The 104,460-nt window shown below is 39.8% G+C and overlaps 7 protein-coding genes and 1 non-coding gene across 12 annotated transcripts; 5 read left to right on the forward strand and 3 right to left on the reverse strand.

Moving 5' to 3' along the window:
• Positions 1 to 45,912: 45,912 nt before the first annotated feature.
• On the reverse strand, positions 45,913 to 53,520 carry sdha (succinate dehydrogenase complex, subunit A, flavoprotein (Fp)). Its single transcript, XM_034127477.1, has 15 exons — positions 53,416 to 53,520; positions 52,643 to 52,726; positions 52,238 to 52,399; positions 51,875 to 52,018; positions 51,564 to 51,728; positions 51,311 to 51,459; positions 51,059 to 51,183; positions 50,156 to 50,324; positions 49,409 to 49,604; positions 49,158 to 49,329; positions 47,930 to 48,048; positions 47,693 to 47,804; positions 47,468 to 47,598; positions 47,191 to 47,304; positions 45,913 to 47,075 (listed from the first exon to the last, which is right to left on the reverse strand). Exons 1-15 carry the CDS (start codon positions 53,476 to 53,478, stop codon positions 46,989 to 46,991), a joined length of 1,992 nt encoding a protein of 663 aa, XP_033983368.1. The 5' UTR covers positions 53,479 to 53,520; the 3' UTR covers positions 45,913 to 46,988.
• A 190-nt stretch (positions 53,521 to 53,710) lies between these two features.
• On the forward strand, positions 53,711 to 56,716 carry LOC117480232 (coiled-coil domain-containing protein 127-like). 3 transcript variants are annotated; one of them, XM_034127478.1, is made up of 4 exons: positions 53,711 to 53,823; positions 54,148 to 54,282; positions 54,789 to 55,033; positions 55,122 to 56,716. In XM_034127478.1, the coding sequence occupies exons 2-4, from the start codon at positions 54,153 to 54,155 to the stop codon at positions 55,566 to 55,568; spliced, it is 822 nt and encodes a 273-aa protein (XP_033983369.1). In that variant the 5' UTR covers positions 53,711 to 53,823; positions 54,148 to 54,152; the 3' UTR covers positions 55,569 to 56,716. The 3 variants fall into 3 exon arrangements, with proteins under 3 accessions (XP_033983369.1, XP_033983370.1, XP_033983371.1); XM_034127479.1 differs by having other exon boundaries at positions 53,742 to 53,823; positions 54,145 to 54,282; XM_034127480.1 differs by having other exon boundaries at positions 53,744 to 53,823; positions 54,179 to 54,282.
• Positions 56,717 to 60,628: 3,912 nt separating this feature from the next.
• zmp:0000000930 (telethonin) lies at positions 60,629 to 65,819 on the reverse strand. The gene is made up of 2 exons (XM_034127317.1): positions 65,551 to 65,819; positions 60,629 to 61,246 (listed from the first exon to the last, which is right to left on the reverse strand). Exons 1-2 carry the CDS (start codon positions 65,682 to 65,684, stop codon positions 60,907 to 60,909), a joined length of 474 nt encoding a protein of 157 aa, XP_033983208.1. The 5' UTR covers positions 65,685 to 65,819; the 3' UTR covers positions 60,629 to 60,906.
• Positions 65,820 to 67,105: 1,286 nt separating this feature from the next.
• Positions 67,106 to 70,478, reverse strand: mrpl32 (mitochondrial ribosomal protein L32). Its single transcript, XM_034127239.1, has 3 exons — positions 70,316 to 70,478; positions 69,970 to 70,166; positions 67,106 to 68,192 (listed from the first exon to the last, which is right to left on the reverse strand). Exons 1-3 carry the CDS (start codon positions 70,410 to 70,412, stop codon positions 67,941 to 67,943), a joined length of 546 nt encoding a protein of 181 aa, XP_033983130.1. The 5' UTR covers positions 70,413 to 70,478; the 3' UTR covers positions 67,106 to 67,940.
• A 620-nt stretch (positions 70,479 to 71,098) lies between these two features.
• Positions 71,099 to 76,229, forward strand: psma2 (proteasome 20S subunit alpha 2). The gene is made up of 8 exons (XM_034127424.1): positions 71,099 to 71,215; positions 71,743 to 71,819; positions 72,353 to 72,485; positions 72,929 to 73,051; positions 73,986 to 74,067; positions 74,214 to 74,287; positions 75,041 to 75,098; positions 75,189 to 76,229. Exons 1-8 carry the CDS (start codon positions 71,175 to 71,177, stop codon positions 75,303 to 75,305), a joined length of 705 nt encoding a protein of 234 aa, XP_033983315.1. The 5' UTR covers positions 71,099 to 71,174; the 3' UTR covers positions 75,306 to 76,229.
• A 370-nt stretch (positions 76,230 to 76,599) lies between these two features.
• On the forward strand, positions 76,600 to 93,576 carry LOC117480201 (ATPase family AAA domain-containing protein 2-like). 3 transcript variants are annotated; one of them, XM_034127421.1, is made up of 30 exons: positions 76,600 to 76,995; positions 78,100 to 78,254; positions 78,660 to 78,715; positions 78,862 to 79,054; positions 79,254 to 79,341; positions 79,486 to 79,567; positions 79,712 to 79,882; positions 80,403 to 80,520; positions 80,748 to 80,762; positions 81,240 to 81,341; positions 82,081 to 82,189; positions 82,385 to 82,500; positions 82,686 to 82,860; positions 83,072 to 83,160; positions 83,645 to 83,804; positions 84,065 to 84,155; positions 84,413 to 84,590; positions 84,719 to 84,855; positions 85,006 to 85,117; positions 85,869 to 86,055; positions 86,660 to 86,845; positions 88,974 to 89,109; positions 89,905 to 90,101; positions 90,227 to 90,386; positions 90,515 to 90,637; positions 90,924 to 91,097; positions 91,366 to 92,091; positions 92,272 to 92,405; positions 92,651 to 92,779; positions 93,077 to 93,576. In XM_034127421.1, exons 1-30 carry the CDS (start codon positions 76,795 to 76,797, stop codon positions 93,107 to 93,109), a joined length of 4,533 nt encoding a protein of 1,510 aa, XP_033983312.1. In that variant the 5' UTR covers positions 76,600 to 76,794; the 3' UTR covers positions 93,110 to 93,576. The 3 variants fall into 3 exon arrangements, with proteins under 3 accessions (XP_033983312.1, XP_033983311.1, XP_033983313.1); XM_034127420.1 differs by having other exon boundaries at positions 76,601 to 76,995; positions 79,483 to 79,567; XM_034127422.1 differs by lacking the exon at positions 80,748 to 80,762 and having other exon boundaries at positions 76,601 to 76,995; positions 79,483 to 79,567.
• Positions 86,100 to 86,234, forward strand: LOC117480755. Its single transcript, XR_004555675.1, has one exon. It is a non-coding gene; the product is annotated as a small nucleolar RNA SNORA5 (small nucleolar RNA).
• A 2,164-nt stretch (positions 93,577 to 95,740) lies between the features above and the next one.
• On the forward strand, positions 95,741 to 103,670 carry LOC117480706 (zinc fingers and homeoboxes protein 1-like). Its single transcript, XM_034128135.1, is given in 9 exon segments — positions 95,741 to 95,922; positions 95,968 to 96,106; positions 97,787 to 98,250; positions 98,714 to 98,926; positions 99,265 to 99,480; positions 100,158 to 100,322; positions 100,542 to 101,744; positions 102,903 to 103,058; positions 103,060 to 103,670. Coding segments are annotated over 9 exon segments (2,748 nt in total). The 5' UTR covers positions 95,741 to 95,853; the 3' UTR covers positions 103,183 to 103,670.
• The last annotated feature ends 790 nt before the right edge of the window (positions 103,671 to 104,460 follow it).

Raw genomic sequence — 104,460 nt, forward strand, 5'->3', positions numbered from 1 at the left:
TGGTATGTGCTGCCACGGTCAAAAGCAGCATTTCTTTGCTTCCTTCTATCTATTTTTTTTTCAGAACAACCACCATGTACTGCCGGTAATGTACTGACAAAAAATCTGTCCTATTCCTTTTTAAAGGGGACCTATCATGCAAAATGCACTTTGTGATGTCTTTTATACATACATATGTGTCCCCGGTGCGTCGGGGAACTCACGCAGCGTCAGAAAATAAAACCCTCTCTCTTTTCCTCCGTACCCAAATCTTTTAAAAACGGGTTTACAACGAGCGGATACAGATTCCATCCGCTGTGAAGTAATAGCGGTGGCGGACCCACATAAAGTTGCTATCAGAAACAATGCCTGACGTGTTTTGGACGTCTTTGTTTACATTAGCAAGCCTCGCTAACACTCAGAGCTAACCTGTATTGAAGAGCACATGTGTTTAAAAAGCAGGAAATAAAAAAAGAACTCACCTTGTGATAAACCTACAAGAGAAAAAGCATTTGAGCTCCATACTATTTCAGAAATAATCCTTGACGTGGTTTAAACAGGATGGCGTTTTATCACAGCAGAATTTAACTTTATCTCCGGTAGAATTCTGATCAGGCATTAGCTCCGCCTCCTCTTCTTTCTTTTTTTTCAAGCTAAGGACCCAAGATCCGCGTTTCTCTAACAGGGCTGCAAAAGAGGGGTTTGAGCAGTGAGGGATGGCTACAATGGGTGAACTGTTTGGTATTTTGAAAAAAAAAACTTCACAGACATGTTTTGTATAGGTATGGCCCTACAATATATGTTTCAAATATAGCATGATAGGTCCACTTTAAGTTAATTCTTTGTGGTATTAAACATCTTACAAAAGCCTTGAGGGACAAGGCAGAAACCCTGCTATTAAAGAAAAATATTTTTCATAGTGAACATGAGTAGAGAAATATCAGCACAGCCAAATATTTGGGAGTCATACTGAAACTATTCTCCAAGGCTGTTACAGTAAATGTTTTGCCTCCGTTTCATGCCCGCCCAGCCCCACCCTCTCTTCCTCCTTTGACTTTCATTTGTTTCCCTTTATGGATTTCCTGCAAGAACCTTGGAGGGAAAATTACAGGCATCATTTTCTTTTATCATTTTATATAGCGCACTATTAATCTCATTAGCTAAATGAAGCCACGTTTATTACTGGACTGTTTCCTATTTGTTTTAATTATATCATCATTTACTTTCATGTAGCTCTTTGTTTGGAGGCAGAAATGAGCATCTGACATGTTGAATTTTCTCCTTAAAATGTCTGCTCTAGATTTAGATGTTGATATAATAAAGTATTGCAGCTCGATTGTTGTTGAAACTTTTCAGGGGAAATTATTCACCACTAAACTAAAATATATCACAACTGGGACCGTTTCGAGTTTTTTAAAGGCATGTTTTCAGGGTAATATTGAGGCTTTCATCTAATGACCGATTGCCTGCTGCTTGTGTATTATTTTGCACTCTGTTTATATTTCAAAAGCCCATGTAAGGACAAGCATTGCCTATGAGTTTAGGCTATAAATCAGGGGTGGGGAACCTTTTTCCTCTCAAGGGCCATTTCAATTTTTCAACATCCTCCGAGGGCCGTACAAATGATTGACCTCTGCTTAAAAATACTAAAATCACAGCCATTTGGCCTTTCTTTCATGCCGTGCAAAGAAAAAGCAACCTCTTAATCCAGATATCTTACCATGACTCGCACATGCATGCGCGTGCACGGTTGTGGCATGACCACCAAAACAGAAAGATATGGACACAAGATGTGTGCAAATGTATTTAGTTTCTTATTCATGTGGACATGATTTAAGAGGGGGGGGGGGGGGACCTAACCTCCTCTAGGGGGGTCCGGGGAGCATGCTCCCCCGGGAAGATTCTTTTTTAAATGTTGAAGTTAAAAGCATCAATCTGGTGCACTACATCTCTCAACACCCATATGAAACAGAACTGTAAGCAGATTTTCTTTATGGATATTTTACAAATCACTCCCCTTTCAAACTGTATTCTTGTTTATTAATAACTTTTTTTTACTGTCATATAGTATTTTATACTTTATTCTCTTATTTTTTTATAACTATAATGATCATATAAAGAACCTCACTGGTTGGAGAAAAAGCTTCTTATACAGGGTTGCCAACTTTGGGTACCTGGCTGGAGTGAGATTTTGATATCATGGTTTTAATTCGGTTTAATTACACATATGCGCACGAAATGACTGCTATCGTGTCAGCAGCGGGAGCTTAGCATATATATAGGATATATATACAATATATACAAATACACAATATTGGACACAGACTATAAAGGGCACACAGTTTCATTCACTAATGAAAGTCAAACATGTTTGTTTCCATTGTTTTATTGTGTGCCTGTCGCGATAAGCAATTAATTGACTTATCGTACGATAAATAAAAATGAACTCGATAACTTTTCTGACCTCGATAAATTGCCATTTACATGAGGATGTGACAAGCAGTTTGAAAGGATGTACTTGAATTATTATTATATATTATCATTATGTCAGTGGTCTAAAATGGTCATACAACGGTGCCGACAATATTATCGTTTATCGCAATAATTTCCGGGAAAATGTATCCAACAAAATTAATTATCGTGAGAGGCCTATACATGAAACACACACACACAAACAAATCTACAGACTTACTCCAAACTGCCAAATATATTAACACACTCTCACTCTCATATACTCTTTGACTCTATTTTGGCTATAGTAGAATAATAAGCAGCAGACTTTTACTTTTTTATCATTTCTACTGGATCTTAGATCTGCGCATGCGCTCCAGAGTATTTTTGTTGGGTAATCTATGGTAGGGCTAACCCATACAGTGTTGGGGCTCAAGTCAGTATTTGCAATGTAATTACATACACGCTCCCCCCCCGACAGTGAAACGCCACGCGTGAGGTTTAGATTATTTCCCTGTCTCAATCCAAATTGAACTGTATGAAATAAAAAGGCACATTTGTCTTGTAGTAAATAAAAAGGGCGACCTGGAGCCAATCCTGCAATTTCCCCACAGGTGAAAGAGTTGACATGCTGAAAACCCAACCCCTGCAGGGGGCTCTGGGGGGATTCTCCCCCAGGAGATTCTTTTAAATACTAACATAAAATACACATTTTGGTACTCTCTTGAGAAGAAAAATAAATAAATCTATTACTACACATTTAAAAAAATGAATGCCATATTAGTTTTTTGTTACTTTGTTCTGAAAGCTGAACCTGCTGCTCCTCACAGAGAGAAGAGGGAAGAGGCTGTGTGAATTACTTTACATTGTGGATAAGGGTGGATAGCCCCCATTGTTCTGTGTGTCAAAATGAAAGACAGCCCACACACCTATCAATCATCAAACCGTGGGGTCTTATTTCATTACGTGTTGATAGTGTCGATGTATAGAGATGTACTACCGCAAAAGTATTCTCCGTCGGGACTTCCTGCAACAACACCACGCCGTTATCGTGATTCTGATTGGCCAGAAGACATTATCAAAGATGTTCTATTGAGAAGACGATCACTACGTGACAAAAGTTTTCAAAACCGTTTCTAGTCTTCGTATTCTTGTTTTTGGCGTGAGAATAGTTTGGGCAGCGTGAGAGCGTGAGGTTGAGAGTGAAAGCGTGTGTCACACGCCAGATGCGTGAGAGTTGGCAACCCTGTTTATATTCGTTAGCATAGCTAGCTAACCAGATGCTAATAACAACAAAGTTATTGACTGTATGATCTGTATGATCAGTATGACAGATGAACAGATCGCCACTGGGCTTTCAACTAAGACAAAGCCACGCAAAAACTGCGGCATGTGTACGGATGCTTATGGGTACTGCTGCGTCCCGGCCCGGAGCCGCGTTCTGGTGCTCTCCTGCAGAACTGCACCCCTGTCAGACGGGACATATACCACGTGATGGCACGTTAGGCTCGTGTTGTGTTCAAGGACCCTGACCTAACCCAGGAAAAACAGGCACTCGCTTGTTTAATTTTTTTGCGGTCTAGATTTCTTAATTTTTTTTCTTTTTTGCGTGTGTTTATAAATTACCTCGAGGGCCGTACCAAATGGTCTCGCGGGCCGTATACGCCCCGGGGGCCGGAGGTTCCCCACCCCTGCTATAAATGGACATGTTTCTTCTTCTTCCTCCGCCTCCTCCTCCTCCTCCTCCTCAGTGCTTCAGTAAAGCACAGTTGTCCATGATTTAATAATTCTCTGCAGGCCTGGATCATCTGCCTGGAAACCATCAATAAAAACTAATATGTGTCAATTACCTCTAACTGATCCACCACCTCCAAAAGAGGATGTGGTTGGTTTGACACACACACAACTGGAATTTACCGTATTACATTTGCCTTGGAAATAGGCCAACGGCATTTGTCGGTAGCTTGTAGCTTTTTTACCGCTGTGGTCTTCGGTCTTGTGGTTGCTTCACTCCTCGAGACTCTTCTCAAAACAAGAGAAGAAAAAGCCACACAGTGTGAAACAACACCGAACCTTCACATGATGCCTCCCAGAAATGTATGAGACAATGTGCTTTTAGAAGGGAGACTTTTAATATGAAAGAAACTGCTGCATAATCCATACATTTAAAATTACTTTGTGCACATTTTTGGATTACAATTTAAATATTGCAAAGCTACAAAACTATTGCTTTGATGGTTGTTTCTCCAAAAAAGTGAAACTAATGAAAAGCTATAATTTGTCTAAATAGTCTCATATGATCAAAAAGATTATGAAGACGAATGAAATCTATCTCTTTATAACCGCTTTATAAAGTTCTACACACACAAACACGTTACCAAAAAAGGAGTGAGAGTGACGCATAGCCAAAACCAGAAGCTGCATACACTCTGGTGGCTACCATTAGCAGCTAACTTTTTTTCTCCGATTTTTACATAAAAATTGAATTATGGATTATAAATAATTTTTTCAAAGCGACAGACACATTATTAACCTATGGATTAACCGATTCAGCCGCGTTAATTCTCGTTTTAATGCCATTGAACACGTCTTTTGATCAGATTGACAGCTACGGTGAGACGATCTCCCGTAAAAGCTCCGTAAAGGTACGTGTTGTGATGTCTGTGTTTGCTTCCCCTGTCGCGAGTTCGGATCGCTCAGTGATGATACTATACCTATATAATCTGTGGAGTCTCAGCTTTAATCGGATATATTGTATGTGCAGTTACGATAAGTAATAAGGGTATCTTTATCTTGAGTTCTGTGCCAAAGTCAGTTTGCATTTTTTTCGCTCAGGGGTCATTTAGACGCTTCTTATGAGACTTGTGTTTTGTTTTGGTAAAAAATGGTTCATATCTTCAGTTAGCTGAGATTCTTCCCGTTAATCTGGTGCTACACATTAATAGTTTCATAAATGTTAAGAAGCCCTGAGACACAGTCTCGAAAAAAAACTGTGGGGGGGGGCCCCCAACGTTTCCAGGGCTTAACAGGTTTAAATAATTAAATAAAGGTAACAAAAGGTATGTTTGTCTCTGTAAAAAGTGGTTCTTACATTAGAGGGTAGGAAAAATTGGCTCCCTGCCAGTTTTAGGTATAGGTTCAGGTCTTATCAAAGTATTGCATTTCATTATATGATAATAGATCATTTTAGTGTCCCGCATTAGGACTGTTAAAACAGCCAAATCCACCAGACTCCTTTGTCAAAAACAGTTTTACAGAAAACAACTTGCTGGTTTACTACTTCCTACCTTTTTTTTCTTGTTAGCTTGTTTGTGTTTATATAATTACTGCTTTTGGTCAAAGGAGTCATATCTGGTATGTGCTGCCACGGTCAAAAGCAGCATTTCTTTGCTTCCTTCTATCTATTTTTTTTTCAGAACAACCACCATGTACTGCCGGTAATGTACTGACAAAAAATCTGTCCTATTCCTTTTTAAAGGGGACCTATCATGCAAAATGCACTTTGTGATGTCTTTTATACATACATATGTGTCCCCGGTGCGTCGGGGAACTCACGCAGCGTCAGAAAATAAAACCCTCTCTCTTTTCCTCCGTACCCAAATCTTTTAAAAACGGGTTTACAACGAGCGGATACAGATTTTCTTTATGGATATTTTACAAATCACTCCCCTTTCAAACTGTATTCTTGTTTATTAATAACTTTTTTTTACTGTCATATAGTATTTTATACTTTATTCTCTTATTTTTTTATAACTATAATGATCATATAAAGAACCTCACTGGTTGGAGAAAAAGCTTCTTATATTCGTTAGCATAGCTAGCTAACCAGATGCTAATAACAACAAAGTTATTGACTGTATGATCAGTATGACAGATGAACAGATCGCCACTGGGCTTTCAACTAAGACAAAGCCACGCAAAAACTGCGGCATGTGTACGGATGCTTATGGGTACTGCTGCGTCCCGGCCCGGAGCCGCGTTCTGGTGCTCTCCTGCAGAACTGCACCCCTGTCAGACGGGACATATACCACGTGATGACACGTTAGGCTCGTGTTGTGTTCAAGGACCCTGACCTAACCCAGGAAAAACAGGCACTCGCTTGTTTAATTTTTTTGCGTTCTAGATTTCTTAATTTTTTTTCTTTTTGCGTGTGTTTATAAATTACCTCGAGGGCCGTACCAAATGGTCTCGCGGGCCGTATACGCCCCGGGGGCCGGAGGTTCCCCACCCCTGCTATAAATGGACATGTTTCTTCTTCTTCCTCCTCCTCCTCCTCCTCCTCCTCCTCCTCCTCCTCCTCCTCCTCCTCCTCCTCCTCCTCCTCCTCAGTGCTTCAGTAAAGCACAGTTGTCCATGATTTAATAATTCTCTGCAGGCCTGGATCATCTGCCTGGAAACCATCAATAAAAACTAATATGTGTCAATTACCTCTAACTGATCCACCACCTCCAAAAGAGGATGTGGTTGGTTTGACACACACACAACTGGAATTTACCGTATTACATTTGCCTTGGAAATAGGCCAACGGCATTTGTCGGTAGCTTGTAGCTTTTTTACCGCTGTGGTCTTCGGTCTTGTGGTTGCTTCACTCCTCGAGACTCTTCTCAAAACAAGAGAAGAAAAAGCCACACAGTGTGAAACAACACCGAACCTTCACATGATGCCTCCCAGAAATGTATGACACAATGTGCTTTTAGAAGGGAGACTTTTAATATGAAAGAAACTGCTGCATAATCCATACATTTAAAATTACTTTGTGCACATTTTTGGATTACAATTTAAATATTGCAAAGCTACAAAACTATTGCTTTGATGGTTGTTTCTCCAAAAAAGTGAAACTAATGAAAAGCTATAATTTGTCTAAATAGTCTCATATGATCAAAAAGATTATGAAGACAACTGGTAAACTGAGTACCAACAGGGCTGAATAATAATAATAACAATAATTAAAAACTATTTGTGTATAGCACTTTCCCACAACAAATGCAACCCAAAGTGCTTTACATTCAGGGGAAATGAATAGAATGGACATAAAAAACATGGAAAGAATGCCATAATTAATTGGAAAAAAAACTCACAAAAATAAAATGGTCTACATGAAGATGTCTCAGCAAATGTTCAAAAAAACAGATATTGTTCCATACAGGTACAGATGGAAGCGGCTGATTCAACACAGGGAGGATCAGATCAGCACAGGAAGGAAAATCCTCATCCTGTTCGGCTGTGACCTGACTGGGTTTGGCTCTAAATCCTCATCCTGTTCGGCTCAGGATATGAACCATACTCGGGATACTTCACTGTTCAATTACTAAAATAATTTAGTGATTACGGACTTCCTTCAGCAGCATTTCCAGTAAGATAGAAGCGACCTGCGGCAGGGCTGTGGCAGCAAGAACTCAATCACTATATTATTTCACCAGAAAAATGTAAAACACATATATATATATATTGATGTTGAAATATATCTATTATAAGTTAGCAGCCATTAAGAACCGAATACTTGTGTTCATAAACAGTTTAACGCTGCTGCACAACCTCTGCTTCAACAATGTGCAGTCTGCTGCCCCCTAGTGGCCAACACCATGCACACTGAAATAAAGATGGCAGCCATTATAATCAATTAGTGTGAGGGCAGAATCTGGGGTTGCAGCCGAATAGTCCAAAAATCAGCTCCTAACGTCTAGCTTCTCGACCAATCAGAGCACACTGGGCTCACAGGGAGGGGTGGCAGGAGCTCCAACAAGCCGTTTAGGACAGAGTGAATACCGGTGAATACACATACTTTACAGAGATGCTGTATGAGAAACCAATGTGAGTTTGGAAAATTGCACAGTATAAATCTATTTTAGTATACCTCAACAATGGAATTATGATCAGTAGAAATGGCCATGACATGGGACCTTTAATTTAACAAATTCTACAATATAAAAGTGCCAGATTTGTTTTATTAAACAGACCAGACCTAGGTTGCATACCAACACAATTAGGAACATGCTCACATACTATGTTGGTCTGAAGAGCTGAAGCATTCATACAAAATGGATAAAAACTGTGTTGTCTCATTCTATATCCTGTGAGAACATTATATAGGCAAGGCAAGGCAAGTTTATTTATATAGCACCTTTCAACACAAGGCAATTCAAAGTGCTTTACAAAAAAATGAAAGACATTAAGAAAATGGCATTTAAAATCAGTCATTAAAAAGAAAAGATAATAAAATAAACATTAAAAGAAAATATACTATATATATAACATATATTTAGCATTAAAAATTCGACATACTATTCCTAGCCTGAGGAAGATATTAATAATCAACGGATTTGAATGGAATCTCTAACATTTTCATGTAGAATAAAGACAAAAGAGTGATTATACAAATTACATTTATTGAAATTTGAACCAGAAGATGAAGTCTCAAAGAATGTTTTAAATAAAAGGACATAAAACAAAAAGGTGGATAATAATCAAATCTATTAAATGTATATGTAAAGAAATTTGGTCAAATGAAATGACACTGCGCAAGTGATAACAGCAACGCCCAGCGTGGATGAAGCTGGTGCAGGTCTTTCTTCATGCCCCCCCTCCGTGCTGTCCCCTCAGAGGAAGTGGGAAAACGGGATGAGACCTCTGGACACCACGCTGTCTCAATGATCCACACTGTTAATATGAGAGGAAAATAAATGTTTTAAGAAATGAAAAAAATGAAGTTAACAAATAAAACACAGCTCAGGGGCATCATGGACGGTAGGTTTTCCTACAAAGTTAACTCAGCCTCCATTGATTTTCATATCAAATTAGCGTGTTAATAAAATAAGCTATCATGGCTTATACTTGCATATCTAAACAGAATCATGAAAGCCTGTTGGTAGAGTCAGGCACACGAGTCCGTTTGAGTGTGCGCCGGTGTCTGAACGCTCACTCACTGCTAGCTATGTAGCTAACTGTTAGGCTACTTAGCTTGCATTGTTATGGATCTAAAGGTAGCAAAAGCTAACTTTCATAGCACAGCTTTTCTTTACTTCTCACTAAACACAATACAGAAACAGACCGTATAGTACAGCACAAACAACACAAATGATCAATACTTACATATATTTTCACTTGTCGTATTATAATAATTGAAATGCTGGTTCTTCTGGGGGTTTTCTATCCACGCTCAGCTACCGCATCGCAGCTGCACTGTACAATCGCTCATTATCGCTGGAGGACTGGGCTGTCACTCCAAAACTGAGTAGCCAATGGGGACGCACCCCTGAAAGTCCCGCCCACCTGGGACGTTTGTGTCAGAATTGAAAACAAAAAATGAGGGAGCGCAAACGAGAGAGCTGCAGCGAGAGCAAAAGTCTGATCATTGAGAAAGAAGTAAAGAGAACTGCAAACAAAAAGATGTGTTAAAACAAATACAATTTTTTATAATTTACATGATTACACAAATGATTTGTTTGCAACTTTTGAAATAAAATTTATTTTGCTTGACTCAGTTTTTTTCCCTCTTAAACTCTTAATTTTGCTTGATTCTGAGAAAGTGTTGCTTTATCTTTATGAAACAAAACTAATCCCATACAATCCGGGAAAATAAGGCCGCATTCGTGGGCCGCATTCGGAGGAGTCTCGTCTTCTTTTTGAATTGGGACAGCCTTCTTTCGGCTGCGGTGACGTATGCGGTCTACAAATGCAGCCTCCGAAGGGTGCAGCGGCAGCCCCTGAATTGAGACACGGCCACAGACTGTGGGGGTGTTTTTCTCAATCGCGAGTAAAGCTGCTTCAGAGCCACTATTTCAAGCATACTACGCAGGCGCGCCGGATTCATTTTAGAAATGGGGGGGTCAAAAAAGTGCGTGTGTATGCAATAGTATGAAGCTGCAGCCTCGGAGGCTGCACTCTCAGGACCGCACTCTCAGGATCGCACTCTCAGGACCCTAGTTGTTTTGCAACATCGCCACCTAGCGGATTGGATGACCGCAAAAGTACAACCAGCGAGTATTGAGTCTCATACACTGCAAGTCTCTTTAGACATTGTAATGCTTGTTATTAACCATCTAAAAATGCATGAAAATATGTTTTTCTTACTGAAATTACATTATTATTATTATTAACAACAAGTTGTTGTTAATATGTTTTTGATTTTTAATAACAAATGTATTTTGTATGTCAGATGTAAAAAGATAGTCTTTTATATTTGTCTTATCAAATTTGACATACAACATAAATATATATATATATATATATATTGTAGTAATAATGATATAATCTATTTATAATTGTAAATGTATATTGTATGTAGACATACATTTAGATGTATATTTTGTTAAAAGAAAACAAAACTGTTAATTTAGTTTTTGGGAGAAGGGGTGGTTAAATAAGTGTAAACTCCTTTGAATCAATTTGATACTGCTTATGTTTCTACAGTATCATAATTCTCTTGTTACATTTCATTATTATATATATATTTTTTATTGTATTACACGTTCGAAATAAATCAAATCAAATGTGTCTTTGAAGAGGTGCTAGATTACTCAAAAACAACTGTTAGTGTGTTTATGCACCAGGCTGCAAAAGATAAACATGCAATTTGACGAGAGGCATTTCAGTGCAGAATACATTTGTATTTATTGGGCACAATTTCCACACTGTGGATTGTTCACTGGGGTGATGCGGGGTCTGCTGTTCCCTCAACCACCAGAAAACAGCTCCAGCTGCAGTACCCCGGGAAGCCCTCTTCTGAGTAAAAACCCTGTAATATTCCTCGCCGTCCACTTCCCCGGTAGCCTGTGCCAACGTCCTTATACAGGTTGTCACACTGAAAGCACCTGGAAATTTGGTAGGCCTTCCTAAATTCCTGTTTGTGTCCCTCTGTGAAGATATTCCAGTTGACGACACCTGAAGTAGAATGTCATAAGAAAATTACAATTCAGACAGAAAAAGAACAAAACCTTCCTTAATTTAGCTGACCTTACTCTTAGTCAATCAACTTCATAATATTCTAACCTACAGAATAGGCCGACATAATAACTGACTAAAACACCTCATGCAATATTACAAAACATGTCAAAATGATGAGACTGTCTGATAAACAGTAAACAGGCAGTCAGCACAGTTAAGATTATTTACAATGAATTCAAATAGTAATACAATGACTATTAAAGAAGCATTTACACTGAAGACAGAACTTAGGCTACTGCTGATTTAATGTAGCGGACAGACAGATCATATTGACATGCTTTTGTCATCCTCTGAAGTTTAATTAATTAGCTGACTATAATTAATGATCAGGGTTGGGAAGTTTACTTTTTTTAAATGTAGGTTACAGATGACTAATTACCCTGTTAAAAATGTAATACGTAATGTAACTGACTATGTAACTATTTGTATTGATAATCTAATGTTAATTATGGTTCTTTTATGTTTTTTGTGAGTCACTTTGGATAAAAGCCTCTGCTAAATAACATAACCATAACATACGGTTTCATTAAACAAATAAACAAAAAGGCTAACAGTTGGTTTTGCAGCGAGTCATCATAGGCTAACAGATGACATTTAGCACGTGTTGCTTGTATTGCTGTCCAATTGAATACACCAGAATAGTTGTTAACTTTAAACAAACAACATGATTCACATTACTCACACTCTTACTGTAATTAGTGATTAAATCAACAATTAATGTAGGACACCTAGTTGGGTTTGCCAAAATCACGCTACAGTTTCATTAAACAAATAATCAAATATGCTAATGAAGCTAATGCTATTAGCATTAGTTTTTGCCGAAAGCTATAGCTAACAAATAATTGTTTTTAGTGCCTTTAATACTGTTAGAAGCTATCATAAGCTAACAGATGTTTGTTTGTATTGCCTTAAGACTATCATAGTTAATGTTAGCTAATCACACTTCATTTCAAGACACCGGAATTGTTATTAATGTTAAACAAATAAAACTTTAAAAGCACTTCACACTACTCACACTCTCTGCGTTGTCGTTCATATTCCTGTCTCCTGCTCACTAGGTGGCGATGTTGCAAAACAACTAGGGTCCTGAGAGTGCGGTCCTGAGAGTGCAGCCTCCGAGGCTGCAGCTTCATACTACTCTGTGTATGGCCCAATCCCAAACCACGCCCTACACCCTACCCCTACACACTCCCCCTCCGTGACGGAGTGAACTCCGTGGAGTGACACATGAGTATGGAGCTAATTTCCTGCCATAACTCCACAAACAAACTAAACAGGTTTTACAAATGCCTCATGATTCACTAACAAACACAATGTGGTTTGCAAATACAAAACACCATCTACAAACTAATGCATTTAGTTTTGCAAAGAAAAAACGTATCTATCAAATAAACACATATAGTACAGCGGATAAGCACAACAATTGTGCATTTTATGAGAAAAGCATGACATTTCTAACATAGTTAGTGCATACCATAAGGTTTATTTTCAGATGTGGAGGGAAGTCAGATTTGACCCGTGAGGACCGTGAGAGGTCAAATCCAAGATGGCCGCCAGTCTCTCGGGTCAAATGTTCAAACACGCTTAATTTTGGAACCAAACATTGTAGAAAAACATTTAAGGTGTCATATCCAACTAAATTAGGGATGCCCAATCATTTGGTGATACTTTTGAGATCGCCAGAATTCAAGAAAATGCATTTAGGTGAAGATAAAGGTAGAAATTGACCAAAAATAAGCTGTCAATCAGTTGAAATTTGGTGTGTGTGTGTGTGTGTGTGGTCGGTCACCCAGCGCTAGCATTAATACAGAGACTGGAGGAATATGGCTTTACTTGGCACAGTCTGCATGCTGAAGCAAACATTTGTTTTTGTCTTCAAATACATACTTACATGATTGTGACGAGCATAATATTTGCTCCCCGCCCAACTCTCTAAGTGCTTGAACTCCGTGACAGGAGGATGAAGTATGTATAAATGGATGGAACTATCAACAAAACAACAGCGTTTTATTCCCCAATGTCATATTTAATAGAAAAATAATGATGCACCACTTATTGGAGAAAGAAGAATGGGGAACAGAAAGGTTTAGAGAGGGACAACATGCTGAAACCTTGCAACTTCAGTGCCAGAGAAAAAAGGTACTGTGAGTACACTTGTGGTTATTGTCCTCATGTTGCACATAGAAAATTCAATTAAGATGTTTACCGCATGTGGGCAAAAATCCATCAATCTTTCAATTTTCTAAAACTTGTTATATTCTTAGAGTCATTTAAAATGAGTTTTTTTCTCCATGCCATGGAGTCTAAATGGGTAAACCTTTGTATTTGTAATTGTACAGCCATGCTAGGACAAACAAATCCCCTTTGCCAATGTTCTCTCTGCACTCTCTGTCACACACACAACATACATAACCCTTTCTTTGCATGACCTCTAAATGTCCATGTGAGCCACTAAAGAACAGAAAAAAAGCTACCTTGGCTTTATAGGTGGACAGGCAGGGAATCGAACCCCAACCCTCTATAAGTGGAAAGGGACAGCGGTGAACCTTATAGTTGAGTGCAGCCCTTTGTTAACAGCGAGGGTTAAGAGAGCTGTTTGTGCTCTACATGGAACTGTTTTCCATCTCCCTCTTTGGTTTACATTATTATTATTATTTTTCTATTAAATATGACATTGGGGAATAAAACGCTGTTTTGTTGATAGTTCCATCCATTTATACATACTTCATCCTCCTGTCACGGAGTTCAAGCACTTAGACTTAGAGAGTTGGGCGGGGAACAAATATGATGCTCGTCACAATCATGTTAGTATGTATTTGAAGACAAAAACAAATGTTTTCATCAGCATGCAGACTGTGCCAAGTAAAGCCATATTCCTCCAGTCTCTGTAGTAATGCTAGCGCTGGGTGACCATAAATCCACTGGAATATACCACACACACACATTTTGCAAATTTCAACTGATTGACAGCTAATTTTTGGTCAATTTCTACCTTTATCTTCACCTAAATGCATTTTCTTGAATTCTGGCGATCTCAAAAGTATCATCAAATGATTGGGCATCCCTAATTTACACACACACACACACACACACACACACACACACACACACACACACCAAATTTCAACTGATTGACAGCTTATTTTTGGTCAATTTCTACCTTTATCTTCAACTAAATTCATTTTCTTGAATTCTGGCGATCTCAAAAGTATCACCAAATGATTGGGCATCCCTAATTTAGTTGGATATGACACCTTAAATGTTTTTCTACAATGTTTGGTTCCAAAATTAAGCGTGTTTGAACATTTGACCCGAGAGACTGGTGGCCATCTTGGATTTGACCTCTCACGGTCCTCACGGGTCAAATCTGACTTCCCTCCACATCTGAAAATAAACCTTATGGTATGCTCTAACTATGTTAGAAATGTCATGCTTTTCTCATAAAATGCACAATTGTTATAATATGAGAGCTTATCCGCTGTACTAATAATAGAACATGTTGCTTACTTCCCATTGGAATTAATAAAGCATTTCGATTGTTTACATTTCTTTATATTATCTAAACACAATTGCGTTGCTAGGCAACAGCATGGTTCCATTCTTACTTCCTGTCAGCTGATGTCCTTCACTCCATATTTGGAATGGAACCTTCAGAATTATGACATCATCTTTTGCCTTTATGTAGAATTCTGAATTCTAGGAGTTTGCAGGACAGAGCAGCAAGCAGAAGGAATTTGTCCAGCTAGTGTCAGATCATTGCAGAAATAGGTTTTGTTGCAAGCAAACATTAGGGATACTTGCAGTGTTTTTTAGCGAGATAATCTTCACAAGTGAACTCAACTTTTGTGGGATTTTTGTGACGTTAATTCAGTCGAACAATTACATTTAGTTTGCTAAACAACAGGTCATTTCGTCACAGCGGTAGAGATGGAGATGAACAATAGAGATGAGCTGGCAGTCAAGCTCGAGATTCTGCAAAAAGAAAATCAGGAAATGAAGTTGTTGCTGCAGCAGGAGAGGACTTTAAGGGATAAGCTTGAGATTGAAGGCACTAAAAAGAAGGAAGCGATGTTCAAAGCATATACAGAAGAGAAATCATCTTTGCAGTTGAAGCACAATGTGAAAATGAAATTCCAGGAAATTAGGCAGAACGTCTTGCGCGTCAACAATGAGGACCTGAACATGAAATACAGAAACCTCCAGAGGTCACACAAGAAGGTCGAAGCCGAGATGGCTGCCTTGAGAAAGGCAAACCAGGAACTCGAACAACTGAAAGAACCCTGTGTTGAGGAGCAAGGTGTAGAGATGGCTGCTTTGTGTGAGACAAATCAGGAACTCCAACAACAGAAGCAGCGTTGTGTGGAGGAGAAGGATAAAGAGATAGCTGCCTTGCTGAAGGAAAACAAAACACTGAAACAAGAGAAGGAGCGTTGTCTTGAGGAGAAATCTGTAGAGATAGCTGCTCTGCGTGAGAGAAACCAGGAACTCCAACAACAAAAGGATCATTGTGTTGACAAAGCTGTAAAGATAGCTGATTTGCGTGAGAGAAACCAGGAACTCACAAAACTGAAGGAGCGTTGTGTTAAGGAGGAGGCAAAGATGGCCGCCTTGCAAACAACAAACCAGGTACTCAAACAACAAAAGTTGCATTGCGTTGAGGAGAAAGATGCAGAGATAGCTGCTTTACTGAAGGAAAACCAAACACTGAAGCAAGAGAAGGAGCGTTGTGTTGAGGAGAAGGTGGACAAGAAGGAGGATGTGGAGGTGAAAGTGGAGGTGGAACCAGAAGTGAGGCATGATGTTAAAATGAATGCCCTGGAAATTGAGCAGAAAGTATTGTGCGGAAACAATGAGGAACTGAACATGAAATATGGGAAGCTCCTCAAGATGCACGAGAAGGACAAAGCAGTGATGGCCACCTTGAGAAAGGCAAACCAGGATCTCAAACAACTGAAAGAACCCTGTGTTGAGGAGAAGGATGCAGAGATGGCTGCCTTGCAAAAGACAAACCAGGAACTCAAACAAGAGAAGTTGCATTGTCTTGAGGTGAAACATTTTGAGATAGTCGTTTTGCATGAGAGAAACCATGAACTGGAACAACAGAAGGAACGTTGTGTGGAGGAGAAGGATGCAGAGATAGTCGCTTTGCATGAGAGAAACCAGGAACTGGAACAACAGAAGGAACGTTGTGTGGAGGAGAAGGATGCAGAGATAGTCGCTTTGCATGAGAGAAACCAGGAACTGGAACAACAGAAGGAACGTTGTGTGGAGGAGAAGGATGCAGAGATAGTCGCTTTGCATGATAGAAACCAGGAACTGGAACAAAAGAAGGAACGTTGTGTTGAGGAAAAGGATGCAGAGATAGTCGCTTTGCATGATAGAAACCAGGAACTGGAACAACAGAAGGAACGTTGTGTGGAGGAGAAGGATGCAGAGATAGTCGCTTTGCATGAGAGAAACCAGGAACTGGAACAACAGAAGGAACGTTGTGTTGAGGAAAAGGATGCAGAGATAGCGGCCTTGCTGAAGAAACAGCTGAAAAAACCACCAAAGGCACTCTGCGTGGTGAAGGAGGAGCTTGTGGAGGTAAAGGTGGAGTTGGAGGTGGAACAGGAAGTGAGGGTGGATCCACCTGAGCAAACCAATGAGCCGATCCCAACAACGCAGAGGAGGACAACACCACGGTGGAGAAGATTCATCAATTCCTTTTCTTGTATCCGCCGAAACATCAACGATGACTAAAAAGGAAAACATAAGACTCAAAGGCAGCCCTGACATCGGCTTTAAAAACTTTAAAAAACAAACTCACAACATCAAAAATTAGTAAGACATTAAAACATTTCAAGTACAGTCTAAAGCTCAAAGTGAGTGAGCAACAACATATACTCACAGCCAGTCAGGATATATATTTAAACACTTAACAGTTATTAGATCTGGTTAGACATCAACAAAGGTTCCAGAAGAGACTCACAGTGATGTGCAGTTTTAGCCACTAGGGGCAAAAAAACAACCTTAATATTAAAATAAATAAACTATTCCTTTGCTTCTAGCACCCCTAAATAAGAGGAACATTTAGTCATTACAAGTTATCAGGTTTATGTTATATCGTCATGTTTGGTTTATAGTGTTCATTTTCATATTTAAGTTATATTTTTCATATTTACTTAATAGTTCATTTTTATATTTATGTTATATTTATCATGTTTAGTTAATAGTCAATTTGTATATGTATCTTATATTTTTCATATTTACTTAATAGTACATTTCTATATTTATGTTTAGTCCATTGTTTTCTTGTTAAGTTAAAGTCTTGTCAATCAATAAAAAAATAATAATCATAATGATAACAATACTGACACGTTTGATTTATTTCACGTTTGTTTCTCCTGTCTAAGTTTAGCTTCTTGCTTTTAATTTCAAGTCACCAGAGATTTAGTCTGATAATTCAACTAATAATAACAATCAATACAAAGACATTCAAATTCAAAATAACACTAGAATTCTTTCTCGTTTGTTCCTCCTGTTTTTGTCAAGTTACCTTTGTATTGAGTGACTTTAGCTCACCTGGCTCTGCCCTGATCAATACACTGACTTAAAGCTACTTCAGTACTTACTTTATTACCTTGTTTACATTCAACAATTATCATAATAAATATAAACAAATGAAAAAACAACACTATGTATTTGATTTCTTTCAAGTTTGTTTTAGTCAACTATTTGATTTGAAATGCAACAGCACCAGCAAAAGTAGATTTTTTTTTTACATTTCTGCTGATGTCCAGGTGTACAGTATATCAGTATGTAGTGTCTCTACTTTAAAGAGTCCTCTCCTGCTGATGTCCAGGTGTACAGTATATCAGTATGTAGTGTCTCTACTTTAAAGAGTCCTCTCCTGCTGATGTTCAGGTGTATATCAGTATGTAGTGTCTCTACTTTAAAGAGTCCTCTCCTGCTGATGTTCAGGTGTATATCAGTATGTAGTGTCTCTACTTTAAAGAGTCCTCTCCTGCTGATGTTCAGGGTGTACTGTATATCAGTATGTAGTGTCTCTACTTTAAAGAGTCCTCTCCTGCTGATGTTCAGGTGTATATCAGTATGTAGTGTCTCTACTTTAAAGAGTCCTCTCCTGCTGATGTTCAGGTGTATATCAGTATGTAGTGTCTCTATTTTAAAGAGTCCTCTCCTGCTGATGTTCAGGTGTATATCAGTATGTAGTGTCTCTACTTTAAAGAGTCCTCTCCTGCTGATGTTCAGGTGTATATCAGTATGTAGTGTCTCTACTTTAAAGAGTCCTCTCCTGCTGATGTTCAGGTGTATATCAGTATGTAGTGTCTCTACTTTAAAGAGTCCTCTCCTGCTGATGTTCAGGTGTATATCGGTATGTAGTGTCTTTACTTTAAAGAGTCCTACAATTAGATGGAAAACAGCTGCAAAGAGACAGAAAATTACAACAAAGAGACAATTAATCACCATAGCTAATTTCTAATTTCCTGCCATAACTCCACAAACAAACTAAACAGGTTTTACAAATGCCTCATGATTCACTAACAAACACAATGTGGTTTGCAAATACAAAACACCATCTACAAACTAATGCATTTAGTTTTGCAAAGAAAAAACGTATCTATCAAATAAACACATATAGTACAGCGGATAAGCACAACAATTGTGCATTTTATGAGAAAAGCATGACATTTCTAACATAGTTAGTGCATACCATAAGGTTTATTTTCAGATGTGGAGGGAAGTCAGATTTGACCCGTGAGGACCGTGAGAGGTCAAATCCAAGATGGCCGCCAGTCTCTCGGGTCAAATGTTCAAACACGCTTAATTTTGGAACCAAACATTGTAGAAAAACATTTAAGGTGTCATATCCAACTAAATTAGGGATGCCCAATCATTTGGTGATACTTTTGAGATCGCCAGAATTCAAGAAAATGCATTTAGGTGAAGATAAAGGTAGAAATTGACCAAAAATAAGCTGTCAATCAGTTGAAATTTGGTGTGTGTGTGTGTGGTCACCCAGCGCTAGCATTAATACAGAGACTGGAGGAATATGGCTTTACTTGGCACAGTCTGCATGCTGAAGCAAACATTTGTTTTTGTCTTCAAATACATACTTACATGATTGTGACGAGCATAATATTTGCTCCCCGCCCAACTCTCTAAGTGCTTGAACTCCGTGACAGGAGGATGAAGTATGTATAAATGGATGGAACTATCAACAAAACAACAGCGTTTTATTCCCCAATGTCATATTTAATAGAAAAATAATGATGCACCACTTATTGGAGAAAGAAGAATGGGGAACAGAAAGGTTTAGAGAGGGACAACATGCTGAAACCTTGCAACTTCAGTGCCAGAGAAAAAAGGTACTGCGAGTACACTTGTGGTTATTGTCCTCATGTTGCACATAGAAAATTCAATTAAGATGTTTACCGCATGTGGGCAAAAATCCATCAATCTTTCAATTTTCTAAAACTTGTTATATCCTTAGAGTCATTTAAAATGAGTTTTTTTCTCCATGCCATGGAGTCTAAATGGGTAAACCTTTGTATTTGTAATTGTACAGCCATGCTAGGACAAACAAATCCCCTTTGCCAATGTTCTCTCTGCCACACACACAACATACATAACCCTTTCTTTGCATGACCTCTAAATGTCCATGTGAGCCACTAAAGAACAGAAAAAAAGCTGCGCTACCTTGGCTTTATAGGTGGACAGGCAGGGAATCGAACCCCAACCCTCTATAAGTGGAAAGGGACAGCGGTGAACCTTATAGTTGAGTGCAGCCCTTTGTTAACAGCGAGGGTTAAGAGAGCTGTTTGTGCTCTACATGGAACTGTTTTCCATCTCCCTCTTTGGTTTACATTATTATTATTATTTTTCTATTAAATATGACATTGGGGAATAAAACGCTGTTTTGTTGATAGTTCCATCCATTTATACATACTTCATCCTCCTGTCACGGAGTTCAAGCACTTAGACTTAGAGAGTTGGGCGGGGAACAAATATGATGCTCGTCACAATCATGTTAGTATGTATTTGAAGACAAAAACAAATGTTTTCATCAGCATGCAGACTGTGCCAAGTAAAGCCATATTCCTCCAGTCTCTGTAGTAATGCTAGCGCTGGGTGACCATAAATCCACTGGAATATACCACACACACACATTTTGCAAATTTCAACTGATTGACAGCTTATTTTTGGTCAATTTCTACCTTTATCTTCACCTAAATGCATTTTCTTGAATTCTGGCGATCTCAAAAGTATCACCAAATGATTGGGCATCCCTAATTTAGTTGGATATGACACCTTAAATGTTTTTCTATAATGTTTGGTTCCAAAATTAAGCGTGTTTGAACATTTGACCCGAGAGACTGGTGGCCATCTTGGATTTGACCTCTCACGGTCCTCACGGGTCAAATCTGACTTCCCTCCACATCTGAAAATAAACCTTATGGTATGCTCTAACTATGTTAGAAATGTCATGCTTTTCTCATAAAATGCACAATTGTTATAATATGAGAGCTTATCCGCTGTACTAATACCATTATTCTAATAAATCATGTTTCATAGACAAATTCAGCATAGGTTTTACAAGTACACACATTTTTTTTACAACTACAACACTTATTTTTACAAGTACAAAACTTGTTTTTACAACTACAACACTTTTTTTTACAAGTACAAAACTTGTTTTTACAACTACAAAACTTTTTCTTCTCACGGCGGAATATTACTGCCAAAAGTCACGTGACTCACTCACGTGACTTTTGGCAGTAATATTCCGCCGTGGTTGTGCTCATACACACTCACACATGCTCACTCACACATGCTCCACGGCAGCAGGGGGCACTACTGAGTCCATTGGGAAGGCGGGAGGTTGAGCAGAGCATGGAACAGCCTTTGCCAGCCTGATGACAGCCGTGTTTCTAGCGATCCAGCAATCTGAATTTAGCGATCACAACGAAAACAGCCAAGACACATATTGAGCCCAGAAAATGAATGTTCTTAGGGCTGTAAATATAATAAGCCTTTGTCTAAAATAGACAACATTGTAACTAAGGAGATTTAAACTATACAGCGATTCTGCACTCAGTCAATCAGCTGCTCTTCATTTTCTTTCCTGCTATATTCAATGAGTGATACAAATATTTTTTACCATACGTTCTGAATAAAACTGATACTGTTGGACTCGGTACTAGTTGACTGCTACCAGAAATAAAAGGAAGTACTTTACTGTGTACTTTGTGAGTAATCCTCTGTCAGAGTCCCCTCCATAGTACATAATGCATGTTTTTTGCTATCTTTGATGAATGATAAAAGGGTCATTCCAGAATTGGAGGACAATTTAGACACCAACATTTTTGAAAAATGAACCTTTCATTTTATTATTTTTTGTTATGTATTTAGGAAAAACAGATAATAAACCATAAAAAAAAGTGATTTGCCCAGCTAAGGCATCAAATGTATATTTTCCAATGAAGAATTAACCCTGTTACTCTAATTATAGTAACAGGGTTGCAAGTAACAGGGTTGAAAATCAATGCTAATTTTAGCTTTTACCTCAGGAATTAATGCTAGCTGCACAATGTAATGCTATTGTCAAGGAATGGACACACTTTATATTATATTTATATTTATATATATTTAACAAAAGAAAGATACATTTGAAATTAATTTGTGCGTTTGGTCTACCCATGGTAGTAGCACATGGCTTGCTGATGTCCTTTCCACTGTGTCATGCGACAAACAGTTTTTTCACTTCCTCTGCCAAGCTAAAAAGGTTTCGGTAGGGTTGCGCGCATATTGAGGGACACACCTTCTGTGCAAAATTACTGTTATTTAAAATGTGTTTATGATTTAACAAATTGATTTTACCATTACAAGACACATATATCAATAGAATAATACCAAAAAAGTAAATAAAAACCCTATTTTAAATGTTATAGTTGACATGCAAGTTGGTCACCAAGAAGCTGGGACAAGAGAAAAGGGCAATTTTAGGGGGGTGTTCGAGAGCTATTTGATATTTTAAATAATATTTTGAAACCACTTTTTCTACAACTTTATATGCATCTTGTCTCAAGACAAGTATATTTAACACAACAAGTGCATGTCTTAGCTTTTTGGGCATGGATTATTAGATTTTTTATATGGGGGACATGAAATGTCCTCCAATTCTGGAATGACCCAAAAATAAAATGTTACCATTAGTTCTTAATGAAATTGATACGGTTTGACTTTGTATTAGTAAGCCTACTACTAACAATACATTGAAGTACTTTTACTGTGTATTTTTTGAGAAATACTCTGTCAAAGTCCCCTCCTGAGAACAAAATCAAGCCACTTCTTCTAAGTTTGATGAGGGAAAAAAATATTTTTTGGGTGATTTAATGGGTGATGTAACATTAATGACAGACATAATATGAGGTCCTTGGCACTCTAGAGGGGTCATTTTGTGATCATGGGGCATCACCCTTACAGCATCAGGACAATATCATATGGAGTCAGATACTGGAAGTGGGCTGGAGGAGTTAACTGGGACTGATGGAAGGATGAGGCTGATGAGACTGAAGAATCTGCGAGGAACGAACTAGCGGCAGAGGAATAATTATATATTAAAAGACAGCAGCATCATAAGAGGGCAACCATGTGACAGAGTGTGTTACTTTGCTGAAGGATATTTGTGACCAGCTATCCATTCCAGGCCAGACTCTAAAGACTTTCCAAGGTGTGAAAATGCTGCTGCCGGAGTACTGACTGGAAGTATTGCTGATATCATGTCTACCATCCTCTTAAAATACTCTGTCCAACAATATCAGTCTCAGGAAGAAATGTTTTTTAATGCTTATTAAAAGAAAAACATGCATTCTTGTACTCAGGAGGGGACATTGACAGAGGATTACTGGAAAAGTACACAATAAGTACTTCATAGTACTTGTGGGGGTAGTTTCAGTAGTACTGAGTCCAACAAGATCAATCTCACGAAGAACTAATGGCAACAAAAAAGAATTCCCTCATCAAACTTAGCAGAAGTGGCTTGATTTTGTTCACAGGAGGGGACTTTGACAGAGTATTTCTCAAAAAATACACAGTAAAAGTACTTCAATGTATTGTTAGTAGTAGGCTTACTAATACAAAGTCAAACCGTATCAATTTCATTAAGAACTAATGGTAACATTTTATTTTTATCATTCATCAAAGATAGCAAAAAACATGCATTATGTACTATGGAGGGGACTCTGACAGAGGATTACTCACAAAGTACACAGTAAAGTACTTCATTTTATTTCTGGTTGCAGTCAACTAGTACCAAGTCCAACAGTGTCAGTTTTATTAAGAACTTGTGGTAAAAAATATTTGTATCACTCATTGAATATAGCAGGAATAAAAATGAAAAGCAGCTGATTGACCGAGTGCAGAATCGCTGTATACAGGGGCGGACTGGAACTACAAATCAGCCCGGGACTCTCGACCGGCCCACTTCGGTACCGCCGGCCCACCTCGGTACCGCAAGTAAGCGGCCCACCTCGGTGGTGCCGCAAGTAAATACCGCGAGGAAATTGTCGACGGGGGGGGAGGGGGGGTGAGCAGTGACTTATCCGACCGGCCCACTTCAGTACCGGCCCATCGGGATTCGTCCCGAACGTCCCCTGGCTGTATAGTTTAAATCTCCTTAGTTACAATGTTGTCCATTTTAGACAAAGGCTTATTATATTTACAGCCCCTAATAACATTTATTTTCTGGACTCAATATGTGTCTTGGCTGTTTTCGTTGTGATCGCTAAATTCACCTTGTTTATAATATTATCACTATAACACTGACCCAGATCGCTGGATCGCGAGAAACACCTGTCATCAGACTGGCAAGAGCTGTTCCATGCTCTGCTCAACCTCCCGTCTTCCCAATGGACTCAGTAGCGCCCCCTGCTGCCGTGTAGCATGTGTGACTGTGCATGAGCCAGCCACGGCGGAATATTACTGCCAAAAGTCACGTGACTCACTCACGTGACTTTTGGCAGTAATATTCCGCCGTGAGAAAAAAAAGTTTTGTAGTTGTAAAACAAAGTGTTGTAGTTGTAAAACAAATTTGTGCACTTGTAAAAAAAAGTTGTGTACTTGTAAAATCTAAGCTGAATTTGTCTCTGAAACATGATTTATTAGAAAAATGGTATGTGTTTGTTTGATAGATACGTTTTTTCTTTGCAAAACTAAATTCATTAGTTTGTAGATGGTGTTTTGTATTTGCAAACCACATTGTGTTTGTTAGTGAATCATAAGGCATTTGTAAAACCTGTTTAGTTTGTTTGTGGAGTTATGGCAGGAAATTAGCTCCATAGATGAGGCTCCCTCCTGTCAGATGGAGGGAGTAGACACAGCGGCAAGCTTTGGGACAAACTCCCCTCTCTCCGGCAGAAACAGGAAATGCCGTAACTGTATCAACGGTATCAAATCAGCATCTCTTTGACAAAAAATGTAAATTAATAACTAAAATAAAACTCCAAACATCTCTAATTGTGTTACTTTTTTGTAAAGCTCTTTTAGTTTTAAACCTGATGTTTATAAGTTTCTTAGTTTTTGCAACAGTCTGTAAATATACACAACTTTATAATAAAATGCACACATTTACCTTTTTCTAGACTAAACACATGGTAGATCCTAAGTTAAAAACATATGAGGTTATCATGAGGTTGTTAACAACGCAGTTTATCAGTGGATGTTTGCTGGAAGCACAATAACTGCATGTTTTGCATTGCTTTTAAATTTCAGTTAATATAGTGGTGAGAGACTCCCGATACATTAGATTTATAAGTTCATTAATTGTCTCATGATGCATATTTCCCGGTGAGCATGAAGCTCTTCAGAGTGGGGTTTTTCTCAACTACGAGTTCTTTTGGAAATTGCGCAGTTGCTCCATCATTCCATCTCTTCTTTTTTCCTGCTCAATACGCTGTTGTTTGACAAGCTGTATGTTGACTGGTGTTTGACTGAAGAAAGCGCACTTTTTTTTAATACACTCTCTGTGGAAATGAGACTTTTCGTGGCTGTCCAGGAGGCTTGGGCACTTTTTCCAGTTATTAACTCCGATATTAACAAAGCTATCATCTCCACATTTTGAGAAAGTTACAAGCCGTTTGACAGCAGCAAATCTGCATATTTCACAGAAGGCCCGTTTAGTGGTTTTGCAAAGAATTAACCACTCTCTGTTTTTGTATCATTCTGCGTTGAAGTACCTTTCTCTTTGCCCAAATAATCTAGCGGTCAGTTAGCTGCAGCTTTACCCGTCTCAATGTCCCGACAACAAACCTCCATGCAGTCGGAACCAGCCTGTTTCGGTTCAACGACGGCGGTGGCGGCGGTTTTGACAGTCTCTGCGGCCGCAGAGCTGCTGCTTTTGGGTTTATCTGGCTTCGCTGGTTCTATGATTGATGAAGGTCCAGGCTCCGGAGACGTGGATGTCAGGGATGTGACCTTCCAGTTGTTAATTTAAGTTTAGATTGACTGTATAGTTTTCTTCTGCGCTGGTTCTTCTGACGTGTTTGCAAGTGTATATATTTTTTTCTATCTAGGTTAACGGCTGACACACACAGAACAACGTGACAAATAAAGTAAACAACGTAACGAATAAACAAATCTAAGCTTTTTTATTGGTTGTAATTTACATGGATACATTTGAATGGTGTGACAATGTCCTATGTGATTGGGTTAAAATGTACATATTCTTCCTGTTATGTCTGCCTGCTTTATTTTACCTAATGCAAAGTGACCTGCTTCATCGAAATCAGTCGCATTGACCCGAAGACACATTTTGAGTTGTATATACTGTTGGAAAGAGGAGATTCATAGCTTTCTCATGATATCAGGATTGTTGTTGTAGGCTACTCCAAATATTAAGCAAAATATGTCACATTATATAATGACTGTTACAGAGTCATCATTTTGAGAAAAAGGCCTTTAAAGTTTCCTCTTCTCTGGATCGATCTGATTGATTATTAGCGGAGCAAATGATCAAAATAGTACGAAGGGAAGATAGGGGAAGCCCGCGAGTGTGTGTGTGTATATACGTGTGTGTGTTTGTGTATTTTTGCGTTTGTGTGTATTGTGTTTGTTTCCCGGGGAAAACACTCACGAGAAACACCGGCTGCTGTGCCTGCAGTGACGTAAAGTTACTCCGTTGCTTGTAATTATGCCGTTACAAGCTTCAAAGTTGTATTTATCATCTGAATTTGCCAAAACAAGTTTAATATTCTGAAAGCCAAGACTTTGTTTATTTGAAATCAGATAAAAACAAACTGTAACGGACCCTGTCGTGTTATCTATGATTACTATACGCCTTACATTCATAATTTCAGCAGAGGGAGGGGAAGCGGCGCTGTGGAACAGCAGAGTGGCGAGTGAGAGCTTTACAAGTTTAAAAAATGCCTGTAGCTAATGAGATTGAATATAACAATCAAACATAACAAAATATACACAGCTATATCAGATCGCGTTTTAGATGCGACTTTAGAGTAGAGGGGAATTATTGAAACGGGATTTGTACAGTGTTCCACGCATGGGCGTAGGAAGCATCCTGAATGTGGGGGGGACATTTTTAACGGGGGGTGTGGGGGCGAAAAAATATATAGATTTCCTGTATTCTGGTGCATTTTAACAGGTGGTTTGATACTTTTATGTGGCTATACTAGCATGAGGAAAGTGATGGGTACATTTTGTAATTTCATCCAGTAGTAAAGAAAGGAAACATATTTGATTATTAATTCAGAGCTGTCTTTGAATGAATAAAAAGCAGTTTAAATGCCCATTTTTTGTACATTTATATACAACAATAAATATTTGTGAGTGCTTTGAGAGATATTGTTGTGGAGTCATTTATATATAAATCGCAAAATACATTTGTGAATCCTTCTGTGAGCATTTATTAATATTAAGACTGATCTGACTCCATACGGATGTTAAGTTCACCTAGGAATGGTATCATTGACTTAAATGTTCAAATAAATGTTGCTCTTCTGTCTATATTGGTCATATGATGCCCCTTGACTGAAATGTTTCCTGTTCAATATCCCCACTGATTTCCTTAAAATCCTGGGATGAGAGTCCACATCACAATTTACTCTCAACTGTCATTTCCCTTTCATCACTCACCTCAGCAATGGACCTCTCTCCACTGTCCCTGTATTCTGCCTCTGACTCACTCTCAAGTGCCTAGATGTCAAGAGAGGTGGTGAAGTGATCATTATTTATTGAGCAGTATACTCTTTCACATTGAATCATAACAAGTCATACTGAATGTAAATACAACTGACTCTAAAGTAAGTCCCAGTCTGTGACATTGGACATTTTGAAGACTCAAAGTCCCAAGCAGTAGGTAGAATATTAGCTAGTCTATGTAATGTGCACAGAAAATAAAATAAATAGTTAACTTTCGATGCCTTTTCTCATCTAAACTATTCAGTATTTGTATCTCTCTATTATGACATAAAGACGAAACTCCTCTCCAGAAGTGAGACGCCGCCATCACTGTTAACTGATTAACTGCTACCAGCTGATGACTTACTTTCCTCTTCTTTGAAAAAAATGTTCTTATGTTGTTAGAAATTAAAATCAATGTTAAACAGCATAATTCAGTCTAAAACATATCGTCAGTTTAAAGCTGTTTTATTGTGGAAAAGCCCGGAAGTTCTCAGGAAATCAATGCCAAGCTTTTATTTTGAAAAATCCTTTATCCGGTTAGCTTGTGACTAATGTTGCGTTTTCTGAATGTAAAGTGAAAATGACTTGGAGTGTTACACACAAACGTACGGACTTTAACACTACATCGATAGACGTTAAGATATTATTACTGCTGAATATTAAATGAAGGTCTAGTTGATCGTAGTGTTTACAGATACGTGAGAAGCTATGACGTCAGAGGGAATTTCCGTAAAATAAGAACTGTGCCGGAGCGGAACCACTAGGACTTCTAAACTAAGTATTACAGCTGTTTATAAGGTATTAAATAGAAAGTCATGACAGAGATAATGAGGAGAAAATGCTTAAGGAAGTAGGCAGAGAATATCAATGTCGAAATCATCTGTGCTCTCGCGATATCGAACCGGCAAATGAGTAGGGGGCCACCCACTATTTGCACAGCGGGGGACAACGAGACGTGGATAAAAAGGCAGGACGAAAGATAACTCAGCCTCTTCCCTTCGCTGCAGCCTCCCTCAAGACAACACCGGCTTTGTCTCTCCATTCACCATGCTTGTTCTTTAACCACGTTACTTAATTAAACTACCCATTTGAACCTTTTCAGAGACTCCATTAGTCTCGTTATTTTAAGTTTCTTTCCTGGGAGCGAGAAGATCACAAATTATCAACATTTGGTGACCCCGACGTGATATCGACACTGGGAGAGAAATCGCTAGTTTCGACGGAGATTTTGGCGAACCAAAAGACACACAAAGGGCCCATATGCGAACGGTAAGGAGAAGCCAGTTATATCAAATTCTTCAATAGCTTATATAGAACCCTTTAGATTTGTGTGTTTTGCGGCGAGCAGGACATCCTGAGAACAGCTGTTAATTTAATGTTAAATATAAATTTAAACCAAACCACGTGGCGTTGTTTTAGAGCAAGCAGGGTGAGTCTATTTTCCTTTCTTTGATTCATTAACCAACTGCATGTTTTTTAAACCAACTGCATGATTATAATGTGTGTGTTTTCCAAGCCGGATATATTAATGTGCTTTTAAGCCGGTATTTATATAATCTTTAAAAAAAAAAATATATATTAAAAAAAATAAAATAAAATAAAATTAATAAAAAATAAATAAACCAATCCCAGATATTGAAGTTAAGTTCGGATGACATAGGATATTTGTTATCAGGAGCGAAGGTACTATTCAGTAGATTAGTGATTCATCTTTGATACATTTAAGGACTATATCCAAACTACTTATTATATTGTGTTTGACGACTTATAGATGGACTCTTGTCGTTTTGTATATTCTCAAGACAGATGGTATCTTCTTGACAGAGAAATAGATGGTATCTTTTCTCGTTATTAGCAAGTTAAAGATGGAATCTTCTTGTTAAAGAGAGTTGATGGCATCGTCTCGTTTTTAGTCTCAAGATCAGATGGAATCGTCTTGTTTCATTGTCCCAAATAAGTGAGATGGTCTCTTGTTTAATTGGTGATAAGAGTCTGTGGAAGTCTGAAGTATACTCTTTAATCATTGCGTGTGCATTACGGAAAGAAATGCGGCATTCGTGCGTGAGATAGACGATATTCTCCTAATAGTGTTTGACTGGCTTCCCATTTGGTCGCATAATAGCGTGAGAGTTGCTCAGATGACCATAGGCTAAATAGTTTTGATGGTCTCTAACTATTTTGTATTAACTTGTTTAAATTGTATAGCATATTGAGAGCGTCGTGCTGTTATACTGCTCTGAAGTTTAGCCTGGAATGAGGTCTCCTTGTTGAGATCAACACCTCCAGGATTTCAACGCATCAGAGACAGCCATTCTTCTTGCAAAAAACTCTTTGTTCTGCAGGTCAGCATTTGAAATCAGTTGCCATCTTGTTTTGACCTCATGTTGACAAACAATGACATTGCAGTCGCCATTCTGTGAAATGTAAATTCAGAGGACCAGTTGTTGTCTTTTTGAAATCTATTCAGTTTCACTCACATGAGGCTAATTCAATATTCATGACCTCCATAGTGTGTAGAAAAAAATCATTCTTCTTGAGTCAAAGTTGGAATTAGATATTCCATTTTGCTGAATCAGGTTATCTATACCGTTGGAGTTTGGTTTTTGAAGAAAAAGATTATTGTATTTTCTAAAAAGCTCAAATCTGATTTTTGAAATATTAGTCCTTGCAAAGGAGTTTTACCTGCTTATGCTTATACTGTGCAATGTGGTGTGGCTGGGATATGCTTTGTTGATTAATCCTAAAAATTGTGTGTGCTGATGGCTGTTTTTATGCTTTGTCCATTAATCCTAAACATTGTGATTGCAAGTGTATTCGCTGGTTTAAGTTTGACTGTTTAATCATAAAGTCAATTTCTTTCCCATATCAAAGGTAGTTATTAAGAAAATAAGCTTCTTGTTAAAAAGAAGTCCGTTTTTAGAAGAGCTAAAAAAGGGTGGAAAAAAGCTGAAAAATTACAACAGCACACTCTGCTGGTTGTACAGAATTGTTGCACAAGAAATAGGGGTAAAAGGACAAACGTATAAATACAACACCAATTGATTATAATTATGCTAAGGTTTACTTTCAAGTATTATAGATGAACACGTACTTCATCACACATAGATAGAATCACAGGTGGTTCCTGATATTAAGATAAGAAACCTTACATAAGTCTTTCAACCTAGACTGTAGAATACCTAAACACCACACAATTGAAGTAAAAACATAGTTTATGACATTAGCATAATTTCATGCACTTTGGAATACACTATACACAGTAAAGCTAGATTTTTACGAGATTTCTATTTGCATATTTCAAAGCCAAGCCACTGTACAAGGTTTAAAAAAAAAAAATTAAAAAATTAAAAAAAAAATCTTTTTTAAAAAAATTAAAAATTAAAAACTTTTTTGCATATTTTTATTTTACTTTATTAATCTTTTTAAAAAAAAAAAAAAAAAAAAAACCCAGGTATTGAAGTTAAGTTCGGATGACATAGGATATTTTCTATCAGGAGCGAAGGTACTATTCAGAAGATTAGTGATTCATCTTGGATACATTTAATAACTATATCCAACTACTTAAGCAATATGTCGCCAAAATACACTAAGTTAGGAGCACCCGCAGAGCCAGGGTCAACTGCAGACATCAAGGCAAAGGTACATGTCAGATCAGATGCCACAACACATGCATCAGACAGACAAAAGAACTGGAAACAGATACAGGAATTGTTTGATCAATGGCAGACGAGAGGATTGATTCCAGCAGATGATCAACCTGGCCCAACAAAAGCCCATAGAAAAGCTGTAGTTGCTTATGAGAATGAGAGATACTTAGACCAGCAAGAAGCATGGATCCACACCAGACACCCCTTTTGGTATGGACCTGAAAAAAGCGCTATGAACAAAGCTGAAAAAAGAAAAACGACAGTTACAAGTCTGCTGCTCCATCTGAAATATGCCAGCCAGGGATTGACAAACAGCATACATGTGTTAAAAGCGGCAGATCGGCCAGTGAAGGAAGACACAGCAGGAATAACAGAAGAGGCTCCAGTTATCCAAACTCAAGAGCAGAATCCAAGTCTAACTGAAGTGTCTTTTTCCAACATATCAGAGAACAACCCTTTTCACCAAGCCCCTATAGGAGAAGTATTGGAGTTGGATGGACTCCCCACAGCTACACGTGTCAAAGACTTGGAGTATGAAGTAAGGATGCTATCTGGTGAAGTTAACCAGCTGAAGGAGGAACTCAAAAGAAGAGAGGAAGACGGATCTCAAGACGCTACAACAGTAGCTATAGCTGGAAGACTCAAGAACTGCACAATCCACATGTTACCGGTGATAGCAGCTGGAGAAGGAGGATTTCAATACCAACCATGGACTCACAGGTACATGGAAACATTAGTGTCCAAGCTACCTCCACTCACCAAAGGAGGTCAGAAGTGGGTGGATGATCTGGAGAAGTACACTGTCCAAGACGACCTGTGCTTGGGAGACATGAGGGCACTGCTAGGACGGATAGAAGGAAGACTAAAGGCAAGAGTAGTAGATTTCGAGGCCAAATGCGCCAACTCTGCAGATGACATTTCATTCAACAAAATCAGGTCGAGCTATTGGGCTGCTATTCGTCACATCTACCCGACAGCATACAGTTTACATGCCCTCACCAGCCTGAAAAAAGGAACGGAGGAAGACATGCATGCCTTCTTGAAGAGATGTGAAGGAGTGTGGGAGGACAGCACTGGAGAACGACATGACGTTTCTCCGGCTGTCGTGATGTTGTGGAAGAATGCGGTCATTAAAGCCCTTCCCCAATCCGTGCAGGCATGCCTGGAAGACAAGGTGGGATTAGACATTAAACCCATTGAAGAATGGAGACAACATCTCATTCACCAAGACATGACATACCAGGCAACACAGAGGGAAAATGACGAAGTGATGAAAGCACTAAAACTAAGACTTTTGAAGATGCAGGTAGCTGAGAAAGACATTGAGGCTTGTAGGAAGAAGACAAGGAGAAGGGAGGAGAAGCTTTCAGAGATAGCCATAGAACCAGAGAAGGCAGGGCGAACACCTCTAACAGTTCAAACTCAGGAAGAACCAGAGAATCAAATGCAGAACCAACAAAGCGGAGGAGGAAGTTTCAGAGGAAGACGTTTCCAGAATGGTGGCTGCTACACATGTGGTCAGACGTCACATTGGTCCAATGCATGTCCCACACAACTCCAGCAACAGCAAGCACCTGTGTATCTTCCTACCCAAGTACAGCCACAAGCACCACAGTATCTTCAACAGCAAACACCTGCATATCTGCCTACCCAAGTACAGCCGCAAGCACAGGTATACCCTCCCATACAACGAAGGGGCAGAGGAGGACGTTTTCAATCAACAGAAAGAGGTTCCCAAAGTGAAGGATGCTTCAAATGTGGTCAGCTGACACATTGGTCCAGAGAGTGTCCGCAGAACATTGCATCAAACAACGGCCCTCCACAAAGTTACCCCAGGGGAGGTTTCCATGACTATAACAGAGGCAGGGGGTCTCAGGGATGGCAAAGAAGAATAGTATTTCCAAACATGAATGTTATTTAACAATAGTGAGTAGCATATTGCATTTAAATATAAATCATCCACAGATTAGTATAAGAAGATTAAAACATAGTAGAACATTTAGCAGACTATTTTTGTAATTATGAGAAGGAAAGAGATTACGAGTGATGTTGTTCCCCCACACAGAAAACTATTGTGCCCACACAGCTAGAGAGGTCAAGACAATGGTTTTCGCCCAAAAGATGAAGATGAAAGCCTAGTCCTCGCCCAAGACGGAGGGTCCTTACCAAGTCCTCCTGTTTAAATCGACTGCAGTTCAAGGGGCAGTACAGGCTACACCTGATGTGCAGCTGCTAAAAAAAAAAAAACAGAAACTCGATTCTGCTGTGGTGAAGTCTGGCTACAAAGGGAGGTGTTTCAATAAGATCGCTTGTCTCAAACCAGTGAAGAAGTCAACAAGAACCCAGCAGAACTAGAGAGTGACTGTTAGCGGGAGAACAGTGACAGAGTGACAGAAACTGGCACAACATTTACCAGCCACCATAGATAGACCCCGTCAGAAGACCGGGGCTGTGTTTAAAGGGGAACTTCATTTATTAAGTTGAGGTATATATGGAGTCAGATTACATTCTCTCACAAACACATTTTTATAATAGGTCTGAAGTTTCTGATTTAAGGCATGAGCTGCCAACTAAATAACATAACACTGAGCTTGGATGAAGAAGTTGTAGGGTTTTTTACAACAGTTTCAAGAATCAGTCTTCATTTATTTATGTTCAAGTTAATTTGTTGATTTATAAAGTAGTGCATAAAGCAATATCTATTTTTAAGTGAGGGACATCAGCCCTTCATGTTCTTCTGCGTGCAACCCTCTGTGAGAGTAGTTCGTATTTCCCACTAGTTTAAAGACATATTATTCTGTCATGATTTGTTTGTTTAACAGTGTCAGCCAATCTCTAATACTAGAGCTATTAAGACGTATTAGCAACACCAGTGTGGTTTTTTTCGCAGCAACACTGATACATAGTACCATGACAAAAGCCATTATTGAACTAACAAGAAGTAAACTATATTGTTGTACTAATGACAGATTTTTAGTCAATGTGCATTTATACCATTGGAAGACGATACATCACACAACATCTTTGTACGCCTTGTGGGTACACAGAGGATTTATATGTGTTTGCTACGACGTTATGGGTTTTCCATGTCCTATTCATAATAGAGTAATCATTGCGATATTAATTGAGCATTTTATGCTCAAAGGAGGGAAGGTCATGATTAGTCAGATAATGGATTTCGGTAACGTTGTAGTTGATAAATACTAACATGCTGTCAACAATAGGTCGCATAACAACAAAAGGTATACCAAAGCTTGGGCCTCCTCCAAGGAGGGAGTGGTCCAGTTTTAGATATTAGACAAATAGAAGTGGGTGAATATGTCAGAGCTCTGAGTAATATTTTCCAAGTTTTTGTCTACACAGGCTAGGAAAGACTGCACAGATACCAGACGAGACATCAGAAGAGACTCCTGTTCGGCCAGGTGATTGGGTGAGGGTGAAAGTTCCCAAAACACAGTGGGCTGATCCCCGGTGGTCGGAACCGTGACAAGTTGTAAAGAACTTCCCACGCGCTCCGGTTTAAAGGTAAAGAAAAAGGAGCAAATTGACACCACCTCACACATTGTCACCCTTCACTGGCAACTTCCAGAGAAGTTATTGGAAACTAGGACTGATTTGGCAGAGCTGGAACAAAACAATAAATAGAAATACGATTAAGATCAACAGCTCAAGAGACGAATTGTCTTTAGATTTTTATAGATTGTACACTAAAGTGAAAACCTATTTTGTTTTTTCACCTGAAAAAGAGTCCAATGTTTTGTTTCCATTTTCGTATACGTTATTTTTGTACTCATTTACATTTTATAACTGACACAACCATGGATAAAATGTCAAGAACAAAGCCAAAGCAATTATGGGGTCCCCTAGGGATAAGAGTCAGAATAGCATTGTTGATTGTGCTCATTACACTTGGCACCTTTCTGTTTGGATGGGGAGTACAATATCATGAAAGACATGGATCCATTAGTTCACTCGTAGAAAATGCCCACATCACTAACAAAACACCAGCTGTGTTTCAGAGACTTTCACTTATCCCCAGAGCCAAAAGATCAGTTGAGCAACAAGAGGAGGAGTTAGAAATACTCATTCCCAAAGATGAGGAGGTTACAATCAAGATCATTCACCCCCCCTATATGCAGTTCTTGTATCAAATGATGAGATGGGTTTAAGTGATCGGAATATTTAAGTGATGGGAATTTACAATTTAGGGGAATCTCCAAATACACTGGATCCATGTTTTAGTCTGTACCAGAAACACCCCCGTTAAGACTATGGACAACCGACTGGTGACCTGAGCAAAATTATTGAAAAGTTATTACAGTAGAAACAGGGTACTAACCCACGAGGACAACTGTATGTACAAACTCTATGAACAAAATTCCCCAACAGATTGTGGCGACTGTGCACAGATGTATCCAGTCACAAAAGTTACTATTGTTCTAAGTAATAGTGAGATTTAACATATTGGAGAATATATGGAGACGTCCTTTTATAGTGTGTGAAACATGTGGTGCTTGAAACATGTAAGTATTTCAATTTATAGAAGAAAATGGTTTCCTGAAAGAGTTATTTGGAGTAGATGTGTTACAGTGGGAGAAAAAACAATGTTTAGAGATATAGTACATTTATTAGTAGACATTAATTGTGTTTAGATGGCATTTAACATTTAAAACAGATAGTATGATTAGAAGATAGAGTGGAGAAGGTTAGATTTACTTTACCTCAGTGTGTTAGAATTTCCATAGGTAATGCGTCCCGAGACCTGGACTCTCTCTCTCTCTCTGCCTGTCAGACTGCTACGACCCCTATCAGACAAAAGACCTCACTACAGGAGACTCCTCCTCCTCCTCCATCGAACAGACAGAGAACCAGAGCTGAACCAACAACGACAAGACTGCATCCAGAACCTTCTCCACCTGCGGCATCCAGAACCAGAACAGCATGCTGACATAAAGAGGCATACTCTCATCAGTCCCTAACCCAGGACATGAAGTTCCAAGCTGAGCCACGAGATTTGGCACAAGAGCAGAGTGTGGGACATGAAAGCAGAATACGCCCTCCATACAACAGCGAAGAGACTGTAAAGAAGGAGATGAAATGCAAAGCAGTTGGGCCACTGAAAAGAGTACCAGCGAAAGGATTTAAGAGCTGATGGACTGAGGAGAAGACGGAACCAGAGGAGTTGGCATGGTCTAACAGAATGTGAGGGGGTCGTGGCTTGAGACAACAAGAGGAGGAGAAAAAGAAAACGGGAGTGAGTGAGTTTATACATAAACACACTTATTCACAAACAAACTTGAATTGACTTGATAAATACGTAAAGACAAAAAGATTTATTAGCCATGAATTAATAAATTGGTAAATTAAAATAGTAATAAAGAGGAAACTGTTAAAGTAAAATGAGGAAATAATCCTAAAACACACTGAGGGTACTGTGAGATAAAGGGGTAGACATGATGGAAATATTCACCACACTTTACACTTTAAGCAGTGAGTGTTGTGGGACTTAGGAGTAGAACATATTTTTCAATCTTTCCATCATGTAAACGAATTATTCCCTAAAAGATTTTATTCATGGGTGAATTTGGTAGAGATCTAATGTGTTACAATATTGATCTCCAGCTAAAGGGATAGTTTTAGTGACCACTCTATAAGAACAGACAAATCTGTGTTAGTTGGACAATGTTAAAGGGAGAGCTAATACCAAGCCAAATATAGTATCCCAATCTAAAGTATTGTTTTCGCCATTGTAGCATAGTTATTACCATAGGAGAACTGTTAAGGTGGAAATAACATTTGTTTGTCCAAGATGTAGAGTTTTAAAGGACACTGGGCAAAGAGCGATTGCAAATTTAATTTTGGAAAAAGCAATATAATTGGGAGTAATACATGCGGGGCCTTGGATCACTCATTGCAATGATGCATATTTTTGACAACCCATATCGTTTAGAGAGAAGGGGTCACTCAACCCACCCAGCAGTTGTTTTAAATCTTACTTGTAGCTTCACAGGGAGCGCACGGCACCAAATTATGAGTTTAAAAGACAAGCGCCACCACCTCCTGATGGTCATCCATTTAATCAGGGATGACCTGAAATTTAGAGATGTTATTTAAAGTAGAAACATATCCGCCACAAGTGAAAATTCCTAAATTGAACTACAAACCATGGATGAAATAACTACTGTTTTTAAAATCCTTGATAGAGGAGGGAGTAACTGTTACATGCTCGGACACCCAAGGTTCCACACACTGTTAAAGAGGTTAGCATAGTTCTTTAAACAGACTAGAATTGAAGATAAATTAGTGAAATGAGTTATTGATATTCCACCGGTTTTCACACCATTTAAGGAACTTTATCACTGCATTAGAACGGACCACCCAAAGGTACTGAAGTAGGAACCATAAGTGATGAAATTCTCCAATTGTTGTAACTGACCAAAATCTTCTCCCAGAAATGACTGTCTGAAATGCCGTATCCCAGAGTAGATGTTTGATGGTATCATGGAACTAAACCCTTGTATGCAGTCTTGCTACAGGATTAGACTGGGACCTGTGCACTTGTACAGCCAGTGATGTTTTATATGCAGTACCAATGACAGTGGGGCAGTTAATCAACATGGCGAAACGCCCCAAAACCAGTAGGGCTAAGAGACCAGTCAAAGGAGGGAGTTTAGGCTCGACAGTGTACAAGGATAGCATAGGGGGGCCCAGGGGAGTGCTAGATGTTGGAGTTGCATTCCATGTACCCGCACCCTAACATACCGATTGATCACCACAGCCTTTTCTAGAGAACATATTACTTTCATACTTTAAAAAGTATGAAAGGGGGAGGGTACATTTCTCATAAGGGAACAGTTTCAATTGCTAGCAGAACAAGACGACTCAACCCATATACAGATATTGATGAAAATGAAGACAGTGTGTAAATGATGTTAAATGATATGGATGATAAATGATGAGATTGTTCAAAGAATGTCCAAATCATGTGATATTTCAAATGATGAAATATATTTCAAATGATGAAATCATTAGAATGAAGAACCAGCTACAAAGTGGTATTACTTTGCACTATTCAAAAAAGGTTTCTAACTTTTATGTTTTATACTGTTATTAGTGATGCGATTTTTAAATAGTATGTTTTTATACTTTGTAAAACAAGTGCCTTAACACTGAATGTGGTATGGGAACGGTTTCTGTGAAAGGAGGGAGTAAGAAATGTTCTAATACCACAAGTTGCTGCTATTTTAAAAAGTGATATTGAATGTTAAAACTAAAAGTTATGCACAAGGGAAAACTTTTACACCAGAAGACCAACCAATGTATTGTTTGTATTTTTGATGACGGTTATTTGAACCATTCCATTTTGATAGTATGTTTTGATATGAGTTATGTACTATGCAAAGTTCAGATGAAGAACTCATTGATTTCAGTATTGTGTTCACACCTTAAAAGGTGTGAAAGGAGGGATTGTTAGAAATTAAAATTCAATGTTTTATGGCATGATTTAGTCTAAAACATACCGTCAGTTTAAAAGCAGTCAGATGAAGAACTTATTACTTTTAGTATTGTGTTCACACCTTAAATGGTGTGAAAGGAGGGATTGTTAGAAATTAAAATCAATGTTAAACAGCATAATTCAGTCTAAAACATATCGTCAGTTTAAAGCTGTTTTATTGTGGAAAAGCCCGGAAGTTCTCAGGAAATCAATGCCAAGCTTTTATTTTGAAAAATCCTTTATCCGGTTAGCTTGTGACTAATGTTGCGTTTTCTGAATGTAAAGTGAAAATGACTTGGAGTGTTACACACAAACGTACGGACTTTAACACTACATCGATAGACGTTAAGATATTATTACTGCTGAATATTAAATGAAGGTCTAGTTGATCGTAGTGTTTACAGATACGTGAGAAGCTATGACGTCAGAGGGAATTTCCGTAAAATAAGAACTGTGCCGGAGCGGAACCACTAGGACTTCTAAACTAAGTATTACAGCTGTTTATAAGGTATTAAATAGAAAGTCATGACAGAGATAATGAGGAGAAAATGCTTAAGGAAGTAGGCAGAGAATATCAATGTCGAAATCATCTGTGCTCTCGCGATATCGAACCGGCAAATGAGTAGGGGGCCACCCACTATTTGCACAGCGGGGGACAACGAGACATGGATAAAAAGGCAGGACGAAAGATAACTCAGCCTCTTCCCTTCGCTGCAGCCTCCCTCAAGACAACACCGGCTTTGTCTCTCCATTCACCATGCTTGTTCTTTAACCACGTTACTTAATTAAACTACCCATTTGAACCTTTTCAGAGACTCCATTAGTCTCGTTATTTTAAGTTTCTTTCCTGGGAGCGAGAAGATCACAAATTATCAACAATGTCCATGTTGTCTGGGGGAGAAAACATATCAAACCAAGAGATCGTCAGCTTTGATTTTCGCTGTATTAACCATTTCCTGAACATTTGGTGTGTGTGCCTTACCTCCGCTACCGGCATCGCTTCATACAACAGATCTGGGGCCTCATTTATAACGCCTTGCGTAGGATTGACGTGAGAAGGTTGCTTACGTAGTACAAAGCAAAAAAATAGGTACAGAAATTTTCCGACATTTTCCGATTCACAAAACATTGCGTACCGGCGAGGGAAGTGCGTACCGGCACTTCCTACGCCTGTTTCCCTTTATAAATCACAATCGACTCGAAATGCGGTGCAGCTTTTGCAGGCTTCACGTAACGCCCATATTTGCCTATAAATAGTCAAAGAAACGCCCATTCATTCATTCATTTTGACTGACTGACTGCATCAAGAAGATCGCAGGAAATTACGACCGAACAGCTAAAAAAGACATCTCACACCGTGTCAGATTTTGGTTATTTTGGGGAGGTCGAGATAAATCATATTGTTTGGTGGATGCAGTTTGAACCAGAGTAGCAGCATGGAGGTCGGATCGTCACCAAAATAAATAAATAAGTGGTCCGAAAAAAGTTAATGACAAAAAAAATACACATAACCTTCCTCATGCAGTGTGTTTGTCCCGGGGACAGGAGACACCCCCTTGATGAGAAACTCTAAGAAATGATCGGGGAATCCCTCCGGAGTGGAGTCATGACGACTGGATCTGAATTATTTTGTTGTATTTGGTGGTTTGTGTTCCAGCTGTCGATCAGCAACTATATATCCATAATCCACCAGTTAAAGGAAATACAACTAATGTGTTGTGTTATATTAGCTGTACAATTTACCACATAGGTGTTCTTAGTTTCCATAACTCCTGTGTTTTACGAGCGATTTATCAAGTCTTGGCAAACGGCATAAAACACGATTAAACGTGATAGTATATAAAACCATGCTCGTATCTACAACCTATAGAAATGCAAAACGGCGTCAGTTTAGACGTAATTCTGTCCTCCTGCTTACCGCATCATTTATGAGAAAACATTTCATAACATTAACACAACATATTCGAGGTGGTTTTAAATAACATATCCGTATTTATTTATTTCTCCAAGTTATGTTTTTGTGTGCACTGAGGAGTCGCAAACAGGCGTTTGTTTAATCATTTTAAGATTGGCTTTAATCAATGTTTGAAAATGAATTCTTCATATGATAAATGAGAGGTAACGTTTTATTTATTTCCACATATTTCTCTCCATTCTTCCTTCTGCCAACGGTGTCGCAGTTTCTCGTCTCTCCCGTTGTTGTGCTTAGTGCGTACGCATGGGTTAGAGTTTGCGTGGAGGACCGCACATTTTCCCGTCAAGTTAGTATTTTATAAATCGCAAACATTGCGTAGAAACTGGCGTACGCCATTTTTTGAGCGTATATCCCTTTATAAATGAGGCCCCTGAGCTGTCCAACTATGACAACACTCCTTGAACATGCGCGCGCTATGTGAGAATCTGCCTTGGTACAAAGTAGCAGTGAAAACATGGTACGGAGTTTCATTGATTTGGGCATTCTCTCAATAAGCAAGTGGAATGGATTTCATTTGATAGTGAAGCACTGACACAGCGCTCTACAAAGTGCGGCGAGTGGATAGACCGATCCACGGACTTTGCGCATAGTAAAAGTGGGGGGGTCTAAACTAATCATTTGAAAAAGTGGGGGGGACTTGTCCCACCCTCATATAATGGCTGCGACGCCCATGGTTCCACGGCATCCGCCGCTGCGAAAATGTGGGGCAGGGCTGAAAAGTGGGGGGGCCCCCCCGCTTCCGGGCCCCCCGCTTCCGGCGCCCTTGATACTACGTCATCGAGTGCCGCCGAAGTACTGTTCCAATGTCCAGCATACTTGGAATTCTACCGAGCCTGGCGTACTTCGTTTGGAGAAATTTCGAGGCTGCACATGTGTAGACTCCGCGGTCTTAAAATCCCCACAATGCTTTGCGCAAGGACCAATTTCCCCAAATCTGTGGCGGAAAATGTAAGGCGGGGCCTCTCATATGACGCACACCTGCACACTTGCTCGCCTGTTCCACTCTTTGTTTTCCGAATGCCAGGAAGTATTCTTGCCTCGCTTCTGAAGCAAGACGCTCGGAAGACATGTGCTACCAAGCAAGCATACTCGACATTGAGAAACACCCCGGATGCTCGAGAGCCGCGGGTTGCCGACCCCTGATCTAGGTTAACGGCTGACACACAGAACAACGTAACAAATAACGTAAACAACGTAAAAAAGAAAAAAACAAATCCAAGCTTTTTTATTGGTTGTAATGTAGATGGATACATTTGAATGGTGTGACAATGTCCTATTTGATTGGATTAAAATGTACATATTCTTCCTGTTATGTCTGCCTGCTTTATTTTACCTAATGCAATATATGAGCCTCTGTCGCTGCCTGTAGCTAATGAGATTGAATATAACAATCAAAAATAACAAAATATACACAGTTAGATCAGAACGCGTTCTTTTTAGATGCGACTTTAGAGTAGAGGGGAATAGAGTGCCACAGTGACGCGTCCTAAAACCCGGAAGTAAACTCCTTCCGGTTCCTTCGACAAAAACCAATGCAATTTCTCCATAAGATTTTGGAAAATAGCTCGAAATAAGGTCTGTGGTTGACACAAATTGAAGAGACAGATCACGTTTTCTCTTCAATTTGTGTCAACCACAGACCTTATTTCGAGCTATTTTCCAAAATCCTATGGAGAAATTGCAATTGTTTTTTGTCGAAGTGGAGAAGAGTTGCTTGGAGTTTCCAGTACTGTTGTTGAGATGGAGGAGTAGTACTGGGACTTTGCATCTCTGAGGGACTGTGCGTAGGCCTTCTGGTGTTCACGATAGCCGCCGCTCAAGGACACGCCCAGCTGTCTTCATTCTCCGCAGCTTGCCAGTGTACCAAGGGGCTGAGCGCGAGAAGGTGACCATCCTGGTTTTGAGGGGGGCGTGCAGATCAAGGGGACTGTTAAGGGACTGGTTGTAATATTCCACTGACTCATTTACTGATGAGAAGTTGGCAGAAGAGAGATGCTGGAGTTCCAGGGTCCAGGGTCAAATCACTCTTTTTGGTCAACTTTTGTAAGGTAACCATATCATTTTTGACATATTTTAGTGTCAGAGCACTTACTGAACAGAATTAGATAACTTGATGCACAAAACATTTTTGTAACAAGGGTGTAATTATTTTTTGGAAAATATGCTCAACCAACCGGTCGAATTGGCCTTCATATTGTAAACTAGCAATATGACTTTTTCAGAGTTTCAGAGATGTTTTCCAATCAAATATGGTAAATAAATAGCTAGATTATGGTAATATTACTAAATCTAGTGCCTTATGAGTCTCAGAGTGAATGAGTGATAATAATTTATATAGCACCTTTCATGCATGGCATACAGCCCAAAGTTGCACACAGATGAGCAAGTTAGGCCAACACAGGATATAGACATTTGCTGTTAGGCCAGTTGTTTGTTGTTAGTCCAATTCAGCATCTACAGTAAGATTATCAAGTTTTTTTTTATAATGAAAAACAGTTTACATTACTTTTTTCCATTACTTTTTTTTTTTACAATTATAATTTATTATTTTTTATGAATATATCTGGTTGTATATATTGCTCATCTTCGATAGAAGAAAAAAATGTATTTGAGTTTGTGTTTTATTTGAGTTTGAAGCATACAAATACTGTACTGTGTATGATGATTGTTGAAAATGCACTTTTACCATAAAAGGCCAGCACGACCAGTTGGTAGAGGCTCATAAAAACAAAACTGTGTGGTCAGTAAAAAATAAATACATAAATGGTGTGTGGTTATTTGTGTCCTATTTGATAAAAAAAATGCAAAGAAATCATTTTTCCATAGAGTTCTTCTTGGTCTGGCAATTAAAGGGTTAAAATAGGATTATTTCTCTGCTCCTAGTTCTTTCCTCGCAGATTCTTCAGTCTCATCAGCCTCATCTTTCCATCAGTCCCAGTCAACGCATCAGCCTCCAGCACACTTTCAGTGTCTGACTCCATAGAGATATTGTCCTGCTGTACAAGGGTGATGCCCCATGATCACAAAATGACCACTTGTTAGTTGCTTTTACCTTAAAGCAACTTACATACACTCAATACTGTGGACATCCTCACAGGAGCTATTTGGGGTGAAGCCCAGGGACACAACGACATGCTGACTGCAGTGGGGATTGAACCAGTCCCCCCTGATCCGAAGATCAACGCACAATCAGCCACATTGATCCTCCAGCAAATCTTTTCCTCTGCTGTATTAATAAAATTGCCATGTGTTTTCAAATGAAAATAAGGCACATATCAGCCCAGAACATTATACAAAACATATATATGTTTTAAAAGGGACCCGTAAGGCTTAATAAATGTTATATATAGATCTTTATATAATATCAATATTATAATAAACTTCAACCAAAGTCAATTTCAGGAGTGGTGTTTGACATAGTTTACGTTTAATTTAAACTATTTTAGTCTTACTCAACCTTTTTAAATAATTTACTTTGATTTAGAAAAAGTTTTTCTGAGAAACATTTACTAAAAAATTGAAAAATATAAGTTTAATAGGACGATGCGGATCTATTTTCTCTCACCTTGTAAAAATCAAAGAATCTATAATACGGCTTTGGATTTCACTCACCAAAAAACATTGTTTTTAATGTTTTGCATTTGTACTATTTTGTAACAAATTTATCAATTTGGACAAATATCTTTCGAAGTAAAAAATATCCGATTGCATATGGTGTGAATATGTATACCCTGCTCACTCAGTATTATTTTAGGTACAATTTATAATTTAAATGTAATGAAAAAGCCAACTCAATAGTGTGTTAAAAATAGACTTTAGGATATTGTAAAAAAAGAAAAGAAAAGCTATATAATGTATTCCTAACCCTCCTTTGTCTTCACACTTACTTTACACCCTTTATCCTTGGTGGTCATTTTGACCCCAGGAGTTTAAAGCTCAAGAAAATGATCATATTCAAAATTTTTACCAAAATGTATGTTTCAAGTACTTTATGTTTCTTTGTTGACTATCTAAATATCCATTTAAATAAAACACTACCCCCACCCCCCACCTCCACCCACAGCATTATACATCCTAAATCCTATTATGTGACCATTGTAAAATATATAAATCACCATAAAATCTCACTGATTGACGTAACATTTTAAAGGATGATCTTTTTGCTGTTGTTAAAGGATCTATATGATTTCCAAGTACAATTTTGGCATTTAAGAAATGTACAGTATATTATCAAGGATAGAAACATGTATTGTGTTTGGGGTCAATCATATTTCCCTTCCAGTGTCAGCATTCCAAAAGCATGCCGTTGCCTCCCTTTTTGATTTCTACACTCCTGCCAAAATGAACAAACCAATGTGGGCGTGTAAGTGGTTCCCACCCAACCCCTAACTGTCCCCATGCATGCACCTCAACTTTAAATTCATAATGTCAAGTATATTGTTTCATCAATCCTCTATTGATGGTGTTAAGAAGAGCTCAATGCTGACTTCAGGTCTTAGACATGGCTGACAGCGTATCTTGTGGGGCCTGGAGCCATTTTCCTTACATTAGCAGCACTAAACTTGCCCTGTTTTTCAAGTGGGGAGCGGGACCAAGACAACTTTCCATTTTTGGAAAGTAATGTGTCTGCTTGTCTTTGAGAGACAACAGGAGCATCTGCACTGGGGTATTCAGGGTGGACTTTGACAGAGGATTTCTCTGAAAGTAGCCTACACAATAAAAGTATTTTAGTCTTTGCGCTAGTAGTCTAACTACTGAGTCCAAGATTATCAGTCTTCTTAAGAACTTAAAAGTATTTTTATTGCTCATCACATATAGCAGAAAGACAGGCATTGTTGTACTATGGAGGGGACTTTGACAGGAGAGTACTTAAGAAGTACACAGTAAACGTATTTCATAGTATTTGGGATAGCTGCTTGTAACTACAACTGATTCCAACTTCATCAGTCAAAACGTATGGCTAAAAATAATGTTATCGTTTGTTTTGTTTTTTTTAGAACTAAAAAACAAACGGTTAAAACGTACCTTGGTCCAATTGCACCAAAAGATTTCACTTCAATGCACATATGGGAATTCAAATATGGAGGAGTCTGTGTTGATGTTGTGAACAAACAAAACCCAAATGCTCTTGTTTCTATGTCTGCACTTTATTGAACATGTGAAAATAAGTACAAATGGTAGTAAGAGAACAAATTAACTTATAGCAAATAAATTAAGTAATCCTTTCAATGATTTAGAACAAGAAGCAATGATTGGGAATCTGTGTAGTACGTGAAGTGAGTACACCTTTAAAAGCCATTCTGGCAAAGCAGGAAAAGTGTGAGGTTCTTTCACAAACAGTTTTGTTTTGGAATGGAAACCTCTCTCACCGCTCATGATGCACTCAGAGCTGGCACCAGTGTTGGTGCTCAGTGTTTAATTGCTTATCAGCACCCTAAAAGCTTTGCACACAACACTGACTCTTCCTGGAATTTATGAAGTTTTCAGAGGGCATACAGCAATCCCACAATGTAGAAAGAAGCCATTGTTTCAACACATTGTGGCTGAATACATACAGACATTGAACTGCTTGATTTGGTTAACCTTTTAATAACTAGGTGATTGAAGCTCAATACAGACAGTCGGCAGTTGATCTACGTAGCATGAGATGTTCTTTATCATTTGAACCACACATGAAGTGTCACAGAAAGCACCTAACACTGAAGGCCATAATGAGCGAGAAAATACTACCTCATACTCCACAAAGAAAATACAGTATAACTCGTATTTATTGTGCATTTATGCAATATTTACATACTTAAAAAGTTCCCTTTGCTGCTTGTCGGCAACATGTGCATTTCAAATTGCAATCATTTCAACCATCTGTTCTGTTCAGAAAGCGAAAAAAAAAAAAAATGTAATCAAAGAAAGCATTGCAAGGTTTTAATATGAGCGTATGGTGTCATCACAGAAAGCAAAGCTTAAGTGGTGCAACACATAACTATTTTTTATGTTTTTTGTTGCCTGGCAATATATACAACACCAGCTCACACAGAGGTCACAATGTTGAAATCATATTGGCTGCATGCAGGTTAAATCAAGGCAAACCACAGAGGAACAAGAAGGTGAGACGAAGGGAACAAGTTTCTAAAGACACATTTTCTTTTGTATTTTACGATTCGAGAAGGGATACACATGTGCGATTTAAATGAACGTCCCAAAATGTCCTCTCTTTTACAGGGAGAGTAAGTTGATAAATAGCAGGTCAATGAGTGTATTGAATGTGTGAGGAGAGTAGAGCGTGGGCAAGGGAATCTTCTTAGTAGGAGCGGATGGCAGGAGGGACGTGGGCACATTCCTGCTCATCCAGAGAGGTGTCAATGACAGGGCGGTACACCAGGCTCACCTGGGAACACACAAAAACAAAGATCAATCAAACCATACCAACTCTACTAGCCTATTAAGTGAATAATGGTTACTAGAAAAGCCCAACTTCCTGCTGTAAGCCCCACAACACTCACCTTTCCAGTCTTTACGTCGACTGTGGACATAGTGTGTTTCCTCCAGTGCTGTTCGAAGGGCTTCTTCTCCTGACCCGTCAGGGGTTTGGAGTAGTCATACTCATCGAGACGATCCTTGAATAAAGTCGAACAAAAACAATGTCAGAGGAAAGACCGGCAGCAATACACAGGAATAATTTGTTAATGCAAAAACATAAAAAAGAACACTGGCAAGGAAAAGGGAAAAAAACACAGCAACAATGAGAAAGAAACCCAGATTTAGTATAGCAAATCCCACCTTGAAGTCCTCCCTGGCGTGGGCTCCCCTGCTCTCCTTCCTCTGCTCGGCAGAGTTGATGGTCTGGACGCCGTTCAGCATCAGGTTCTGCAGCTCCAAACTTTCCACCAGGTCTGTGTTCCACACGATGCCTGGAGGAGAGGAAAGAGAAGGAACTTCAGCACTTGCAGCATAAAAGAGACTCAAGGAGCTGTAAAAAGACAGAATCAAGCAGTAGTGCAGTACCTCTGTCAAAGGTCTTGATGTCAGCCAAGGTCTGGTAAACGGCATCCATCTTTTCGCATCCCTCCTTCAGAACGGAGCCGGTACGGAACACGGCAGCGTGGGCCTGCATAGTCTAAGGAAAAGCAGGAAGAGGCAGATTATTTATGCGTTTCTGAAGAAGTTTCTTTAGGCAACACATTTCAAATAATGTATCTAATGCACAATGTAAGGGATCTCATGTGTTTCTTTAGTGTTTACCTTCTGCATGTTGAGCCTGATCTCGGAGGTTCTCAGGCTTCCGTTGGCGTACCTCAGCTTGTCCAGGTTGGCCACAGACTCCTCTCCTGCACTGGGCGCCAGAGGGGACAGTTTCTCTCCTGAAGAGGAAACAACACACCAGAGTCAGCTATGAAGCAAGCAGGTGATTTGCACTGCAACACTAAATATAATCCTGTAGTAGTGGTGTTCATTTATATCAAAACTGAAAATTAGTATTCGACTTAAAGTGGACCTATCATGCTATATTTGAATAATATATTGTAGGGCCATACCTATATAAAACATGTCTGTGAAGTGGCCGTGGCCCAACCCCCCATTCCCCTGATAGGTGGAGAGTTGCCCATATAGGCAGAGCTCCCCGTTTCTGACGTCAGAACAATTTCAAATCTGTATTAGCTCTGTTGCAGCCCTGTTTTTAGAGATTTGGGTATGGAGGAAAAGAGAGAGGGTTGTGTTTTCTGACACTTGGTGAGTTCCCTGACACACCGGGGACACATATTCATGTATAAAAGACGTACAAAAGTGCATTTTGCATGATAGGTCCCCTTTAATTTTACATCCATCTAGAAAAATTCATCTGATTTCATAGACATATTCGCTCAGGGTCAAATGTGAAAAAATCTCAACAGATCTTAAAACTAGGTTATTTGAGTCATGTTGCAAAAACTCCATTCTGACCTTTTGAGATTATTTAAAATCAGGCTCAGAGGAAACTAGACTTCAGCACCTCCTCTGTTTACAGGCTTCAGAAATTGTAGGCGGAAGACTTTGACCAATCACAGGTCATTTCAGAGAGAAGGCATTCTTATTGGCTGTTCTACATTTGCAAATGCACGTCCCTTCAGAAGGTGACAGATTAAACTGCTTAAACAACCCAGAAAAAGCAAGACAGACTTAGTACAAAGAGAGCCTATAAGAAAGTATATAACATAATAATACAATATCGAAAGTGTTTTAAAAAGACGAGAGAAATGTTCTGCGGTTATGTCAGGCCCACAAGCTTGCAAAAATGTAAATGAAAAAAATGACTAGTACTGGTTCAGGTTCTGGTGGGTGGGGCTCAGGAAAGAGTGTGTAGAAAGGAGAGCTGCAGGATAAGGGCTGTATTTGGAAATTCTACTGCTTTTTTACCTTTTCCAAAAAACTGCCTTCCCTGGCTTTAAGAAACTCATTATTCTTATAGTAGGCATTAGAAGAGGGGGCTCACCTGGCTTGTTCTCCTCGGCGATGGTGAGGGCGCAGGCTCTTCCAAACACCACCAGATCCAGCAGAGAGTTAGCACCCAGCCGGTTGGCTCCATGGACACTGGCACACGCCGACTCGCCGCACGCATACAGGCCAGGAACCACCTTGTCGGATCCTTCAGTATAAGTGATCACCTGATGGGAAAAACAGTTAATAAGGTGGGTCACTTTGTTGGTGTGTGTGGATGCAGGTGCTCGTGCACACATCACATACCTGTCCCTTGTAGTTGGTGGGGATTCCACCCATATTGTAATGGACGGTGGGCAGAACAGGGATGGGATCTGTAGTGACGTCGACTCCAGCGAAGATCATGGCCGTCTCTGAGATACCAGGCAGCCTTGTGGCCAGCTGCTGGGGGGGCAGGTGGGTGAGCTGCAGGTACACATGGTCCTTCTCTGGACCAACACCCCTGAAGGAGCACACACAGGAGGAAGGAAATGATTTATGTGTACAAAGGTTTTGACATTTCTTGCATGCACAGTTACATGACATACCAGTGTTCATTTTGTTCATGCAAACTATGACTAAGAAGTATGTTCATTTACAACCCCTTTTTTCATGACGAACAAGGCTATATCAAAGTGTAATTTTTATGACTAAAAGAACAGATTGAAAAATAGTGACAGAAAAGAAAGTTTAAAAAAAAAACTCATCAGGACTAGAGCGGCATCACACATTGAGCACAGTCAGGATGCACAAAAACAAAACAGAGCTCTTTAGAAAAAAACAAGGTCATATTTTGGCTAGAGTAGTTTGACTGAAACGTAATTCTCCAGTTTTATTGACTCAAACTAAAGTAGTAGGGTTTACCTGATAATGCTAAGACTTGTATTCCCTTTAACCTTTAATTAAAGGATAGGGTAGACTAAATATGAAAATGGCCATTTGAAACAGGATTTACACTAAATGAAAAATAGCTGCCAAAATAAACACTACATCACACACTCATTTAATCCATACCTGCCCTCTCTGATCTCGATGGTTATGGAGCGGGACACCACGTCTCTGGAGGCCAGGTCCTTGGCGTTGGGTGCGTACCGCTCCATGAAGCGCTCTCCCTCACTGTTGACCAGGATGCCTCCCTCTCCACGGCAACCCTCTGTGATCAGACAACCGGCTCCGTAGATCCCTGGAACGATTCACATGTTAAAAAGGACTCGCTGAAATTTGAGAAGGGTCAAATATTCTTGATGATATATTGATATTGGGGTTTACAAAAGGTGAAAATATCTGCAGTGGCTCAGCAGTTGGTGCTGACCTCCTACATGCCACATCATAGAGGGGCCTGGTGTCAGATTCCCAGCAGGAACAAAAATAAAGATGACCACTGGTCTGTTATTGGAGACAGCCAGGCCTGAACAGAGTTATGGAACAGCCAAAAATTGGGGAGCCTCCATACATGTAAGCATGACTTCCTCACCTAACCTAAAAGTATTCCAAGTGCAAGTGTAACAGATTGCCCATGAAGTAAATAGGATAAATATATCCGTTATCTCTCCCAGACACAGGAAGTTGTCTAAGCATTACACAACATGGTTTATATCTCTTTGTACCCCATAATTAGTTTTTTGTAGAAATTAAAACTCAGAAACATAAAATGGCAACAACCGCACCACAGGACAAAAGACAATCAGGACAACTAGGCAGAGTCTTATCACACCTCTACAGAAAGACAACATATTGGACTTTGAACGTTTATTGAAACAACACTAGCTCAAGTTACTATCAAAAATATAGAAATATATTTTAAGAATGCCTTTAGCTGCTGTAGAGCATTAAAGAGACTGCTATATACAATAAGATAAGGCTTTTCATAAATAAGATTGCGTTTTTGTTAGTAAGAATATTTTTTATTTCTCTCACCAGTAGGATGGAACTGTACAAACTCCAAATCCTGGCAGGGCAGGCCAGCTCTGGTCACCATTGCATTTCCATCACCGGTACTAGTGTGGGCGGATGTGCAGCTGAAATAGGTTCTTCCATAACCTCTGGAAGAGAAGATTCAACTCATTTTTAAACTTGTCTATCTCAAGTTTACTGCCAAAGTTCAGAGAGTCGATACAAGACAAATGTCTAATTTGTTCCTGTTTTTGTGACAGTAAGTGTGATACCTACCCAGTAGCAATGACAGTATTCTTGGCCCTGAAGCGGTGAATAGATCCGTCCTCCATGCAGAGAGCGATCACTCCTTTACACTCTCCATTTTCCATCAGCAGGTCCAGGGCAAAGTACTCTACAAAGTAACTGGTGTCGTAACGAAGGGACTGTACAGAAGACGGATACATGAAATTAGGTTAAACTGTATTCCATGGTATTTTATGAAGGAACCGAGTGAAATAAAGGGCAGAGAACACGTGTGGGGACCTACCCGTCCGTAAAGTGTATGCAGCAGTGAGTGTCCTGTCCTGTCTGCTACACAGCAGCAGCGATGGGCCTGGCCTCCTTTTCCATACTTGAGACTCTGACCTCCAAAGGCCCTCTGGTAGATCTTGCCCTCTTCAGTACGGCTGAAGGGCATGCCAAAGTTCTCCAGCTGGAAAAGAGGCACAACAACTTGATGATATTTGCTGCGATGCATACAAAAATTGATGGGATGCAAAAATAAAAAAGTGTTAATTAAACAAAGTAAAATAAAGTAAAAAATTACATATCCACTATTGGGCATGGGTGTCTTCTTACCTCCACTACGGCTGCAGGAGCCTGCTCTGTCATGTAATGGATAGCATCCTGGTCGCCCAACCAATCAGATCCCTTCACTGTGTCGTAGAAATGCCACCTCCAGTCATCCTCCTCCATGTTTCCCAGAGCTGCATTAATCCCGCCCTGTAAACCAGGTTAATATTTACTTTATTAAAGATTAAGAACTTTTAATTGAGTGATTAAATCTACATGAGGCTTAGAATGTGCCAAACAACACTGTATTGTGAGTTAGTTATATGTGTCTAATCACACAAAATTATCTGAACTTGTAACTCTGTAGAAAAACCTTCAAAAATAATCTAAATCCTTAATGAACACATAACATCCAGTATGTTCTCATACCTGTGCAGCAACAGTGTGAGACCTGGTGGGGAAGAGCTTGGTGATGCAGGCGGTGTTGAAGCCAGCCTCAGACAGGCCGAAGGCTGCCCTCAGCCCTGCTCCTCCAGCTCCTACCACCACAGCATCAAACTCATGATCTACTACTGGGTACTGAGTAGAAATCTGAAAACAATAAAAGGACAGAAGTTACCAAAAAACCTCCAATTAGACGCAGCCAGCAAGCGGTGGAAATCCAGATAGTCAAGCAAGTTATCAAGTTTAATATTGACACTAAATTATGCAGTGAACAAAATTAGTGCAATACAAACTATCCGTTCTACTTATGTACAGTACAATACACCCCTATCATGCATCCACACAAATAACCCTATATAATGCTGAAAAAATAGTAAATATGTGACTCACATCATCGGATACTTTGGCACTTGTCTTCTTGCCATAGATGGAGAAGTGAAAGTCTCTGGATCCCTGAACTGCAGCAGCAGGGACCTGGCAGAAAAGACAACAATTGATATCAGAGGAGAACTCATAATAGCAGCTCCATTGCAACATTAACCATAAACTGAAATATGCTTGACTACATAAAACATACTCTTCTAATAAGCACTGCTATGTTTAAAGGCAACTTTGTTTTGCTAATAACACTTCCATAACAATCGATAATATAGCATTAATATTTGTAATCATTAATAGCTTAGATTTTATAGTGCACTTTGTACTTGATTTTCATTTGAGATTAACCATGCTATCGTTGTAAGAATCATTAAGTCTGCACTCGCTTTTAAATGTATTTGCATTGTATGCATAACATTTTGCTAGCTACTGTTAGCTTAAACAGTTTTTCACAAGGGCAACAGAGGTAACGTTAACTAACAAACTGGTTCAAATCCCTCTGTAATGTTGACACTTGACTCAAAATAAATCTCTATGTATATAACGAAACATAGATTTGGTATAGACACATAACCTTTTGTTAGACTAGCATAATAGCCATTTTCCTGGTGTCACATTGAAACAGCCTGAGCTACATAACACAGGTTACGCAAATCGGAATCTGATGGTTACGAAAGCAGAAAGTGCAGCAAAATGTTTGCTTTTAGCGTAGAAAACAAACAGAACACATAGATAGATCACATAGAGTTATGTGAAGGATTAAGTAGACAATTGCAAAAACTCACTGCTTTTGTTTTAGATAATATCCTCTTGGAGAGTAGACGGGAGGCAGCACGGACACTCGCCATGTTGTCAGTTGAAGGAACGATTCTGAGCCACCGTGGAGGATGAGATATTCCATAGCAATGGACCAAACCATTGTGCGAAAACGGGGGAGTCGTTCATTTTACTTCCGACAGTTATCATTTAAACCCTACTTTAACCGTGATTTAACTTTAAAACACCACTTAGAGAATTGCAATCCATCTCGATTAATTCAAACAGAGTTTACCCTTAAGACCTAAAGTGATCTTTAATCAAGTAACTTCCTACGAAATTCCCCCGGTCGGTATAGATGGACTGCAAACGAGTAAACTTGTGTAAGCAGGGTGTGCAGGAACAAATGTATAAGTGACCTAGACTTATCATTCAAGGTGAGACACAGCTCCAATATTTAACAGACTTGTGCCGACTTGTAGTCGGATTTACAAGACTATTATGTCCTGTAATGTGTTTGTATTAAATAATCTAGCTAGCATGAACCTTCAAGCTTAGTCATGTCTGATTCGGTGAATGCTAACAAGCTAATTGAAGCTAGTAGGTGATTACTGCAGTGTGGCTGTTTGATTAAAAAGGACACTGCTACTTCAGGGGCACCAGTTTGTGTTGCAAAATGTAAACATTCATTGTAATGCATATTCAGAGGAGTCTATGCTGTGTTGGTCTTCCTTCATGTGTGTATGTGTCTGTGACAGCAGCTTCCATGAACAACCTGAATGACCCCCCCAGGTGGAACATTGAGCCAGACCCCCGAGGAAGGGGAGCGGGGGCCGGTGATGGCCATCAATGGAACTACGCCCTGCTGGTCCCAATGCTGGGACTGGCTGCATTTCGTAAGTTACATCAGAGTGTGTCTGTGTTTAGGTTACAGGAATAGCAAAACAACATTACATGATGTAATGTAGAGATATTGAATGTGCTCATACAAAGCTGGTTGAGCTTTTGAAAACCCAAACTATCAAATGCCATTAGGTAGCAATTAAAATATATTCTCCTTCTTTGCCATGACTAATAATTACCAATCTGACTTGACAATATGACAAACAGAAATGGAGTATTCCTGCATATTATGACTTTAAATTGACACAAAGACATCTAGTTTACCAGAGACAATTTAATATCTCATCTATTAAAGCCATTATGGTTTTTTGTTTGGGTCTACATTGTTGTATTCATTCTTATTTTAAGATATATTAACTGTACATACTTTCTCGAACCTAGCAAACAAGCACAAGCTTCAGATAATTCCATTGGTTGAGAAAAAGGTGCTTGAGTTTAAGATAGTTGTAATTTATCTTATTTATTTAAATCATTTCTCAACTTCCACTGTGCCGTTTAGGTTGGATCTGGACGAGGGAGTCTCAGAGGGAGATCCAGGAGGTCAAAGCTCAGTATAAAATAGACGTTTCAACAATAAAAAGCGAAATGGAGATAAAGTACCGTGAGACACTAACAGATAGGCGAAGGGCAGCAGCTACACTCGAGCTGGAGCTGGAGAAGGAGAGGCAGAGGGTGAAAGGCTACAAACAGGCCATGGTCTCACAGAGCCATCAGCTGATGGAAGAACGGAAACAGCTACATGAGGTAACATCTTGTCTTGCAGTATATTTCCACTACTGTGCTATTTCCTTTTGGACCTGCATTAAAAAGAAAATGTCTTCTTTCCTACAAGGAGCGTGAAGCCTTGGAGGAAGAAAAGCAGAGGTTGGTGAAGTCCGGCGCTGCAGGGGCGGTACTGCATCACGCCCTGGAGCGAGAAGACAATCGGTCGCAGCGAGCCAACGCCACTCTGAAGGAGCTGGAGTATCAGCTTCTGGAGCGCCAGAATGTTTACTGTTCCCTCATCCAACCTCGGGACCAGCGGCTGGAGATGGAGAAGAACATGCTGATCAAGGTCGTCAAAGACCCTGTCCTGGCAGAACTGGACCTAGAGTCTGATCTTAAGGATGTTTTTAAGAGAGATACGCACTGTGCTGACTTGCTAAACATGGACAAGAGGAAGAATGGCAGCCTCATGTGGGTTTACCTCAAGTACTGGCAGCTGCAGGTCACTGTGCAGAAACACAAGAGGGCTGAAGGAGCCATCTTAGGAGGGAAAATCCAGTCCCACACAAAGTGACGAACACGAGCTGGGGTTTTTCATTAGACTTTTAAGAATGTTCAGATGAGTGGTGGATCAGGACTGAAAATGCATGTTTTTTTTTTGTTATCTTCTTTACTTGTTAGAGTCCTTCCTTGATCCCAGCTATGAAACAGAAGGATTATTTCCACCACCTGGAATTAAAACATGATCATTTCAGAAGCCCCAATTAAGACCCATTGGCTTTAAATTAACTGTGTGCAGACCTATAATGATAACAATCCACTATAAGATGATATCCATATTGGATGCACAATTAATGATATGTACATAGAGAGGTATTTTTTTTCCACTTAGCAAAAATTAATCACAACAATTGTATCCATTTAACTCCATGAGTGCCATGAATTACTGCTCACAGGGATACATTGTAGATCTGGAAAATTTCAGTTTGTCCACCTCAGGTATGAATTTAGGATTCCCTTGTATTACTCTACGATGTGATATATTGCACATCTATGTGTTGCTGGCTGCAAGTGTCTTCAGGAAGAAAAAGACAATAAATAGCAAATGTGTTCGACAAAACACAGAAAACGGGAACCATTAACACATGGAAAATATTTTTCTAACATTATTTTGCTGCAAAGTCGTAGAACGTGTTGTTGGCATGTTGATACACTTGATTCGGGGATATTTATCATGATATTTGTGGGACTTTATTTGTTTTTTTATCCATGAAGAACATCTCTCTTTACACTCGATATGTTTGCTGACATTTATGATTCATGGCCAAAAACCAAAAGCATAGTATATCTGTTTACTTTGTCTGGTTTGTGGGAGCTTTTAGGTTAACTATCAGGGAGACTGGACACTGAACGTGCATGTGAATCTAAATAAGGGGATAGAGCTCAAAGTTTTGCTCAGTACTGCAACACCTTACCACCAAACTGCAACAGAAATAGTCAAACAGCACCCTTTTACCTCACGCTGCACCCCTGTGATGAATGGATTAACTAAAGCAGTAGCTTTTCTATAAGGTTGTCAAACATCTCAATGATGTTATTTTTTTGTTTGCACCATAACTTGGTGATTAAGTGCTGGATATGCATCCATAAATGCAAATGTACTGACTCTTAGAACTATGTGAAATCATAATAAATCAATAAATTCCAGGTTTAAGGACTTCATTTCCGGACTGTTGTTATATTCTAACACTCTCAAAAGTGCTGCTGCATTTACCATAGTATATATCAGTTCGCTGAGGCTTCCTTTATGATGTTATTGACTTACCACAGGGGGGGGGGAGCTTCCACTGGATTTGCTCCCTGAAGAATGATCATTTAACATAAAAGCTCATGATGCATACATTAAACCAGTTTCCAGCAGGAATACATTGAACCTATTGGTTAAGTGTTTTGGTTGTATCTTCTGACAGGACCGTTTATTAACTTCAAGGCCAGGTAAAACAATAAGTAAATATAGATTCCAGACACTGTTTCAAGAAGCTTTGCTACTTTGTTTGTTGGGAATCAATGACGATGACAAACATTTACAATCATTGTTGAAAACCTGTTTCAGAATTCGTTCATATCTACAAGACATGCATACACACATTCATTTTAGGCAAAATAAAGCACATAATTCCTGGATTCATCAATCCAAAATGTATGTTTTAAATATAATAATTTGCCAACCGAATTAGGAGAATAGAATCCAGTAACTCTCTCTTTAAATCAGTCAACACTACTCACAAGAACATTACGAGAGGTGTTATTTTTTGGAGTTTGAATTATACTTAAAGCTCCCATGTCATGCTTTTCGGGTTATTACCCGTCCCCTTGTGTGTTATGAAGGTTTTTATGCATGTAAACGGTGTGCAGAGTCAAAACCCTGAAAGTACACCCTGTAGCGAGTAAAACTCTAACACAGAAAATACCTCCCCAAAACGCCTCGTTGGAGATACTGAAGTAAAAAGATATGATTCTACACTGTATTGAAGTAAACATGTATTATTTTGAATTGTATTTTAGTGAACATGTATTGTTTGAACTGTTTTATGTAATCACAACGGTTTGGGTAATTATATATAGAATAGGAATGTTATTCTTACTTTCCAAACTCACTGATCCAGAGATTCTGTGTATACACACACCTTGCCTGGGTTTCACCCCTAAAAGCAGATGTCGTCATTAAGTCGTTAAAAGACATCGTTAAATAGGTGGAGAAGAGTTTAAATGTCTGAAGGAGGATAGTTTAGGTGAAAAGATCCCCTGGGAAAGGAATGTAGAGTAAGATAAGGTAGAGATAAACATTGACTTTTGACCTGGTGTGGCTTGGGATCTCGCGTGCTGGTCAGACCTCTGATTGACCTCGGCCAGAAGCGAATCCAGCCAATCAGGGCACTTGGGGGAGGTGGTCAGTTTAAACAGCTCCTCCCCAGGGGTTCTCTAATTCGCTTGGGAGGAAAATGGGAGGGAGGAGTCGACAAATCTCCGCCCCAAAGACAGATATGAATACTGAGGTTTTTGAGTGTAAAAATGCTTTTTTGGTTTGGTGAGTGGCAGGTCCTGATAACTGTGTCCGCATCGCATCACAAACCTGAAGTCCAATTTCTTTTTGGTTTGATGAGTGGTTTGATCCTGACGCATTTATCCGCATCGCATCACAAACCTGAAAGCCCGGAGTGCTCGAGTACTCTGTATAACTTGTATATGTGTTTGGTTTCCTACTAGAAGTAAACTCAGATAATTTGTTATAACTTTGATTCCGGTGTTTTCAATTCCTTTCTTAATTTAATAGAGATCCAGCCTCATCCAACGAACGGCGCGTAGCAGAAGTGTTCTACTCCAACAATACGTCACTGCCCATTTGAGTCTTCCATTTAGTTCCGGGTACCGCCTGATGTCATGCGGTACCCGGAACGAAATGGACCAATCCCGAAGAGCTATGGCCACACCAGCAGCGGCGTGTTCCTCCAGAGGTTCGAAGAACCGGCATTTCACAGACAAAAGCTTCCAAAACATTGCCCAGTTTGAGGCCGGATATGCACAGCTTGTTTGGACCGTTTGGAGCAGGGGAAGATCCGGGTACACAACCTGTAAGTTTGCATTGTTATTTGTGTATTTATCAAACAAGACTGTTTAAATGTGTAAACTGTGTTGGACTGCTAAGCCATTGACACAGTGCTAACTGTGCTAACTAAGTTGCTAGAGTTTCCATATATCAACTCTAATATCAGCAGATGGCCTTGCATACATGTATCTCATAGCAGGAGAATGTCTGCATTCACACACAAAATACCTATTGACAGTATACTCCGGGTGATTTGCCGTGCGGTCAGTCGCGAAACGTAATTACATTATAGCTGGCGTAGCGTGTATGCAACCGATCTAACACACGGAGCTAGAGCTAGAGCTAGGTTTGGTCGGAAAAACATTTTTGTGATGCTACGTTGCTAGCGTTTAAATATATCAACTACAATGTCAGCAGATGGCCTTACATGTTTGTCATGGCAGGAGAATGTCTGCAGTCACACACACGGAATACTCATACAGTATACTCCGGGTGATTTACCGTACATTGTGACAGTACATATACTGCGTGTATAGCTCGAGGCTAGCTGTATGCTAGCGCAAAACAATGTATTCATGACCATTACAATGTATCACCGAACGTAGCAGACTACCCGTATAACATTGCAATTATAAACACGTTATTGCTAGCCTAATATGAACCACTAGCTTTTGTTCATAGTAGTTTTATTACTCTACATTATAGTTGCCGTTCCTCCGAGCTAACGTTAGCTACCAAGGTAAACAAAGCTAGGTTAGCATATTAGCTGGCAAGCTGTTCATTAGATTGATTAGATAGATCCACACTCCTACCACAACTACTACTAACGAATCTAAAACAACTAAGTTTCTCTAATATTTTGTGATTTGCATTTGATTTCGTCCAGCCAGATCCTGCCGGACAATACATGACGGGGACCGGACTACCACACTGAGGCCTCGTCCTAAAAAGCCCCGGCTGCTATAGGCAAGATGCCGACAACGGGGAGTGATTGACGATATACCGTGTATATATGTATATTTACGTTCATTTTGTACATTTCTAAAAATAAAGTTTAATGGAAATACTATATATAGCAAACCATGATTTGATTTCTCATCAAACAGTAGTAGTTTATAACGGGTAAAAATAACTTACTCTTTGTTATGACCGGCTCGTAGGCCACAACGGAAAGACAAGGAGACATACACGAGTTTACAAAACCACGGCACATTTATTGTGGTAAATGCAGAGATACGTGGTCAGGGAAGAGGATTGCTGTGCTGCTTGGAGGGAGAGAGAGGCTGCCGTGTGACTCCCGGCAGCTGGCTAGCACCTCGGCTCCGGCCAGGTGTCCGTGATCGCGCTGATTAGCCTCTTCATCTCCACCCCATCGTAAGACAAAGGCCCTGGGGCCGTCACACTCTTCTATAACAACAGTTAAAAATATATATATGTATATAAAATATACGGCTGTACCGACGCCATGATAAGACTGATGTTCGGCTGAGAGCAGCCGTTTAGACATGGGCGCAGCCTCTCTGGTGGTTGACTAATCAGAACAGAGTGGCCGAGCTGACCAATCGGAGCACACTAGGCTCACAGGGAGGGGGGGGCAAGAGCTCCAACGAGTCGTTTAGTGGAGAAAGTGAATACTGCTGAATACACATGCTTGACAGAGATGCTGTATGCGAAACCAATGTGAGTTTGGAAAATTGCACAGTATAAATCTATTTTAGTATACCTCAACAATGTAATTATGATCAGTGGAAATGGCCATGACATGGGCCCTTTAAAGGTGGGGTAGGTCATTTTGGAGAAACCAGCTCGAGTGCGCTAGAATTTGAAAATACACAACCGGAAAAGATCTGCCACTTCCTTACAGAGCCCCTCCTCCAACACACACGAACGCGCACATGACCAATGAGGGCACGAGATAAGTTTGTGCACACATGGAAGGCTGACAGGCAGGTAGGCCATCCAGTTATTTTAGCCGGGCCGGCTAAAATGATTGGTCGTACTTTTTACAGTATTACGGCTTCCACAGATGACATTTTTTTATGGAGTTTTTGTCAAAGCACTGAAGATATTCATTGCTATCGGGATGTTAAGAGCATTCCATGGAATATAACAAAAAGTGTATCTCGAGCCGGTTTCTCAAACTTACCTACCCCACCTTTAATCAACACTTTCATTTTCCACTGAAAGTCACAGTTAAGCTGATTACATTTAGAAGCACATTTTGTTTAACCAACACCAGTACTGTATGTAAACTACAATAACAAAGGCTACGTTATATTTTCTGAATTTTAAATGACTCCTCTCTTCACTCCCTCCTCTGCACCCGGCTGGAGGTTTCCCTCGGCGAGGACATCAGGCTGGAGGCTCTGAAGTTCTCTCTGAGTGGCTTGCTGACGTCCTGGGTAATGGCAGTCACTTCCTGTTTGTCCTCTTCATTATTTCCCTTCTCTTGTATGACCGGCTTTTGTTTAGTTGTGGTATGAAGTGAGCTGCTGGTGTTGGATAAGGGGAGCTGGTGCTCTGCCATGTCTCTGCTGCTGCCCAGCCTCAGGGTCTGCCAGGGGCTCCTCTCCACCAGGAAGTGGATCACCTGCTGCTGCTTGTAACTCTCTCTACGGACGCTGTCTGTCTCTGAGAGAGTCAGCCTGGAACACATTAAGAACACCAGAAAAATGCTTTTTATTAACTCTCTGTAATACACAAAAGTAGAGCGACGTGATCATTATATCTCTTTCAAGCGTTTTCAAATAACTTGTAGACAAGGGTGAAGACTGCTTCTTCACTTCTCTTGGTTAGTTGAAACTTTAAAGCTGGTCACAGTTTTGACAACACTACAAGAAATATAGGTTATGTTTTTTAAATAATTTAAAGGGTACCTATTGTTTTTTTTGTCAGATTCATACTTTTTTTTTACTAGAACATCTTGACATTATTTTGTGTCAAAAAACACATCACACTGTATTAGTTTAGTTTAGTTATTTTTTTCGAGCGTGTAAAACCAAAGAAAATGCAAATGAAACAAAAGGTGATACAGACATGATACAGTACTATACAAATGAATGCAATAACAAAACGAAACATTTAAATAATAATTGAATAATCTGCAGTATCATTGTCTGATATCAATAAACAATAAACAACAAAGCTTTAGCTAATTACACGTCCGAAAAGGGGTCGGAAGAAGTTTACACTTATTTAATCCGACCCCTTCTCCCTTTTTTATTTTTATTTTTATTTTTATTTTTTTACATCTTAATATATGTTAACATACAATATAAACGTATACTTATAATCTTGAATAATTTATATAATCATTCATATAATATATACAGGCAAGTTAGGACAATGGTATCTATATATTTATATATATACATACACAAATTCATACAAACACAAATTCATAAATAAAATACAAAACAAGAATACAAACAGTTATGGTTTAGCAGTTTCATCCCTGTACCTTGTGAGAATTGTGTCTTTATACCTCTTTTTGAATAGTTTTATGTTTGGACATCCCTTTAGCTCTTCACTCAAATTGTTCCAGATCTTCACCCCACAAACAGAAACACAAAAACTTCTCTTTGTTGTGCGCACCCTAACATTAGTGAATATAAATGAACCCCGTAAATAATGATTCCCTTGTCTTTCATTGAACAATATCTGAATATTCCCAGGTAATTGAACATTTTTTGCCTTAAACATGATTTGTGCGATTTGGAATTCAACAAGATCTGACAGTTTTAATAATTTTAGCTCTAAAAATAATGGGTTTGTATGATCCCTATAGCCGACATTTTTAATAATTCTTATTGCTCTTTTTTGTAGAATAAATAGGGATTGTGTTGTAGTTTTATAATTACTGCCCCAAACCTCTGCACAGTAACTTAAATAAGGTAAAACCAATGAACAGTAAAGAATGTAGAGGGAATTTTGATCAAGAATCTGTTTTGCCTTGTTTAATATTGCAATACTTCTTGAGACTTTGGAATGAATATGTTTTATGTGTGGTTTCCAGCTCAGTTTCTCATCAATTGTGATTCCAAGGAATTTATGTTCTTTAACTCTCTCAATGAAAATCCCATCTATCTTAATGGATGCTTGTGTATTGCTATTTCCAAATATGATTAATGTTGTTTTATTCAAGTTTAATGATAACTTATTACTGTTTAGCCATAACTTTAGTTTGCATATTTCAGCTGTGATCTCTTCCAATAGTAGCTGTACATTGTCCCCAGAACAAAATATATTAGTGTCATCAGCAAACAAAACAAACTTGAGTACTGTCGATACATTGCATATTTCATTAATATACATAATAAATAGTTTCGGCCCCAATACTGACCCCTGGGGGACACCGCATGTAATGTCCAAATATGAAGAACAACACTCTCCCAGCTTCACAAACTGTTGCCTGTTGGTTAAATAACTCCTTACCCATTCCAAAACTACACCCCTGGTTCCATAACGTTCAAGTCTTTTTATTAATATGTCATGATTAATTGTGTCAAATGCCTTTTTTAGGTCAATGAATATTCCAATGGCATGTTTCTTTTGGTCAATTGAGCTAGTAATTTCTTCAAGTGAGTCTACTAAAGCCATCGATGTTGATCTATTGGCTCTGAATCCATATTGACTTTCGGTGAGAAGTTTGTGTTTTTCTATGAAATTGTCCAGTCTGTTATTGAAAAGCTTTTCAAGAATTTTTGAGAATTGTGGTAGAAGTGAGACAGGTCTGCAGTTTGTGAAGTGATGTTTGTTCCCAGCTTTGAACAAAGGTATGACTTTTGCTATTTTCATTTTGTTAGGAAATGCACCAGTTTGGAATGATAAGTTACATATGTGTGTTAATGGTTTTGAAATAACATCTATAACCTTTTTTAATACAGTCATGTCAATGTCATCACAATCGGTAGATTTTTTGTTTTTACATTTCGTTACAATATCAACTACCTCCCTTTCATGCACTGCTGTGAGGAACATTGAGAAAGGATTCAGTTTTATTAAGTTTTCCAGCTTATTTTCTGATGTTCCTCCATCAGGGATTTTGTCTGCTAATTCAGGTCCAACATTTACAAAGAAATCATTGAAACTGTTGGATACAACATCCATATTTTCCTCTTCCTTATCCTTGTCAATGAAGTAAGTAGGATAACTCCTTTTTCTAGACCCATTTTTTATAATACTATTCAGTATGCTCCATATTTCTTTAATGTTGTTTTTATTTTTGTCCAGTATTTTCCGATAGTATTCACTTTTGCAGGTCCTTATTATAATTGTTAATTTATTTTTATATTTTTTATATCTAATCTCTGTCTCTTTTGTTTTATTTCGCATGAAATCTCTATACAATGAATTTTTCTTCTTACAGGCATTTTGTAAACCCCTTGTGATCCATGGACATTCTGCATATTTAATTTTTCTACTGTATTTGACAATTGGGCAGTATGTATTATATAGTGATACAAAAATTCTCAGGAATTGATCATATGCACTGTCAATATTGTTTTCTTTGTATAAATCATCCCATCTTTGTGCCAGTAAGGCATTTTTTAAAGCGTTCATTGCTTCCTCTGATCTAACTCGTCTGTATTGAATAGCTTTGTCCGGCATGTTATTACTATAGTTTCTGTCATAAACTGCAAATACTGGTAGGTGGTCACTTATATCATTTATTAAGAGTCCACTTACTGTATTGTTTTCTATGTCATTTGTGAATATATTGTCTATGAGAGTAGCACAGTGCGATGTGATTCTGCTGGGTCTAGTAATTTTTGGATATAAACCCATACTGTACATTGTGTTGATAAATTCTTCTGTCATGCTGTGATTATTTGGATTTAGAAGGTCAATATTGAAGTCACCACAAATGAAAACTGTTTTATGAATCACTTTTGAGAATATTTCCTCCATCCAGTCCTTGAAAATCTCAATACTAGAGCCGGGTGCTCTATATATACAACTGATGATTACATTTTTTGTTTTTTCTTTGCAGATTTCAATCGTGATACATTCCAATACATTATCAATCACTGTTGACATATAATTCATCACTTTATATTTTAAAGTATTGTCCACATACAAGGCTACTCCTCCTCCACCCTTGTTTTGTCTATTTATGTATCTGAGTTCATAGCCCTCCAGCTCAAAGTCTATGCCTTTGTCCTCCGTGATCCAAGTTTCAGTATGTCTGGATATACCGTACCTGTATGAATTATCTGCTTTAAATGCTCAGTTTTAGTGCCTGTCTCTTTAAGTGTTCGTCCTTTCTACAATATCGAACTTTCAGAAATTAGGATATAGGGAACATACTACAAAATAATCAATGATGTCATTTATTTATGTTTTTCAAACGTGTCCATTGTATAGGATGACAGCATACTAGTCTCAATCTTTTACACAAAGGTACAAAAAGGCATGATTTGGTCATAATACAATAAATGTACTTACTTAATTCGTAATCATTTGATGATGATTGGAAACAAATATAAAACAACTTTAAAAAACCTGCCTTGCTCTCTTCCAATCCTGACAGCTTAATGTCTGGCCCGTCTTTAATGATTTTCAACAAAGTATTTTCTGCCTAAGTTTTGAAAAAGGTTGAACATGAGAGGAAGCACAAAGGATATGGGTTCAATTAGCCACCAGAAAAAAGGTTTCAAACCAAACAAGGCGGTGCAGCAGCCTTATGTTAGTGAATCAGTGTGGACTGAAGGTCAAAAGCTCGCCCATATTGTGCGTTTACAGTGAAACAAACACATGGGCTGCTGTACATTTACCCTTTATTCTGATGATTATCAAATACTGAGGACTGTATAGATCTACAAATATTCAACAGAGTTCACATAAACATAACAGAGAAAATACAGCAGAAAAAACTCAACCTGTATGGCAGTGATCCATACAAAACCAAAATTAGAAAAAAGCTGAATTTTATTAGGAAATGACCTACTTGTATTGTGGTCTGGTTTCCAGGACGAGGCTCACCCAGCAGGCTTCGTAGCTCTCCTTCTTCCACTGGTTCTCCTCCTGAAGATCACAGTAGGAGTTCACCAGGTAGCAGCCACCTCTGCTCACACAGTGCATTGTGGGATTGTTTTGAAAGTGTGAATTTAACTTCTGTGTAAAAAGCCTTTTTCGTGTCCTTTTTCACTCCTGTCTGACTTGACACGCATACAACTCAAAGGAGACAAACACAAAAAGCGATCAAATCATGTGTCGTCGTCAACGTCTGTACCAAGCAGTCTGAGGTGTGAGTGTGTTTGGCAATGTCTTAAATATTTAGCCTTGTTTCTATTTTTACTCCTCTGCATCACTTTGTAGTGAATGTAGTGAATGTCCTTACTCCAGGCATCCTGAAGGTTGGTTTTCATTTGAAAATTAGCACTAGCTCTTTCTGTAACATGTCTCAACCTGATGAAACGCCAATGATTTCATTTATGGAAATTATTTATGTTATATCATTAACCCAGTGGTGAAAGATATACTTAGATAATTAAGTAGAAGTAGCAAAACTACAGTGTAAACATACCCTGTCACAGGTTAAGTGCTGCTTTTTACATCAGGTTTTAGCATCAATATGAACTCAAAATACTAAAAGTAAGTTATACAAAATTTCAGAATAATATTACATTACTTGATTATGATAAGTGATGCATTCATGTGTTAATCACTTCAAAAGTGCAGCTGAATTTATTTTGAATTACTTTATATACTACTTGATTGCTTAACCTATAATAATGCCTCGCAAATTATTTGTCAATTTAAAATTGAGCTAATAATTTAAATCTTCATGATGATAAAAGCTGAAATATAAATGTAGTAGAAAAAAATGGGGTGCAAGTACAAAGTAGCAAAACATTGAAATCATCTATGGCAACATTTCACTTCTACAGCATTTAAGTAAATGTACTTAGTTACAACGACTACGGCGTATCACTGCTGATATAAAGAAAGTCTTCTATGTTTACTTCCAGACTATGAAAGTGTGCATGTGTTGACAGATATACAAAACAACCAGTCTGCTTAAATGACATGAATCCAGGGTTTATCCCAGCATGTCAACGAAAATATTCTCCAACTCCTCGGATGTCTCTCACATAGACCGAATGTCTCAGGAAGGAAACAGCTGAGGGAAATCAGATCACTGGCTGACAGTCTTAATCCAGCTCATTAATCCAAAGAGACGTCAGTTCCTTGGGCAAAATGATTCTACTTTATGACTGAGTTTTAGAAAAGTTTCGTTGGGAGACTCATTTGATTTGTAAAGGGATCTCATTATTCCATGCTCTTTGTGTTCAGAAGTGCTTCATTATCTTCATATTTCAGATGTAATGGAAGGATGTGCAGAATGTTTGGGAGGCAGGTAAAAACACCTTGCTGGAATTCTGACATTTAAGTAATTTGGTTACACACTATCTGAACTTTTATTTACATACATTGTATGTTAATATCTAATATCCTGTTCAATTTGACACCACTGACATACTATAACTTTAGTTCCTCTCAGGAGAACGCTGGCAGCCCCACTTCTATCAGTTGGAGGGTGAAACTGTATCAGAGGGGGTTGACGGTGTGACTGAGGCAGTGAAAGGTATGCTGGACTCATCCCAGCAAAAACAGTCTGTTCCCCCCCCCTGCAACACAAGAGCCAGTATTACATGACTCCAGTTTGATGCTGAATCCTGACTAATAGATGTTGCTGTGGCAACACAAACACACATTCACAAACAAAAACAGGCATCCCTTCAAGATCAGAAGAAGTGGCGATTAGTTTCCATCACAAGGAAGCCAAGAATGATGTATCACTTCATAATGTTTGAAATCTTAAGACATCCGATTCCAAGTGGTTCATAACCATATTTGTGTTACTGATAAAAAGCTTGTGGCTATGCTAAAAAGCTGTAGTCTTAATGAAAGCTTATGGTAGACACTAATACTCTTGACCCCCCTTTATTGTGCCAATGACTTTGGAGCACAATTATCAAACCTAATTGTTTTTTCTGTGTCATAAAGTGGATAAAGTAAGATTTGTTGACTAACACAATGGTAAGTCTTTACATTGAATGGTCTCATTTGAGTTTTTGAATTTAAGGCAACAGAGAAGCACATCATTTCCTTTTTCAAATAAAGAATGTATTGTCAAATATTCAAACATACAGTAAATGTATCCAATTTGAGAATATGACAAACAGTTGAAAAAGTGACAAATGAAATTAAACCAAAAATTCAAATATGTAGCTGTGTGAGCCTTAAACCCACAAATCAATGATCAGGTACGGTATCTTTACAGAGATAACTACATCAAGAATCAGCTTTGGTATCACAAACAGCATGAATATCTCAGAGGTTGAACCAGGCAGGCCTCTTCCTGGGCCTCTCCACAATCCTTTTGTCTTTGTTCAGCTCACTTGGTGTTTCTCCCTCATACAGGATGACAGTCTCCACTGCCGGCACCCCATGGGCCCCCGCTTCCATCGCCTTCATCTGCTGCCGAATCTTTGCCGTCTCTCTGCACACCTTGGCGTAACAGAAGCTGCACAGGATGTGTTTCTGCTTCAAGTGGCCACACTCAGGACATGGCTCGATGTTGGTCTGAGAGAGAAAGAGAGAAACAGTGGGTCCAACAATGTTTCTAAATAACTTAGGAAATATCTATTTTCTTTACCGCAGTTTGTTGCTACTTATAACCCAACATATAAACTAATAATGATAGCATATGAGCTCAGCTAACAAGCAGCTACTATCAACCAATATTAATAACTAATAAGTAACACAAACAATAAGACAGGCCAAAGCGAACTTTTTCATCAATATAATTGAAGGTGCGAAAGGTAACGGTAAAAAGGTTTGGCAAACCTTAAATAAACTATTAGGTAAACATACCAAACAGGAAAATAATGTACTAGAATTAAAAATCAATGATGCCCTGATAAAAGACCCTGCAGTGTTGGCCAGCTCTCTCAATGAGTATTTCTTAACTAGTGCTTTGGACATTACAAAGCTCTTCCCGCCATCTGAGGTCTCACCTAGCCCGACTGTGGATACACACCCTGTTTTTGACCTGTAGGAAATCACAGAGGTTGAGGTAAAAAATATAATCTCAGGGTTAAGAGGTTCTAAGGCTAGGGATGCATATGATTTCGACACCAACTTTATAAAGACAAATATCGACGGTCTAATAAAACCAATTACTATGCTAGTGAATCAATCTATCAGCACGAGGGAAGTTCCATCGTCCTGGAAGGTGGCCACGGTGACACCGATTTTTAAATCTGGGGATAAGGCAATGATGTCCAATTACAGACCAATCAGCATCCTCCCCTGTGTCTCTAAGGTAGCTGAGAAATGGGTGTCAAAACTAATCACCAAACATTTAGATAAAGGTTTCGCTCCACTCCACCCAATGCAGTTTGGTTTCCGTGCTCACCACTCCACTGAGACAGCTAACTGTGTCTTTGTGGAAAAGGTTACATCTATGTTGGACACAAGCCCATATGTAGGTGCTGTCTTCCTTGATCTCAGGAAGGCTTTTGACACTGTTGACCACAAAGTGCTCCAAAACGATTTTACAGAATGTGAAATGTTACTTACGTACTGAATATAAATTGAAATATATAAATAAGATAAGATAGTACTTTATTGATCCCAATTTGGGAAATTTTTGTGTTGCAGCAGCATAAAAAGACATGGCATTGTACAATACAAATTAAAAGACAAGAAATAAACAAGAAAGTAGAAAATATACATGTTGAATTTACAAATTAACAATAACAAGATATAAAGCAAGGTATTATATGTACATAAGTATGTGACAGATAAAATATTAAATATTAAACTGAATATATAAATGTAAAATGTACGGTGTGATTTTATTCCAAGAGAAACTATGGAGCAGAAACTTCTCTGCCACCCAGAGGTGATTTGTTATAGAGAGTTATTGCAGTGGGCAGGAATGTTTTCCTGTATCAGTCACATTAAAAACAAGGGGGTTCTCAACTTTAACAGTTGTTAGGTTCCATTAGGAATGTTGGTTCACTTTGTTGACAGTGAATAATCCACACATATCATAATATGCATGCTATAAGAAGTCTGATTAGCTGTGTTAAAAAACTTTGCTTTCTTCCAACTTTCATCCTAGGAAACATTTAATTACCTTTTAACTGAGATGTTTCTGTGAGTTGCCTAAATGTCATTTTTAGAGCTTAACTTGCTGAAAACTGCTGCTATTGAGCTTTAAATGTACAGGGATGAGTTGCAGCTGATATATTCAATCACTAACAATCAGCACTAGAAAGCTTTATAAGTTAGACAGCAATGGAGAACAGTTGGGTTAGAGTACACGGACAAGTTGAGAGGATCCATAGAGTACCTTGACTTTTAACATATTTATTTCAGATCTCCTCCTGGTGCGGTTGATCTCTATAGTGCGTCTCTTCTTGGGCGCTGCCATCCACAGGATACCGTCTGTGAGGCCAGGAGGCTGATCCGGGTTCTGCTGCTCCTCCAGCCCATCCTCCCTGTCGACCTGAGGCAGGAGACTGGGGCCAGCCACTGTCAGCGCTGGGGCTGCACAGGAAATACATTGTTAGAAGTTAGCTTTCACTGCACCTTAACATTCAATTTAGCATGAGGAGTCTGTTTAAGAGACAGGGCTTGTGTCGATGGGCAGCAGCAGGATAATCTTCTGCCTGCTGGGCTCCAGTCAGTAAACTCACCCAGCTGTCTCTCTAGTCCGGCCGCCTGCAGAAGTCTTCTCTCAATGCTCAGCAGAGAGCATCTGAGGCTGTTCACTAAAGTGGCTAAATTCATCATTGTTTTGGTCAGCACGCTTGCTTTCCGTACAGTCAAACAGCTCACGGTCACAGACTCAATACATCGTCATCGAACTGCGACAGACCACGCTTCTTCCTCTGTTTAATTTCAGGCAGGTGAAAGTCATCTGGGCGTCTTACTACCACCTAGCGACCATTTTCTAAATTGCACTCAACTTTGTTTAAACTTTAAATCAGTCTATGTATGGTTCAACAAAACACCAAACTTTTTTCTAGACTTTAGTTTTTTTTTTATTATTTAAGATTTGTGTATAAATTAAAATACAAATGCTGTGATTATTTAGTAGCAGGCACATGTGTTAAGTATATATATAGAATTAGGCTATCATTATAAATAGTAAGATATCTGAAATATGCACATCCATTTTCTATAATAATGATGTCATAAGTAAAGAATCTGAATATAAAATGTTCATAAATAATGCTTTTATTTTTTCTATAAGATTCTATGATTTGGATTACTGACAATACATGAAAGGTTTAAAGTTATTGAATTACTTTGCAGTGTAAAACTTGTTTTAGATCAACCTCTCTACATCTTATCTGTAATAAAGTATTTGTGAGGCAATGACCCATCTCCTCCGAAGAATATATTATTTTGTTTTATTAAAACAATTGCATTTCTTATTTATCCAAACAATGTTAGGTTGTTCATGTGCAGTGATTATTATAGGTGGCAGTGTGCACTCTTCAGTGGATGTGCAAGTCTCCAGGCAACACAGAGTAGAAGAAGAAGAACAAGATGGCGGAACGAGGCTACAGTTTCTCCCTCACCACATTTAGGTAAACTTTTCAAAAAATTACCTTTAATTTGAAATTAGCATCTTAATTTTCAGCACGTAGAGGTTGTTGTTGAATGGCAGTTCGATAAAGTATACGCAGGGTTTTGCATTTTGACAGTAAAAGCAGATTTGGGCCAAAGTTGTAGCTGATGCACTGTCATCGCCGGGTAGTGCAATGAATCGGCTAACGCAAACTGTTAGCATGTTGGCTAACGTGTTTTCAAATGAAACAGTTAAAAAGTGACTTTTTCTCATATTGATGATAAAATAAAAAACCTGCTACACATTGGGATTTGAAAGCGTGTCACTGAATAGCCCGAAACAGTTCAGTTCCACATGATAACTTAAAACTAGCTTAGCTAGCTACAATAGCTCAGATGAGTCGGTTGTTTTAGCTTTCGGTTTCGTCTTTGTTGACCATAATACATGAGCTCCCGTTTTGAAACTTTACTACAGAAGCCGTTAAAGTTTAGTAGATGTTGTCTTTCAACATAATAGTAATGCAGCATCCTTTGTTTCTTTCTGAAGCCCCTCGGGTAAACTGGTCCAGATTGAGTATGCCCTGGCAGCCGTAGCAGCCGGAGCTCCCTCAGTGGGCATCAAAGGTAAGTCATGGAAATGTGCGGAGAAAAACTATAACTATGTTTTTTAGACAAAGTGAGTCCCATGTCTTTTAATATTATTTAAATATTGATGAAATACGGTGCATGCTTAGAGTTGAAAAAAACATGTTATAGAATAATCCACATTTGTTAGATGACGGATTGATATCAGAGGATGCAACAAGACTCTATGTCTTGAAAGGTGTGTAATCCTTAAATGCATGTATTGCTAAAGGGTTCACTACCATGGGAACGCATGGATGTGAACCATTTCTGCCACAGAAACACACAACTGCAAGTGCAGAGGGAAGTGGGACTCGGGGGCAAAATATGGCAGTACTGCACAATGAGGGTTTTACAAGCTTATTAAAACAAAGGACCTGATTTGTATTCAGACAAGTCAATGTCACAGACACTGGTGCAGAAACCTAATTGGCCACTAATGTCCTTCAAATGTATGCATTACATATAGTTGAAGCTGGTTAGAAAGTTAACATTTTTGAAGATGCTAATTTTGATTTGTCTTTTACTTTCAGCTTCCAATGGAGTTGTCCTGGCAACAGAGAAGAAACAAAAGTCCATTCTGTATGATGAGCAGAGTGTCCACAAAGTGGAGCCAATCACTAAACACATAGGCATGGTCTACAGTGGAATGGGTCCTGACTACAGGTGGGGATTCTTTTTGCGCGTTGAAGAAAAGAAAAAAACGGCAGAGGTTTCTTTTGCTATCTTGAGACACAACGTTTTGTTCTGTCTGATGTCCAAAGGCTTTAAAAGCACTATAGGGGAGGTAATGTGAAAATGGGCTGTGTTAGGTTATTATAAACGGCTAAAGCAAATCCATTCCTTTCTGAAGAAGCCTCCTCTCTCCTTGTATAATTCAGGTGTTTCATTTAAGGGATGGGGAGATCCTCTATGATTGGAAAGGGGGCGGATTTCTGGGTCAACAGTTAGCGTAATGAAAAGTGTCTTATATCTTGTGTGCCCAAGGTTTTAAAATGCATGATTCAGGATTTTGATGACTGTGAGAGAAATCTAGAAGGTGCAACCAGTGTTTGTCTGACTACTGAACCTAGCATTCACAGATAAATTAACGAGTTGTGTCCTTGCAGGGTTTTGGTGCGACGAGCCCGGAAGTTGGCACAACAGTACTTCCTGGTTTACCAGGAGCCCATCCCCACAGGCCAGCTCGTCCAGAGAGTGGCCTCTGTAATGCAGGAGTACACACAGTCCGGGTGGGTATACATGAAGAAGCACTCATACAAACACTACATAATAGGCGCTTTCACACCGGAGTACTTTTCCCAGTATAGTTCCGATATATATATAGTTCCGAAAATGTGCGTTTACACCAAAAAAATCCGGAACTGGAACTTAGTTCATGAGAACCTTTTCACCCCCTGCTAGAGAGCAGGTACTTTCATGGGAGAAAAAGGTTCCCATTTCTGATTGGCTGGGTGGATTGCAAACCATGCCCCGTAAAACTCTCAAAATGTTTTGTGAAGCCGCCATTTTATTTTCCTCACATTAGCATTATTAGCATTAGCATTAGCCCAGCGCACAAACAGAGAGAGACTAACTTATGGCAACACAAAAGTAAAACATGGGAGCGGTAGAGATGAGGGCCGTTTCTCAATGTCGAGTAGAGCTGCTGCAGAGCCACTATTTCAAGTATAATACGTCATCGAGTGGCGCCGAAGGACTGTTTAAGTGCATGTTAAATGCCCAGCATTCGGCGCCACTCGATGACGTAGTATACTTGAAATAGTGGCTCTGCAGCAGGTATACTCGACATTGAGAAACGGCCGAGGAGGTGTCTGCATTTCTGGCGATTTACTACTCTAGTTGTACTGAAGCCAGTCCCCAACTCCGGGGACTTCCGGCCGGGGACTTCGGGTGGCAGTATCCGCCGTGAAGTTGTTTGCGGCCTGCCAGTAAACCCAAAGCAGAAGAAGTAGAAGTGACGTCAGCGGCTTCATTTGCCTAATCCTCCCTCAGGGACTTATTCCGGTGTGAACGCGATCTACTCTTTAGTTCATTAGAACTAAAGAGTTCTGATGAACTAAGTTCTGATGAACTAAGTACGGCAAAGTACTTGGTGTGAAAGCGCCTATAGACTCGATCCGTCAGAATTATTTTTAACTGAACCTGTGTTGTTTTCTCCTACAGTGGGGTGCGTCCGTTTGGTGTTTCATTGCTGATTGCCGGATGGGATGAAGGCCAACCCTACCTGTTCCAGTCAGACCCCTCTGTATGTTGTATTACTAACTTTCATATTGGTTGGTAGCACATGTTGTTTGGAGTGTGCTCAACTCTTATTCCATGTTCTTAGTCTGCTGTGATTCTAACTCTTTTATAATAATCTGTCACTTCTTTTCCTCCGTTTCTTGCTGGCAGGGTGCATATTTTGCATGGAAAGCCACAGCCATGGGCAAGAACTACGTTAATGGAAAAACATTCCTGGAAAAAAGGTAAGACGTTATCATAAAAGGCCATTTTTGTCGAATTAATAAAATAAATTGATTTCGCAGACAGCAAATGTATAGATGTGAGCTTCTTAGTTTTTGTATTCAACAATTAGTGTCTCCCACAATAAGTGCTGAGTGCTCTGAACTTTTATGATGATGATGATGATAATAATACGCTTTATTTATATAGCACCTTTCATGCTTGACGCAGCCCAAAGTACACAAGACAGGTGTAAAAATACTTATTTGTTGTGGTAATTTTTGGAGATATGATGCATTCAAAGTCTGGTATATTATTGCAACTTTGAGCGAAGTCTGAATGTCATTTATAAAATGTTTTAAATGCCTGATAGATTGAATAGGTGCCTCAGTGTAGTCTATAATAAGGGCTGAAGCGTTGCTTTCCATCCAAGTGATTTGTAGTTTGCGCTCAAGAAAGATCCACAAGGATGCCATCCGCTTCACTTGAGTTATAGAAATCCATAAAAATGTTGCCATTACATTTCCAATGAGGCCCAGAAACTGATTCATGTTTAGGTGACACAAATGCAATGAATTTGATTTCGCAATGGCTCACTATATCATATTGGCACGTATGTCTATTTATTAAAAGGGCATTATTCACATAGCTTACCAAAAAATGTTTAGGAACTGGAACAAGAACTTCAAATAATATACAGGAAAGCATTACAAAGCATACTCAATTTGTTTTACACTTCACAGATTGTTAAATAACCACTTCATTTTCCTCTCCAGGTATAACAACGATCTGGAGTTGGAGGATGCCATCCACACAGCCATCTTGACATTGAAGGTATGATATTTGTTATGAAAATACCTAAGATATAGAACATATTTCCTTAGTAGTATCCTTCATTTATACCTTACTATCTTTGTGTTTCAGGAGAGTTTTGAGGGTCAGATGACAGAGGAGAACATTGAGGTGGGGATCTGCAACGAGGCCGGCTTCAGAAGACTCACCCCAGCGGAGGTGAAAGACTACCTGGCAGCCATTGCGTGAACACACCCTCCCTGGTGATGGGGCTCTCTGGACACATTTCATGACATAAAAGCACAGTAGCCAACTGTCTCATGACACATTATTTTAAACCACAGGTAGTCACATAGTTTGTCCATGTTGAGATATGACCAAACTGTTTCTGTCCTGAAAATACATCAGAACAAATGCTAAAACCTCACTATATTCCAAACTATAAATGTGAGTTGGCAGAATTAGACAGCCTCTTTAGTATTATGCCCAGACCCTCTTTACTTTGTGATGGCACTTGTGTGTGCAGCTTATGTGGCTTTTCACAACTGCATAGACTGAACATCAGGGACTGTGAGATGGCAAACTAATGTTATCACATAACTATTTGGCCTCGTTATAAAATGGATATCCTGGTACTGTGAAATGTGACAGTTGGCTGCTGTGTATATGAAAAGGAATGTGGGCTCTGATGCGTGAAATCTCAAGTTTTCCATTGAATTCTTACATTTTCTTATTTGTCATTACCGTTTAAAAGGCAATTCTATCGGTTTTCAAATCAAGCAATGTTTCTGTATCATTACTCGGAATGTAAATGCTTGTAACCATTGTGCAAAATGGCCCTCTAGTCTAGGTGAACAAAAAGGACAACATTGAAAATGGTAATGAGGCTAATGTTTATAAAAGACTTGGTATTTACTCATTTTGAACATTGACAGTTTTCCTTTTATTCACCGGACTGCACCTAATTAGTATCCCTGAAATACAATAAACGAGGATCGGCTTAGGAGGAAGGATGCAATGGAAAGTGTTGAGATTTTACACTTAGGATCTGGTTGCCTGTACAGCCGTTTTACAAAAAGCTCTTTTTTTCAGGCTAGAAACAATTCTAGAGTTTGTATTTTTTCTTCTGGTATCTGTCACTTATTCAAATAAAAGACGATGAGTTAATGTTGACTCTGTGTTTTTGAATTCTTATGCGATTGTTTGGATATGGCAGTTTGGTCAAATATTATTGTTAAATAAGTGAAACGTGAATGTGCTCACAGTACACTGTGTACACACAATAAGCTGCACGCGATTGTTGAAATAGCGCGCTCTAAGATCAGCCGGAACACCTTTTAAGAATGGCTACGCATCCCTCCGCCTATGTTGAGTATTGGAAACTTAAACAATTACGATGAATGTTATGATAAATGCCCATTAAATATGGGTGAAGTGTTTATGTTGTAACATTGCCGATAATTAAAACAACTTTTATAGCTTTACTTATCTCACACTCATCCCAGAGATCTATTCTTCCTAGCGGAAGTTCTTATTCGCTGTCCTCATTACTTCTAGTGACGTTTGTGGCGCCAGAAATCAAGGGTTTAGTGAGCAGCACGAGCAGTCTGTCAGCTGGCGGATATTTACTGTGAGCTGTGCTATGTTGTCGGCACGTTTAACGTTAACGACATTTTAAGGCGGTATCGCGGCTGTTTACCCGTCGTCCGTGCTGGAAAAAGGTCGTTTTGGAGTCAAGATGGTGTTATTACGCAGCAGCGGTGGTGGTCCCGGAGCCGAACCGATAGCAACAACCCCGAACAGGAGGTCGATGGAGTTGGAAACAAGCTCGGAGTTTTTGTCGCTGCTTCCCGCGTCGCACATAAAGTCCACCCGGCAGACTCGGTCCTCCCGGGCCCTGGATGACAGCTTCAGCAGCACCGAAAACAACACAGTGAATGTGAGCATTACACCCAGACAGCTGCTTAGATAACTACACAACCATGTATTTGGTGTATCAATTATCTAGTCACTTAACTCTGCTGTATTCGTTTCGCTAGCGTGCTAGGCTAACTAGCCAGCTTGTCACTTGGAGCAACTGACACATTTTGTGAATTGGCACTCGTAGTCCCTCCTAACATGTATATAACTCTTATATCATGGGCTGATTTATGTGGTGCTTATATCATTAAACACTATACAGTATAACTGATTGTTACTTGGGTTCAGTATTGTCATGGCTTTAAAAAGGCAAATGTTATTATTAGTATATCGTTTGACTAGCAAGGTGTTGTGCTTTGGTATAAGTTTGATTGTAGAGGGATGAGTTGAGCCATATGTTCATTCATTCTTTTTTCATTTACTCAATCTTCAATTCTGAAACCCTATGATTTATCTAGTCTCCACATGTTTGGAGTTAAGAATACATATGTTGATCATAAAGCAGTTGATAAAGTATATTCTCAGAGTAAACTTACTTATGCTTACTTTTAAGTCTTTATTTCTAGCCCATTAGCCAACATCTGAGACAACTAACAAGTGTTTCAACAATGTGCCTGTAGAGATGATGCTCAGTGGAATATATGGAAGATAGTGGTAACGCTTTAGTGAAAGAAGAAAACTAAGTTATTTTGACTTTTTCTGCTATGAAAAGCAGGTCTTTATTTGTAAAGTCATGGGACAGTCAGTCTCTGCCACAAAGCAGTCAAGACTTGGCAGTCATAAACATGTATATTAATGTATTTTTCATGGACAAATTCGAATGAAAAAGCCACATATATTTAACAGTTTGTTGCTATGAATTATTATGAATCAGGAAACACATTTCACATGGTAATAGTGAGGATTTACACCTTTTGCATTAAACTTCTAAGTAAGAACAAATAGCAGAGAAGAGTCACAGTGGTTTATAGTTTTGTATCTAGTACACTGCAGGTTGCACAGACTGGAAATGTTCTTCATCCCTGCCTAGTGCCTATGATAATTTAAGTTGTTTAAATTAAAGAAGCAGACATGCATCCTTGCTTGTACTTATGCTATAAACTCTGAACTCTTAATGTGGCAGGGACATGCTGATTTGAAGCAGGATGAGAGAAGTGGACCCTATCACACTCCGAGGACCAGAGGGCAGAGGGTTAAACTAGATGTCTCTTTTGCTGACATGGAGCCAAAGACCAGCTCCCCTGTGATTGAAGACAACACTAGAGGAGGATCCCTCAGGTAATACAGGCCCCTTCACTTTGATATTAGTAATGCTTTTTAACCAGTTACCCTCTAAGGTGACCAAATGTTGTCCTGGCAGTCAATGTATTGACAATTTCGCCTGCAAAATCTCCATAAAACCTTTTGCTAGCAGCTCTGAGGTTTAGTATAACAAAACGTGTGTCAAAAGATTCATGAATGAATATTTGTAATGTTGTCTGTTGCTGCTTACCATGTGAGGTACATTTTTATAGAATGTAAAACAATAAATGCTCCAAATACAAGCTAGCCATATCATATTTGATGGAGCTCTTACACAAGGGGTATTCATTTGTGCAAATATAAAAATGTGCTCACAAATATGAGTATATACCTCACATGAGGTATGTAGTTCTGATTTGTATGTGTCTTTCTTCTGTTCAGAAAATCTTCCAGGCTGCAGAGAGAGGGGAACGCATCCAGTGGCAAGCAGCAAGAAGGTACAGTTCGCTACAAAGTCAATTCTAAAAAGAAATGTCCTTGAGCTCTGACATTGTATAGCACACACAACATGTTTAGCAGAATTTCGTTTTTAATAGGGTCTCTACTACTAGTAATCTGATAAAAGCTGTTTTCATCGCCCCAGATGTTTCAGATGTGGTGGAGGGATCATCCACTCCCAAGAGGAGCCGCTTTAATCTACAGAGCCAGGAGGGAGAGGAAGAGGAGGAGGAGGAGAAGGAGGAGGAGGAGGGTTCAGTGCGACGAAGTTCCCGAATCACCAGATACAAACTGGATACCCGTAAACAGTCAGTGCTCTACGACCGCCTCATCACCAAGTGAGTTCAGTCACATTCACCCCAGCTTCTTTTTGCTTCCTAACTCACTGATTCATTTTAAACAATCACCTTAAGTAGTTTTTAACACATGGGATAACATACACACTGGACTGTGGGTGTGGATTTGAAGATAATGAGTAATTAGATTAGAGATAAACTCGATTAAATCTGACAAGTTTATTCTCTACTTGCCCCTAAGCACTGCTGAAGCTGTTCTCCAGAAGATGGATCACATGAAGAAGATGAGACGCAGACTCAGGAGCAGAGATAGAGACACTGAAGAAGAGGTAATAACCCACACAGGAAACTTCACTCTTCATCTCAAGCTTTGTATTGTGTATTATATTGACAGCATGTCATTTAGCTTTTTCATGATGTTTAACAAGCTTCCAAACTGAATCAATCAGCATTGACCTGTTTCCCTGTAGCAGCTTGGCGTGTACACCAGGGGCAGATTGACAAGGTCTCTGAGGACAGATGTGGAGAGTACAGACGCCAAGGAGGAGATCCAAGGTGAGATGGAGTAGTTCAATAATAACCACTTCAGGTGCCTGGGAATAATGATTGAAGTATTCTGCTGTGAGTTGAACATTAATTTGAGTTTCAAAATATGGATCATTTGAAATAACAATTCTACCCTTTTTTCATAATTCACAGAAGGGAATGAGGTTAACCAGGAAGCAGAGGAGGGGGGAGATGAAGAAGAGGAGGAGGAAGAGGAAGATGATGAAGAAGATGAGGATGGCGTGGATGAGGAAGAAGAAAATCAGAGGCGTTATGACTTTAGACAACGGAAGACTGTGGTTCGCTACCAGGCCCCACAGGATGGTAATTCATACCAGGGCTTTTCATGTTTTGTTTTGTTTTTTGTGTTGTAAGTTCTTAGAAATATAACAACTGATAGCATTGAATACTGTAGTTCTTGAGTTTGCTCCGGTCAAGTAGAATGACTGGCAGCCCCAGGAGACGGACGCCTTTTTAAAACAACTGATGACAGTAAATGTATATTGTTTTGGCCCAGTAGTAACGGTAACATGCTGTCCTCCATTCATTGTGGAGCAGGCAGCTGCAGACTAAACACTGCACCTTTAATCCATGTTAGTATTTTGTAAATAGTGATAGTGGTGGTCTAATGGATAGTAAGGTGGGCTGAAGATCGGAAGGTTGTGAGTTCAAATCCCGCCAGGAACACCACCACCACTAGTGTGCCCTTGAGTAAGGCACTTAGTCCTTAGTTACTCGTCCCTGTAATTGGTAATTGTAAGTCGCTTTGGATAAAAGCGTCAGCTAAATGAAATGTAATGTAAAATCTGACAGAGTTTGATGAGGTCCGTTATTGTTTTCTTAGAACCCAGAGAGCCCAGGAAGCGCGGCAGGTACTTAGTGGAACACTCGTCTCCGACCAGACGCAGGTTCAGATTCAGCTCCACAGCACCCAGGAGCCCCTACAACAGAAGAACCAGCAGGTTAGTATGACAGCTTTAACATCAGCCATTAACAAATAAACCATCTGCTGTCAATAACACTTGATTACCATAGAAGTCAGGAAAGAAACTAGTTTGACTAATGACATTTCCCAACCCTAGTCAGATATTGTACTGTTTCTAATAGCTATTAGTATTTTTCATCCTATGTAAAATCGATCCCAAAATGTTATTCTCTTTTTTTCTGATTCTCCTCATCCCACCCTCAGGAGTAGTTCTGAGAGGTAAGACCCTCACTTGTCCATTTGAATGTTTATTGTTGGTTTGTAGTTTTGTTTTTTGTGGTGCTGTCTGTCTTTGCTAGCACTTTTATTGTTGGTAAGTGTGACACATTTGGGTTATGGTATATTTGAGTTAATAATTGTCCAAGCAAAAAAGGGAGGCTCATTCTTTAGAAGCCTGGTTTCTATTGGTCTGTATTTTGTGGGTTTAATTCTTTATCACATTAAACTTCATAGGAGAATTATGTTAGTGAAGTTCTCCTTGCGCTTTGTCCAGACGAAGTGTTAGACAGGCATGGTGATGATGTCGTTTAAAAAGTGGTTGAATGAATCACTGCTTTTTGTGAACAACCAAATAAAGAATCGGTAACATTTAGTGGCTTAAAATAATAAAAAAAAACAAGCATTGCATAAAGGTGTTGCAGTCATAATGCTGCTGATGGGATGAGAGGTAATATTGTGGCTTCGTTGCATTCACAGGAGGAGACACGCTATCCACAGTAGTGACTCCACTTCCTCATCTTCAGACGATGAGAAATTCCAGATAAGGAGAAATAAGAACAGGAGCAGGTCCGTCAACAGGTGAGAGCGCAACTCAGTGTCATCAAAACAATATGTTTTCTGGTTGTATTCAAATATCAATGTGCTCCAAAATACTTAAAGGTGGGGTAGGTAATTTTGGAGAAACCGGCTCGAGATCGCTAGAATTTGAAAATACACAACCGGAGAAAATCTGCCACTTCCTTACAGAGCCCCTCCTCCAACACACACGAACGCGCACATGACCAATGAGGGCACGAGATAAGTTTGTGCACAGGTGGAAGGCTGACAGGCAGGTAGGCCATCCAGTCATTTTAGCCGGGCCGGCTAAAATGATTGGTCGTGCTTTTTACAGTACTACGGCTTCCACAGATGACATTTTTTTATGGATTTTTTGTCAAAGCACTTCAGATATTCATTGCTATCGGGATGTTAAGAGCATTCCATGGAATATAACAAAAAGTGTATCTCGAGCCGGTTTCTCAAACTTACCTACCCCACCTTTAAGTTAAGGTGTAAAATTAGATAACCATTTTAAGAGTGAAATAATGCTTGATTAGTGTTGGGTCCCTTTGTGATAACATTCTACATGTTTCCAGTACCCATCATCCTCTCAATAATATGTTATATCGATAGAGTAGGGAAAATAACTTAATGTTTCTGATGCAAAATACAATTTTGTAAGAAAATACATTAAGAAAGTCCATCATATTTGAGATAAAAGAGCTTCCAATAAAAACAACCTGAAAGTTGATTATTATTTTGTCGTGTCTCCCTGCAGATGTCTGCCTATGAACCTTTTGAAAGACGACCTGCTGGGGATCCAAAAGGACAGGATGAAGATTGGAGCCAGCCTGGCTGATGTGGACCCTATGCAAATAGACAAGACGGTAAGCATCGGTAGTTTAATTAATCTAAAGAGAGAGATGCACAAAGCAGTCTTATAAACAGGGACATGCCTTGTATGCCTCCTCCACTTTTTGAACACTAAGGATTAAACAAAGCCTTGTGTTCCTGCTAATACAACACATGTGAAAGGAGGACTGGACAGCAGCACTTACCACATCCCACTATTTGTCATCCAGGTGCGGTTTGATAGTATTGGAGGTTTGAGCAGACACATCTCATCGCTGAAGGAGATGGTGGTGTTCCCTCTCCTCTACCCAGAAGTCTTTGAGAGGTTCAAGATTCAGCCTCCCAGGTAATCAGCATGTGTTTGTAGAGAAGATAACGTGATGATATGGTTAAGCATTCATTTTATATTCTGTGACTCAATATCTGATTTACTGTGCTCTTATAGGAAGCTCGTTGGGTTGGATTGCAATGGCAGCAAAAACATAATAATATCCTCATTATTGTTCTTTGTCTTTTCTCTCTTGTCTTTAGGGGCTGTCTGTTTTACGGTCCTCCAGGCACAGGGAAAACCCTCGTAGCCAGAGCGCTGGCCAATGAGTGCAGTCAGGGGGATAAAAAGGTGTCGTTCTTCATGAGGAAAGGAGCTGACTGCCTCAGTAAGTGGGTGGGAGAATCTGAGAGACAGCTACGACTGCTTTTTGATCAGGTAAACCAAACTCCTCATCAACACACAATATACTTTTTGGGATTGAGAAGTGCGATTGGTCCCTGTAGTCAGCAAAAGACAATCCTATCAATTTTAGAATGCCACACATTAACTTGTAGATTGGGATAAAATAGCTCTATTTTGAAATTATCAAGTGTCAGGATTAAAGATAATACAATCTGCAACTGAATTCTCTTCTTATTGTTTCCAGGCGTACCAGATGCGTCCGTCCATCATCTTCTTCGATGAGATTGATGGTCTGGCTCCAGTCAGGTCCAGCCGTCAGGACCAGATCCACAGGTGAGCAGCACCCCTGTTCCTATCTTGAACAAAACATGTCTGGTGATGGCACTGAGACCAGTAAGTAAAAAAAATAGTAAAACCATAAAAATACGTTTACCTTGTGGTGGGTTGCCAGATATGGCTGCCAAATTTGAACGAATAAAATAAATAAATTCATCTTAATCAGCATTTAGCAAATTATTTATAGCTCGGCTGTTGTCCTTCAGAAAATAAAGCTACTTGCCTTGACATTTATTATTACTATAGTAGTATCTTTTAATCCGAATTTTGTATATATCAGGAAAAGAAAGTAGGTAGAGCAGCTTGCAATGAGAATGAGGGCTTCACAATATTTAAGGATACTGTACTTGAAAAAGACACAGGTTGGAAGCATGTAGTCGTGATAACAATCCAACACAATTCATCTGGATCATTTCACTGCGGTATTATCCTCTTTGTTCCCCGAAGACATTGTGAGTAACATTGTTTTTTTTCTCTGTAGCTCTATTGTGTCTACCCTGTTGGCTCTAATGGACGGGTTAGATGCTAGAGGAGAGGTTGTTGTGATCGGAGCTACAAACAGACTGGACTCCATCGACCCAGCACTGAGGAGACCAGGGCGCTTCGACAGAGAGTTCCTGTTCGGCCTGCCAGACAGAGAGGTGAGGAGATGATGCGTTTTAAACCCAAAACCTGTATATTAGGAGAGACCGGGGTCAGGTGTAAATGTAAATGGGAAAGGGTTAGGGTTAGGGTTAGGGTTAGGGTTAGGGTTAGGGTTAGGCTATATATGCTCTTCAACACTTTTCATTTATATTTAAAAATAATTTCATGTGGTGATTTTTCTGCTTTCAAATCCTTTCAGCTTTCAACGATTTGACCAAAAAAACATGAAATGCTGAGATTTTATTTTGTTTGGCAGGCAAGGAAGGACATCCTGAAGATCGTCACCAGACTGTGGGATCCACCTCCCTGTGACACTTTTCTGGAAGAATTGGCCGATAAATGTGTTGGTATGTTTACACTGTATAGTGCAAGAACAATGGTCCAACAGCTTGAAGATGCAAATGCTAAATGTCCCAAGAACAAAAAGCTACTGCATTAACTAGAAAATGTCATTACTGGCAAATTTACTGAAAGACATTTTCAGGCTTTTTGTGCAACATATACTGGAAATGACACTGGTGTGAGTCAGGACAAAACCTGTGTCTAGGAAACAAAACTACTAGCACATATTTTTACATTCCTCCAACTTCTCTCTCTGTGCCAGGTTATTGCGGTGCAGACATCAAGGCAGTGTGTTCAGAGTCCGCCCTGTGTGCACTGCGCCGACGCTACCCACAAATCTACTCCTCATCGCAGAAACTTGTGCTTGATGTGGACTCAATCGCGATCACAAGCAAAGACTTTATGTCGGCCATGTCCAAGATGGTGCCTGCTTCCCAGAGGTATAACCAAACGTACTCTATTAGTTAAAACCCATTTGGAACATCTATAAACAATTGTCTTAGTTTCCAGTGCCTGGTACTTGCATATGTTTATTTTATTTTAATATGATACTGATTGTGATTCTTAGGGCAGTAGTGTCACCAGCCAAGGCCCTGATACCGGCCATCCGTCCTCTGCTGAGCGCCGCCCTGCAGAACATCCTCAACACCGTCAGCAGACTGTTCCCACACGCTGAGCAGGGCTTAAAGAGAAAGAGAGTACTAGGTGCGGTCTTGCTTTTATTTTTTTCTATTCTGTTTCATCATTTAATTTGCCTTAGCAAATGGCTTTCCCTTTTATTTGTAAGTTATCATAGAAGAGAACACACTTATATTGAATGTTCATTTTACAATTAATACATTTGTTTATTTCCAGACGCGGCCTGTGGTCTGTCTGAGGATGATCTGATGTACAGTGAGGATGAGAACTCAGAAATATGCTCTAGTGGACAGACGCCTGCTGTTAAGGGTCTCCTCAACCTCACCAGGTTGGTTTACAATTTATATAATGCAAAGTTATGCAGAAATTATCTCCTCATCCTTCATCGATCGTTTCTTTTCTTTTTACTTAAGTTTCATTGTACAAACATATTCACACTTTTGTCAAGTTCTTTTCATTTATTTGTATCTACAAAGCCAGTACAGAGAAATAAATGTGCATGCCACTGCCACTTGATACACCTTGATGAGGAGCTTTAGACACTGGGATGGTTCAGCAGATGTTGGTAAACCAGAGTCGTCTTACTGAATCAGCACATTCATCGGGGGACTCGGCCGTTTAAAAAATATTTCTTTCTGGATCCTCAGAGAATGTTATTTACTCCATCTAACATATTTCACCACACCCTCTCAATCCATAAATTATGTGTTGGGGGTCATGTTTTGACCACTTAAATGTGATACATTTCATTTCTGCTGTAAGCAGAATTTGTAGAATATATCTCCTGGTATCACACCTAGCAGTGCCTCCTTTGGATCCTTTGTGACATTTTGGTGGCACACTTCATCAAGGGCCAATATGAATGTAAATCAATCTTGTTTTACATTATTTATTAAGCAAAATCATTGCTGATACTTCTTAGGCATTTACACTATGTTGTTATGGGTCTTGTAGTTATCTTACTTTTGTTCCCTTTATCTTTGCTTTATTTTAAAAGTGCTGCAAGTCAAATCTTAGATCCAAATAATGAAACCTTTCCTAGCACCTAACTCATCTCTGGGTCATCTCTGGGTGTGTAGGAGTGTGCTGAGCCACCCGACCTCCTACCGGCCCAGGCTGCTGCTGATGGGCAGGCTGGGCTCAGGGCAGAGCTCCCACCTGGGTCCTGCCGTCCTCCACGCTCTGGAGAAGTTCACCGTGTACACACTGGACATGGCTGTGCTGTTTGGAGCCAGCGCAACTGCACCAGAAGAGACCTGTGCTCAGGTAAATGAGAAACATTGCAAAGTAAAACATTCAGTCTCTACTTTTGCAGCCTTGTCAAATTCAGTGTGTTCTGTTCAGTGGACCTCACTGGCCAAAATGGCTGCAACAGTGACTGTAGTTCATGGGCCCCGCCTCCTTTACAAATGGGTTGTGGGGATAAATATGTACTACTGACAAATACTTGTATGAAAGAGCCATCACATTACCAGAACCATTTAATCACATGTAATTACTTTAGTTTAGAGTGATGTGAAATAAAGAAAAACAAAATAAATCCTCAATTCAAAAACAATCTGTAACCAGGAAACATTTTTGTTATTTTTTTTACAATACTTAAAATTACAAAAGATATTCATCATCATCAAAATGGTTTTCATGGGACTGATTGGTTTGATGCCACTGTGCTGTCTTCACCTTCCTTTCCTATGTCCTCATACCTTTTGATTTAGGAATTGAGCCTTTATAAGATGAGATCGATCATGTCATATTGGTCATAGTGAAATTGCTACTGTTCTGTGTAAGTGCCAATGTTTGTGGACACTGTAAATACAATAATGTAAATACAAGTATCATCAATTAATCTTTATTTGTCTTTTTTCTGCAGATCTTTGTTGAAGCAAAGCGGACATCTCCCAGCATCCTGTACATCCCTCACATCGGGCAGTGGTGGGAAACAGTGGGCCCGGCCTTAAGAGCCACCTTCCTCAGCCTGCTCAGCTCCATCCCTTCCTTCGCTCCTATACTGCTCCTTGCTACATGCAACCTGCAGTATGACCAACTGAGTGTGGAGGTAAGGAGTGAGGCCCTGTAGCATGGCTCTCGACTAACTTTTTTCACCATCCTCCCGGAACCGTCCCGAAATACAATCTAAGCCGTCCCGAAATTAATGTGGACCGTCCCGAATTTAAAATATTTGTTTTTCTACATTATCATTAGTTAAAATCATTCAAAGTGACCTTTAACATAAATAAGACATCATACAAATCATTAGATGATAATTCATCAACCTTTTTATTTGAGTAAATCAGTCAAACACATAAACAAAGGCCAAATATATTTAAAAAAAACACACAAGCGAGAAAGTTACTCTAATATTGAATCCAATCAAGTCCCATCCGATTAACAAAAAAATCCAACACTCTGTCCTGAAGACAGAAGACAGAACCCAGAGTAACCACTAACCAGGATGACAGTCTGTAACACAGTCAGGAGACCTTTACAAACTGCCCCGCCCCCTCGCACACAGGAGACAGCTCTCTCGTCTGGATTGGAAAGATCGAAAATAAGATCGAAAATACATCATAGACGCATTTTGTAGTCTTATTGCATATTAGAAAAGGAGTTGGTGAAACTAAAACTGCAATATAATGTTCATGTAGCAATAATACATACGACATATATGTTTTAAATGTCTCCAGTACCGATAAAAAGACCACTGTTGGTACCACTGTCTTTAATAATTCTGGCCCTGGGCCCGTTTAATACCGGGGCTCGGTACCCATCCCTACAATGACATGTCTGGAAACCCCCTCTCGGGTGCCCCATGCATAGCGCGCCGTCAAAAGCTGCTTCATAAGTTAAGTTTCGTTTCTCCGCACAGCTCCGGGGTAAAAAAATGGTAGTTACATCACAGCTGTGCGGCTGGCTGACAGCTGTAGCTACGTACTGTGTGTGTGTGTGTATTTCGCGGGTTGCTAAATGCTTTGTGTGTGTTTATGTTGACAAGGAGGTTTAATAACTGTGTGCTCTGTAGCCACATCCACGAGTAACTTTTCCACGTCAGGTATATTATGTATGCTAGCAGCAACACACGGAGTTAACTCAATTATACAAACATGGGTTAATGATTAGAGGTAACTGAGTTATTGATTTTGTTAAAGTTTCAGCTATTCTGTTTACAGTTCTGTCATCAGATTATTTAATACGATTTGTTAAAACATTGTTGTTTCTTTTGATGTGAAATATTATTTATTTAATTTAAATAAAAAGCAATGTTAATTTTGTTCACAATTTGTTTAGTTAATTTAATAATATCAGTATTTTTTAATCAAGTATTCATCTTTATTGTCTTCATTGTTAGTTTCCACATGCCTAAAACAACCTCAAGCTAAATCTAAAAGTTGATGGCTAAATAAGAGCGTTTGAGAAATTGTGCAAGGCATAATAGTCCGAATAGTCGATTAATCGTTTAATTAATCGATAGATTAATCGATTATCAAATTAGTCGTTTGTTGCAGCCCTATCAGAAACTAGACAAAAGTTAAACAAGTACAAACCACAGACTGCCTGTGTCATGGCGAATACAGTCGCTGCTTTATTTATGTCTGTATAGGCCGTTGTTGTGAGTGTGGACGGTCGGAGCATATACTGCGTTAGCTTAGCCAATCTCCATTTAGAAAACACGCATTTTAAAAGGTTTTTCGCCTGCCGTCTGTCTGCACACTTGTCAAAGCATTAATTCATGTTTTTTTACTAACCGGTATCAGTATGTTGTTACTTCGGCATCATTTTGAAACGTGTATTACAATTTAATCACGGTAAAATATGTTCATTTTGTTGTAGTTGCCAGCGATTCTCTCACTAGTTTAGCATACTCAGCCCGGTTGTTGGCCCGGAAAGAACCTCGATTTTGGAGAGCCAGAAAAACTGTGAAAAAGTACCCGCTAGCCGGAACTACGCCTAGTGGAAACGCAACCAAAAACTGTCCGGGCACGGTACGGCACGCTTAAACCGCGCTCCGTGCTGTAGTGGAAATGCGCCATTAGAGCGGTGATACATGAGGGCGCAACATTAAAGGAGATAGTTGTTGAGGGAAAATAAGATGTCAATGCGTCTAATTTTCTCTCTATAGAAGATTCTCTACCACTGACAACACTCATCCACATGTCTTCCCTTGGGTCCTTATTTTCTTGTCTCAGGTGCAGGAGTTGTTCCGGATGGAGTACGGGGAGATTTTCCATGTCCAGGTCCCCAACAGCAGAGAAAGAAGAAACTTCTTTGAGGATCTAATCCTCAATCAGGCTGCCAAGGCCCCTGCCTCAAAAAAGAAAGCTGGTGAGAAATAGAGAAGTTTATTTTATTCATTTTTAATTTATTTAATGGTTTTGTACAATTTAGAAATACACAAACATAACAGAAAACAAACGATAAACAGTGCAGGAAGAGGCAAAAAAAACCATGGGGCTTATTTAAAGCCTAAATAATGTTTAAAATCACTATTTTATATAAAACACAAGATCAATACACAAACAATTGTTTATATTCAATACAAATGGTAAACTTTAAAAACAACATACTATATTTAAATCTTAAATAAAATAACACACATTAAAGCAATGCAGAGGGGTACAGTTTTTTTGTTATGATTGTAAGGCCGGTTCTAAGCTTTATGTGATCTGTAGTTAAAGTAGGTTTTAGTCCCTAAGCTGAGGACTAGAAAAGCATCATTCAGGGTTTTCTGTTTGTTTTTGTTGTATTTAACGTTTACTTTACACAGTATTTTAATGATGATGTCATACACCTATTAGCTACACTACAGCAATTGGTTTTGCTGATTTGACTGTTTAGAAAAATGCCTGAAAAATATATTCATTAAACCTTCCATGGATGGACAATAAAAAAAACAAGGAAACAAGTGGGGATTTTTGGGGGTTTGGTTACTGTTTACATATCCAGCCCAAATGGAGCAGGATACAAGACGCTCAGGTGGAGGATTGTGTGAGGGTAAACACAGAGAAGAAAGGAAGGCTGTCGGCACACCAAAAGTCTGTGTCAAATAAATGTTGTGCGTTATGTAGTATTGTGTTAATTTCACTTTGTATTCCTCTGTCAACATTCCACTTTCTTCAGTGCTCAATGCTTTGGAGGTGCTCCCTGTCGCCCCTCCGCCTACCCCACGCCAGCTGACAGAAGAGGAGACTCAGCGATTGGCTGAGCAGGATGAAGGGACCTTCAGGGAGCTCCGCCTCTTCCTGCGTGATGTAACTAACCGCCTGTCCCAAGACAAACGCTTCAAGGCTTTTACAAAGCCTGTGGATTTAGAAGAGGTGGCTGTTCCATTATAATCTTTCATCTCATTCCATATTCCCTAATAAAGCCTTACTATTCAGTGTTCAGTCCGATCCCTTTTCCCCTCAGTTGTACTCACAGCAGCCTCGTTGTCGTGTTTCAGGTGCCAGATTACGCTGAGGTTATCAAGCAGCCTATGGACCTGTCGACAGTTCTCTCTAAGATCGACCGCCATCAGTATGAGACTGTGAAGGAGTTCCTCTATGACGTGGATCTCATCTGGCAGAATGCCCTCGAATATAACCCAGACAGAGACCCCTCAGGTACACAGTGAAATCATCAGCAAAAACATCCTCACAAGAAAATAAATAAAAGACTATTATAATGCAACTGTTTGAACATAAATGTTACATTCTTGCTCATTTGAGTCTTGTGTGTGTGTTTTGACCAGACCGTCAGATCCGCCACAGAGCATGCGCTCTGAAGGACAGCGTCCATGCTATCATCAAAGATGAACTGGATGAAGATTTTGAAAAGATTTGTGAAGAGAGCAAAGCATCGCGCAGCGCAAGAGGTGAATGCGTTTATTTGAATATTTGTGCATACATACATGTAGTATGTAAAATGTAAAAAAGCAAATGTAACATTGTTCTGCACCCGTGGATTACCCAGACATGTGTGAGTCCAGATTCAAAATATTAACCAGTATGGTCATTTTAGTTACCTAAACACTGACTCTGCTCAATTTAAAGTCTATATTCAGTTTTAGGTCCCCTACTCATTTTCAGAATGAATTTTTTTCCACTAAGGTGAAGAAAGACAGAAAAACATTGTGCTTATTTCTTTTTTCACTACAACAGGTTGCACCACTGTCCAGTTTGCTCCCTCTTTCTACAACGTTCTTCCCAAACTGTCCAAATCTCCTGCTGAGGCCAAAACCACTGAAAAGACCCCTCAAAGTGAACCGGCTCAATCCACAGCTGCTGCCTATCCCAATACAAGTGCCTCCTTTGTTACAACCCCTAAACATACAGGTAAAAATCACTGTAAAAAACTCATCCAGATGGGAATGTTTGATTTCAATATGTACAAATTGTTTAGGGTTATTTATAGGGAAAATGTACTATGGTTTAGACAAAAGAACAAAAGGAAGTAAAGAAACTTAAAAAGTGAGTACTCTGCTAGCAAGAGGGGGGGGGGGGGGGGGGGGGGGTTGTGGGGTGTTATACAAAGTTTAGACATTATTTAATTCAAAGAATTATCACAAAAAATCTTTACCCCCCCCTGAAATTGTTTCCACAGCCCAAAAGAAGAGAAGGCGGAAAAGTCGCTGGTCCTCCGGCTTTCTAGCAAAGAAAAAATCGTCCTGCTCTCCTCACACATCCAGAGACGATGCACACTTAGAGTCTGAGGAGGAAGATGGAGACGATGAGGAAGAGGAGGTTGAGAAGAGAGGAGCAGCTGAGTGTGAGAAAAGGACTGAAGGAGATGAGGATCCCATGATGGTGGATGGAGAGTCAGGGCCTGCACCAGCCCAGGAAGGTAGTTTAGGGCCTACTGAGAATGAGGAGGACAGTCAGCAGGGAAGAGAGGAGAAGAGTCCGGCTGCTGAGGATAAGGTTATCCTGTGTGGATCAGGGAAACCAGAAGATGACGACCAGATTGAAAAAGAAAGTGTGGATAAAGATCAATCGGGACAGTCTGAGGAAAACAAAGTCTTAAAGGGAGGAAATCGGACCAGTGAAAGCATTCCAGTCAACACTAACAAGGACAGCCACACTGTGACAGAAGGAGATACCCAGGGGCCATCCAACACAGAGGAGGGGGCTGAAACTAAAGGCCAAGAGCTGACCGAAACAAGGACCGAAAAATGTCGAGCTGTAACGCAGACAGACGACAGTAACAAGGTAGTTACTGCAGAGGAGGCAGAGCAGAACTGCCCTGCTGAACCAATGGAGGAGGAAGCAGCAAATACCTCAACCACAGACGTCTCTGCAGCTCACAGAGGAGAGGAGGACACAGACAAAGGTTTGATACTACACTTAAAGCTCAGCTCTTCAACTTCAGGCTTTAAGAATATACTAAAAGACATGCTTATCAGAAGTTTGTGTAGTGTTTCTAGAGATACTATAGTAAGTGCAAGATCAGTGTTTTAGCTTGATTGTGTCAGCAGATTGCCATCTATTATATTGTTTGTATGTTTTTTAGAACGGAGCGTAAGGCCTGTAAAACGGGCTCTTAAGAACGCTGTGCTGCAGCAGCAGAAAGCCGATGTGGACAAAGCCCTGCAGATCCTTGAACAGGAAACTCCTCCTTTGGTGGTGGACAGAGACGGATTAAAGGTGTGTGAGATATTGCGGCTGGCAGAATATTTTTGTCTTCAGTCTTTTTATAGTTTCTGGTCAGACAGGTTTTTTGCATCATGACTTAACAGGCAACCTTAGAAACAGATGATGAAATAAAGCTAACTTTCCCTTATCCTGTACTCTTCTGCCTTTTTTCCATAGAAGTTTATGAAGTTTGTCAACTAAAATGTAATCTGCATTTCATTCCCTTTTTCTTTTGCCTTTTCCACTCATTTCTTCAGGAGCTGTTGGAGAGAGTAGTGACCAAGACTGAAAGCTACGAGGTCTACAAGCTGGAGAAACTCTATGCTCTGCTCTGCCAAAGCATCTACAGACACAGACGCGACTACAACAAAACATTACTAATACAGGTTAGTTTTGGACCATACTGATAACGAATACTGTGATACTGACACTGATCTTGGTCTGTCATAGCAACAAAAGTGCATTAAAGGCGGCTTTTGATACCCTAGTTGTGTATGTTTTAAATGGCTATCTACAGTAAGACTAGTGCAAACACATTTACTTCTACCCTTAAGATCAAATTTGACCACTGTAATTTATGAAGTTATTATTTCACATCATGCAAATACGTATGTATTTTTCTTGCCTTACATACTTTTAATGGTTCTAATATTTTTCTAATCCTGCTTTCTCATTTTGAACAGGAGTTGGAACGAGAGATTGCAGACTTCTGTTGACTTCTCTACAGGAAGAATACGACCTCTTTTTTTAAATAACACACACACCCTCTTAGCTATGTAAATATACATAGGTTCTATTTTCATAGAATTATACAAGCACTTATATTTGTGCATTAGCCTAATCTTCGTACTACGTTTTTTTTATATTTAATTTAATGTTTTCTCCAGATGTTGTAGTTTGTCTTTTTACTTATTGTCCCCAAATCCTAATCCACCTGGCCATTATGGTGTGTAAGGCAATATGATTGTTTTCTGGAAACAACTCTTGAGTTGTCTTGTGCACAGGGACCACACATTTTTACCATTTTATAAATGGAGGGTCAAACCAAAGATACTAATTATTCACATTATGTGAAGCGTAGGATTTCTTTAAGTTTAAAAAACTAAACAAAAATACTAAATTGTTCCAGACTATTGTAAACAAAATCTCACTAGTTACTGACTAATAAACAAGTTGTCTATTTGTGTATAAATCCCAGTGTTTTTCAGCGCATACACTACATGCTTTCCTGACGTTTTTTCTGTATTTCTGTGTATCCTCTTTCATTTTTACAGACGTTGTTTAATTTACATCCTAGTAATGGAAAGGTATCTTCTGCTTTTGTTCATCTCCCTCAGTTTATATTTACATGTTTGTTTTTTTACAAGAACATTTTAAATGTTTGGTAAATAATGTACCTACAAACCCGACCAGCATCAATTGCATTTTATTTTTGCCGAGGCATTAATATATAATAAGTCTTTGGGTTGTTTTGAGATGCTTGGCAATGTCAGTGTCCTCAAGTAGCTTGTCGTGCTGCCCTGACGGGTCATGTGAGGACAGCCGGGTCGGGAAACGAATGAGTTAACCGTCCTGCTTTAAATTGCGTATTATAATTTTTTCTGGAAAGCGCAAAGCTACATTCACCTCATAAATAGTATATACTAGGCGTACAATTGTACAATTTTGCCATGTTTCCGAAATTGTAAACTGCGAGAGTCGCCGAGGAATGACGTCAGGACGTATCACATTGAATGATGACGCCGTTTGATCATTAAAAAAATCTGCCGTTAAAAAATATCTGAGAATTAGGTCACCAAACTAACACAATACCAACGGCCAAGCTCAGAGTGTGTCCCCGCCGTGTTTATGATGATCTAACTTTCACCGAGGCGCGACCCGGGCACAAGATAGACAGCCGAGGAGAGAGATGTCCGGTGTTTCCAGCATCTGCAGCCGTTAGACCGGTCCGCCTGTCTGCCTCCCACCGCTGGGGTTCGGAGACCCGCAAGCCCAACAACGTTAACGCTAGCTCCTGTAGTCCCGGCCAGGCTGGGGCTGAATGGTTAGCCGGGGGAAGGAGACACACCACCGGACAGAAGGTACCCGCGGAGACCCAGGAAATCACTCCTCACCTCGGCAGACTGGTATCAACACAGCGCACATTTCAGTAGTTGCAGTAAGTTTACCGCGAGACGTGATCAATAATAATGACTGCCCGAGCTAACACCGGCTAGTTGGCCCACCTCGTATGGACGCCAGATGATGTAGAGCTAAATTACATGTCCTTTTATGTTAGTGTATTAACAATACTTTAATAATTACGCATTAGCAAGCTCACACCTCCAAAGTGTTAGTACTGTGCTAACTTAATGCAAATGATGGCAGTGCAGCGTGGCGCATTGTATTAGCGTTATTGTTAACACTGCATTCTATTCAACAGACCACCAGAAATAAATCATCTCCCAGGCATTTTGCTGCTGTGGGGTCTTAGAAGTTGACATTGCAATAACACCTTTATCACATCGCCAAGACAAAAGGAAACCGAAATCAATTATTTACAGTAACTTGGCAATGTTTAGCAAATGTGTAGTTAAGCAAATGTAAATCACATCCTTGTATTGCTTATTTTTTTCTGGTGATATAATTCGGGCCCTGGTACTGTTGCATGACCAATAAGCTGACTTGATGTGGGTTTACCCTGTGATACACTACAACACAGTTTATAATTATATTGTATTAGTGTATAATATCATTTGGTGGAAAAAGGCATGAATGAATGAAGGTTTTGGTGACAATCTACTACTGTCTTGGAATGTGGAAGCATTTTGTATTGGGATATTACTGACTAGTTCAAAACTAGCCAATCATGAAAGAGTTGCAAATGAATGCCTTCCTGAAGATGAAGTCTTAATATATCAGGGTTATAATTAGGGTTGTAACTAACTCCTGATATATCTAATGGTTATTTTGTGAAGAAATTGTTTGAAAAAAACAATGGCCATTATATTGACATAAAGAATGAGAGCTTCAAATTGCTTAATTTGCACTAAATCCTTAAGGTATTCAGTTTATATTGATAGGAAACAGAAAAAACGACTCCCTCCTCACAGTTGTGTATCTGCTTTGCTTTAAATAACTTACAATTTGAAGGAGACCAACAGGCAAAAGTTAAAGTCAAGTCAAATTCAACTTTCCCACAATCCCGAGGAAAACAAAATACAAATATATATATATAAAAATATGTATAAAATAAATACAAAAGATGTATTTGAAATGTTAAATGCATTTTTTATAACATTTACTCTTTTTGTGAGAAATCCCTCGATGACATTTGCTATTTCTTATGTTTGTTCCTCCAGAAATACATAATTTAAAGACTCTAGCATGTGAAACCAGCCCCCCAAGACATGTAAGCCTCAACCCTTCTGTCCAAGATCTTGGTGACCCTGAGTAGAAGTTAACAGAGTTTGGTCTGACGATGTCGAGCCGCCGGAAATCGACCACACCTTGCATGGTGCTGCCCTCTGATGTGGTGGAGCAGGAAGAGGTGGAGGAGATAACCGAAAGGGCAACGGAGGAAGAGACAGAGGAGGAGGAGGAGGAGGAGGAGAAGGAGGAGGAGGAGGAGGAGGAGGAGGAGGAGGAGGAGGGGAAAGAGGGAGCAGAGGAGGGTCCGACTGCAGAAGAGCTGAGTCAGGCAGTAGTGGTTGTTCCCACTCCTCCCACTACAGGTAAAAATCCCATTTCCCATGTGTAGAAAACAGTATTCCTCATTCACCAATATCTTTCAACCTTTTTACTTAAATCATAAAGAAACCTACAGCAGATTCACGATGTGGATTATTATTATTATTTTTAAATAAAAATAATATCAAAATGAATATAATTTAATATCATCATGTGATCTAAAACCTCTATTATTCATCTGAAAAAACAAAACAAACAATAACCAATATTTTGCGCAAACATTTCAGCACTTAAATGTGCATTAATTTCCTCAAAAACAAATACATGTAAAAATAATAATAATGGCCGAACTGCTTATGTGGGTTTTAATAATATACATCTTCTTTGAGGTCTCCTGTCATGCAAAATGCACTTTTTGATGTCTTTTATACATAAATATGTGTCCCAGGTGTGTCAGTAGACTCACAAAGTGAAAAACGGAGCTGATCCAGATTTGCTGCCGATATGACATAATATCGGAAATGTGGGCTGGGTTTACGCCCACGGCCCTATCAGAAATGTTGAGCATCGCTAACACTCAGTCAGTGCTAACCTGTACTGGAGAGAGTATGTGCAAAGAAGCAGGATATAAAAAGGTACTCGCCTTGTGGTAAACCTGTGAGAGAAAAAGCATTTGAGCTCCATACTGTTTCAGAAATAATCCTTGATGTGGTTTGGAAAATTATATGGCGTTTAATCACGGCAGCTTTTAGCTAAGTATCTGGGTAAAATTCTCCTGCATGAGCTCTCGTCTCAGCTCTCGTTTTTTTTTAATAAAAGCTAAAGACCCAGAATAAGCACTTCTCTAAAAGGGCTGAAATAGAGGGGTATGATGCATGGCTAGAATGGATGATCTGTTTAGTATTTTGAGCAAAACACTTCATAAGCTGCTTTCACACCAAGTACTTTGCTGTACTTAGTTCCCAGCACTTAGTTCCCCAATGGAACTAAAGAGCAGATCGCGTTCACACCGGAATAAGTCCCTGAGGGAGGATTAGGCAAATGAGCCGCTGACGTCACTTCTTCTTCTGCTTTGGGTTTACTGGCAGGCCGCAAACAACTTCACGGCGTATACTGCCACCCGAAGTCCCCGGCCGGAAGTCCCCGGAGTTGGGGACTGGCTTCAGTAGAAGCTGCTGGGAAGACTCCCAGCAGCTTCTACTGAAGCCTTCCGAGTAAATCGCCAGAACGCCGACACCTCCTCATCACTCCACTGCTCCCATGTTTCTTTTTGTGTTGCCATAAGATAGTCTCTCACCGTTGGTGCGCTGGGCTAATGCTAATGCTAATAATGCTAATGCCAGCAAATACAATGGCGGCTTCACAAAACTTTTCAGAGTTTTAAGGGGCGTGGTTTGCAATTCGCCCAGCCAATCAGAAATTGGAACTTTTTTCTCCCCAGGAAAGTACCTGCTCTCTAGCTGGGACTGAAAAGGGGGGAAAAGTTCTCATGAACTAAGTTCTCTTTTTGGTGTGAACACAAAATCCCAGGAACTATCGAAACTAAAAGGGAAAAGTACGGGGAAAAGTAGTGTGAAAGCGCCTATTGGCATGTTTTTTACCTATAATATATGCCTAAAAATAGTATAATAGGAGACCTTTAAACAAGGCCTAATGACACTGTTGGCCTGAAATATACACAAACTTCGTCCATAAATGTGGTATTAATATGATTATTATTATAGAGGAGCCCAGTGTCTCTACTGTAGAAGACAGTGAAGCCCTCGCTCCCTCACTGAAGCGCAGCGCTACAGACCCTCCTGAGGATCCCAGCAGCGACCAGCAGGCACAGGAACAACAGTGCGAGACACCCGAGGAGGGAGGGGCAGACCCCGCCACGGTCGCCGCCATTTCCCTCAGCAAGACCCCCATCATGAGGATGAAAAGCAAATCTGAACCCAAGAGGATCTCTGTGTCCCTGAAATTTACAGAGGAGGCGTTGGAGGGTTTCGGGGGGGGCGAGGGGGATGTGAGGGGAGGAGACCAGGAGCCCATCGAAGCCCCCCTGGGCCCGATGACGCCTGTGGAGATGCTGCTGCACGACTCCATGAAGCTCGGGGGGGGCGGCTTGCTGGTCAGCCCGTACTCTGAGCAGCAGAGGAAATCAGCGGCTTTCAACCCTGCAGTCCTGCCTGCAGGCCTGGCACAGGTGATTCATGATTGTACAATGGTATAAAAATTCATAGCAGCAGCATGGATGTAAGATTGACCCCTTAGTGTGTAAGCTTGCACACCGTAAAACTTTAGCTAGACTTTGGATAATCGGTGTCTGTATTAGGACAGCACGATTAGGCAAACAAATCTAGGTGCGCTTATATTGACTGATATTGTAATTGTGGTAGGTCTGCAATATAAGAGAGAGTGATACATTTGTAAACATTATTCACATGACATCATTAAAATGTAAGAGTGAAGCCCTGCTCTGTAATGGTAAATACCCTCAACAGAGAGGTTCTACTCAAGCTACAGAGCAGCAGCCCTGCATCTGATATATTTACATTGTCTTGTTCAGAGACACTATGGAAAGACAGCATCTTTACCAAACAGAGCTGGAGCAGTGTGTCATTGCAGACCTTTCTTATACCCCGTCCCTTTCTTTCCCTTTATTGCAGGTGCTTTCTGCCTTCCAGGCCCAGCAGAGTGCAGCGGCAGCAGCAGCAGCTCAGCCTCAGCTGCTCATCCCCCTCAGCAGCATCCCCTCCTACAGTGCAGCTATGGACACCAACCCCCTGCTGGGCAGCACGTACAAGAGGTTTCCGTACCCCTCCATGGCCGAGATCAGCCGCCTGGCAGCGCAGACACAGTTCACTGAGGAGCAGATCAAGGTAGGTGAAAGTTAGCTATTGTTTTGGTGTTGTTTTTACCTGCTTTTCCTGTTATTATTTGGTATTGCAAGTCTGTTAAAAGTTTTATATTCAATTGTCTAAAACTGTTAAGCATAACAAGGTCTTAAATACAAGTTTGAATGTCTTTAAAATGTTCTACTGTAGTGTTAACTGCAAATAATCAGCTATTAGAGTTATAATTGCATATCAAATGTGAAAACTAACTCCTTGATTTTAATTAATAGTCTGATGGAATGTTAAGTTAAAAGTATACTAAATATAGCCTTTGCTTGTTTTGTATATGGTGGAGTTAATAAATATTCTTTTATATCACCCAGGTTTGGTTCTCAGCCCAGCGGCTGAAGCATGGTGTGAGCTGGACCCCAGAGGAAGTGGAGGAGGCCAGGAGGAAGCAGTTTAACGGCACGGTGCACACGGTGCCGCAGACCATCACTGTGATACCTGCTCACCAGCTCTCAGCAGCTGCCAACGGCCTGCAGTCCATCTTACAGACCTGCCAGATAGTGGGCCAGCATGGCCTGGTGTTCACACAGGTAGGTAAGGAAAGAAAAGACGCCATATCTAACAGGACGCGGCTAGAGATCTTATTTCCATTACATTAATGTATTATTTAAATGGGGGAATTATGTGGGCTTGAGTTTAATAGACATTCACAGATCAGTAACTCCTATTGTTGTGTTTAGCTGACTATTAGTAACTATTATAAGTAAAAAAATAGTTTTCCTCGCCCCGGATATGATTTTCGGTGGCAGCAATGCATTGTGGGACAATGTGTAGCAACCCTAATATAACCCCAATAGCTAACTGTCGACATTTTAGTTAAAAAATACGAATATTTTAACACTATTTCTCAGACCCAACCAAGTAACCGATGCCGGGTTAAGAAGCAACTTTGATTTGACTCTACACTCAATTCACTATTATGTGCATCATAAAACGGTTAAAAAGTAAATGAAAACCTTTTGTTACCAGGTCATAAAATATTTTAGATCCACTGGTAAGAAATAGCTCCAGCTTTTTGACGAGTCTCTCTAATTTACAATCAATGATATTGCAGTAGCTAATCGAAACAATACTCTGTATATACTTAGCTCTGACTGATATCTTAAAAAGGATACTTGAGAAGAGAGGGCATGTTTTTGCAGTGACACAAGATCATTTCAGGGCTGTTATTTAAGTGTTAGTGTCATTATCATGTGACTCTGTGTAGGTGGGCCCAGGGGGGCACCTTCCAGTGACCAGTCCCATAACTCTGACGGTGGCAGGGCTGCCCAGCCAGTCCCAGAGCTCCAGCAGGGTTTCCTGCCACCCCACCCTGACAAACAGTGAGCTGAAACGGGCTACCACTGTCCAGCCTCCCTCTCTCTCTCCGCAGGTGGGGACAGCTGTTGTCTTGTTTGCGAAGTTTATATTTTATGACCTGAGTTAATGGAAGATATGTACAACAAGGGGTCTTAATCAGTTGTATGTAATGATTGTCTGAACTTTAAAAAAGGTGCACAGAGCAATAGCAGTCTACTAGGTATTTGCTACCTCTGTGTGGCACTGTAGCAACCCTTGTCTAAAATTATAAATCTCCCCTTCCCTTTCTAAGGAGAACTCGGCCCTCAGTGCAGACACATTCAATTTGCGTCCCAAGAAGTCCAAAGAGCAGCTGGCCGAGCTAAAAGCCAGCTACCTGAAGAACCACTTTGTCACAGATGCGGAAATTTCCCGACTGATGAAGCTTACCAATCTCACAAAGGGAGAGATCAAGAAGTGGTTCAGCGACACCAGGTACAACCAGCGCAACTCCAAGAACAGCAATGTCATTGTTTTCCATGATGGAGGCACAGGGAGCTGTAGCAGTGCCAGTACCACCATCGTTATCGACTCAAGCGACGAGACCACCCCCACATCCCCCCACCCTCCGAGAACTCCGCCTGTGAAGGAGAAGGAGACACGGCCAAAAACTTGGAACCCATTCCCGGATTTTACCCTACAGAAATTTAAGGAGAAAACTCCTGAGCAGCTGGTGGTGCTGGAGGAAAGTATTGATAAAAGCAGCACCCCATCAGATGATGAACTGAGCCGCCTGAGGACAGAGACTAAACTGACCCGGAGGGAGATTGATGCCTGGTTCACCGAGAGAAGAAAAATACCGTCTGTTAGCACTTCCTCCCCGTCTTCTTCAGAGGGAGGAAAGATGGAGGCTGGAGAAGGAGGAGCAGGAGCCAGTTCTTCTTCTCCTTCTGCCTCCTCGTCCCGTAGAGGTAGTCAAACTCCTCCCGGCGGCCGCAGTAAGCAGCTGCCCACCAGCAGCAACAGAGACATGAAAGATAAGAATAAAAAGACTCCAGAGCAGCTCCACATTCTGAAAAGTGCCTTTGTGCGGACCCAGTGGCCCAGCCCAGAGGAGTACGAGCAGCTGGCAGAGGAGAGCGGCCTCCCTCGCTCCTACATCGTCAGCTGGTTCGGAGACTCTCGATACTCGTGGAAGAACAGCAACCTGAAATGGTTCTTCCAGTACCAAAGTGGCAACGCTGAAGGGCCGAACGGTGGAGGAAGCAATAAAATGGGAGGCGGCAGCGGCACCGGTCGGAAGAGACGCGGCAGAAACCGTGGTTGGGGGCGGTCCAGAACCAGGAAGCAGCCTAGAAGGTCCGCTTCCTCCAGTACAGATGTCGACAGATGCCTCCCCGCCAAGAAAGTCATGAGTGGGCGGGAGATTCTGAAGGAGTACTACATGAGGCACCGCTTCCTCAATGAGCAAGATCTGGATGAGCTCGTCGGCAAAACCAACATGAGCTACGAACAGGTGTGTGTGTCTTAGTGTCCGTGTGTTTTTCCTGATGGGAGATTTAAATATATTTAATTAACCATTTAAATATATTTACTGTAACTGTTATTTTTGTGCATAAGCCGTCAAAAGGTAAGCCTAATGCTGCGTTCACACCGGACGCGATGCGAATATTCGCATCGCTCCAATCGCTCAAGTTTCACCGCGGCTTGCAGTTGGTTTTATCGCGTCATTCAAAACAGACGCTGTCGGAGCGAATTTGCGTCTGTCCGCGTCTCTGCATTGACTTTACATGTAATCGCGCCGCCCCCAAAAATCGCATCGCGTCCGGTGTGAACGCAGCATAAGTGTTGTCTTAAAGGTCACCTATTATGCAAAATCCACTTTTTCATGTATTTTTTACATAAATATGTGTCCCCTCTGCCTAAAGAGATTCTGAAAGTTTCAGGAAAAAAGATTCTCTCTCTTTTTGATGATCAGATTTTGGCCACTTTATGATGTCATAACGATTTTTTGGCTTGTGTAGCCATTAGCCAATCACCAACCAAGGTAACACCCCCCCACACCTTATCACCTAAATCTCCTCTAGAGCACCATTGTGTTCTTTTTAACCAAATCTCTCTCAGAGGGGCGTGGGGAGTGGCTCCTTATTTTCCTCTAAAGTAACAGACACAGAAACAGCACTTTTGGAACAGGGCTGAAACAGAGGGGATTATGGGATGCTGCAATGATCTGTTTGGTGTTTGGAGCCAAACACTTCAGAGACATGTTTTGTATATATCTGAGACCTATAATATATTGATGAAAAACAGTATAATAGGGGACCTTTAACTGCCAGATATGTTACTCTGGTGGAGAGTACTAAATGTGTATACCATTGTTAATTCCTATGTTTTTTCTAGTATTAAAATGCAAAATGATTGTTCAATCATTGGAACCCAGCAGTTAAAAGTCTCATTGACTATATTCTCTGAAAGATCCAGATTTAAATGAAAGAAATACCCTTAAAAATGTAGCTGATGATTTGCTTTTGTTTTATTAACATCATTTTAGTCTTCAGCTCCTCATCAGGTAAAATGTTTACAGAGGACAAAGAAGACTTGATCTCTGTTTCCTTAAAGGTGCTAACAGTCTGCTGTCCTCACCCAGTTAATGCTTTTCTCTCTCCTTCAAAAGGTGAGGGAGTGGTTCGCCGAGGTTCAGCGGCGCTTGGAGACGGGGGAGGATCCCTTCCTGGAGGCGGCTGCAGGGAGCACCGGAGGAGACGCAGCCGCAGAGGAGGGGCGGGTGCAGGGGGAGGCGTCAACAGCCGGCGAGGAGCCAGCTGGCACAGGGGGGGGGAGATGAGGATCAGGACGAAGGAGATGAGGAGGATGACGGGGACGATACTGACGACAGCGAGGTCTGGGAGCCGTCCCGCAGCGTCAGGAAGTCTTTGTCAGTCTCTGAAGACTGAAACATCCCAGAATGTCCCGAGAGAAATAGCGGCTAATGCTGGAAGAACACTCAGCTAAAGTCTTTCTGCCACTGATTTGCATTTGTACTCATCTGCAGCATGAATTCACTGTATTCTCAAACTACTTCTGACATCATGTCTACATCAGACTAACAGGTGGAATATTAGCTTTAGCTCTCTCCCTCAATCTTACCTATTGTAAGTGATGTGTAACATTTTAAGAATCTTGGTAAATAAGGGTTTTAGCAAACCCTGGTGCACCAAACTCTGATGAAGCCTATAAAGCAATATTTTGTCAAAAGGAATACTAGGCGCGTTCACACCAAGTACTTTGCCGTATTTAGTGCCGGCACTCAGTGCCCCGGCACTTATTACCCCAGGGCATTTAGTACAGATCGCGTTCACACCGGAGTACTTTTCCCTGAGGGAAGATTACGCAAATGAGCCGCTGACGTCACTGTCGTCTTCTTCTGCTTTGGGTTTACTGGCAGGCCCGCAAACAAACTTCACGGCGTATACTGCCCACCCGGAGTCCCCGGCCGGAAGTCCCCGGAGTTGGGGACTGGCGTCAGTAGAAGCTGCTGGGACTCCCAGCAGCTTCTACTGAAGCCTTCCGAGTAAATCGCCAGAACGCCGACACCTCCTCATCTCCACCGCTCCCATGTTTTATTTTGTGTTGCCATAAGTTAGTCTCTCTGCGTTTGTGCGCTGGGCGAATGCTAATGCTAATAATGCTAATGCCAGGATAATAAAATGGCGGCTCGACAAAACATTTCAGAGTTTTACGGGGCGTGGTTTGCAATTCGCCCAGCCAATCAGAACTGGGGCACTTTTTTCCCCCAGGAAAGTACCATCACTCAGCAGGCACTAAAAATGGGGGTAAAAGTTCCCGAGATTAAGTGCTCTTTTTGGTGTGAACGCGACATAAGGGGTACTAACGGAACTAAACGCGAGAAGTACGGTGAAAAGTACTCCGGTGTGAACGCGGCTATTGAAGTGCAATCTTCAAGCTTAAAATGAAATCAAAAAAAGGATATCCAGACACATCTTTACATTGCAATCATGAATACTGTTGTAAATGAGGGATTTAAATGTTGCCCCTCATTAAATGATTGACTGCTTAAATGAAGCAAGCATTGGAGATAAATGTACTAAATTAGGCTGCTGTGGCCTAAATTCTAACTTAAATCTACTGATATATGAATGTCCCAGAATCATTTGTGTGTTTACAAAAGTGCTTTAAAGCGTATCACAGCTAGATGTCACTGCTAAGCAATG

Source organism: Trematomus bernacchii, unplaced genomic scaffold (assembly GCF_902827165.1).
Source record: "Trematomus bernacchii unplaced genomic scaffold, fTreBer1.1, whole genome shotgun sequence".
Classification (NCBI taxonomy): domain Eukaryota; kingdom Metazoa; phylum Chordata; class Actinopteri; order Perciformes; family Nototheniidae; genus Trematomus; species Trematomus bernacchii.

Bases quoted from the DNA above. Each gene is read 5' to 3' on its own strand.
- LOC117480232 (XM_034127478.1), top strand. From the start codon at position 54,153: ATGAACAACCTGAATGACCCCCCCAGGTGGAACATTGAGCCAGACCCC. The intron at 54,283-54,788 runs GTAAGTTACATC...TGTGCCGTTTAG, and splicing joins GCTGGGACTGGCTGCATTTC to GTTGGATCTGGACGAGGGAG. The intron at 55,034-55,121 runs GTAACATCTTGT...CTTTCCTACAAG, and splicing joins AACGGAAACAGCTACATGAG to GAGCGTGAAGCCTTGGAGGA.
- mrpl32 (XM_034127239.1), bottom strand. From the start codon at position 70,412: ATGATGAATTTAGCCACTTTAGTGAACAGCCTCAGATGCTCTCTGCTG. The intron at 70,167-70,315 runs GTGAGTTTACTG...TTTCCTGTGCAG, and splicing joins CGGACTAGAGAGACAGCTGG to CCCCAGCGCTGACAGTGGCT. The intron at 68,193-69,969 runs GTACTCTATGGA...TTTCTCTCTCAG, and splicing joins TAAATATGTTAAAAGTCAAG to ACCAACATCGAGCCATGTCC.
- zmp:0000000930 (XM_034127317.1), bottom strand. From the start codon at position 65,684: ATGCACTGTGTGAGCAGAGGTGGCTGCTACCTGGTGAACTCCTACTGT. The intron at 61,247-65,550 runs GTAGGTCATTTC...AATGTGTTCCAG, and splicing joins GAAACCAGACCACAATACAA to GCTGACTCTCTCAGAGACAG.
- sdha (XM_034127477.1), bottom strand. From the start codon at position 53,478: ATGGCGAGTGTCCGTGCTGCCTCCCGTCTACTCTCCAAGAGGATATTA. The intron at 48,049-49,157 runs GTGAGCCCCCTC...TTTCCTCTTCAG, and splicing joins CGCCGAGGAGAACAAGCCAG to GAGAGAAACTGTCCCCTCTG. The intron at 47,076-47,190 runs GTGAGTGTTGTG...GTGTGTTCCCAG, and splicing joins TCGACGTAAAGACTGGAAAG to GTGAGCCTGGTGTACCGCCC.
- psma2 (XM_034127424.1), top strand. From the start codon at position 71,175: ATGGCGGAACGAGGCTACAGTTTCTCCCTCACCACATTTAG. The intron at 72,486-72,928 runs GTGGGGATTCTT...GTGTCCTTGCAG, and splicing joins GGAATGGGTCCTGACTACAG to GGTTTTGGTGCGACGAGCCC. The intron at 75,099-75,188 runs GTATGATATTTG...TTTGTGTTTCAG, and splicing joins CAGCCATCTTGACATTGAAG to GAGAGTTTTGAGGGTCAGAT.
- LOC117480201 (XM_034127420.1), top strand. From the start codon at position 76,795: ATGGTGTTATTACGCAGCAGCGGTGGTGGTCCCGGAGCCGAACCGATA. The intron at 79,055-79,253 runs GTGAGTTCAGTC...CTTGCCCCTAAG, and splicing joins TACGACCGCCTCATCACCAA to CACTGCTGAAGCTGTTCTCC. The intron at 92,780-93,076 runs GTTAGTTTTGGA...CATTTTGAACAG, and splicing joins ACAAAACATTACTAATACAG to GAGTTGGAACGAGAGATTGC.